General features: G+C 41.0%; 1 protein-coding gene across 1 annotated transcript; it reads left to right on the forward strand.

The window, feature by feature from the left end:
- Positions 1-10,467: 10,467 nt before the first annotated feature.
- Positions 10,468-107,886, forward strand: ALG14 (ALG14 UDP-N-acetylglucosaminyltransferase subunit). The gene is made up of 4 exons (XM_043876628.1): positions 10,468-10,987; positions 15,727-15,878; positions 45,814-45,945; positions 107,453-107,886. The coding sequence occupies exons 1-4, from the start codon at positions 10,849-10,851 to the stop codon at positions 107,681-107,683; spliced, it is 654 nt and encodes a 217-aa protein (XP_043732563.1). The 5' UTR covers positions 10,468-10,848; the 3' UTR covers positions 107,684-107,886.
- Positions 107,887-144,179: the final 36,293 nt, after the last annotated feature.

The raw sequence follows: 144,179 nt of genomic DNA on the forward strand, positions 1-144,179 counted from the left end.
CTAATACAGATGACAAATGATTAGGATATTTAATAAATTGTGGAGATGCTCAGAAGAAACCAGGTTACATGTCACAGCAAGAGCAATATATTCCCTGTTGTAAAGTATACTCAATATTATTCACATAGAATTTTAGGGAGAAAAATAACACTAACCTTTAAGAGGCACATCTGTAAATTTCATTCTTCTTATCTCCTTAATGTAACATGTTCTCTGTATTTTCTGCATGAATTACTTTCCCTAAGTAACATCACTATACTCCTGAAGCCACTAGATGGCCACAGCACATCCACAGGAACTCAAATCAAAACATCAGTGGTGTTGACTTAGCACAGTAGAGCCGTAAGTTCCTCACCTACAAAATGGGGATAATAGTACTTAAGATCATAAGATGGTTGCGAGAGGTAGTTGACAAGCTATACAAATGCCTACTAAATGGTAGACTGCTTGAATGACTGTGTATATGAATTTTGTTTTTTCATATAAAGTTAAGGAATAATGTATAGTCAGATAAGAATGAAAACATAATTTGTGTGTTTCTAACAAGGACAATCAATCTGATTTTGATACTGACCATTTGGTGATGTTCGTGTGTAGATTCATCTCTTGGGTTGTTGAAAAAGGTGTTTTGCTATGACCAGCGGGTTCTCTTAACAAAACTGTTAGCCTTTGCCCTGCTTCATTTTGTACTCCAAGGTCAAACCTGCCTTTATTCCAGGTATCTCTTTACTTCCTACATTTGCTTTCCAATCCCACATGATGAAAAGGACAACTTTTCTCGGTGTTAGTTCTAGAAGGTGTTGCAGGTCTTCATAGAACTGGTCAACTTCAGCTTCTTCAGCATCAGTGGTTGAGGCATACACTCGGATTACTGTGATGCTGAATGGTTTACCTTGGAAATGAACTGAGATCATTCTGTCATTTTTGAGATTACATCAAAGTACTGCATTTCAGACTCTTTTGTTGACTATATAAGAGCTACTTCATTTCTTCTAAGAGATTCTTGCCCACAGTAGAAGATATAATGGTCATCTGAATTAAATTCACCTATTCCCATCCAATTTACTTCACTGATTCGTAAGATGTCAATGTTCAATCTTGCCATCTCCTACTTGACCACATCCAATTTACCTTGATTCATAGACCTAAGGTTCCTATGCAATATTGTTCTTTACAGCATTGGACTTTACTTTCACCACCAGACATATGCACAACTGAGCGTTGATTCTGCTTTCGCCCAGCCACTTCATTCTTTCTGGAGCTATTACCAATTGCCCTCTACCCTTCCACAGTAGCATACTGGACACCCTCCAACCCGGGGGGCTCATCTTCTAGTGTCATATCTTTTTGCCTTTCATACTGTCCATGGGGTTATCCAGGCAAGAATACTGGTGGAGTGGGTTGCCATTTTCTTCTTCATTGGACCACGTCTTGTCAGAACTCTTTACTGTGACCCATCTGTCTTGGGCAGTCCTGCACAGACAGCATGGTTCATAGCTTCATTGATTTACACAAGGCTCTCCACCATGACAAAGCTGTGAGAGTTGGTCCATAAAGAAGGCTGAGTGCTAAAGAATTGCTGCTTTCAAACTGTGGTGCTGGGCAAGACTCTTGGAAGTCCATTGGACGTCAATGAGATCCAACCAGTCAGTCCTAAAGGAAATCAACCCTAAATATTCATTGGAAGGACTGTTGCTGAAGCCCCAATATTTTGGCCACCTGACACAAAGAGCCAACTCACTGGAAAAGACTGATGCTGGGAAAGATTGAAGACAAAAGGAGAAGGGGCTGGTAGAGGATTATATGGTTAAATAGCATCACCAACTCAATGGACATGAATCTGAGCAAACTCCAGGAGGGAGTAGGGGACAGAGCCCGGCATGCTACAGTCCATGGGGTCACAGAGTCAGACACAACTTAGTGACTGAAAAACAATAACAATAAATCAAGGACAAAAAGTTCTATGGAAGCAGAAAGCAATTTGAGAAAGACAGAATAAAGGGCAGATATACAGTGAAGAAGAAAAGATGGATTTGATGGAGGTGCTGGTCAGAGGCTCTGGGAGGGGGAGGAAGGGTTGGGATGAGTAGAAAATTAATTCAGCAGATATCAAAGACAAGCAGTGTTACGTGAAACTAAAACAAAAAATATGAAAATTAAAAGAGCTACTTCTATTGTGGTTGTCATTAGTCAATAGTATAATGTGGTGTGGTACTTACCATGATAGTTTTGGAATACATTTATAAATAAGATTTTAATGTCTTGTTAAATTTGGAACTGATAAGGCATTCTGGGTGCACAAGGCTAGGGCAGGGATTTATAAACATACCTGGAAAGGCGTAGCTGAGATAAACGGACATAAAGTGAGAGAAAAAAATAGCACATCTAGACATTTCACTGCAAATATATTGAATCAAGTGTTAAGATGAATTTACAGTGAAATGACTAGACACACTAATTTTGTTCTCTCACTTTATGTCTAGAGAGAGAGAGAGAGGAGCATACATTTGTCTGTCAACCTATCTAATCTAGTATCGTATTTTAAATGTATCAATGCTTGGAGAAAAGGCTAGAACACTGTAAACCAACCCTTGACTGGCATGTGAAACAGCTACTTTTCAAAATCCTTTTCCTCCCATTGAGCTCTAATTTTATAAATGAAAAGTCAGGCATAGTAAACAATACTGCATTTCTATCTTGCTTACTATAATGTATAGCACAGCAGCTAGTATAAATACACAATAAACACATTTAATGATACTGTAGAAGATAAAGTGTGAGATATTTTGAATTCTGACTACCAGTTCCTGGCTTTGTGACCTACAGTATATGATGTGATCTCTCCGTACCTTAATGTCTTCATTTGCAAAATGGGGGTCATTATAATGCCTACCTCATGGAGTTGTTGTGAGCATTAAATTAGTTAATTCATGATCTGAATGCTTGGCATATATTAGGCACACAGTAAAATGCCACTTAAGGATTAAACAATCACCTTCAAGAGGTAGCATTCAAGGAACACTAGGAAGTGGCTTCCTCTAGGAAAAGGTTGTGACTTAAATATACACTAAGTGTGTGTGTGTGTGTGTGTGTGTGTGTGTGTGTGTGTGCGCGTGTGTGTGTGTGCAGTCACTCAGTTATGTCCAATTCTTTGCCCTGACAGCTCCTCTGTCCATGGAATTTCCCAGGCAAGAATACTAGAGTGGGTTGCCATTTTCTTCTCCAGAGGATCTTCCCTAACTAGGAATAGAACCCACGAATCCTGTGTCTCCTGCTTGGCAGGTGGATTCTTTACCACTGAGCCACCTGGGAAGCCCTATATGTTAAGTATATTTGGCCAAAAACAGTCTTGGCTATGACTCCGATATTTGGTTGTACTGGCACAATTTCTGCCGCCTATCCGACCCAACCTTCCAGAAGATCTTTACGACAAAGCATAGAACCATCCATTCTTGTGGCCACAGTTCTATCTCTGGCCCAGGCTAAGAACTCCCTTCCAGCTTTATCCTACCTTGTCAAGGACAAACATAATGCTGACCAAAGTGGGTCTCCCTGGCTCTTGCAGAAAAGCTTCATTCTTCTTTACCACCCTCATTAGGATTGAAGATTGCTGAACTCTGGTGGGAAGAGCTTCGCTGCTAGGCTTCCTGGCAGCCCACACCTCAAGGCAGCCCAAGAGAGCATGGGAGGGTGACTTTTCTCTAGGAGGCTCTGGTAAGACAAACACAGTTCATATAACCAGGATCACTGTAAAGTCACTGTTGGGGCATTAACTGTCACTGCCCACAGAGTGCAGCATGTAACAGGTACTAATACACCTGGATGAAAAGGAATTGAGTCCCTGCCCTCAACCCTCTTTACTTCAATCCAGAAGCCTCCCAGATGAGCCAGAAGCCTCATCTCTGTAGTTACTTGTAAATCCCCCAATCTGACCCAAATGGCATTCCTCACCACCTTACAAACCCTTTCACTGCACCTTTGGACCTCTTGATCTTAAATGCAAATTTTCCCTGAACCTTCAACTTTTTTCTGAATGTCTTCTTCACTTTGCTGCATAAGCTGAAAACTCGCTTTCTCACATTTCTTCAATATGTCTCTCAAACAGAGGCTGTCTGATTCTCACATCCTTACAGGAGGTGGGGAAGGTACTCCTCTTGGACCCTATCACTGCTTCCAAACCATTTCTCCTTTTTCTTTCAAAAACTTCAGCTCCTTTGAAGTTCTAGTCATGCTGTTGTACCACCCTATATCAGCGTCCCTAACAGATGGCATGCAGATGGCACAGTTGTATTTGGTTAATTTGAAGATGATTTAATAAAGGGACTGCAGTTGACCCTTGAACAAAGGTCAACTCATTGTTGACCCTAACCCTAACCCTAAATCCTAACCCTAGGGTGGGGGTTAGAGTTTTCATTCTGTACAGCGGAAAATTCTAGTATAATTTATAGTCAGCCCTCCATATCCGTGATTCCTTCATATCTGTGTTTCCTGCCTCCACAATTTCAACCACCTTCAGACCATGAATACTGAAGTGCTTATTATTGAAAAGGCTCCACTTGTGTTGTTCAAAGGTCAACATATTTACAAAGGTGTGAATGAGGTAAGGAAGGCACAAGAGGTCATGCAGCGACTCAGGTTAGTATCAGTGGAACTATCATCATTCCTAGGCCTGATGAAACAAGGAAAAGGAGCGCTGGCACCCAGAAGGAGACAGATGTGTAGACAAAGCCACGCTGAAGAGCAGAGATCCGAGTTCAGGGACATAGCCTACCTCCATCCAATCTTCTGAGGATCCCCATTCGCCAAACCCAACCAGAACCAGAGAGCAAAAAAACCCAGTTGGTTTAATCTAGCTTTGAGCTCTCATGGCACTGAGCACGATGGAGAAATGTGGATCTGGAGGGACAGATGGAACATATCTAGCTTAAAACCAAAGCTTTTTGCGGGGACTTCTCTGGTAGTCCAATGGCTAAGACTCTGTGCTCCCAATGCAGAGGTCCCAGGTTCTATCCCTGGTCAGGGAATTCTATCCTGCATGTGGCAACAAAGATAGAAGATCTTTCTTGAGTGCTGCAACTAAGATCCAGTGCAGCCAAATAAATAAATATCCTTTTTTAAAAAATGCTCTTTTGGGTTGCTGTCATCTTTCAACCTCTTACTCTTTGAAGATGTGAACTCCTAGCTCATTTTCTTCCTCTCTGCCCCTTAGTGACCTCAGCATCCATTTGGGTGTGCACCCCCACCCCGTGATCTTTTTCATCCATTCATACTGTCACACCCTAACTACTACCACCACCAATAACAATATTGGCTTCAAGCATCTCATTTGCTGACCACCACTTCTTATCTCTAAAGTTCGCTGACTCTTTTCATTGCAATTTTTAAACATTTTTAGGCCTCCAATCCACTGACTGTATACTCTTCCACAATTCATCCACAGTCCCACCACCACTGCCCTGTCTTCACTTTCCACTGTGTCCAGAGAAAACTCCATGGACCTCAGTCCCCTGAAAAGAACCTCTCTAATGTATTCACCTGTCAAAAATTTAACTCTGGTTAAAGCCAACTGTTCGCCTTTTCCAGTGGTGGGGGAGACAAAATCATACCAACTGGCTTTTCTCTATATTTGCTATCTCAAGCTACAAATGGGCAGCCCAATCCACTCAGAAATCCTAGGCTGATCCTGGTAAGTATGCCAATTACTCTTCAAGATGCTTAATTCATGCCTTCTTTCTTTTTGAGCTCCTTATACTCGTCTGCACCCAAGTCTCCACACCCTTCTCTATTCACTACCAATTCTACAAACCTCCCAGTACCGTATCCATATCCCTGCCCTCCATCCTGTAACCATGGAATAAGGGTCCCTCCTATCAAAGCCCAACCACTCCCCTTGTCCTCAAGATTCCAATCCTTTTCATTTTTAAAATAAATGCATTATAGGACTTCCCTGGTGGTCCAGTGGTTGGGAATCTGCCTGACAATGCAGGGGACATAGGTTCAATCCCTGATCTGGGGAAATTCCACATGCCACAAGGCAACTAGGCCCGTGAGCCCCAGCTGCTGAGAACACACACTAGAACCCGAGAGCCACAACTACTGAAGCCCACGTGCCCTAGAACTTGTGCTCTGCAACGAGAAGCCACTGCAATGAGAAGTCTGCCTACCATAACTGAAGAGCAGCCCCCACTTCCCATCACCAGAGAAAGCCCATGCACAGCAATGAAGACCCAGTGGAATCAAAAATAAAAATAAATAAATAAGTAAGTAATTTAAAATAAATAAATGTGTTCCTGTTCTCATTCCCTTTCTCTCCTGCATCAATTTGCCTCTACTGGATTATTTTTAACATCAAAATGAGTTGGTGATGGACAGCGAAGCCTGGCGTGCTGCAGTCTATGGGGTCGCAAAGAGGCAGACACAACTGAGTGACTGAACTGAACTGAATATGACAATTAACTTCCACCTTAAAAATGTTTCCCTTATATAAGGAATTTAGAAAGATAGTAATGATGACCGTGTACATGAGACAACAAGAGACACAGATATAAAGAACAAACTTTTGGACTCTGTGGGAGAAGGCGCAGGTGAGATGATCTGAGAGAATAGCATTGAAACATGTATATTACCATATGTGAAACAGATGACCAGTCCAAGTTCAATGCATGAAACAGGACAGTCAAAGCCAGTGCACTGGGACAACCCAGAGGGATGGGATGGGGTGGGAGGTGGGAGGGGAGTTCAGGATGGGGGACACATGTACACCCATGGCTGATTCATGTCAGTGTGTGGCAAAAACCACCACAATACTGTAAAGTAATTAGCCTCCAATTAATTAATTGATTAATTAATCAATAAATTAATTTTTTAAAGAAAAAAATGTTTCCTTGACTACAAATTCTCCTCCATTTCCCATCCAATTCATCCATTCCCCTTCAAAGACAAACCTGAAACAACTATGTACAGATGCTGCTTTTCTGCATCACCCAGTCTCTCCTCTGCCCATTTCTATCTGCCTTCCACTACCACCATTCCATGGAAATGCTGTTCCTGTTTAGACTGCCAGTGACTAATTTGTTCCCAAGTCACTCGATGTGATTTATCTGCAGCATGTGACATAGCTAACTGGACTCCTATTCTTGAATCGTTTTCCTCCTGTGGTTTTTGTGGACACCATTGTTCCTGATTCTCCTCCCTGGCTCCCTGGCTTTTCCTTCTCCATCTTCTTTGCTGGCCCAATCTCCTTGACTGGATTTCTAAATATTAATGACCCCAGACTCTTCTCTACTCTGAGCTGTCTAATACACTAGCTATTGGCTAATGCCAATGTATCTATTTAAGTTTAAAATAACTGAAATGAAATAAAAGTTCAGTTCCTCCATCACACTAGCCACATCTCAAGGGCACAGTAGGTGAATGTGTCTAGTGGACAACATGGTCACAAAACATTTCCGTCATTGCAGAAACTTCTGTTGGGACCCGACTGACCCAAATTCCTTCCCTAGGTGATCTCACCCAGCTAGTCCCAAGGCTTTAAACACCATCTATATGTTGAATTCGAAATTTACACCTCTGGCTCTAACCCAGACCTCAGATTTATACATAAAGTGCCTGATACAACCACTAGGATGTTTAACAGGCTATTCAAACTAACATCCAAAACAGAACACTTCATTTTCATCCCCTCCTCCCCTTTCTTTACCCACAAAAGCTTGTTTCTCTTCCTGTCTGTCTAGTCTTGGCATGACAGCACCCAATCAGTTTTCAAGCCAAACATCTAGGAGTCACCTTGATTTCCAATAGTTAATCCATCAATGAGTCTTACTGACTCTATCTATAAAATATATGTCAAATCTTCCTTCTTCTGCCTCCCACTGTCATCTTCCTAGTCTAAGGTTTCTGTCTGGATTAGTGTCCTTTTCATATACAATCCCCTGCACCGAAACATAGCACACAGCATGTGTACATTAAATATGTTGAAAAAAATTAATGAGTATAATGCTATTCAATAGTGCAAAATAATCTTACTTTTAAAAATATTCATGAATAATACTTGTTAAAGAAATTTTAGAAAACAGATTTAAGACAATAAAAATCACTTCCAAACTTTACTTGGGATTGATTACAGCTCAATATTACTATTCAGTTTATCAATTATTAATAACTTTCACACTTTCATACACTTAACCTCTGTGCATTTATCTGCATCATCAGTGTAGCTTACCTCCCCAAAAGAAGTTTTCGTTGCTCCTTCCTGATCAGTCCAGCCTTTTCTGATTAATCCAGTATAGTTTCTTGGCCTCTTAATTATATTCCATGCCTGTCAAGCCCCCAGGACTCAGCTCACAGAGCAGACATTTATGTGTTCAGGAGTTCCCAACTTGGTTTCTGTCCCTGCCAGCCACTCAGCTCCTCCCTGCTTCCTCAACTTCCTTGTCAGCCTTAATTCAAAATAACTCAACCAATAACTCCCAACAATGTCTGCTACTCCACCTTCTTTGATTCTCAGCATTTACTGGTAGTCACTAAAACGCTTGATCACCCCCTATTCATTCCATCTGCAACTAAGTGTGGGCAAGCTGATTTTTCATACAGGTACAGGTAATTCCAGTAGTGAGGGGATGGGTAGTAGGGAATGCAGGGGTATCTCTTGGGGCTTGGATTCTAGACATTATCAATATGTCCAACATCTGCATTGCCTGTGTTCAGTTTACAACACCACCTCAGACATACTATCTCCGCAGCAATCCAAACACTATTATTTGCTACCCAACAATTCTCTCTCCTCCACCCTCCTCCAACTTCCTCCTCTCCAAGAGGATGACCATTTTGTTCAGCACCCACCCAACACCAAACAGCCAGATACAACAGGTGAGTTGTATGGCATCCTCCATCCTACCCCAGCCAGCTTTGTGGTCTCATTCCTTTGATGAATGGGCAGGTGATATAAATATGGCCAGAGAGTGAAAGTCTTCTGTGAGAGGTTCTGGAAAAGGTTTCCTCACTCTTAAAAAAAGGGGAGGGGGGGCGATGACAAGATAACCTCTTGAAATCTGGAGACCACCCTATCTGGATGTAATTTCTGAGACCACTAATATCTGCTTTTAAGTAGGAAGGGAAACAGCCTTAAGTTGAAGCCATTGCTGGGAATGGCAGAGTGGGCAGATGAAAGAAAACTATATCCTTTGTAATGTTCTTAAGCTGTTGTTCATACTGAGCCAGAGGCTCTACCTCTGGACTTTCATCTATGTACTCCTAAGCCCAGGGGATTCTGATGCTATAAATATTTGAGAGGCCCTGAGTTCTAAATCCACAATTATAAAACTTCTCCACCACTACCAGTGAAGTAATCTGAAGCAATTTAATTTTTATAGAATCCTTTTCTTTATCTGTAAAGTGCAAAAATAATATTCACCTTATGACCTTATTATGAGGATACAGGGTTAAGAGGATTTGATAGAATACAGGACATGCTGCAAGGTCCATTAGCCAGAAAATGATGCTACGTAGTCCCTAAATATTTCCCAAACTTGCCTGCTTATACAAATAGACGGACTGGTTAGATGAGTTGATCTCAGGTCTCTCCCCTGGAGATTCTGTTTCAGTAGCTCCCTACTGTACCCTAGAAGTCACATTTTAAAAAACACTGTTCTAGGATCTAAGCAAGTTTGAATTTAGCAAAGGAATGTGTGAAAGTGTTGCTCAGTCGTATCCTACTCTTTGTGATCCCGTGGACTTTAACCCACCAGGCTCCTCTGTCCGTGGAATTCTCCAGGCAAGAATACTGGAGTGGGTTGCCATTTCCTTCTCCAGATCTTCCTGATCCAGGATCCAGGGATGGAACCCAGTTCTCCTGCATTACAGGCAGATTCTTTACCATCTGAGCCATCAGAGAAGACCTAGCAAAGGAATACACAATGTAAACAGGAGTTGGAGTTTCCACTGTCTAAATCCAGATCTGCCACTATCTCACTTGGGCAAGCTGTTTAGCCTTTCTGGACTTGTTTACTCCTCTGTACACTTGTCCTATCTAACCTACAAGTCCACGAGGGACTGAAGGCAAGTCACACGTGAGGTGAAGGGGCTTCTCTAATCTCAGTATTTTTATATTGCTGTAATGTGAATTAAGTAAACACAAAATTAAGCAAAATTGAGATAGGGGAGGTGTTGCCTTTATGGTAAAACTAACTGAATAGGATGATGCTATCTCTAGCCCGCCACCTTGAGCCCCTGGGCGTCCACTCCTCTCAGGATCACGGCGTAACCTGAGGTGATCACCCTCAGCTACTCTGGTCACACTGAGATCTGTGAAAACGTCTAGAAAAGTGAAAAGCCTGAGTGTTGGGAAAGAGGAGAAAAACGAAGACCCTATATTCAACTTTCTGTACAAAGGTACCTTTAACTGGCAAACACTTTCAGTAGCTGCGCATGTGCAACAGAAACATTTCTCTCGGCGTTTCATAAAGAAAAACGGCGATGTATGCCACTGGCCTCAGGTGGAAGTCACAAAGTTGGTAAAGCTGGAACACCTGCTAACTTGGGCACTCCCGGGTTTTTAGGGCGCATAAGTGGCCTGACATTCTCATGAGCTGCAACCAAACTTCTCCAGCGCTTTAATCCGTGAATTTCAGTTTATGCACTGGCTGTAGGTTAGCAGAAACCCCCCGGAAGCCAGCGGAGCCGTCTGAGGCCGGGCTTCCGCCTCTGGCCTTGAACTCCTCCCACCTCAAGCAAGCCACGCCCATCAAGACGCCCACTCTTCGAGTTTGAGTCTCGGGAGATCCCGTAGTTTTGAACTCTGACCGCTCCTGCTGCCGGCACCGGGATAGCACGCATGCGTATTTTCTTTGAATGGGTGGTGCGCTTATCCTCGCGGCGGCTGCAGGAGCCCTGGCCTTGCTGCTGCTGGCAGTGCGGCTGTGGGTAGTCCTGAGTCCTCGCGCTCCTGTGCCTCGGCGGTCTCTCAGCCTCTTGGTAGTGGCTGGATCTGGTGAGTATACGGGCCGTGACTGGCGGCCTAGGGTCGGAAACTACAAAACCCGGTGTCCACCGCGGCGCTGTTCGCGGCGCCTGTAGGACGTTCTGCAGCTTTGCATGCTGAGATTTGTAGTTTGTCTGCGTGATTGGCTCAAGTCAGCCCAGTCTGGGCAAAACGCTGGTTTGTTGTCAATGTGCCGCAGGCCGCGCGTTTATTGACAAATGCGTAATTTACACTTGTCTGTAATAAGCTTTTCTGTAGCGTATATTTTTCTAACAAAGTAATTATCAGTTACCAAAGATGACACAGAAGCCTCTTGATGCAACATGAAATTTCCCTGAATAAACATTGTTGTTTTGCATTATTAATCTAGACATTTGGGATTTAATTTAGGAATCACAGTTACTGCATGAAAAACGAGACAAACCGAATCGTCGCATTTATAAGTATACATATACAAAATCTGCGAGTGTAGAAGCAATTACCTACTAACAGGAGAACAACACACACCTCAGGATGTTGTGTCAGGGAATGAACAACAATCTGTACAGTCAGATAATGCAATCTAAACGGAATCGGCCAACTCTGTAGGCGCTTACAAGTTTAAATAGACAGCTCTGAGAGCCATACATACCCACACTATGTACATACAGAAATGCCAGAAGATTGCATTCAGAAAGATTATTATTTATAGTATTAGCAAGTGTTCTAAACCTATGTTCACGTGTAATTCATTAGTTTATTCACTTAATTGTTTTGAGCCATGGGAGAGAGGGCAGGCAGTAAACTAAGCCCTGAAAATAACAAAACTGATTAATGCTACTTGCTGTGGAGTGCTGTGTCCCAAGTGCTGAAAGGTGTGAGGGAACAGCTGTGAATGAAATGGAGAATATAGAAAAACTAACAGAAAACAAAAACCAGAATGGATCCTTGCCACAATGAGAGAAGTGCTGTAACCTGGGAGTAGAAACTGCTTTGTGAGTTCACACTGGGCATCACTTTATCTGAACCTGAGGCAGGAGGCTTCCTGGAAGAAGTGATGTCTAAACGGATACTTGAAAGACTAAGAATTAGCCAGATAAGGGAGAGCTGGGTCTTTGAGGTCTGGAAAGATGTGTAAAGAAAGCCATGGCACTTGGGATGGCCAGATGTGAGAGAGCACTCCTGCAGTGAGTCGGATGTGGCGAGGTAATGATCGGAGAGGGTATTTTAACACCCCCCAAACACAGACAAATAGAGCAAGGGACACTACTCCACTGCTTCCTACAGTGTAATCATTAGGATCACTTACCTCTAAATTAACATAATACCGGAGTTAAATCACATCTCTGCCACTTACTAATTTGGTGATCTTGGGCAAATTAGTTAACCTCATTGAGCCTTCTATTTCCACTTTGAAAAATGTGAGTTAGGAAGAGCTGAGAGAGTAAATGTAGTGGTAAAGTGCTTAGCAAAGTGCTTGGCACATAGTAATACATTTAATAAGTGATGACTTTTGATAGTCCTAGTAGCAAAGGGATCTTTTAAAGAATTTTTAAATGGAGAGTGACCCAGTTGAATCTGAGCTTTCACAGAGATTATTCAGCCTGCATTGTCAAGAGAATGTCTTGACAAAGACTGAGGTAGGGAGACAAATAGGAGTCTTTTGAATGTTTCAGGTGACAGATGACAGCCTGACTGGGGTTGATGAGTGAGGGGATGGAGAAAAGTATATGCATTTAAGTGAGATTTAGGAGATAAAATCACTGGACTTGTGGGTTGGAAGTGGAGGGTGATGGGAAGGTAGGCTCAAGAGTGATGTCTGAGTTTCTGGCTTGAGCAAATGGATGGAAGAGTGAATGTTCGAGCCATTCACTTAACATCATTAGATTTGGCAGACTGGGAACCAGAACTAAAATTGAGAATTTGTTTGGCAAGTGGTGCCCTCTGTCATTCAAACCTTCGAGGGTGTGAAGAGTCAAGGACCTCCAAAAGTCATCCAAACCAAAGAAAGATTTGTAGTTAGATAAATAATTTAATAGTTCATGTCCAAAATTTAGGGTGGGGAAGGCATTTTCCTTGTTTACCCTGAATACCAAAAAATGCTTAATCTTACCATAATGCATCACTTGTTTAAAGAATACAGGTCAAAATTACTATTTGTCTTTGAAATACCATATGTTTCAAAGACATGTGACCTGCTTAGACAATTTGAGATGTAATATTAAATTATCTGTCATTGGAGGTACAGCAGTAACAAAATAAAAGCCCTTGCTATCATGGTGTTTACCTTCTTTTGGGGCAAGGGTGGGGGAGACCAAAACAGAAAAAAATGAATAAACTATATAGTTAGTTACAGGCAATAAATACTATGATGTAGAGAAAGGAAGTTGCATTTTAGATAGATTTGTCAGGGAAAGCCTCTTTGGGGAGATGACAGATACCCAACAGCAAGGACACCAGAGTGGCTGGGGTAGACTGCGTAAGGTGGGGAGGAAGCAGATGACGCCCAAGAGCTTACAAAAAGTCTTTTATTCCATATGAGAAGGGGAGCCCTTGGAGGGTTTTGAATAGAGAGAAATAACTTGATCAACTCTTTTTAATAGGATCACTCTAGAGGCTGTGTTGAGAATAGACTATAGTGGATACTTAAATAGACAAAGGCAGTGAGGGGAATAGACCAGGAAGCTATAGTCATAATCCATGTAAGAGAGGTGTGGTTTGGACCAGGATGCTTGCAAAGGAAGTTAGAAGTGATTGCATTCTGGGTATCTTAAGATAGAACTGCGATCTTAAGATAGAACTGAGAGGATTTCATTCCCAAAGAATAAATCTTAATGAAAGAGTAAAATGGAAGACAAAGCCCATCATTTTAATGACTTGATTCAGTAACAAGGTTAAATTTTCAAAGAATGTATTCAGTGAGAGTTTCCTTTAAAGAAAAAGGAAAAAAGACCATGAAAGCAGGTAAAATGAAGTCTTAACTGCAGTGGAAGATGTTGTGTATATTAGGTTTTATCCTTAATTGTTCCAGCTGTGAAAATAAGTACCTACTTTGCAAACTACCACACTTTTTCAAAGTTAAAAATTCTAAGATGAGTATGAGATGTATGAATTACTTGCATAAGAAGATGGGTGACAAGTTATGGACAGAGGCGCCTGGTGGGCTACAGTCCATGGCGTCACAAAGAGTCAAACATGACTGAGCAGCTAACACTTTCATTCACTTTCACAGAAGAAAATGGGTGACAAGTTATTAAATTACAGTATGATTCTAATTCCCATTATATTTACTCTGTGCTGACTTTATTTCTATATCTAATTCCTTCTGGGATCTAGAGAGTAATCTTTCCCTTTCTACTATAAGAAAATATATGTGCTTCGAGAAAACACATACTTAATTTGTTTGATTATCCTATTTGTTTGTTTGTATCTCTATTGAAAGCTTTCTTACAACAGGGAGGTGAGGCAAGGGGAGCTTTGTAGCATGACCAGAAGCAAAGAAGAGGTAACAAATAAGATGAACACAGAGAATGTTAAAGACATCAACCTGGCTGAGGCCAAGGGATTGTGCAATTAAATAGATATGATAAGGCTCATTCTTAAGAAGTTCAATTGCCTTGCTTAATTGGCATATAGTTAATGAGATAAATAAATGTTCTTTTGATTTCTTTTCCCCTGAAAGAAACCTTAATGAACACGGTTGATTTTTAAATTCATGGTTTTAAAATTAAAGTGTTAAAAATTTGAAGATTGTACAATTTCAGAAATTGAACACACAGTGGTTGGGTGAAGTCTGGTAAATATTTGAGGACCTGCAGAGAGCTGAGACCTCTGTTGGGAGGTGTTGAACAAAAGCCTTCCTTAGAAAGATCTGAGCCCTGGCAATCAGCGCTCATGCCTGCCTAATATTACTTCACAACATGGAAGCCTTCAGCAGCTGCTTCCCATTTTCCAACCTACTTTGCTGACCTTACTTCACCCTCATCTTTCTTCCCAGTGTTCCCACCAAGCCTTGAACACCCATCCCAGATCTTGCCTTCTCATGTCCTAATGATCCCACCCCACCCAGTGGCACCCCTATACCTGTCTGCCCATTAGCTTCACTTTTAAGTCATCTCAGCCTTTACCAGGGATCTTCTCTATGCTGAGGGCATTGCTTTTCCTAACAGTTTGCTTGCCCGTCCCCCTCATTTTAATGTTTTTTGCTGTCTTGTGTCACTCTTTATATACCTGTGTGTGTCTTGCCCCTCTCCCATCAGACTTCTTGATAACAGGACCTGTGTCTTATACCAGGCTTCCCAGGTAACACAGTGGCCAAGAATCTGCCTGATGCAGGAGACTTGAGACACAGTTTTGATCCCTGCATCAGGAAGGTCCCCTAGAGAAGGAAATGCTAACTCTCTCCAGTATTCTTTCATGGGACAATCCCATGAACAGAGGAGCCTGGTGGACTACAGTCCATGGGGTCGCAAAGAGTTGGACACGACTAAGCCACTGAGCATGCGCAGTACAGTGTCTTATACTTCTTCGTACCTTCTTTGGCTAGTACAGTAGCATGACTTACTGCTGGTGCTGATTTTATTTTTATACATTTATTATCCTCTTCCCCCATATAGAAGTAGTATTTGTACAAGGGCACAGATTATTGTTTCCAAATATTCCTTCTGTATTTTGAGAAATGCACAAAACTTAGCATTAGGATAACATCATCAGATGGACATGTCCATTACAAGTTTCTTCATCTTAGGCCTTCCAATATTTTTTCCCAGGTGGGCATACCACTGAGATCCTAAGGCTGCTGGAGAACTTGTCCGATGCTTATTCTCCTAGACATTATATCGTTGCTGACACTGATGAAATGAGTACCCATAAAATAAATTCTTTTGAACAAAATCGAGCTGATAAGAACCCCAGTGCTACGGTAAGTAATGATTTCTGTGTCTAAGAAAGTTACAGGTTGTATATTGAATTTAATTCTCTCATGAAGCAATTTCATGGCACTTCAGTGCCCTGCTCACACAATACAGTCACATGTTTACTGCGAATGAAATATAGTGCCTTTACTACCCAAAGATAAAAGCTTCTTTAAAATAAACCTTCAGATAAAAATGGTTGCTAATTTCTTATATTCTTTTCTTTTAAATAGAGAATTTTTTTTTTTTTTTTTTTGGTAATTCCAACTGCAAAAATTGTCTTATTTATAATTGCATACATTGAAGCATCCAGTTCATGTGCTTATTGGCTCTTCGTTAAAGTTTTTTTTTTTTAAGAACACACCAAAGTGTAATTCTTTTTAGTATTTGTTTATTTGGCTGTGCTGGGTTTTAGTTGCAACGTGCAAACTCTTGGTCGTGGAATGTGGGATGTAATTCCCTGACCAGGGATTGAACCTCAGCCCCCTGCATTGGGAGCATGGAGTCTTAGCCACTGGACCATCAAGGAAGTCTCTCATTAAAGTTCTTTATCAATGTATTATGTGTATTGATAATTTATCTGTTACTACTGTTTATCCTTCCAATTGTATCTGCCTTTAAAATTACTTCTCAGCTCCTCATTGCTCACTTCATTTTAGCATTTTAGTCAGAATTTGGGGTAAATTGAAAAAAAGTGAAACTATTTTATCAAGGAAAGAAACCAGAGCTGTTCTTCGTTAGATTGTCTCCATCGTTCCCTTTCTCTGGTACCTGCCTGGCCATGGAGCTCCAACAGGTAGTTCAGGAATGGACAGGCAACCCAGCTCAGGCCACTCAAAGTGTTCCTCTGGGCTCTTTGGACTTGAGGACCCTGAGAATGGAAATAGTCTTTCTTCAGGGGCTTCAGTTCTATGAAAGAGAAAACTTGGAGAAAAGCAGTCATGTTTTCACCTGCTAGCTAAAGACCGACTGCATTTATAGCAAACAATGGGCTTCCCTGGTGGCTCAGAGGGTAGAGCGTCTGCCTGCAATGCGGGAGACTCAGGTTCGATCCCTGGGTCAGGAAGATCCCCTGGAGAAGGAAATGGCTACCCACTCCAGTACTTTTGCCTGGAAAATCCCATGGACAGAGAAGCCTAGTAGGCTGCAGTCCGTGGGGTGGCAAAGAGTCGGACACGACTGAGTGACTTCACTTTACTTTACTTTATGAAGTTAATATACAGGAAGAGCAAGATGGAAAAGCAGATGGAGAGTCCTACCTTCAGTTACTCCAGAACTGCCCTCATATGGGCCCTATCGTTGTTCTTATCTTTCTTGAAAATCAGGATGCACTAATGGGTAACTCACCCTCCGCTGACCTTTTTAGCTAGTTAAACCTTGTTTTAATTATGATTTGGTCACTTGTAAGCGTGATCCCTCGCTGTGTGCATGCATGCTAATTCACTTCAGTCGTGTCCGACTCTTTGCAACTCCCTTCTCCTCCTGCCCTCAATCTTTCCCAGCATCAGGGTCTTTTCAAATGAGTCAGCTCTTCACATCAGGTGGCCATCCCTCACTTAATGCACTACTAAAATGTGTTCTTGGAAGATCCCGGTCAAACAAGATTGAAATCCACCCGCTATTATTCAGCCATAGTGAAATATGTGGTATGGGATGAGCCAAAATGCTTCATTTCTGTTTCAGGACTCAATACTGTGTTAGTTTCCTAGTGCTCTTATGACAAATTACTATACACAGGGTGGCTTGAAGCAATGGAAATTTATTCTCTCAGTCCATTTGTGGTTATTATAAAATAATGGCTGTATTCTGTATAATATATCCTTATAACTTATTTATTTCATGTGTAGGAGTTTAATCCGTTCTCCGACTTGCCCCTCCCTCTTTCCCTTGCCCCATTGGGAACCACTAATTCGTTCTCTATATCTGTGATTCTATTTCTTTTTTAATTATATTCACTAGTTTATTTTTTAGATTCCACATGTGATATTATACAGTATTTGTCTTTCTCTAACTTACTTCACTTAGTATAATATGCTCCCCAAGTCGATGCATGTAGTAGCATTTGGCAAAATTTCGTTCTTTTTATAGCTGAGTAGTATTTCATTATGTATTTGTGTGTGTACACTACATCTTCTTTATCCATTCAGCTGTTGATGGACACTTAGGTTCCTTCTCTATCTTGGCAGCTGTATATAATGCTGCTGTAAATCTTGGGGTGCATGTATCTTTTTGATTCAGTGTTTTTGTTTCTTTTTTCAAATATATACCCAGGAGTGGCATTGCTGGGTCATGTGGTAGTTCTGTTTTTAGTTTTGGAGGGAACCCTCCATACTGTTTTCCACAATAGCTGTACCAATGTACATTCTTACCAACAGTGTATGAGGGCTCTTTTTTTTTCCACATCCTCACCAACATTTGTTATCTGTGTTCTTTTTGATGACAGCCAGACAAGTGTGAGGTGATATCTCATTGTAGTTTTAACTGATATTTCCCTGATCATTGGCCATCTGATCTTTTCTTTGGAAAATTGTCTGTTCAGATATTCTGCCCCTTTTTTAATCAGGTTGCTGGGCTTTTTTTTTTTTTTTTAATTTGAGCTGTTTATATATTTTTGGATATTAACCCCCTATTGATCATATATTTGCAGATGTCTTCTCCTATCCCGTAGGCTGTCTTTTTATTTTGTCAGTGTTTTCCTTTCACGTGCAGGAGCTTTTAACTTTCATTAGCTTCCATTTGTTTATTTTTGCTTTTGTTGCCCTTCTTAGGAGACAGATCCAAAAAACACTGCTACAATTTCTGTTGAGAGTCTTCTGCCTATGTTTTCTTCCAGGAGTTTTATGGTTTCTGGTCTTACATTTAGGCCTTTAATCCATTTTGAGTTTATTTTTTCTACCTGATGTTAGAGAATGTTCTGATTTTATTCTTTGATATGTAGCTATCCAGCTTTCTCATTGCCACTTATTAAGAGACTGTCTTTTCTTCACTGTGTTCTTGCCTCCTTTATCCTAAGTAATCGGCCCTCAGTGTGTGGGTTTATTTCTGGGATCTCTGTTCTGTGCCATTGATCTGTGTGTCTGTCTTTCTGCCAGTACCATGCTCTTCTGATAACTGTAGCTTAATGGTATAGTCTGAGGTCAGGTAGCACAATTTCTCCAGCTCTTTCTTTCTCAAGATTGTTTGGCTGTTTTGTTGTCTTTTGTGCTTCCATACAAATTAAAAAAATTTTTTAAGTTCTGTGAAAAATGCCATTGGTCATTTGATAGAAATTACATTGAACCTGTGGATTGCCTTGGGTAGCATGGTCATTTTAAGATTATCAGTTCTTCCAATCTATGAACATGGTATACCTTTACATCTGTTTATGTGGTCTTCAATTTCCTTCATCAGTGTCTTATAATTTTCCAAACACAGAACTTTTTCCTCCTTAGGTAGGTTTATTCCTTGGTATTTTATTCTTTTTTGTGCAATTGTAGATGGGATTGTTTCCTTACTTTCTCTTTCTGATAGTTTGTGATTAGTGTGTGGAAATGCAGCAGATTTTTGTATATTAATTTTGTATCCTGCAATTTTGTCATATTCATTGATGAACTCTTAATAGATTTTTGGTGGTGTCTTTAGGATTTTTTTTTGGGGGGGGGGGCTTCCCTGGTGGCTCAGAGGTTAAAGCGTCTGCCTGGAATGTGGAAGACCTTGGTTTGATCCCTGAGTTGGGAAAGATCCCCTGGAGAAGGAAATGGCAACCCACTCCCAGTACTCTTGCCTGGAGAATCCCATGGAGGGAGGAGCCTGGTAGGCTACAGTCCATGGGGTTGCAAAGAATCGAACATGACTGAGCGACTTCACTTAGGATTTTTTACATATAGTATCATATCATCTGCAAACAGTGACAGTTTTACTTCTTTCCAGTTTGGATTTTTTAATATCTGTTTCCCTGCTGATTTCTGTGGATAGGACTTCCAACACTGTGTTGAATAAACATGGTGAGAGTGGACATTCTTATCTTATTCCTAATTTTAGAAAAAATGTTTTCAGTTTTTCACTTTTGGGTATGAGCTTAGCTGTGGACTTGTCATATATGGCCTTTATTATATTGAAGTGTGTTATCTCTATGCCCATTTTCAATATCATAAATAGATGTTGAAGTTTATGAAAAAGTTTTTCTGCGTCTATTTAGATGATTGTATGGCTCTTATGCTTCAGTTTGTTAATATGGTGTATCATATTTATTGATTTGCAGTTATTGAAAAATCCTAACATCCTGGGATAAACTTCACTTAATTGTAGTATATCATCCTTTTAATGTATTGTTAGAGTCAGTTAGAGCTAGTGTTTCATTGAGGATTTTTGCATCTATGTTCATCAGTAATTTTGGCCTGTAATTTATTTTTTGTGGTATCTCTGTCTGGTTTGGGTGACAAGGTGATGCTGACCTCATAGAATGAGTTTGGAAGTGTTTCTTCCTCTGCAGATTTTTAGAATAGTTTGAGAAGGATAGGTGTTGAGTCTTCTCTAAATGTTTGGTGGAATTCACCTGTGCAGCCTTCTGATCCTGAACTTTTGTTTGTTTGGAATTTTTTTAAATTATTGATTCATTTTCATTTCTGGTAATTGATCTGTCCATATTTGTATTTCTTCCTGATTCAGTCTTGAGAAGTCATGTAAGGGTTTTAGGAATTTGTCCACTTCTAAGTTGCCCATTTTTTATTGCCACATAGTTGTAATAGTCTCTTAAGATTCTTTGTAGTTCTGCGGTGTAGGTTGTAACTTCTTTTTCATTTCTGATTTTATCGATCTGGGCCCACTTTCTTTTTTTCCTTAATGAATCTGGCTAAAGGTTGATCAATTTTGTTTATCTTTTCAAAGAACCAGCTCTTGGTTTCATTGGTCTTGTCTTTTGTTTTTTAGTCTCTATTTCATTTATTTCCACTCTGAGCCTTTATAAGTTCTTTTTGTGTGTTAGCTTTAGGTTTTATTTGTTTTTCTTTTTCTAGCTCCTTTAGATTTGAGCCTAGATTTCTTATTTGAGATTTTTCTTGTTTCCTGAGGTAAGCTTGTGTTGCTGTAAATGTCCATCTTAGAACTCCTTTTGCTGCATCCCATACGTTTTGGATCATTGTGTTTTCATTTTCTTTGTCTTCACATATTTTTTTTTATTTCCTTTTCCATTTCTTCAGCAATCCATTCATTGTTCAGTAGCATAGTGTTCAGCTTTCATGGGTCTATGTGTGTTTTGAAGCTTTTCTCTTAGAGTTGACTTTTTTAGTCTGATAGTAGTGTAGTAAGAAAAGATGCTTGATAGGATTCCAGTTTTCTTAAATATACCAAGGCTTCTTTTGTGTGAAGCTTGTAAGGTATCCTGAGAAATGTTCCATGTGCACTTGAAAAGAATGTGTATTCTGCTGCTTTTGAATGGAATGTTCTGTAAATACTCCTAAGTCCATCAAGACTGTTGTGTCTTTTAAGGCTAGTCCTTTTTTTATTAATCTCCTACCTGGTCTGGATGATTTGTTCATTGATGTGAGTAGGGTGTTAAAGTCCCTTCCTATTATTGTTGATTTTTCCCTTTGTGTCTGCATTTCTTTTATGTATTTCTTTTATGTATTTAGATGCTCCTATGTTGGGTGCATATGTTTATATCTTCTTAGAGCAATCTCTTGATCATTATATAATGTCCTTCTTTGTCTCTTGTAACAGTGTTTATTTTAAAATCTGTTTCTTCTGCTATTAGTATCACTACCCCAGCTTTCTTTTGATTTCCACTTGTGTGGAATATGTTTTTCTATCACCTGATTTTTAGTCTGTGTGTATCTTTAGATCTGAAGTGCATCTTTTGTAGGCAGCTTTTTTTTTTAGCCACTCATTGTCTTTGATTAGAGAATTTAGTCCAGTTAAATTTAAAGTAATTATTAATATGCATGTTCTTATTGCCATTGTGTTCTTTGTTTTGTAGGTCTTTCTTGTTCTTGTTCTTCTTTTGTTCTCTTGTGATTTGATGACTGTCTTTAGTATTAGGTTTGGATTCTTTTTTCCTTTTGCATGAGATATATATGTGATTATGATTATATATATGATTATGATTTTTTATATATATATATAATCTCTTAGGTGGTGGTTGGTTTCAGTGTAGGTGTGGAGGCTTTTGGACGGTCACTTATTACTTGAAGTTCCATGTAGTCAGGAGTTTTCTGGTGTTCTCAGGTTTTGGGCTTAAGTTTCCTGCCTCTGGATTTCAGTTTTATTCTTCCTGTAGTCTCAGGACTTCTCCAACTACACAGCACTGATAATAAAACTTCTAGGTTAATGGCGAAAAGATTCTCCCCCGTTAGGGACACCCAGAGAGGTTCACAGAGTTACATGAAAAAGAGGAGAGGGAGGAGGGAGATAGTGTTGAGCAGGAGGAGAAAAAGGGGGACTCAAGAGGAGAGAGACAGATCTACGCAGTTGTCTGTTCCCAGAATGTTCTCCGTAGCCCAGACACCCACCAAGATTCACAGAATTGGATTGGGAAGAAAAGGGGAAAGGAGGAAATAGAGGTGTTCTGAGGTAGAAAACAGAGAGTCAAGATTGGGAGAGAATAATCAACACACTCCTGAATAAAAATGGGAACTGAATATTGGATTCTTAAATGTTCACAATTTATATCATATATTGAAAAACAAAAATTAAAAATCTAGAGTAGAGATTAGACTCTTAAAAATACTATATTAAAAACAAAAACCAAAACACACACAAAAAAATTTTTTTAAATATATATGAAGTTCAGTTTAAAAAATAGGGCTTCTCTCTTTTTTTTTTTTTTTTGGTAAGGTTATAGTGTATTGAAAATGAAAATTAAGGAGTAGTAGAGGAGTACTAGAGGACTTTAAAAGAAATAAGAGCAAAAGAAAAATAGAAAATAGAAGAGAAAAAGGAGAAAAAAAGAAAGAAAAAAAAAGATTTTTCCCTAATGAAAAAAAATCGTAAAAATCTATGAAAATGAAAGTTAAGGAGTGATGGGGGAGTAATAGGGAATTTTAAAGGAAAATAAAAGAGAAAAAAGAAAAAATTTAAAAAAAAATTTTTTTTCTTATTAAAAAAAAAAAAAGTAAAAATATATCTAGGAATTTCTCTGGAGCTGTTGAGGTCAGTGTCGGTTCGGCTCAGTTTCAGGTATCACCTCGTTCCAGCTTACACTTAGGGATTTTAATCTGTTGCACCGGTCCCTTCTGAAGCGGTTCCCTTTGTTTATTTGGCTTCTGTTTGCGGTTACTTCAGAGCCCCATTTCCCTGACACAGGCGGGCGGAGGTGGACTCTTATTCAGGTAGCTAGTTCTGTCGCGCTGCTGGGAGGGGCTGACGCTGCGGGGATGGGCTGGCGCTGCCGGGAGAGGCTGGCGCTGCTTTCTCGGTCTGCGCTGCTCAGGATCCCGGCTGCTCTATATGGAGCGCGCCGCGCGCAGCTCCCCTCGGGTGCTCCACAAAAGCGCGGAACAAAAGGCTGCATCCGCTCTTGTGCCTTCCCCGTCAGAGCGGTCCAGGCAGCCAGGAGCTTGACAGGCGCACTTTCCCCGGGTGGAGCGCGCCCCCTACCTTCCGCGGTCCCAATCTCGGTTTCCGCCGGCGCCAGTCCGGGTGCATGCGCCTTCTGCCCTCCGCGTCCCCAGCCCCAGTCCCCGCCCGCGTCGGGTCGGGTGCCTGCGCCCTGTGTCTCGCCGCGACCTGCTCCCGCCTCCAGCGGGTCTGGGCCGGTCCGCAGTCTGCGAGCTCTTCTCTGGACTTTCTCGGTCCCTTTGTTCTGCAAACGGCCGGCAGCGTGTTCGGGCCGGTCAATTTTCTCTCTCTTCCCTGCTCTCCCACAGTTCAAGTTGACAACTCACAAAAGCTCCCTCCGATTGTCCTCAGGGCACTCAGGCCCGGACCCTGCCCCAAACAATGCCGCCCGCTCCTCTCCGTGCCGCCCCCACTTGCTGGTGGCGGATGCGGGTGTCTGGGGCACTTTTCTGCTGAGAGTTGCTTTTAGGCACGTAATCTGTGGGTTTTATTTATTGTTTCCCTCCCAGTCAGGTTGCCCTCCTAGATTCAAACACTTCCCCCAGGCCCGACAGTGCGAGGGTTTCCCGGTGTCTGGAAACGTCCTCTAAAGACCCGCTTCCCGGTCGGATCTCCGTCCTTAGCTCTTTTGTCTCACTTTTTATCTTTTATATTTTGTCCTACCTCCTTTCGAAGACAATGGGCTGCTTTTCTGGGCGCCTGATGACCTCAGCTAGCCATCAGAAGTTGTTTTGTGAAGTTTGCTCTGCGTTCAGATATTCTTTTGATGAATTTGTAGGAGAGAAAGTGTTCTCCCCGTCCTACTCCTCCGCCATCTTGGCTCCTCCCCTACATATATATATATATATATAATCTCTTAATTTCAACTGCATTTTAACAACTTTGCATTTGTATTCTCCACCCCATGGTAACTCTTTTTGATATCATGTTTTACCAGTAGTTGTTTAATGTATCTCTTATCTGCTTATTGTGGGTATAGATGGTTTTATTACTTTTGTCTTTAACCTTCCTGCTAGCTTTGTACATGGAAAATTTCCTACCTTTACTGTATTTTTGCCTTTGAAAGTGAAAGTGAAAGTGGCTCAGCCGTATCCAACTCTTTTCGACCCCATGGACTGTATGGTCCATGGAGTTCTCCAGGCTAGAATACTGGAGTGGGTAGCAGTTCCCTTCTCCAAGGGATCTTCCCAACATAGGGATCAAACCCAGGTCTCCCACATTGCAAGCAGATTCTTTACCAGCTGAGCCCCCAGGGAAGCCCAAGAATACTGGAGTGGGTGGCCGGAATGGAGCTGCCATTCGTTCACATGAGGAAGACTAGTGAGAGAACAGTAGAGCCGAGTGTGAGGCACCGGTAAGGATGTGAGCAGGGATGCTGACTGCGCAGCTGGGTGTGTGAGTCTGAGGGTGAAGGAAGCTGGTCTTCAGCGTGAATTTTGGAGTCACCTGTGTGTGCATGGTAGTACTCAGAATGAGAAACCGTGATATCACCCAGGGATTGAATGTAGTAAGGAAATAGACGACAGCCAAGAACGAAGCCCAGAGCACTCTAGGTTTCAGATATAGGGGAGCTGTTACTGTTGTGAAATGATCACCCATCAGTTTGTCGTTCCCCAGTAGGCCTCTGCTCCAGAACCTGAGGAGGGCAGCCCAGAACCCAGCTCTAGGTTTCTGGCATCATTAGGTCCCCCTTTCCAAGCTTCAGGGTCACAGACTGCTCCCATTTCATTTTCTTCTTGCTTCTAGCAAGCAGAGATTTCCCTCCTTTCCAGTTCAGATAAAATTATATTTTGTTGTGTATCTTGCAGCATTTTAATCTATTTATAGAAGGGTTTGGGTCTTGGTTTAAGTCAGAGTTTTAATGTATCCTCTGTATAGATGCCTATTCTACACTGTCTGTGTTAATGTTTAGTACATCTAATAAATAGCACCCCCTACCTATCCAATTTTCCTCACTCTTTAAAATCTTTTATAACTGTGCCAACTGCAGTTTCCTAGCAGTTGATAATACTCCTGCAGTTAAAGGCCTTGACTGTCTCTTATTAGTCTAATTTTTTTTCAGACTTCTTAAGTAAACCAGAAACTCTGTTCCACTTTAAAGCATTAACAATAATTGCACTCTGTGCCTGGGTGGGGTGTCTCATCCATATCACTCAGAGCACTTTAGGAATAAAAGTGCATCAAGTCCCACTTGGTTCTGGTAAGAAGCCAAAACCTGCATTTTCATCACAAGCCCGCTCTTCTAAAAACATAAAGAAGACCTTCCCAGAAACCACAAGATACAAATGACCTATTATTAATCACATATTGTTGCCCAAGTAGAATAGGAAGTTTCTACTCTTTGGTTAATAACTTAGTCTAATATGGAATTTCTAAATATTTTTGTTAGTTTTTAGAAAAATATTTAAATGTTAATATTTGTCTATTTATGCTAGATATAAATATCTAGCAGATTTTAAAGCTAAATTTTATGTTAATAATATAGTCTTATTATTGAACGGTAGAGATGACCTACTTTTGTTGCAGAAACCTCATTCAAATGCCTCCTAATTCCTTTGATTCAGTACATTTTTACTTGTATTTAACATCTCTAGGTACATAATTTATCTTATTTATAGTTACACAAGAGTGAAGAGAAATAGTTATTTCTGGTGCACTTTTAACTCCTCTCAGTCTATGTTTCCTTAAGTAGTTTAACTAGCTTTTGAAGAGAAACAGGCTTCTCAGGAGAGAAACTTCTCGATCCCACTCAAATAAAGCAACTGAGATTAGAAAGGTGAGGGGCAGAACGCTAAGTGAAACAAAAAACAAAACCATGTTTAGCTGTGAAATTACCTATGTGAAAAAAATCTGGAAAAGCCTTCTAAAGAAAATGTAATTTCCACTGGGATTAGCTCTAAAGTAAAGAGTGCCTAAAGTAATATCTTTTAGAAAAATTGGATGGTAACCTTTCCAGATAGAACCAATTACCAGAGCTGTATTATATAAAGGTAAGTGAAGAATCACAGTAGAGCTTCTTCCCGGAAAGCAGTCATGCACTTGTTGGCCTGTGTTTCAGCAGGAACATCCACCCCTCTGGGACACTGAAGGAAATAAGAGTCAGGGCATTGCACTGTAGATTCTGGTTCATTTTTTTATTTGCTTCTCAGTCTGCACCTTATTTGTTAACCACCCGGCTTGACAACCATTACTCCTTGTAATTTCTGTTAGAGCCTTCAGATCGTATCAGTAAAGACAGAAGTTCAGTGACACTCAAATAAAACATTTTTTGAATACACATAAAAATTAAAAAAGTGGCCTTTTTTCATATGTAAAACAATAATAGAAGTTTCTGAAAACTGAGTTGAAGGGTTAAAAATTAGGGTCAACCTTCTTTACTTTTGGGTCACTGACTAGATTTCTCACTACTCTATAGTTAAGCGTATAATGTTTTGCCAAGAAAGATCATTTGTTTATTTTGTGGGGGAAAAAAAAGAATATTCAGTGTGTGCCAATTCTGTACAAGACATGATGCTTCTGTGACTATTTCAGCATATCTTTATAATCAGTATGTCCCATAATTACCTGCTACAGGACTGTAAACAGTTATTTTTCTGTTTCTTTTCTTTTCCAAAAGTTTTGTTTGTTTCTAAATTGAAAAACTGTAAACAGCAAAGAAGTGTGGGAGTGAAAAATGGGAGTTTCCTGTAACCACTCCAGTCTCACTGTCTAGAGGGAAACACTGTACCAGCTTGAGTCATATCCTGCTGGTGTTGCTTTTTTCCTCCTGTTATACATGCACTTATAACAAAATGTTATGAATTATGTGTGCACATATATACGTAACTATATAAACAGGAGTGGGAGAGCAGAGCATGGCTAGTTCATAAATCACACCCTGTATATTGCTTTCAGCTTTTTTGTTCTTTTAACTCTGTGCCTAGATAGTTTTCCATGTTGGTACTTGTAGGTCTACCTTATAATGCTTGGATATGTAGTATTGTTGTACCCTTTCCCTATTGCTGTTTTCAGTTTTTCATTGAATACTGCAGTAAACAGTTTCGAACTTACGTATAGTCTGCAAGTATTCTTATAACTTTCTAGATTTTCTGCAAATGTGAGTGTGACTTTGATTAGAAAAAAATTAAAAACAAAAAGCTCAAATTAAGTACCTTGCTGACATGGAAGGGCATGTCACCCCTTTGGCCCTGTAGCATTCTGCTAGAATGTTGATTGAATTCTTGATGTGAAGCAAATGCAGTAAACATATGAGAGTATCCTGTGGGGTAAACAAGTGTGATAGCTATCCCAAACTCTTACTCTTTTGGTCACTAAATGAAACCCTCCTGGCCCTCTCTTCATATTTTTCAATAATTGACTGAGCCAGGTGGTCCTGAACGCATGCTATGTTCAAACCCCCCCATGTGCTGCAGTTACTTTGAATTCTAGTTTTCTTATCTGCATCATATTCATATTCTTGGCTGCCTACATTTATTGTCCTAAAACACTGCATTGTACAAATAGCCTATTATTCTAACATATTTAATGATTTCCTTAATGTGAAAATGTGTATTTGGAGCCAAAAGCCAATCTCCATAAGAAGCATTCTTCTCCCTAGAATCAGGCCTGAAACAAGAATACCTGCCAGTTCAGTTCAGTTCAGTTCAGTCGCTCATTGGTGTCCGACTCTTTGTGACCCCATGCACTATAGCATGCCAGGCTTCCCTATCCATCACCAGCTCCCAGAGCCTGCTCAAACTCATGTCCATCGAGTCGGTGATGCCATCCAACCATCTCATGCTCTGTCATCCCCTTCTCCTGCCTTCAGTCTTTCCCAGCATCAGGGGCTTTTGCAACGAGTCAGTTCTTCGCATCAGGTGGCCAAAGTATTGCAGTTTCAGGTTCAGCGTCAGTCCTTCCAGTGAATATTCAGGACTGATTTCCTTTGGATTCTGGTTGGATCTCCTTGCAGTCCAAGGGACTCTCAAGAGTCTTCTCCAACACCACAGTTCAAAAGCATCAATTCTTTGGCACTCAGCTTTCTTTATAGTCCAACTCTCACATCCATACATGACTACTGGAAAAACCAAAGCTTTGACTAGATGGACCTTTGTTGGCAAAGTAACGTCTCTGCTTTTTAATATGCTGTCTAGGTTGGTCATAGCTTTTCTTCCAAGCAGCAAGAGTCTTTTAATTTCACAGCTGCAGTCACCATCTACAGTGATTTTGGAGCCCCCAAAATTAAAGTCTCTCACTGTTTCCATTGTTTCCCCATCTATTTGCCATGAACGGATGAGACTGGATGCCTTGACCTTAGTTTTGTGAACATTGAGGTTTAAGCCAGCTTTTTCACTCTCCTATTTCACTTTCATCAAGAGGCTCTTTAGTTCTTCTTCACTTTCTGCCATAAGGGTGGTATCATCTGCATATCTGAGGTTATTGATATTTCTCCTGGCAATCTGGATTCCAGCTGTGCTTCATCCAGCCCAGCGTTTCTCATGATGTACTCTGCATATAAGTTAAATAAGCAGGGTGACAATGTACAGCCTTGACATATTCCTTTCCCTATTTGGAACCAGTCTGTTGTTCCATGCCCAGTTCTTACTGTTGCTTCTTGACCTGCATACAGGTTTGCCAGAGGCAGGTCAGGTGGTCTGGTATTCCCGTCTCTTTCAGAATTTTCCAGTTTGTTGTGACCTACACAGTCAAAGGCTTTGGCATAATAAAGCAGAAGTAGATGTTTTTCTGGAACTCTCTTGCTTTTTTGATGATCCAATGGATGTTGGCAACTTGATCTCTGGTTCCTCTGCCTTTTCTAAACCCATCTTGAATGTCTGGAAGTTCACGGCTCACATACTGTTGAAGCCTGGCTAGGAGAATTTTGAGCATTACTTTGCTAGCATGTGAGATGAGTTCAACTGTATGGTAGTTTGAGCATTCTTTGGCATTGCCTTTCTTTGGGATTGGAATGAAAACTGACCTTTTCCAGTCCTGTGGCCACTGCTGAGTTTTCCCAATTTGCTGGCATATTGAGTGCAGCACTTTCACAGCACCATCTTTTAGGGTTTGAAATAGCTCAACTGGAACTCTATCACCCCCACTATCTTTGTTTGTAGTGATGCCTAAGGCCAACTTGACTTCACATTCCAGGATGTCTGGCTCTAGGTGGATGATCACAGCATCCTGGTTATCTGGGTCATGAAGATGTTTTTTGTATAATTCTGTGTATTCTTGCCACCTCTTAATATCTTCTGCTTCTGTTAGGTCCATACCATTTCTGTCCTTTATTGTGCCCATCTTTGCATGAAATTAGTCTTCAGTTTTTTGATTCAGCCCTCTACATAAGATGAAATAAGTGGTGTAAATATTGAGAAGGAAGAAATAAAGCCTTGTATTCTATAAAGTATATCTAGAAACCAAAAACAAAATCAGTTTTTAAGACTATCAAATAGAAGTTCAGGAAGGTGTCATGTGTGATCTGAATATGTGAAGCTTAGTAGCATTCTTATATGCCAGTTTTAACTATAAGTAAAGATCATAAGAAAAAAAAATCCCTTAAATATTAAGGATTGGGAAAGAATCTTGAATAAAAGGAAACAGTATAGACCCAATAGTGAAATCTTATTAAGAGACATTAGATTTGATGTGAATAAATACAGAAACATGTTTCTGGTGTATAAAAACTTAGAAAGCTTTTCAAATTTCCCCAATTTATGATGCAGTATCAGTCAGAATTCTGGAGTTTTTTTTACTTTGTTTTTTTATTCAATGCTAAATTTTTTTTTTTCCACTTGCCAGGCATTGTCATAGGCAGTTGGGATACATCAGTGAAAAAACAGGTCAGAAAATTCCTGCAATCATGAAACTTACTGTACTCAAGCTGGATCAGAAAGGCAGTAATACCAGACAGTGAATAAGAAAACCATACAGCCAGTTAGTAGGCAATCAGTGCTGGGGGATGATTGCACAAGAACTGGGGGTGGGGGTAGGGGTAGGGGATGAGAATTTTCACAAGGAGGAAAAATTTGCAGTTCCGATCAGGATCTTCAAGAAAATGGGAGCACCTGGGAGAAGAGCATTTCAGACAGAGGGTGTGGTCTGGAAAAGCTGCCGAATGGATGTTGGGGGAATGGCTGAGGGTCAGAGTGAGTGGAGGGAGGGACACCAGAGAAGAGAAGGAAGGGTAGGTTGGGGCCAGATGGTATGGGGCCTTGTAGGCCCGTGTGAGGACTTCCTCTCTTGCTCTGAGGAAAATAAGGAGCTGTTGGAAGGTGTTGTTCCAGAGAGTGACGTGGCCTGACTGCTATTTTAAACAAATCACTCTGGTTGCTGTGTTGCAAGTAGACTGTATGGGACAGGGTGGAACCAGGGAGGGTAGTTAGGAAGTGGGAGCAATCCAAGCAAGAGAGAGTATGGCTTGTATTACTAGGGACAGGAATAGGAGGAAATGGTTAGAATTTGGACTTTTTTTTTTTTTCCCTGAAAGTAGAGTAATAGAATTTCCCGACAGATTGGATATGAGTTGAGAAGAAAAGAGCAATCAAGCAGAAGTTGGGAGATGCTGTGAGTGGCCCTGGGAAGTCTATCAGTGGAGCGTCCTCATCTCCAAGTGTCTTTATAAATAATATTTTGTACCACCCAGATGAGTCAACAGCCTTACACCGGCTGGAGGAACCAGGATGCAACCTGGGATTCAAAGGGGCTGCCCAGGCCCACCCAGCACTGGTTTAAAACCATTTCCTAAGTCCTGTGCACTTGCACTCTCTCTCTTTCTTCTCTCCCCTCCCCCACTTCCCCTCTCACTCCTCCTCTGCCAACCCTAGAACGCCTTTCAAACTCCAGAAAGGATTCTACGAAGTCCTTCCAGGTGTTGAGGAACTTTTTGAAATACTAAGACTCTCCCTCTGCAGCCTCCTCGCCCCATGTTGCTGTCATTCCCTCATGCTGCCACGAGATGGCAGTGCACTGCGGAGCATTCCGCCCTTGGGCCCTGCCCGACTTCCCAGCAGGGACTGCAGAATGGATTTCTAATATGTATCGCACAGTAATCTGGCTTGGGGAAGATGAGGAGAGATTTGTCCCCAGTTCTTTTTTTTAGCAGCATCATATATCCTTTCTAGGGATAATATCTTTTCTTGAGTTTGGAAAGGCTCTAACTGGCTTTCTGGCAGTCTTTCCGTGTAGGGTGTGTCTTTAAAGACTTTCTTCACCAAACACCTTCTTGAGGTTGCAGTACTGTTTATTTGTTTTATACACTCTTTATTTGAGACAGGTAGAACAGCTCCCTAGAAGCCTTCTCAAAAGTAAAGTCCTTCTTGAAAATTATAAGTGGATATTAAGTAGTTTCTGTATGCAGAATTTGGACTGTGTTTTTATAAAGAAGTAAGGAAAAGAAATACCCTTAGTCTGAGGTTTCTTTGGTATAGTTGGACAGGCAGAGCATGAATACTGGAAACCTTAGGAATTAATTAATGAAAGTGTTAAAGGGCAGTGCTACTGACTAAAAAATAATATAGCACCAGGTACCTCTGGAGTATGGAGTACAGGTTGGGATGGGAAAGAAGCCTCATGGTTGAAGTCTGCCTAACTGCCTTGTCAGTTAGGCTCCCAGCCTCTCTGCCCTTCCCTGGTAGAAAACCCAAGGTTTATCCACCGGAGAGGTTAAATAAAGAAGTTTTGGTTTTGAAAACAACAAACCAAGTTGCAGATGAGTTAAGACATTGCCCTAAAAACTGAGAGCTTAAGGAATGTGTAGAACTACCCCTGTCCCCCCCATGCACACCACTTAGGTCTCCTTTGCCATCAGTTCATATGTTTGCCCCAGGCAGGAGATTAAACATTAACTTTGAAGAAACTGATTTGCTTTGGAGAATAGAACTATGTATTCCAACACTTGGGATTTTCCCCCAGTGAAGTGGTCAAGTCCTGTTTTTGTCCTCTACGTGACAAGTTCCACCCAGCACACAGAGCTTCCGTCTTCCTTTTTATGCCTCATTTTTCAATAGGAACTGGGATTTCTCAGCCTTGATGCAGTTGATATTTTAGATGCGGAAGCTGTCCTCTCCCTGTGGGATGTCTAGCAGCATCCCCAGCCTTCACCACTAGAGGCCAGTAGCACCCATTCCTTCCCCACCCCTCACCCCCAGACTTGGCGACCAAACATGTCTCCTATCCTTGTCGCCTTAAGATCTCTGAGGGAGAAATCTCCCCCTCTCTCTTGAGAACTACTGCTTTGAACCAGCATCCACAAACTACCAGATATTGGAGGAAAGTCCCTAACATAAGAGAAGGCAAAACTAATCAGGAAAGGGATTTGAAAAAAGGACTGGGGAGGGCGGAGGAGGAGATTTTGAAGGAAAACAATAATGTTTGAGAAATGAGAGGACATTGTATCTTTAAAAAAAGAATGAGATCTACTTTTTAAAAGCCCTCATAGAATAAGAAAAACCTTTGGCTATTAACATTTAGTTATAGGAATTAAAAAATCAGAGTATTGGAAGATCATATTCAGGAGCTCTACTGTAAATAAGAACAAAAAATAAAAACAGTAGAGGAAAGGTAAGAAAATTAAATAATTAAATTAGAAGTTGGAGGTCTGCTATCAAAAAGACCAAGGACATGGGGGAAGTTGTTTTCTTTTTAAGTGAAGACCCAAGGAAAATTCCTAGCACCTGAAGGACATGACCTTCAAACTAAAGGGCTACCCCCAAGCCAGTTAAAACTGCAGTCACAACAAGATATATCATCATACTATTTCAGAACTAGTGGTTAAAGAGGAAAATTCCAAAAACATCCAGAAAGAAAAAGGAAAGGAGTTACGTTGGAGGTTCTGATGGCATTCAGAATGAGCGTGGAGAAATGTCCTCAAGCTGCTTCCCCATAAGTCCTTTCACAGAGGACGTGCTCCACCAAAACAAGGGGCATCCAAGAAGGAGGAAGGCTTTAGTCCAGGACCCTGAGAGCAGCAAGCGGAATTCTCAGGATGCAGGGAAGGAGTTCCGTGTGAAGACAGCCATGTTCAGCAGGCCCAGAGAGAGAAAGGACCATGCTGATTGGAGTGTGGAGGAGGGACAGCTCTGGAGCTGGGGTGTTGGGGGGCGGTGGGGGGTGGGGGAGTGGTAGCTTCTCCAGAAGGGTAGGGGGACGCGAAGAGTGAACCTGGAAACGTAAGGAAGGTGGGAAGTGCAGCACTCACACAAACAAATGGAGGTTGTGTTTGACAAGAATCACAACAGCTGCTTAAAGCAGTCGGTTAAATTTACAAGGCAAGAAATTATTTCAGATTTAGAAACCCAAGACCATCTTAGAATGTTTTCAGTTGCAGAAGAGATTTAAGTTAGCTGGTATTAAGATTGTACAAAGTGGGTAGAGGAATCATCTTAGCGTTATGAATAATGGTTGATTTTCAGTTTTGTTTGAACATTTTCTGTGTTTTCTAAAGTTATAATTAGAAAACAAAGTGTTTTGGAGGAGGTTTTTTTTTTCCTGTTTGTGTTTTTAGAAATAAAGCTGAGAAGAGAGAAAAGCCCTAGTGGAAGTAGTAATTTTCTGAATACCCACGTTTCATCAGCACTAATATTTTGGGACTAGTATAATTTTTTGGAAGCACATTACTTTTTCTGTTACTTTAATAAATAGGGATCTTTTGTATCATCTTTTAGCCTGTCTGTATGATTCAGTGACAGTTTCGTGATTGCAGGACTCATCGACCAGTACTTCTGAAACAAACATAATGTGCTTCTATTTAACGACACCTGCTATTTTCCACAAGGTGGGGTGCTAACTTCACACAGTGAACTGAGACTGTGTCTAACTGCTGAGACTTCTAAATCTAATGCTAATGCACTTGGTATCTCTCTTACATAATTCCCAGGCAGTCCTAAAAGAAGTAAGTTTGTGAACTGTGTAAAAGCAGTTATGGGGTTTTGTTTCCCTTTCTGAATTGTGTGTTACAGTTCATGGTTTAACATATTTACCTTCTTAGAGCGTGACCAGTGTATACATGCACTTTTCCTCTTTATAGTGGACCTTAACTGTATTCAATTATAGGTGAAGGTAAAAAATACCTCTGATTTAGAAGAGGATCACTCTAGATGCCTGAAATACCTTAAATAGAAAGTATCTAAAATGTTTTGCACTTGGAGATCCTGCAGTGGCTCTTTGAATGAATGAATGATTCTTTTTAAAACAGTACAGCAGATAGATGTATAATATATGGTTCTCAAATATTTTAAGTAGCTTAATCTCTTAAACTCCTTCCCAAATCTTAATTGTCACATCCTCCATCTCTGCAACAAAGGCAAGTTAGTTTAAACTTTCTTTGAATCAGATTCTGAATTGATGTTATTAAAATAACTGTAAATAGCATATTGCATTTATTTCAACCTTCAGGTAACTTAGCTGTCTTCCCTGTGCCAGTGAAATTTGTATGGGCGTCTTACAACATGTAGAGCTGGTAACATTTTACAGTATGATGCTGTTGTTTTTCCATTTTAAAGCAAATTAAAAACATTATAATAACCAGTGTTTTAGTCTAAATATTTACATAAATAGCATACTTTAAAAACTCATGGGCCCAAGCATACAGTAATTTCTGTTGTTGTTGACACAAAATCAGGATGTGGCCTGTTTCCTTTTATCCTTCCTTTTGCACAAATGGAGATTCTTTGGTCACTTTTAGCCTTTAAGCTCCAGGAAATAATTCTGGAGCCGGTAGTCACAATCCTCCCAGGGACAACATGGTTCTAAGCCCTGCAAGTAGTGAGGCTGATCGGTGGTGGTTTCAATCACCAACTGACCAAAGAGCTGAGCACACAAAGGAGGCAAAAGCGGAAGAGGGGGTGCCAAGGGTCTTCACTTGTCCTTCAGGGATGGGAGAGGTGCCTGAGTCATGGCAGAAAGTGACGATCCATGAAGTGACCTATGACGAAGGAGCCCTGGGTTCCAAGCTGGGTCCTGCTGATGACCAACCACCTCTATCACCTTGTGCAACTTAGTCTCTCTGGACCTCAGCCTGTCACTGTGAAGGAAGCCAGGAGGCCTGGCTGAGACCAGGGATCCTCAACAAGCATCCGTGATCCCACTGTTGGCTGTCAAGTCTGACTTGTCTGAGACAAATGAGGCCTCTGCCCCAGGCCAGGTTACCCTGAGACCTGTCAGTGCCTGCCTAGAATCTAGATTTCCCAACACTGCCTTTTCCTAGATTCCCAGTTGTCTAACTCTGTCTGCCACCCTGCCAAGTCAACCCATTGCCCATATTCCCGTACAAATCCTTGTCTGCCCCATCTCAACCTGAAAATTACCTGTGTGTGTTCTCTGACAGGTGGCGCTAGTGGTAAAGAACCATCCTGCCAATGCAGGAGACATAAGAGATGTGAGTTCGATCCCAGGGTTGGGAAAATCCCCTGGAGGAGAGCGTGGCTGCCCACTTCAGTATTCTTGCCTGGAGAATCCCATGGACAGAGCAGCCTGGCGGGTTACAGTCTCTAGGGTCGCAAAGAGTCGGACATAACTGAAGCATCTTAGCACACACTTTCTCTGACACTGATATATTTTGTACTTAGAGTGTTTTTTTTTTGTGACTCAAAATTATGCTCAAAACCAAACCATAATGATATGCTCTCAGTCTGTTTCCCCTTTTACCATCACTCCCCTAGAAACCTGAGAGTCAGCCCAAGCTCCCCATCTTCCTTAAATCCCTGATGCCTGCCTCTTGCCCACTCCAGTCCTTCACCTTAGTGTTATGAGTACCCATTAGGCCTTCAACATCATTCTCCTGATGTATTTCAGTTTCTCCCAAATGCTTTCCCTTCTCTGGTTGAGACCCCTCAGCAGGGCCTCTCTATCCACTCTCTTCATACTTTCCTTTTTAACATCTTCAGTATCTCCTCTTTGCCTTTAGATTTGAGCACATACTCTTCAGCATGGCTTTGGGGGCCCTACTTCTCAAGCTCCATTTGCTGCCGCTCTCTGCTCTTTACATGCCAAAATCTAGTCCCCCAGGTATTCCATGCCACTCCATGCCTCCCTGCTATGAACATGCCAGAAGAGTCTCTTTCCCCCTCTGCTAGACCTGATAAATCTCATATTCTTCCAAGTTAGATAAAATAGCTCTTCCATAAAGCTTGACTTGGTTTATCAAAGTATTAATTCATCATTTCTTACTTGGTGCTAACATTATGTTTAATAATTATGTCTCTTATTGTATCAGTCTCTCTGGTTGCAATTATTAATGGTCCTGTGTCGCTCTACCAGACGGCAGTGAGTTCCTTATAAATATTTTACTTACCCTTGTGCTCCCAGCCCGATTCTGTCACCTGGTAGGTGCTCTTGGGAGTTTATCTGAGCTTACAATGAAGAGTCTGGCTCTGATAGCCAGTGTCATAAATGACTGCTTCATCTATGATTTGAATATATTTTCCCTTTGAAGCAGAGGAAAATAGTCTTTAAATTCATACCATTTTAAAGCTAAAAGGAAGGGTGTCTCAACTGCAAGTGCCCTAAAACCAAACTCAAAACTGGCTCGAACAGTAAAGAGAATGTTTTGACTTACAACAAGGGAAAAATTCAGTCTTGTTTCTGGCAAGACTTGGTCCAGCTGCCCAGGGAAGTCACCAAGGATAGTGGTGTGTCTCTGCTTCATCCTCCGCAGAGTCATCGCCGTTGGGCCCCCCAGTGCTGCCTCCAGCAGCCCCCAACGCTCCCCCCAGGAGAGCAAAGAGCGTTAGCACCTTCCAGCTTCATGTCTTTGCCCTAACTGTCTAAGGAAGAAGAAGGTCTCTTATAGCATGTCGGAGAGGGAGAGAGAAAGCGTCTTTTCCCCCAAAAATCCAAGCTAACATCTCCTGCCTAATGATCTCCAACTGGGTCACGTTCCCATCTTTCAGCTAATCATCACAGCCAGAGGTGAGCGTCGTTCCCTGGTGCTGAAGCTATTCCAAGTCTACTCTTGGAGCTACAGGTTGGGGCTTAAGGAGACGGGCTAAAATCCCACCAAAAGCATCAGACTGCAAATGTGAGCAAGAGTGAATTACCCAAAGGAAAAATCAGATTATTGCTGGCAAAAGAAAGAGTCACTAAAAGGCTGGAAAAGGACAACTAATGTTCATCATGAAGGACTTTAGAAATCTTTTGGGCCAGATTCCCATAATTGTTTCAAGAACAAACTTCTTTTTTTATTTCCCTGAAGCCTGAGACCTCCACGTAAGAAAAGAGCTTCTCAAGGTAAAGTGAGGAGTGAGTGCAAGTCGTGGGGAAGGGCTGGAGCAGCAGCCTTGTCTTTGACAAGTCAAGCTTGAGGACCAGTTGTGGGATCGTGATGGCTGGTTAAGGATCCCTGATCTCAGCCAGGCCTCCTTGCTTTCCAGTGAGAGACCTGAGGTCCAGAGAGGCTAAGTCAACCGGGTTTCAGAGCTGATTATCTGAGCGGAACCCAGCTTGGAACCCACAGCTCATTCATCCTAAGTCACTTCACGGTGCATCATCATCACCTACCGTGAAGTAAGCAGCTACCAAGTTCTGGAAGGACATGCATATAAAACCTTTTTTTTGGTAAATTATGGTCATCTTGATTTCAGAGTAGTTGAGTGAATCATCCAACATACTTTTACCGTATATTATACTTTTCATTATTAAAAAGAGCAGTTATGAAAGAAAGCTGAAACCATTTTTGGTTGAATAGAATTTTACCATTTTCAGTTTGTCTAGTTTCCAAGATTCTGTACTAGCATGGCATTCACTAAATAATAAATGTATTGTACGTTTCAGTGTGTGGTAACAGCAAAGAATGACTTCATAGACCACTTGACCTGCTCTGTTGTGGGTTTATGATGCCATCTGGATTCCTTGGTGGAATTATTTCCATCTAAATCACTGTAAACTCCTATTTAGCTTGTCACAAATCTAAAGCCAGATATGTTTGTGGTTTTTAGCAGTGATGTAATTCTGAAAGACACTTTGAAAGTTACAAGTTGTCATATAGCCTTAGCGTTTCACTTAAGTGTTCCACGTAATTCCAGACAAGCTAGAAGGTTGAAAAAAAAATCTATTGCTCTATTTTTTTTTTTTTTTTAACTCTTAAACATTCCGCCTTTGCTGTCTATCTTGCTACTGTGGATTTGGTTATACATCAATCAAGTATGTGTGGGGAACACTGGGAGGCTCTGTGGGCTACATAGTAATGTAAGCCTGGTCCCTGCTACTTCTTAATGAGGAAGCTTATATAGATAGATGGAAAGGATGTCTCTAACCATATGGTGAAGAGAGAATAAGAGAGTCTCTCTTTGTCTTTTATATCACTGCCAATTGTGTAGAAGAGACTGGATCACATTGCAAGATGCACACATACTGCAGGGTGGCCACGTTGACCCACACGGAAAGGACTCAACTATGACATACTTTCGAGGAGGGTGTGACCTAGTTGGCTGCCAGGTAGGAGCAGCGGCAAAACGGCAGAACCTGCCAACAGGGACTTGGGGCCTAAGAGTCAACAGAAAAGTCTGAAGGTTTCTAAGGCCCTGTGTTTGTGTTCTGAATGTTCCCCAGAAAGGCGTGGGGGCAGAGGGAGTCATTGGTAACAGTGGCAGGTGGGGGAGGGGTGCCAAACCTACAGTGCAGGCCTGGAGAGCAGTTCCCATGGAGATGCAACACACCCTGGGGGCGGAAGGCTGGGGACACGTGGGGCAGTGGGTTGCCAAACAGAGAAGGAAGAGGAAATGGGTCAGGATGGGTAGCTGGCTGTCTTAGAAACCCCAGGAGGCCGGGAAGCACAGCTCCAGGGGCAGCTGGTTCAACTAGCTGTGTGTTGGGGAGTCAGGCTTCTCAGCAGAAAGGTCTAGGGACCCAAGGCCGGGGTTCCAGTTCTGGCTGTACCACTTGCTGGCTCTGTCCCCCTGGGAAAGTTCAGGCTTCTCATTTGTGAAATGAGGAGATGGGATTAATTCGTGCTTTAGGTTCCTGAGATGTTATGAGATAAAGAATCAGCATCCTCCCCAGCAGAGACCACAGGTTGGGACTTCTGGAAATGTTAATGACACTCGTTTATCTACTCAGTGGTGAAGAGCACGTGTGACTCATGAAACACCATGCTGTGTGCCAGCATCAGGAAACCCTGTCCTTTCATTGGCGCTCTCGCTCTGGAGGGAGAGGCAGGGAGCCGTCAAACCATCACAAACAAGTTAATTTGTTACCAGGAACCGCTATGAAGATGGTAAAAGAAGACAGTGTGGTGGGGGGAGGGTGCAACCGTCTATTTCAGGGGGGGTGCTGATGGAGGAGAACTGAATCCTCTCTGAGGAGAGAACATTCAAGAGAGACCTGACTTGCAGGAAGGAGCTTCCTAGGAGACAGTCCAGGGGCAAGGTAGACCGCTCAGAAGAAGCAGAAAAGGCCCTCAGGAAGGAATGGGTCCGACACATTCAGACAGCAAAAAGGAGAGCAGTGTGGTTAGGGTGAGCGGGGGGCGGTTGGGGAGGTAAGCCAGCACCAGACGACATGGGACCTTGGAGGCAGTGGTAAGAAAGTTGGATCTCATCCCAAGTGCAGCGGTAAGCCTTTGGAGGGTTTTAAGCAGGAAAATGAAAGGAAAGATCTGCTGTACATTATGAAAAGATCACTCTGGAGATTCTGTGAAGGATAAAATGAAGGGGTGCAAGAGGAGAAGCAGAGATGAATTAAGAGGGAACTGTAATAGTGAGAGGTGTGATGGTTTGGACCATGAAAGTGGCAAGGATGTAGGGAAGAAGTGGATAGATAGGAATGTGTGTAGAGGTTTGGGAAGAAGGAAACAGGGGGACAGTCCCCCCCACCAGCCTTCGTCTCTGCTGGTGCCAACATAGATCTTCATGTCTATTCAGGAAATCTGTTTATGATAGAGTCTCCTGTTCATTTGTCAATTTCTGGTTTGGGAGTGCAGGAGTATCCTGTTTTGGTAGCAAATATAAGAGTTCAGTTTCAACTTGTTATAGAAAAAAAGCCTAGTAAATAGAGGAACACCAAAACAAGTATGTATTTTTTGCCCAGTAGAATGGATTGAGGGCCAGTTTAGCAGTCCACAGTGTTTCTCAGAGGAAGAACTTTCCCTGGGTCCCTGTAAGAATCCAGGAAAAAGCTGACCCTGCTTGGGTCGTGTGGCCACTCCCAAATCAAATGTTAGGTCTGGGGATATGGTTCAGTGGGTAAAATGATGAGTGAAGCATCCTTTGTGTCCTGCCTCCCATTAATAAGACATAAAAAAAGGGTCAGGGACAGTTTCTTCAAGGCAAAGGTACAGACTAACAAAAACAATATGTCTATAAAGATGCCTTCACTTGAATTGCTCCAGATGCCACAAGTCCTCAGAATGCCTGGTCATAGCCAAGCCTAAATTGTAGCTCTCTGAAATTATTCCTTTCCTTTGTCTTCAAAGGAACTTTGGTGAAGACCAAAATATAAGCATTCTGTCAATTAGTTTTCCTCATTTACTTCTTTATATATTTGAGTATCTTCTGAAACTATATAAAGTAATAAAAACTCTCTTAAGATTTTGTCCTGGCCTGGTTCTCAGTATTTCTTCTAGGTGACATGGGACATCAGACAGACACCCAGCACCAACTTCTGTGAATCAGGCATGGGTAACTTGAGGGCTCTGTCCATGTCAGGATGGCCTCAGGCTTCCCTCCACTTGACTGTATGCCTGCACATAGGTTAGCACAGACCCAGTGGGCGTAGAATTTTTCAGACACTTTTAGACACACCGTGGGAGGCTCTCCTTTAACCTCACTCCCTTTCCCTGTGTGCTCACTCATACCTCAGGCATCACATCACTCCTCTCTCATGGACCTGTTTTCTGGGGAGAGGATCCACAAGGGCTAAGAAGTTCCTTGAGGCCCTTGTGAATGGTCGGTTCCACAGAGAGAAGTCTAGGCCGTGTACCCGGGTCTTGTTCATTTGTCGTTGGTTCCTTCTCATCTCCCTTAGGGTTTCGTGCCTCTTGACTCTGGCTGTTTGTGAACTCTCAATCCTGGGCTGTGCTTGGGCATTTTTCCTCTAGCCCCAGGAATTCCCGTTTATTGAGTAGGTTGTACAAATAAGGCCCAAGGAAGCACTCTGAAATTGCCTCCTTTGTGTCATTTCTTCATTCCCTGTCTAAATACACCTCAGCTAAGTGACAGGAAGCTTGAATTATTTTCTGTTAATATGCAATAATGTACGAATCATTTATTCAGTAAATTTGCATTGCTCAAATACTCATAAGCACTGAGATTGCAGTGATTCAGGTTCTTGGCCTCTTCAGGTAAATTATATTCTAGTGGAGCAAACAGTCAGACATGTGGAGGAAACATATAACATGCCAGGAGAGTAAGTAGAATAACTTTAAAACAAAAGGCAAGCCTGGTGTTTGGAGGAGAGAGGAGTGTGTATACCGGTGAGAGGAGAAGGGTTGTGTAGAAAGATTAGTCGGAAAAGGTGCCTCTGAGAACTGATCTGATGGAGTTGGCTGGGAAGAGACTTGGATTTGGAGAGAAATCTCTATTTTGGTAGGATTGCCAGTTACCTGAAAATTTAGATGGTATCTGGAGGTACCGGCCTGTCTGGTGTGAAGCCATAAGCCAGAAAGTGGCACCATATGTAACCACCACCACTCACCCTGGCCACACATCCCCTGCAAGTAACCATCATGGTTCTGACCCCTTGCCTAGCTCAGTCCTTACTACCCGCCTTTCTCCACGCTGGGCACCACCTCTCTGTTTTCCTGTTTATTGTACTAGTAGAATTTCCAGGTTGGCTCTCTTCACAGCTACCACTTAAGCTCTCATCCTTGATGGTAATGTAGGTTCTTGCATCACATTGCCTTGGACTATGCTGAATAAATTTTCTTTCCTATCTCTAGGATGAACCTACCTACTCATTGCCTACCCTATGGCTAACAAGATACTCTGTCACTAAAATTGAGACACTTCTGAGAGCAGAAGGAAGTATTATTTATAACTATGCTGGGACTACAGGTATAAACTGGGACCGTCCTGTGCAAACTGGATGATTGGTCACTGTATGCATGTGGTGGTGGGCCCAGTTATCTCCAGCTCATGAGTGGAACCAAGACCCCCCCTTCCCAGCCTGGCATCTGATCTGAAGAATGAGATTGGGCTCCTTACATGGGTCATCCAGAAGTCAAATATCGGTCACCCCTCTTCAGTCACGACCTTGTCTTTTCACCCTCAGGCCTGTCCTTCTAGTTTCCATCAAGGAGGCCCCAGAACATGCTTCCACTAGTTTCCTTTCTGCTGGGAATGGACTGGAGACTTCCAGAACCTGTTTTCTCAGCTTCTTCAAGCTGCCACCTGGGATGAGATGTAGGCTTTTCTCCCTTGTCCTGGTCTCAGAGAGCTGTCTCCAGACCCTTGCATAGGCCCTAGAAGGCCTGTGTTTTTGCCTCTCTGGGGTTCAGGAGTCAGAGGAGTGGACTTTCAAGCCAGAGTCAAACCAAATCTCCCTTCCAACCCCTCAGGACACTAAAAATACCCCCCAAAATATTGTTCATTGCTTCTTTACATAGCTATAAGCAAAGAAGATGCAGTGTGTGTATGTATATTAATAATAGAGTGAACTAATGCTATTTGCAGCAACATGGATGGTCCTAGAGCCTGTCATACTAAGTGAAGTAAGAAAGAGAAACACAAATACCATAAATATCACATATTTGGAATCTAAAATATGACACAATAGACCTTATCTACATTCACAGATATAGAAAATAAACTTGTGGCTGCCAAGGTGGGGATGGCAGAGGGATGAAGTGAGAGTTTGGGACTAGCAAATGCAAACTGTTACATATAGAATGGATAAATAGGAAGATCCTACTGTATAGCACAGGGAACTACACACTCAATATCCTGTGATAAACCATAATGGAAAAGAATATATATATATATGTATAACACAGTCTCTTTGCTATACAGCAGAAATTAATACAACATTGTAAATCATCTAAATTTCAATAAAATAAAAATTTTTTTAAGTTATATTGCTCACAGCTTTAAAAGATTCAAGGAGCATAGTAAATACCCATGTTTTTTGAATAAAATATTGTAGATATTAAGATCAGGCCTCAAATTTTGGAAGTAACACCCAAAAAAAACCTTTATAATAAGACTCAACTGAGTTATTTTTACTGTAATAATAATGGCATCTTACTGAGTTACTTCTCCAAACTTTAAAGGTGGGTATTATGTAATATATGGTATATGTTCTGTGATACCTGTTCACAGCACTTCTGACCCAAAAGGTTTCTGATGCGGGATTTTGTCTCTGTAGCGCTGAAATCTAGACCCCATGTGCCCACAGTGCAGAAAGCCAAATTCTGACAGCCGGAGTTTGCAGCCAAGTAAGGGTTTACTGCCAGGCACCAAGTAAGGGAGTGAGAGGCAAGCCTCAGATTCATTCCCACTTTTTCTTCAAGTTAGGGGTTTTTTTTTTGTTTTAAGGGCAAGCACAAAGACTGATATGAATTGGCTTGTGACATTTCTTAATCATAGTTTTGGGGGTCAGGATGTTGGGTTTTGTGAGTCTCAGATCAGGTAGTCCATGGCTCAGGAGTCTGTTAGCTCATCTTGCCCTGAAGAAACAACCTGGGTTTGTATGTTAACGACAGAAACATATACTAGTGATTTTAGTACATTAACAATGATTACTGACAATATATATTTTAGTCATCGGACACTGGTAGGATTAGTGTTCAGTTAGCATAGGATTGAGGTCAAAGGGGACAATAAAAGGAACAAAGATTTGGATAGAGAGATTAGTCATAAACTCAGTAAGGGAACTCAGTTTTAGGGGAATTTAGTTTCAGCTAACAGGACTATTTTACCCATTACATGTTTTCAATGAATAATCTCCACAAATTAGGCAAACACAACCTCCAGCAAAATTCCTTACAAGTTTGTCCTCGTTTGAATTCTGCTCCTTGTGTGGTCTATAGTTTGGTAACTATTTTTATTATTTTCTCATTGAACATTTAGTACCTTAATCCTTTGGAAGAAAACAAACACACTGATATAGTAAATGATTAATAAGTAAATAATAATAGTGAATAACATATTGAGCCCAGAGCTTTTGTTCTTCACTGGTGTAGCATGAAAGAAAGAGGGAATATCCTTTATCATCATATGTAAAAGAGAGTGGTCACATGTGTACCCCATTTTCACTTTATGCTGAATTCTAGGAACTACATAGATGCCCTCCTGGAGGACAGCATAAGCCTTCACACATGATTTCATGCCTTATGAGGCTCAGACTGGGTGGTCCGTGGCTCAGGGACCAATTTCTTCATGCAAATACTAATATGTGTACCAGTATGTATACCAACACACATAACTGTGTGATTTGTTAATACATATTGGGTCATATTAAACATACTGTCCTGCAACGTGCATATTCACTTTGACAACTTATCTGGGCACATCTTCCATATCTGTTCATATAAATCTATATCATTTGTTCATGTATCTCCATATATTTCATTGCATGGACTTTTCCTATCCCTATTGGAGGATATTTGGGCTGTTTCCAATTTCCACAAATACAGTGATAAAGTGGATAGCATATGGATAAATCTGTGGGATGTATTTCTGGAAGCAGAAATGCTGGATCAAAAATAGACACACTTAAAATTCTGATAGATATTCCCAAACGGCCTTCCCCAAAAGTTATATCAATGTGTTTGCCAAGGGAATGTAAATGTCTATTTCCCTATATCCTCAGTAACATTAAATATCCACAATCTCTGCCAACTCGGTAGGTGAAAAATAACTCATTGCTTCCTGTTGTGTTTAATTGTTAACCATCTTTTCAAATGTTTGACTATGTTTCCTGTTTAGAATTATCTATTCATCTCTTTTGCCCATCTTGATACTAGGTTACTTGTCTTATATATTAATTTGTAATGACTCTGCATATCAGTATGTTAAGGTCTTTACATAAAACATATTTTATAGAAAATTTCCCTTAACTATTGTCAGCAGGCTTCCTTGGTGGCTTAGACCATAAAGAATCCACCTGCAATGCAGGAAACCCAGGTTTGATCCCTGGGTTGGAAAGCTCTCCTGGAGAAGGGACTGGCTACCCACTCCAGTATTCTTGCCTGAAGAACTCCATGGACAGAGGAGCCCTTCAGGCTGCAGTCCATGGGGTAGCAAAGTGTCAGACATGACTGAGCGACTAACAGTTATTGTCAATATTGACTTTAACATCTTGAATCATATTTAGGAACTTTTTGTGGTAACCCAATGATGTGTGTTGTATAAAGCACGAAAAAGGCTTAGTTTAAAAGTAATTCCTAAGAAAGTTAAAAGTAATCAAGAGAGCATTTCCTGTTTGTACAAATGTTAACTGTTACTATGTTTAACTTCTGTATCAGTGGCCCAGTTGATTTGGATTTTTGCTGTTTCCTTCCAGTTTCCTGAATACTATGTTCACCGCATTCCCAGAAGCCGGGAGGTCCAGCAATCCTGGCTGTCCTCAGTGCTCACCACCTTGTACTCCATGTGGCTCTCCTTCCCCCTGACTTACCGAGTGAAGCCAGATCTGGTACGTATCTGGTACCAGATACCAGATTTGGTATTTGGAGGGGAGCGAGGGTCACTCTCCTGTGGATGCTTTGTTAGTAATAAGACAACTTGTTTTCTTAAACAGCTACCATTTATCATTGCACTAGATACTGTACCAGGCCTTTTACTAACGTGTGCTGAGATTTATCATTTCAATGCACTTTGCTGAATGAGGTGAGGAATTTGTCTTCCTTGTCTGGCTATAACTTGAACTCTGAACTTGCCTTCTCCCCCACTCTCTGTCTGATGGCAGTAAGAACTAACAGAGCATGGTCTTTAACCAATTTTGCTCCTGTCCACCTGTGGTTCCTGAGCCAACATCGTGTGCTTACTTGTCAGCTGGAAAAGAGCCAGTTTTTTATTCCTTTTCAATACTCTTCTTGTTTTGTCAAAACTCTTTTACCAGTACTCTGTAATGGCCTATTGAGAACAGAATCTAAAAATGTGTGGATATATGTATCTCATTTACTTTGCCGAATTCTTGCAGCAAACACAACATTGTAAATCAATTATACCCCAGTAAAAATTTTAAAAATTAGCAATCTAGTAGGCAAATAAAACTCTGTTACCAGAAATTATATGCAATGGGCAGAATGTCATACACTCCCAAGTTTTGATAGGAAAGTAATACAGAAGATAGAAATGTGAAAACCTAATTAGTGCACTATGTTAAACCGTATCTTCCTTATCTATAATGGTCTTAAATTCTCTGTGGATGAAGTTCTGTTACTAAATTCTAAATGCACTTCAGTGTAAGGCAGATCAGCAGATATGTTATCACAATAGTGTAGACAGCTCTTAAATAATATTGTCATTCCTGTTAAGGCAGAGTCCATTAATCTGTGTAGCCTTAAAGAAACTCTTGATTAGCTTACCTTATAGATGATTTCTGGCACAGTGAATATTGTTTTCATGAATAGTTGGACAAAAATGCACTTAGCTCTGATGATTTTGAAAGCTCTCTATCAGTTTGGTCTTTGCCTCTCACCAACTGAATTGCCATTCAAGTGCCTCCTTTAGATTAGAATTTTAAAACCAGAATTTTGTATATGAATAATTTAGATTGTTTTTAAAAGCTATAATTTATAGGCAGTGAAATGCACAGATCTTAAGTATATAATTTGACTATATCTCTTATCAAGATATAGAACATTTCTATCACCCCACTGGCCCCTCCCCAAGCAACCAATTTCTGGTGATTTCTATCACCGTAGATTAATTTTGCTTATATTTATTTTAAAATTTTTGACAAAGTAAATTTATCTCACAGTCTCCAACCACATTTTTAGTGTGTAAAATTCAGATGCTTTCTGAAAGATCATTAGTGCTCTTAAGGGGCTTCTCTGGTGACTCAGTGGTAAAGAACCCACCTGCCAACACAGGAGACGCAAGTTTGATCCTTGGGTCAGGAAGATCCCCTGGAGGAGGAAATGGGAACCCACTCCAGTATTCTTGCCTGGAGAATTCCATGGACAGAGGAGCTGGTAGACTATAGTTCATGGGGTCACAAAAGAGTTGGACATGACTGAGCAACTGAGCACACACGTGTGTACTGCTCTTAACGATTTAATTATTCCTGAAACTTAAGAGAGAAAATGGAAGGAAGAAAAATGATCTTCACATTTTAAGCTGGAAGTTTTGAGTTTACATTTACCAAGTCACTGGGGACATGGCCACTGTCACAGGCAGCAGCCAGGTTGAGTGTGATGACTTGAGGACGCTAAGGTGTGAAAGTGAGAAGGAGGCAATGACTGACGTGTTGGCTGATGTCTGCTGTGGACGTGGAGAACTATGGTGTCTGCCTGGCCCAAGTGTTTGATACCCTTGTAGTGGAAAGAGTAGTGGGTGGGGTATTAGGACACTTGGTCCCGGGCTCGTTTTGGCTTTTTTTGATTTTAGATCCTTTCTGGGCATCATTCTCTACCTTAAAACAAAAGGACTGAACTAGATGTCCTCTTAGTTTCCTTCAAACTTAGTCTAAAATTTTATGAGTGCCATAAATTTGCCTATAAAGAGTGGAAGGGAGAAAAAAAACACATTATGTTTCTAAAGGAATAAGAGGGGGAAAAGGAGGGAATGTGAGGTACTTATTTCCATTTTAAACTGAGTTTTCAAAATTATTTCAAACCTGAACATTGTCCAGTCTGCTGTTCTGATATGGTTGGCGTCACAGAATGAACTTCCACTTAGTGAAAGTCCCTTTTACACACCCACCAAGTTAATGGGTAAAAGGCCTTTTTTCCTACTTCAAAAGCGGAACTACAACACGCAGCTCTCTCCTGTATTCATCCTTGACGTTTTCTTTTTTTAAAAATTTATAAATGGCACTAATTCTTTTGAATATTTTTGCCCTTTTAAACTGAAATATATTAAATCTATAGTGTTGTGTTAGTTTCAGGTATGCAGAAGAGTGATTCAGTTATGTGTGTGCATGTATATATGTTCTTTTTCAGATTCTTTTCCATTATAAGTTATTGCAAGATATTGACTATAGTTCCCTGTGCTATACAGTGGGACTTTGTTCTTTATCTCTTTTATGTATAGTGGTTTTTTGTTTTTTTTTTTGTATAGTGGTTTTTATCTGTTAACCTCAAACTAATTTATCCCTCCACCCTCTTCCCCTTTGGTAACCAAAAGATTGTTTTCTATGTCTGCAAGCCTGTTTCTGTTTTGTAAATAAGTTCATTTGTATCTTTTTTTTTTTTTTTTTGGATTCCACAAATAAGTGATATCATATGGTATTGTCTTTCTCTGACTTATTTCACTTAGTATGATAATCTCTAGTTCCATCCATGATGCTGCAAATGGCATTGTTTCATTCTCTTTTATGCTGAGCAATATTTCTTTGTATATGTATGCTACATTATTATCCATTCATCTGTTGTGCATGCTTACATTGCTTCCATGTCTTGGGTATTATACATAGTGATGCTATGAACATGTATCTTTTCAAATTAACATTTTTATCTTTTCTGGATCTGTGCTCAGGAGTGGGATTGCTAGATCATATGGCAACTCTGTTTTTAATTTTTTAAGAAATGTCCATACTGTTTTCCTCAGTGACTGCATCAATTTACATTCCCACCAACCGTGCAGGAGGGTTCCCTTTTCTCCATGTCCTCAGCACTTATTATTTGTAGACTTTTTGGTGATGGCATTCTGACTCGTGTGAGTTTTGATTTTCATTTCCTAACAGTTAATGATGATGAGCATCTTTTCATGTACCTGTTGGCCATCTATATGTCTTCCTTGGAGAAATGTCTCCAGATCCTCTGCCCATTTTTCGATTAGATTGTTTGGTTTTTCGTTATTGAGTTGTATGAGCTGTTTGTATATTTTTGAAATTAAGCCCTTGTTGTTTGCTTCATTTTCAAATATTTTATCCCCATCTGTAGATTGTCTTTTTGTTCTGTTGAGGGTTTCCTTTGCTGTGCGAAAGCTTATAAGTTTGATTAGGTCCTATTTGTTTATTTTTGCTTTTATTTCTATTGTCTTAGGAATATAGTCTGGTCATTTATGTCAGAGAACGTTTTGCCTATGTTATTTTGTAGTTTTATGGTATCCTGTCTTACATTTAAGTCTTTAAGCCATTTTTAGTTTCTTTTTGTGTATAGTATGAGGATGTATTCTAACTTCATTGATTTACACGTGACTGTCCAGCTTTCCCATTACCTCTTGCTGAAGAAACTACCTTTTCTCCATTGTATATTCTTGCCTCCTTTGTCAAAAATTAATTGACCGCAAGTGCCTGGGCTTATTTCTGGGCACTCTGTTCTGTTCCATTGATCCATATGTCTGTTTTTGTGCATTCTTATGACTTTGATCAAAGTTTCTTTTTTACTTCTGTTAAAAAAAAAAAAAGAAAACCCCCCTTTTAGAAACAATAGTAAAATCAGACCTTAAATTACTTGAGTTGTCTGAACAGCAAGGTTATTTTCTGCTTCACCTCAGTTGTATGCACCTGAGCCAGTAAGTTGACTCTCCATTCAACTGTCTCTATTCTTACTTTGTCATCTGTGAAACAGAAATAAAGTCACTTTCCTTGTTTCAGAGTGAATGGTGAATAAAAGAACATTTCAACATTTTTTACATGGAAATTCCATCTGGTGTATAATAGCTGATATTTATTGACCACACTTATATGTGCCAGGCTTGGTCCTTAGTACTTGCATTCCTGCTGTGTGAGGTGGGTAGTACTGTTATGCCCATTTAATGGAGGAGGAAACTCAGGCTCTGTGAGACAGGAAGCTACTTGCCCAGGGTATGCAAAACCAGGGGAAAACAGAGCTAGGTCTAGAATCCAGGTCTTTCTGATTCCACAGCCCAGAGCCTTAACTACTGGACTGTATGCCCCATTCTGGCTCACCGTGGAAGGTGTATTCATTCATGTAGGCCAATTAGAAGTCAATTAATAAATTACTTTTAAAATAAATTATGTTAAATATCAGTCCTCTAATTGAGTATGTAAATTTAAATATAACCCAGCAGCTCAAGTCAAGTACTTGCTTTCATAGTAGATTTAATAAAGAATCTAATTGAATAATAGTATATATTTCAAAATTAAGTATCATATATATTTGTCAAAATAGAATATTTTTAGAATTCAAAATGGATAATTCAAATAAGTATTAATAAAGAAATATTACAGAATTTTACAAATGAGACAGATGTGGAAAATTGAATTCGTATTTATCAGTTTCCTGTAGAAAAGCATATGTAAAACCATTGTAAGAATATGTAATATTATATCTTAATTTAACTTTTTGAATGAGACAGTAATCAAAAAACTCAGGTTGTTTTGAGGGAAAAGTGTAGAATTGTGCTTGTTGAACATGTATTAAAAGGCATGCTTGTTTTGGGGACTTCCCTGGAAGTCCAGTGGTTAAGACTCTGAGCCTTCAATGTAGGGAGCTTGGGTGTGATCCCTGGTCAGCAAACTAAGCTCCCACATGCCACTGCAGTGGAAAAAAAAGTCATGCTTGCTTCTTCTAAGCCAATTATTAGATGAAAAGCATCTTAGAGGAAAGGTTATAAACTCTGTTTTGGAGGCCTGAATCTAATCTTTACTAATTGGAATGGATGGTTTCTTCTTTTACAAGGTCATGAAATACTTTTTAGGTGATTCTGATATTTCACATATCATATTTTTCCAAGAAATATGGCTTTGCCAGGCATCCTGTGAATGAGTCGTAAGTTCCTAAGAGTTTCCTTGAGTCTAAAAAGACAATTGAACAGAAAATAGATCATTGGTTGCCAGCATCTGAGGTGGGGGAGGGACTGACTATAAAAAACTTGAAGGAACATTTTTGGGTGAAAAGCTGTTCTATATCTTGATTGTGGTGGTGATGGTGGTGGTTGTTAATTACATGTGTTTGTCATAACTAAGACTTGTGTGCTAAAAAGGATAAATTTCACTCTATAAATTATATCTTAATAAATATCAGTTTTAAAATCTGAATCATGGCTGAAAGCCTCAAATATTTGCCTCCCAATAGCTTCATGTATAGCATGTAGTTATCTTTGAGTAAAAGTGATTTGGTGAATCGTTGCTTACTCCTCCCTGCACCTCACCACGCTAGTGTTTTTAAGACCCTCTCTAAGTGGCACAAACACCAGAGTCAAGTTACAGCATTTGTCTAAAATTTCTAACACAAAATTCAACTCCTTTGCTGAATTACGAATCTGGGTCAGGGAACATCTCTAGCAGCCAAAAATGACATAGTTCATCAAATGAACTGAGATTTCTAGTCATTTCAATCACTTGTTATTTTATGTTTGTCTCGGTAACCTTGGAAGCAGTAAGTAGAGTTGGTCAAGTTTGTGATGCTGTATTATATGTTTGATTCTAGGTGAGTCTGTCATCATCAAAGAGTTAGTTATTGAAAGTATATGTTAAATGCCTACGGCTTTCCCCCTTGTACTGCTTATCCACTTGTACATCCAATAGGCATCTGAAACTTTCTTGGTTCAAAGTAGTAGGTATTTCCTGTTCTTCCCAGGTGGCACATTGGTAAAGAATCCGCCTGCCAAAGCAGGAGACACAAGAGACGTGGGTTTGATCCCTGGGTTGGGAAGGTCCCCCGGAGAAGGAAAGGACAGCCCACTCCAGTATTCTTCCCTGAGCACTCGCATGCACGTGCACACACACACCCATATGTGCATGCTAAGTCACTTCAGTCACGTCCAGCTCTTTGTGACCCTATGGACTGTAGCCTGCCAGGCTTCTCTGTCCCTGGGGGTTCTCAGCATACTGAAGTGGGTTACCAAGCCCTCCTCCAGGGGAACTTCCTGACCCAGGGATCAAACACACACTCTTCCCCATCTTGGTAAACTTACTAAAGTCAAGTTCTCAGGAGATATCTTTGATTTATCACTGCCACACCCTACTCCTGTTCAACAGCAAGCCCTGCCAGCCATGTCTTCACAATTTATCATGATTTCTGTCTGTTTCCGTCCGTCTTCCCTGTCCCCCTGCCATCCAGCACCACCCCATCCCCATTGCATAGTCTCCTGTCTGCCTGCGGACATTCATAACCCCCTGCAGTTTCACCACTCAGCAGCCGGTGTGATTTATAATGTAAATCAGAGTCTGTTACTCCTCACAGAATGCCGTTACGTCCCTCAGTCTTCTGTGTTCTTAGAATAACATCCAGATTTCTCACTGGAGCCTGCATGCTCCAGCCTGACCAGCTTCTCTGACCTCTTCTCCTCCTCCTCTCTTTCCCTAGTTTTCTATGTGCCAGCCAGACCTGCCCTTTTTCCTCCCCCAACAAACCCATCTGATTCATGTCTCAGAGCCTTTGTACAGGCCGTTCCCTGTGTGTGGGGCTCTTCTCACCTGCTCTAAATGTGACTGGCGCCTTTTTGTTCTCTGAGCTCAAATGTTCCCTCCTCATAAAGGCCTCCCCTGATACAAGCCCTTCCTCCAGCTCACATCCTCACCTCCCTATGAGCCTGCCCTGCTTTAATTTCTTCATAGTCCTAATCCCAATTTTTTTAAAAAAGCTATTTTATGTATGTGCTTGTCATTCCATAAGAAACTGCAGCTGCTGTGTTCATTGTACTGATTCAGCAGTGCCTGGCGCTTGGTAACCTCTCAGTACGTATTTTTGATGAATGGTCCAGTCACTGTGGTAAGTTACTGGTGCCTTACGGTGCTAAGTGAACACTGCTATGGGAGTATCACAGAAGAACTCAGAGGTTCCCTCATTCACAAATGGTGGTCAGGGACCCTGCTGTGTGACAGGATTTATCCTGAGTGTGAGAAGTATGAAAGTAAGCACAGCAGACAGCAGTCTTGCCCACAGCTGGGCTATTATAGAGCAATAGGTCCTCTCTGGGGAGCTGGATATGGCTTGAGAGTGGAGATGACATTTAAGCAAAGATGGATAAGAGTTAATCAGTCATAGAATAGAAAATGATCATTTTAAGAGTAAAAGATTAATAAGTCAGTTGAGTGATATGTATATAAGATTGAAGTCTTTAGATTATACCTTTATTAATTAGCATTTCACATATAATATTTTATTGTTATTAGAAATTAATGAGATCCAAAACTTAAGACCTGAATGCAGTAACAAGGTAGTCATTTTTATAAAGTTAATTATTATGGGTACTGTTAAGATGACATATGGGACTTTTTTCTTTATAAAACCCCATTAGCAGATTTTTTTTCATTGAAGTGCAATAGTATTTAAAGGAAATGACCACTTAAACATTTTATTGATTTATCATTTTGATTCATGTGAATGGAACACCTTAAAGTCGTATTTTTAAAAAATATTACAAAAATAAAATTTTTTCAGCTCTCCCTGTGTCAGTTACTATTCTATGTGCTTTACATATATTAACTCATTTAATACCCTTAGCAGTCCTGTGACACAGTACTCTTCATCTCTGTTCTATGGATAAAAACTCCAAATCCAGAGAGGTCTAAGTAACCAAGGCCACAAACATAGTCAGAGTAGCATAGTTCCAGTTCTCTTAGAAATGTATCAGGTTCTGCCAGAATTAGATAACTTATTCAATAGAAACTTAACTAGTATTTTTTTATTTTTTAATGTCTGTATTGCAGCAGCACTGAAAGTAGCGCTGGCTAAATAAAATACAGCCAGTGTCCTCAGGAAGCTTGTATTTAGTTAGCTTCAAGGAAGATGAAATAAAGAAATAACAGGTGGACATGAAATAGTAATTCTGTTGGGGGGGGGGAAGCCATTTAAATCAGAAATAGTTCTTCCATCTCTTCAGCTTGCACCTTGTTTGGTAGCTGAGATTCTTTTAAAAAGCATTTGAGTAGATTTTTTTAGCATTTTTTGTTTTAAAATGATTACAGATTCCAAAAAGTTGCAGAAATAGTACATCGCGTTCCAGGTACTCTTCACCAAGCTTCCCCTAGTGGTGGTCTTATATAACTGTAGTGCAAAATTGATATTAGTATAATACTGTTAGGGTCTTCCCTAGTGGCTCAGCTGTAAAGAACCCTCCTGCCATGCAGGAGACGTGGCAGGAGCCACGTGTTTGATTCCTTGGTTGGAAAGATCCCCTGGAAAAGGAAATGGCAACCCACTCTAGTATTCTTGCCTGGGAAATTCCATGGACAGAGGAGCCTGACAGGCTACAACCCATGGGGATCACAAAAGAGTCAAACATACACTAGTACACACACTCTAGTAATTTTCTAAAACCAAACTTTGTGTGTGTGTGTCCCCATAATACTATTAACCAGACTAAAAACCTTATTCAGTTGTCACTGTTTTTCATATGTGTTCGTGTGTGTGTGTGTGTGTGTGTGTAGTTCTGTGGTGTTTTAATCCATGTGTCAAAGTCGAGGTACATAACTGTTTCACATCACTGCCAGAGAACTGTACTAGCCCTGTTCTAGCCCCAGTCCATGTTCTATGGTAGCCATTAATTCGTTTTCCATCACTATAGTTTGTCATTTCAAGAATATTCTATAAATGGAATCACCCAGTATGAAACTTTTTGAAATTTACTTTTTACACTGAGCTTAATGCCCTTGATATCCATTCAACTTTTTAATATGTATCAATAATTCCTTTTTATTGTTAAGTAGGATTTCATCCTATGGATGTTCTACAGTTTGTTTAACCATTTATACTGAGGGCCATTTGTACTATTTTTCAGTTTTTTTGCTGCTATGAATAAAGCTACTGTGAATATTCATACATAGGTTTTTGTGTAGACACATGTTTTCATTTCTCTGAATAAAGGCCCAGGAATAAGATTTCTGGGTCTGATAGAAAGTACAAATTTAGTTTTATAAGAAACTGCCAAGAATTCCCTGACGATTCAGTGGTTAGGATTCTGCACTTTCAATGCCGAGGGCAAGGGTTTGATCCATAGTCAGGGAACTAATATCCCACAAGCCTCACAGCCAAAAAAAAAAAAAAAAGCCAAACTATGTTCCATAGTGGCAATACCATTTTACATCTCACTAGCAACTTATGAGAGATCCAGCTTCCCTGTCTTCTCTCTGGCATTTGGTATTATCAGTATTTCTTAGGTGTGTAGTGATATACCATTGTGTTTTTAATTTGTATTTCCATAATGGCAAATGATGTTGAACATCTTTTCATGTGCTTATTTGTCATTAATAGCTCTTCTTCACTGAAATGCTTGTTCATGTCTTTTGCCCATTTTCTGATTGAGTTTTTCATTTTACTTTTGAGTTTTGTATATTCTAGATATTCGACTGTTGTCCAGTATGTGGTTTACAAATATTTTCCCTCACTTCATAGCTTGTCTTTTCATCTTCCTAACAAGGTCTTTCACAAAGCAAAACTTTTTACTTTTGATGAGGTCTAATTTATCAAATTTTTCTTTCATAGATTATTCTCTTATTGTCATGTCTATAACTCTTCATCCAGCCCTCAATCACAAAGATTTCCTCATATTTTCTTCTAAAAGTCTTATAGTTTTATGTTTTATGTTTAAATGTATGAATCAATTTTTGTATCAGGTGTGAGGTTTAGATGAAGGCTTACTTTGCCTATGGATGCCCAGCGCAGTTTGTTTTTTTAAAAAAAGAAATGAAAAGGAAAACTTTCCTTCCTCCATTGAATTGCTTCTCCCTTTTGTTAAAAATTAGTTGGAGGGACTTCTCTGGTGCTCCAGTGGTTAAGACTGCTTGCTTTCTCTGCAGGGGACTCAGATTGAATCCCTCCCTGGTCAGGGAACTAAGACCCCACATGCAGCATGGTGCAGCCAAATAATTTTTTTTGAAAGAATCATTACTAAGTATAAAAAAAAAAAAATCAACAAAGAAATCAGAAGTTTAAAAAACAAGGTAGTTGGGTGTGTTTGTGTGAAATTTCTGTTGTGTTGATCCCTGTGTCTCTCCTTTCTGAATACCACTCCCTTGTGGTTGCTATAAGATGTAAACCTTAACTTCAGGTAGAGCGATTTCTCCTACTTTATTCTTCTTTTTCAAAATTGTCTTAGCTATTCTGATCCCTTTGCCTTTCAATATAAACTTTAGAATAAGTTTTTCTATATATAAAACAGAGTTTTGCTGGGATTTTGATAGGAATTGCATTATGTGTATAGATCAATTGGGGGGAAATTGACATCTTTACTATATTGAGTCTTCCAAAATGTGAACATGGCATGTCTCTTCATTTATTTAGATCTTCTTATATTTTATTCATCAATGTTTTGTCATTTTTCAGCATCTAAATTATGTGCATGTGTTTTGAATTAATATCTTGATATTTCATTTTTTTGGAAAATTGTAAGTTATAAATGGAATTGTGTTTTTAATTTTGGTTTCTACATGTTTGTTCCTAACATACCAAAATACTGTTGATCTTTGTTTATCTCACTCAGATTCTGTGATCTTGCTTTTCTAAATAGATTTTCTTGGATTTTCTAGAAAAATTATATTTTTTGCAAATAATAAAGTTTTATTTCTTCTCTTCCAATCAGTATATAATTTATTTCTGTTTCTTTATTGTGCTGAGTAGGACTTTTAATATTATGTTTAATAAGAGTGATGAGAGCAGCTTTGTCTCTTTTCCAATTTTAGGGAAAAAGCATTCATTCTTTCACCACTGATTATGATGTCAACTCTAGGTTTTTTATAGATGCTCCTTGTCAAATTGAAGAAGTTTCCCTTTTGTATTAGTCAGAGTTCTCCAGAAAAACTGAACCAGAAACAATAGGATAGGATTTTACTCAGCCTTTTTGTACTATTTAGGTGTTCAGCTTAACACATTAGGGAGAACAATGCACTTTACTCAGTCTACTGCTTGAAATGTTAATCGTAACCCCAAAACACCTCACTGACATTGTTGTTGTTCTGTCGCTAAGTTGTGTCTAACTCTTTGCGACCCCATGGACTGCAGCATGCCAGGCTTCCCTCTCCTCTTCTATCTCCCGGAGTTTGCTCCAACTCATGTCCATTGAGTCTATGAAGCCATCCAACTGTCTCATCCTCTGTCACCTAAATAGATTTTCTGGGATTTTCTAGACAATCATATTTTTTGCAAATAGGAAAGTTTTATTTTCTTAATTTATTGCACTGGCTAAGACTTCTAGTATGTTTAATACTTTCCCAGCCTCAGGTTCTTTTCCAGTGAGTCGGCTCTTCACACCAAGTAACCAAAATATTGGAGCATCAGCTTCAGCATCAGTCTTTCTAATGACTATTGAAGGTTGATTTCCTTTAAGATTGACTGGTTTGATCTCCTTTGACCAAATTCTGGGCACCTCATGGCCCAGTCAAAGTGACATGTAAAATTAACCATCACAACCTCTATTCCTAGTATTCTGATAATGTTTTTTATTAATTACATTAGTGAAAAATTATTAATGACAAAATGAATTTTGTCACAAACTTTTTTTGTTGATTGATACAGCCATGAATTTTTGCTAGCTGTTGGTACAATACATTGAGAGATTTTCAAATACTGAAACAAAACAAAACTGATTTCTGGGATGAATTCTACCGGATCATGGTGTGTAATCATTTTTGGGTATAGATGGGTTTGATTTGCTAGTAATCTGTGAGAATGTCAATGATGATGTCCATGAGGGATATTTGTTATTAGCTTTCTGTCTTAGACTTTCAGCTTGGTATTGAAATTAAGCTGACCTTATGAAATGATTGGTAGGTGTTTCACCCTCCTTATTTTCTGAAAATAATTATGTAGAATTTACGTCAGTGCTCCTTTAAATGTTTGGTAAAATTCTGCAGTGAAAACATCTGGTCCTGATGATTCCTTTTTCAAAAGCTCTAGCTACAGATTACATTTCTTTAATAGTCATAGGATTATTCAGGTTCTCTGTCTCATATTGAGCGAAATTTTGTAGTTTGTGGTTTTTAAGGAATTGTTCCATTTAATCTAAATTTTCAAATTTATGTGCATAGAGCTGTAATATTCCCTAATTTTTCTTTTTTACAGGTTTAGGGTCTGTGGTTATAGCTTTGGTCTCATTCTTGATATTGGGTTTTCTCTCTTTTTATATTTGTCAGTCTTACTAGAGACTTATCAGTTTTATTGATCTTTTCTAATAGTTGGCTTTTTGTTTCATCTATTTTCTCTTCTGTTTATTTTTTCCTTTTTGTGGCTGTCTTGGGTTCATTTTGCTCTTCTTTTTCTAGTTTCTTAAGGTAGGGACTTAGATCACTGATTAGGCCTTTCTTCTTTTCTAATGTAAGCATTTAGTATTTTAAATTTATCTTTAAGCACTGCTTTAGCATCATCCTGTAGATATATTTTCATTTTGTGCTAAGTTTTGTTTTTGTCCTTTGATGCTTCTTCTTTGACCCATGGATTATTTAGCATGCTCTAATTTCTATTTGGAGATTTTTTTTATCCCTATTACTGATTTCTAGTTTGATTGATTTTGGTCAGGGAACACACTCTGGTTTTAAATATGTTGACTTAATGTTTTGTGATCTAGGATATAGTCTATCTTGGTGAATATTCCATGCGTGCTTGAAAAGAATGTGTGTTCTGCCGTGTTGTACAGGATGTTCTATAATTGCCCATTAGATCATTTTGATGGATGATGCTATTGAGCTCTTCCATATTTTTGCTGATTTTCCATCTAATAGGTCTGCATATAACTGTGAAAGATGTGGACCATTTCATGAGTCATTCTAAAGCTATGTCTAAATGGTCTCATTGGTCTTAACTCTTCATAATCCATTCAATGCCCTGTTCCCCCTATTGTAATGTACAGATTGATCCTGCAGCAATATGAATTTTAAGTAGACCTTATAGTTCACTGTTTTGTCTCTCAAAACCCATGTATTTCTTCACTATTGTGTTTTTTTAGTTTCCCCTAAAAGTGGGGGGTCTTTGAATCGTTTTTTCAGTAAGTTGGCTGATCTCATACTCTCTTGAAAACACACTTCTACGGAAAATTTTGCTTGTTTCAACGTGAAAAAGAGAACATTGAATTTGTGATTTACTGATCATTAAACTAAAGAGGACTACTTATGTTGAGGGAGAGAGATCTGTAAAGTTCTTGAGGATAAAGGCCATGTATTTTTCTGTTTCCCATGGTCTCTGCTTAGAAAAGTGTCTTCCACATATTTGTGGAATGACTTAAAAATAAATGAATGAATACTGGATGATGTGAGTCATCACAAAAACAAAGACGCCTGGTCCCTAAACTTGTGTTCTTCTCAGGCTTTATTAAAGAGTCTGAAAAACCAGAAGGGTTTCCCAAGTCTGCAAGCGTTTGATTACTGGCTTCCTTCCAACCTGGCTGTTGTTAAATGAAATACTCAGAGAAAAAGCTTTGCATGTTAAAATGAAACCTAATTTAATTTTTAATCAAGTAAAAAATAAATATCAGATTCTGCATGTATAACAAATTGGAAAGAAATGGACCATTTCAACCTAATACTCTGCCTCTTTGCCTGAAGCTGAAGCTGATTTAATTCACCATGACAAATGTAGATGTATTTATTACATGTACACTCATGCTTTGTATGAAAGAAATCCATTATTTTACTTAGTCTTTTTTCTCCATGTTCTATATCGAGTTTGAGCTGTGAAATGTCTAAGTTCATAGCAGTAGCAAGTTGATGACGTGGATAATGGGTTATTGTCCATAAATGGAATACTGTAATTTTTTTAAATGAAGTATTTTCAGTGGTAAACCACAAACTGGGTGGTACTAGGATTACCACTTGTTTGCATAGCATATAAAAATTTTATTGGCCTATTGATTGACATGTGTTTCAGACATTAGGAAGAGTCAGTTAATTTCTTGTTGATATGCCAGAACCTTTACAGGAACTTTGTTTTTCCCCTTAATATGTGTTGGTTTGATTCTTTGTATAATGACCTTCATCTGGTATTACATTTTTTGGTGATCAAAACCTTTATAGCATGTTCAAAGGAAACTCAGCTAGACAAAGAAAAGGTCAGCTGGCCCAAGATGCCTATCTGTAATTGGAATTAAGTGAGAATATGATTTTTCAAGCCAAGTCAAATAAGAAGCAATTAGCTCGCAGGCGTCTGTTGCTTCTTGTTTTCCAAGATTAATGAAATCATTCTTGGAGCCATTTGTTTAAGTTTGTTCAGTTCCTGTTCCTCTGTTGACCAGTCCTCTGTAGCACATTAAAATAATACCAGTGTTACTTTTTCCCAATTTCTATTTCCTCTCCATGCATGTACTGTAAATTTAGCAACTTTCATAGAGACACAGAAGAACCAGCTCTGTATTGTATGTGCCTTTAGCAGGTCTGATAAAGATCAGAGCCCACTGTGAGGAGTGACTTGATGTGAGCATTCTCCCACATATCCGGTTTCTTAGGCCTGACCACTGCTTTTCCCAGCTGCCTGTGAAACTACCAGCTGTGCTGCTGACACAATGGCTAGGTGACAACCTGTAGCTGCTTCCATCCACAAATGAGGTATTTGATATAAATGTTATGGTTTCTGATTCACATTTTGAGTGCCCTTAAAATCTGTGTCAAAATTATGCTTTGTTTTATCAGTTAGAGCTTGCTTTGAATTTTTTTTCTCCACTTTGGGGTATTCTCCAAAGCTTGAAAACAATTTTCCTTTTCTTTTCTGAGTTGATCCTTTTTCTCCTTGGTAAACACGATGTTTTTCCTCTCTGCAGAAGCCAGCGTGGCTCTGCCTACCATTTTTCTCTCGTATCACTTTGCCTACATCACTTTTTTGAGTTGTCACTGTTTCAGATCATCACAAGCACAGATGAGATCTGGGTCTGGTGGGGCCTCTTCCTCTTGAGATGAAAGCTAACCTCTTTTCATAAGGAAAACAACGTGGCTACAGTGAAAACCGAAACAAAAGTTGAAGGAAGAGAAATTCAGTTGTGAAAGGGTTAGGGAAGCGTGATGGGAACAAAGCTGTTTTCCAAGAAAGGACTGATATGTAATCAGAGGCAGTGACCTCAGAGAGACCTGGCCTTGTGCAGAAAGGTGGTGGAAGGCACCAGTAGCTAAGTGAAAACAGAGTGGGATCAGGAGAAAGGAAATCTTTCAAATGATCTTCAGTTTTAATAATGATTCCTAAGAACCAGCCAGTTTCAGACCCTTACAGTGCCTATTTTAAAGTTTCACATGAATCGGTATATATTTATAGTATCTGAAAATCACTAAGGTGCCATTTTTGTCTAGGATTTTTTAAATTTCCCTTTGGTCTGAACTAAAAAGAAAAAAAAAGGAGCACAATCAGAACACAAATAACTGAGTGTGAAATAGGTGAGCTTAGGAAGGGCTGCTACAGTCCAAGTCAAGTGCAGTCATTAACGATTTGGAGATGTCTGGAACTCAGTTGGTATGGAAGTAGCTTGGGGAGTATTTTAAATTTGAATGCAGACTGTGAACTCCTTGAGGAAAGGTAAGATGTATTACTCATCTTGGCAATCCTAGCACCTCTTAAAGTGCTCTGGGGCATGTAAGAGTTCAATAAATATTGAAGGAAAGAAGTTGGGTAGGAGGAATATAGGAAGGAAAGAGTCAGAGAAGCTATTAAAATTTAGTGATGACTGCTTAGAGCTTTTAAGGGGGTGGGAAAAAACATTGCATAACTGCTCCTTGGCTAACCTTTGCACCCACTGAACTAATCCCTGGAATCCATCTAAGGATTTTCTTGGTGGCACGTTTCTGAAGCATTAAATATTGTCTTTGTCGGAGCAATCAAAAGGAAATGGCAAACATTTCTCATTCACCTTAAGCAGAATACAGTTGCTTTACTATACTTTTCTTTTTATTGAGATAAAATTTACATAACATAAAATGAACCGTTTTAAAATGTACAATTCAGTAGCATTTAGTACATAGACAATATTAAGTAGCACCTGTATTAGGTTCCAAAACATTTTCATCAAGAGTTGCTTTATTTTAATGCCTGAGTATCATGAAACCACTTAGAGTGTTTTACTTTATTTATTTTTTTTAAAAAGATTGAAACTTAGTGTTTTCCAGCAGCCTCTGGAGACTAAATGCTGTCTCTGTCATAGTCTGTCTTTTAAATTTCTTGTTTTCCTCCCCCCGAATCACTGGGTAAAACTTACATTTTTAGGCTGGCTTTTCCTCTTTGGTAGTTTGCTTTTCAATGGTTTCTTTTTCTCCTGGCCTCCTGGTATAGTTCTTATATTTTGTAGCATGAATACAGCAAAGCCTCCTGGTCTTGGATTTCTTTTTCTAGTGTTAGAAAAATCTGCTGTGGAAAGCTTATCACTTCTCTACATGGAGCATGAGATTTGAGATTCCACTTATACCAGGACAGCATTTTACAGAAGATGTAAGCCAAGTACCTTACCTTCCAAGGGTCCTTGCTACAGGATGAAAAGGGCAGACTCTGATTTTCTCTAAGACACATAGATAAATAATTATAAAAATATTCTTCCAAAGGACCTTATAATCAGGGATGAGGAAACTTATGACTACCCTAGATTTACTGAGAAAAATGAATAAAACCCTAAAAATTTCAAACACTGCTGTGGCTTACAGAATAAGATGTTTTAACATTATTGCTTAGAGTAGTGAAAAGAGCCCAATTAGGTTACAGAGCTTGAGAGCTCTCTTAAAAATAGCAAGATGTTCCCTGCTGATAATACCTCTAAATTACAGAAAGAACATATCGTGACTGATCGTTCCTTTTAAGAAATGTGAATAGCAGATTTATAAGTTTCATATGGTTATGATGTCAAAATTTCCATATTCTGCCATAAAGAATGAAATCTGCAGAGGAATCATCTGTAAAATTGCAAAGGGCAGCGAATTCCATTTGTGAGCAGAATACCATTTTGCATTCTTGGTTTTCCTGAAGTCACACTTAAGCCATTTATGCACATCTTTGACAAAGCAACTTTTAAAAAATGTTTAGAGTTGACAGTTCGTGAAAACACGTTTGTGCTTATGTGCTAAATAATCATTTTTCTCTAAAGACAGGTGTCTCATGCTCAAATCAGTTGTGTCCACATCTTAAAAGCTCCAGATGCTATATTTCAAAAGATTTGCTTATACAATACAGTATTTTGTAGATAAGTCTTGTTAGTGAAGTCAGTGCCCAGGGCTCAGGGGACTTTGTTGCTGTTTTATTATTCTGAAGCCAGCTTTCCTGTTTCAGCTTTTCAAGGAGCCGTGATTCATCTCTGTGAAGTCACACAAGGAGAAAAAAAAAAAAAAACTCTCATTGCTCAGTAGGCACAGAGAGCAGAATTGGGGTGGGCATGGGTGGGGGTGTGTATTTCCTCTCTAGGAGAACTGGATGAGACTTGTGCATGGCAGACTTCCAGTCTTCAGGTCACAGAAGAGTTCATTTTTGTTCTATAACTTTCATCAAGAATTGGTTCTGAATATTTGCTTTACATTTTTTCTTCCACATTATTGTTTTCCACATTATTGTTTTCTCTGGCTTGCACCCATTATACCTTCATTTTGGTACAGGAGGAAATATGCCACACTGGGAATCAGGAGCTTTGGGTTCACTCTCAGCCTTGTGAATAATTAGGCATGTGACTCGAAGCTAATCAGTTAGCCTGTCTGAGCTTAGCCTCTCTTCCCTATCAAATGGGAATAAGAAGAAGTTGACAGAGCACAGATGTCAGATCCACTTGCTTTTGAACAGGCCGCTCCCTCTGCCAGGAAGGTGATGGATTCCCTGCCTCTTAAAACCACTAACTCCTGCTCTGTTCACCTCCTGTCTGAATGACTGATGGCCCCTTGAAGCTCCTGCATCTTGCAGTATCTTAGATATAGTGGATGCCCAAAACATGTTTTTTTTTAATTGTGATGACTTACTTCTGAGAACATTTCTGTGGTTCCTCATAGTTTATTTGCAGAATACCTATCACCTATACACACACATTCAAAAGCTTGGCTACCCTTCTACTGCCCTGCCTTATAGAGTGGGCTTCTCTCTTCTGTCTCTTTTTATACCTTGGCTGTTCTTTCTCTGTCTTCTGCTTTCTCACTCATACCTCTGACCTCCCATTGGGATTCACGTTGAAAGCCCCATAGTTTTGGCCATTAACCTTTACTTTTCTACAGCTGTCTTGATCACCTTCCACTGTAGGAATTCTTCTTCCCTTAGCTCTCTTGGGAGATAGAATTTAATTTTAATTTTCCACAGTTCTCCCAGTTTTTTGTGCTAGGTGAGTGTCCCTACCAAACTCATCTTTGTTTTAAGGGCTCTCTTCCCCTTGACTGTAGGAATCAGATAGGTACTGACAAAAATTGTAAGCATTATTAGAGTTAGACATGTAAGAGCTTATCCTTTAGTGATAGACTTTATCCAAATGAAATGGCAAAGGTCTTTCTCAATGCCTTTTCTTTGGCTACTTCAATGAGGGCCCCCCTGTTTTTTTTATATTTAAGACTAGGTCTCCTGCATTCTCTTTTTTTACCAGCTAATTCTGAAGCAAACTGAAAAGCATGGGATCACATGCGGATACAAATATGTTTTGTCTGATTCACCTAGCTAGTTGGCATTTTGTACCACATGGTGGTTTCAGGTGTTTCATGTTGCACAAAAACCCATATTTCAGACTCTATTTGAGGAATTGGAAGAACAGGTGACTGCAGGGAGGTAGCAGCCAGAGCTGAGTAGTGACTGTCCTGTCGGGGGCACATACTCACTTACCTCTGTTGTCTCATTTATGTAGGCTTCCTGAGCAGGTTGTGTTTGTGTTCAGCTTTCACACCTTTCTTGGCGACCAGAGTGGGTGGTAGTAGCTCAGTGCAGTGGTTTGCAGGCCTCGTACACTCAGGGGACTCAATGCAGGCCATGCAAGTGAGGGCAGTGGGCTGAGTGTGCACGGTAGCAAGACAGACCTACTACCCCTGAACCCTTACTCCTTAAAATCCCAGAGCTACCACTGCTTTTGTGACAGAACTGTTTGTTTATAGCCTGGTAGATTTCTATATACAGAGATCAATGTGTGTCCTCATATTCCCCCCTCCTCTTTTAATTGGAACAGTCATATTAAGTCATTCCCTGGGGGGGAATCTGCTTATACACTTAGACTTGTAAATGTTCACAGATGATATCTTAGCAATTGTTTAATCCTACATCTTCTTTTTAAAGTTTGGATTATAAAGCCAAGAGGGAGCTTGCCTTGTATTGTCTTAGAACTAACAGCAAAGCATGGTTGACAAAGCCCATTCTTCTCACTCCCACCTCCAGGCTCAGCTCTAGACCACACTAGAAATGCAATATGGATTTCTCTCCTCTCTAAGGGAATCCCTGGTAGCTCAGATGGTAAGGAGTCTGGCTGCAGTGCAGGAGATCTAGGTTCGACCCCTAAGTTGGAAAGATCCCCTGGAGAAGGGAATGGCTACCCACTCCGGTATTCTTGCCTGGAGAATCCCATGGACAGAGGAGCCTGGTGGGCTACAGTCCACAGGGTCGCAAAGAGTCAGACATGACTGAGCAACTAATACTTAGGGCATCCAAGTGTATATTCTCTACATGAAACAGAGAAAATGGGCTTTGGGTAGCAGATATACTAAGGTTCAGGATCTAGGTCTGCCATTCTAATATATGGGCAAGCTTACATGAGCTGTTTGATATCCATAAACTTCCTTTTCCTCTGTAGAACAGAGACCATGATACATACTTCTTAGTCTTATGTGAAGATAATGATTGTATACAAAAGGAGCCTCCATGGTATATTCATAGGTCCTCTTCACCTCTTTTTTTAAAATGTTAAGTTTGGCTTTTTATAAATGATTGAAAGTTTTTGATGACTTACAAAAACAATTTTTAGGGAGAAAGCAATAACAGGAGAACAATAAAACCTTATGCACATAATTTAAGAATAATACCTTTTGTATATATTAATATTGAAAAGAAATATTGCAAATTACTGATTTTGGCAAAAAGCTATTAGGTAAATAAACATAATAAAATATATTTATAAAGCAGCATACTTTGTTAATTTATTTTAACAAGTATAATTGAGTTTTAATTATTTATGAGTTTTCCACATGAGGTAAGTGGACTGTGATATAACTTTTAAAGACCATGAAATATTTACTCTTATCAATTCATGTCAGTATCCTATTACTGAGATTATTCCTTCAAAAGGGAACCAAAATACCAGATGTGTTTATTAAATATATTGTGTTTGGAGCTTAATCAATTTGGCAGGAATTCAATATAGAATTATCATATGACTTAACGAGAAACATAATGCTATTTATTAAAGTATTCCTCTTTAGTTATTTCATATTAGAGGGAAAAGATAAATAATTCATTGTATGATACTATTATACACAATCACTTCACAAAAATCACTTTGTTAAATTTATTTAAAAATCATATTTCAAAAAATACTTATATAATTTTATCTTTAAAACTATATCTGAAAGCATAATGATCAATCACTAACTCATGATCTGGGACAAAATATTTGATTAGACTGATAAGCATAATTCAGTGCTCCTCACCCCTTTATCATCAGGTTAAATATTCTTTTCCAAAAACTGAGAGGCTAACAAGGAGTTAATAAATATTTTTAAACTTAGGCCAAGGAATGCCTGCATGGTGCCCAGCTTGGATGATGTGATGCGTCTGTTTTCATGTTGATTTTCATGCCACAGTGAGCCCCTTCAGGCATGAAAACAACTGAGGATTATTTGCTTCTCATTCTTTCTTTTTTGGCCCTCTTGTGTTTCATCACTGACTCCAGCCCTTCTAAAAGCAGTCTGTCAGGATTCTCTCTCCTGCCGGGCCACCAGCAACATCCTCCTGGATCTGCCCCTCTCAAGGAGGAGCTCATCTGCATAGGCCTGACTCTCAGTTACACTGTTCATTTTCTCAGTTTCTGGAAACTTCGTCTTAGCTGTGTCTTGCACTATCACTCCATCCAGATCTTTCCCACTCTTGAACTCCTAGGGCTTATAGGCTCACATTTCACTGTTCTCTGGTCATCTCATTCCCATTCATTTTTCCTGTTCCCCAAATTACATTATGAGCACTTTAAGGGCCAGAAACAAAATCTTTTGACTGTATTATTATCACCCAGGGAGCTTAGCAATGTGTTGGGTGCTTATGGAGGTCTCTGATTAATAACTGGACAGCATGACAAAAATTAGTTCCTGATCGTCTCTTCCCAGTGCACCACACTGTCTTCCTTCTCTGCCAGTTGTTAGTGATATCTCCTCCCCGGCTACCTCCCTGTTTTCCTTCTTAGGTGCCACTCAGTGGTAGGGAGTGACATTCAGAGGACCCTTCATCTGCCTGTGGGTCACCTTTATCGTTGAGACTTTCCCTGCCTGCTAGCTGGGTGTGCCCTGTACTCCTAGTTATCAGAGATCATGGGAACTTGGGCCTCCTCTTTCTCTAAGAGCACCATGGCAAGTCTAAAACCATGCAGAGCTCCCTTCAGATTGAAAAACATTAGGAAACATAACCAAACCTGAGAAACGCAGTTCTTCCTCTGCTGCCCTTCCCCCAAAATACCCACTTGATTCTTAGGGAAGATGTTACTCATTGAATTACTCTTTATTTTTTTTAAGAGGACCTGAAACTATCAGTATAAAATTGCTTTCTGATGCCACTTCTTAGGATTGTAAAACCTGGGTATCAGAGCAAGATTTTATTGGTTATAATCTGAATCTCTAGCCTTTGAAGTCATTTATTCCTGAATTTGTTATTGTTTTATAAACTTGTTATTATTTACAAATAAAAATTATCTGTTAAATAAGTTTATGAAAAATTGTAATTTATTTGTAAATTAATTATAAATAAGTAAATTATTTACAATGATGTTATTATTTTACATAAATAACTGCTGTGAGCTGAGACCTGAGCTGGCCACCATGAAAGGTGGAGATGACCATGAGACGTGGGTGGCATTCATGCTCAGAAGAGTCTATAAACTTGGAGGCAGGCCCTGCCCCAAGTCCTGGGTTAGTAAGAGCGTGTGGACTGGGAACTGAACTGACCTGCCTCAGGGTTCAAAACAGAAACACCAGGGTGATTATTTGGAGGTGTTTTAAATCCCAGACCCTCTTTTGGAGGTGAGAGCTGATTAATGAGCCATTATCCCATCATTCACAAACTACATAGTGAAGAATATGGCGTAAGGCTTCAGGATGTCTGACAGAACAGTTCCAGAAGGCAGGAGCAGCAAATGTACTTCAAAGAACCCAGAACAAGTAGCCCTTTGGGTCAGTTTGTAAATCAATAACAGATCCGGGTGCTCCAAGAGGAAGCCTGTTTCCCAGCCAGTGAACAATGCTAAAAGCCCAGGCTCCCACAGTCTCTGGGGAGTAGTTAGAACTTGTTCAGTGATCAGCCAATTTGGATTTCTGAGAATGATTCTAAATATAAAATGATAAAAGTTGAATAAGCTAGACTGTTGCTTCACCATTTAATTTCATAATTCAATTAGAGAATCATAAAGTTAGAAATGCTGGAGAGTTTTTTGGGTTTTGTTTTTGTTTTTTTAAGGAAAAGTGACTTAAAGGCAATGCTATTTTTAAAAAAAATAACTCAAGGCTAAAAATATATGCTGAAGCATTTTATCTCATGGGGGACCTGAAAACAGTAAAATATACAAGTTGGAGTCTAGTCTTCATTAGACCAATAAGTTAGTTTGGGAACTCTGAAATAATTGTTTGATCTCTTTTGTCTATAAAGTCAGTGCAGATTAGGTGGATTGTTTGTTTTAATTGTTCTGGTTGCTGTATTTTTGTTATAAACACAGGAAACTTCCATCAGAAGCAGTAAAGTGTTAGAATAATTGTAAATAAACAATAGCTTTTCGTCAAGTTCGAATACAACCTGTTACTTATCCTACACTGGAAAGATGAGGCAATTCTTTGATTTCTATGATCACCTATATATATGGCAACTCTAATATTTTTGGCGAGAGGGAAAGATTCTTCTGGATTGTTTTTTTGTTTAATCAATGGCACAAACCCATGAAAGAGTTGGACAACATCTTACCAAGTTATACTTTTCCCTGTGATATCACTTTTGATCTTTGAGGTTCCTTCCAGCTTTAAGAGTCTTTAATTCACTGATTCTAATGGGATATTCTAGGGAATTCCACCAAAGCAGGACTGCCTGGAACAGGCCCTGTTGGCCCTGGAGTATAGATGTTCTTAAGGGGAAACCCAATGTATGATGATGTAAGTGTGACTGACCTGCAGAGGACTGCCTGATTAGAGGTACCTCAGAACTTCACCTAATCCTGCCAGCCTAGCCTTCAGTTCAGTTCCGTTCCATCGCTCAGTCGTGTCCGACTCTTTGTGACCCCATGAATCACAGCACACCAGGCTTCCCTGTCCATCACCAACTCCCGGAGTTTACTCATACTCATGTCCATCGAGTCGGTGATGCCATCCAGCCATCTCATCCTCTGTCATCCCCTTCTCCTCCTGCCCCCAATCCCTCCCAGCATCAGGGTCTTTTCCAATGAGTCAACTCTTCGCATGAGATGGCCAAAGTATTGGAGTTTCAGCATCAGTCCTTCCAGTGAACACCCTGGACTGATCTCCTTCAGGATGGACTGGTTGGATCTCCTTACAGTCCAAGGGACTCTCAAGAGTCTTCTCCAACACCATAGTTCAAAAGCATCAATTCTTCAGTGCTCAGCTTTCTTCACAGTCCAACTCTCACATCCATACATGACCACTGGAAAAACCATAGCCTTGACTAAACAGACCTTTGTTGGAAATGTAATGTCTCTGCTTTTTAATATGCTGTCTAGGTTGGTCATAACTTTCCTTCCAAGGAGTAGGCGTCTTTTAATTTCATGGCTGCAATCACCATCTGCAGTGATCTTAGAGCCCCAAAAAATAAAGTCTGACACTGTTTCCACTGTGTCCCCATCTATTTCCCATGAAGTGATGGGACCAGCTGCCATGATCTTAGTTTTCTGAATGTTGAGTTTTAAGCCAACTTTTTCACTCTCCTCTTTCACTTTCATCAAGAGGCTTTTTAGTTCCTCTTCACTTTCTGCCATAAGGGTGGTGTCATCTGCATATCTGAGGTTACTGATATTTCTCCCAGCAATCTTGATTCCAGCTTGAGCTTCTTCCAGCCCAGTGTTTCTCATGATATACTCTGCATATAAGTTAAATAAGCAGAGTGACAGTAGACAGCCTTGACGTACTCCTTTTCCTATTTGGAACCAGTCTGTTGTTCCATGTCCAGTTCTCACTGTTGCTTCCTGAGCTGCATATAGATTTCTCAAGAGGCAGGTCAGGTGGTCTGGTATTCCCATCTCTTTCAGAATTTTCCACAGTTTATTGTGATCCACACAAAGGCTTTGGCATAGTCAATAAAGCAGAAGTAGATGTTTTTCTGGAACTCACGTGCTTTTTTGATGATCCAGCGGATGTTGGCAATTTGATCTCTGGTTTCTCTGCCTTTTCTAAAACCAGCTTGAACATCTGGATGTTCTCGGTTCACATATTGCTGAAGCCTGACTTGGAGAATTTTGAGCGTTACTTTACTAGCGTGTGAGATGAGTGCATAGCCTTGGTGACCAGCAAATGTAGCATTTGTATTTCTTAGTAACAGATATGGAGAATTCATTATTACTTAATGAGCAGCAAAATCTTACTGGGCTGTACTATAATAACTTGGTAGCTTTCTCTAATAAGACAAAACAACTGGAAAATCGTTCTGTAAGTTTAGTTCCACTTCTCATTGAGTTGGATGGTATTTCCCTAAACTAGAGATTGTGGATTACCATGACATTCACCAAAAGATCCAAACCAAGTTTACATGGAAGTCCATATTGATGAAATAATTGGAATTCACTTTTTATCACTTTTACTCATTAAAAGTAAAGACTGAAACAATTATCAGATTTACTTTTTGAATTTCAATAACAAGGAATAATAGAATGCTAATCCTACTTTACATGAAAGGATTGGATTGGCCAAAAAGTTTGTTCAAGTTTTTCTGCATCATCTTATAGAAAAACCCAAACATACTTTTTGGCCAATCCAGTAATAGGAATCTTTAGGTTTCTAGGCTAATTTAGATTCCGCTCCCCCTCATTCTTTTCTGAGATGGCTTTATGATCATAGCGTAGCCGGAGAAACACACCGTATTCTTAGTATATGATAAGAACAATTCCTCTGATGTTATTCAGTTTCTTTGTTTACATAAAGAAGAATGTGCTTGTTTATATTTCTGCTAGGTCCTGTTGGAATTTTCTCTTCCAATTTCATAGAACTTTTCACTAAATATGGGATGATATGCTGATATCATTTTCACTTCCAGTCAGTAAGAATTTCTTTTCTTTGCAGATCTTAGGAATGGTGAAAAGGACTAACTCATTCCTTGTGGTATTTTCTAAATCCATATTAAACAAATGAGTAGTCACATGGCTGATAGAAATAACAGTATACAGTAACTTGTTGTTTCTTTCTTTTTTTAAAGTAGATTTTATTCTTTAGAGCCATTTTAGATTTACAGCAAAATTTAGCAGAACACACAGAGAATTCCCATGTACCCTCTGCCCCATGCATGCATCACATCCCCCATTATCAATATCCCTCACCAGAATGGTACACTGATTATATTTGAGGAACCTACATTGATACATCAGTGTCATCCAAAGTCCAGATATTTACATTATTATTCACTCTTGGTGTTAACACATTCAATAGATTTTGAGAAATATATAATGACATGTATCAGTGGTAAAGAATCTGCCTGCCAATTCAGGAAACACAGGTTCAGGATCTTCCCTGGGTAAGGAAGATCCCCTGGAGAAGGAAATGGCAACCCACTCCAGTATTCTTGCTCAGAGAATCTGATGGACAGAGAGCCTGGTGGGCTACAGTTCATGAGGTCACAAAAAGTTGGAAATGACTTAGCAACTGAATAACAACAGTGGGTATGTACTGGTATCTTGTTTTAGTTTGCATTTTTCTAATAATGTATGATGTGGGGCATCTTTTCACATGCTTATTTGCTATTGGTGAAGTGTTGGTAAAGATCTGGCCCATATCTTAGTCGATTTGTTTGTTTTCTCAGTTTTGAGTTTTAAAAGTTCTTTGTATATTTTGGATAACAGTTCTTTGTCTGATATGTCTTTTGCAAATATTTTCTCCCGGTCTATGACTTGTCTTCATTTTCTTGATAAAGTCTTTTAAAGAATAGATTTTTTATTTTAACTAAGTCCAAATTATCAATTATTCCTTCTGTGGGTTGTGCCTTTGGTGTTAAATCTAAAAGTCATCACCAAACCCAAGGTCATCTATTAATAGATTTTCTGTGTTATCGCCTAGGAATTTCATAGGTTTGCATTTTATGTTTAGGTCTGTGATCTACTTTGAATTACTTTTTGTGAAGGGTATAAGATCTGTGTAAGAAGGAATCTGTATCTTTTTTTTCTTTTGGGCATATGGGCGTCCAGTTGTTCCAACACCATTTGTTGAGAAGACTATCTTTGTTCCATTGTGTTGCCTTCACTCTATTGTCAACTGTCAGTTGACTATATTTATGTGGTTCTATTTCTGGCTTTCTGTTATGCTCTTTTGTTATACTTGTCAATTCTTTCACCACTATCTCACTGTCTTGTTATTGTAGCTCTACAATAATTACAAAGTCAGTACTTACTTACTGAAGTCAGGTAGTGTCAGTCCTCTAACTTTGTTCTTCAATATTATGTTGTCTGTTCTATGTCTTTTGCCTCTCCATATAAATATTAAAGGTGGCACTAGTGGTAAAGAACCTACCTGCCAGTGCAGGAGAAATAAGAGACATGAGTTCGATCCCTGGGTTGGGAAGATCCCCTGGAGGAGGGCATGGCAACCCACTCCAGTATTCTTGCCTTAAGAATCCCATGGACAGAAGAGCCTGTCAGGCTGCGGGCCTTAGGGTCACAAAGAGTCAGACATGACTGAAGCAACTTAGCACACATAAATATTAAAATCAATTCGTTGATATCCACAAAATAATTTGCTGAGATTTTGAGTGGGATTGTATTGAGTCTATAGGTCAAATTGGGAAGAACTGAAATCTTGGTAGTACGGATGGAGTCTTCCTATCCATGAACATGGAATATATATTTCATTCTTCCTTGATTTTGTTTTTCAGAGTTTTGTAATTTTCCTCATATAGAGCTTATACATATTTTGTTAGATTTATATCTAAGTGTTTCATGATTTGGGGTGCTAATATAAATGTTTATGTGTTTTTAATTGAAAATTCCAATTGTTCAATAGAAAAGTGATTGACTTTTGTGTATTAACCTTATATCCTATAACCTTGCTATAATCACTTACTACTTCAGGGAATGTTTTGTGCATTTCTTTCAGATCATGCCTTCTACAAACAAAGACAGTTTTATTTCTTCCTTCCCAATTAGTACACCTTTTATTTCCTTTTCTTATCTCATTCACATTAGCTAGGATGTATAGTATAGCATTGAAAAGGAGTGATGAAAGTGGACATCCCTTCCTTGTTCCTGATATTAGTGGAAAAACTCCTGGTTTCTCACCAATAACTATGATGTTAGTTATAGGCTTTTTATAAATTTTTTTCATCAAATTAAGGAAATTTCCCTTTATCCCTAGTTTATAAGAGTTTTTTAAAATCATGAATTGATTAGGAGTTTATCAGATACTTTTTTCTCCATCTATTAATATGATAATGTGATTTTTCTTCTCTGTCCTGTTGCTGTGATAGATTACATGAATTGATTTTCAAATGTTGAACGTGGCTTGCATGCATGGAATAAATCCCACTTGATTGTAGTGTATAATTAGTTTCAAACATTCTTGGATTTGATTTGCCAGTATTTTGTTGAGAATTTTTGCATCTATGTTTGTGAAAGATATTGGTATATGAAAGTGAAATTTGCTCGGTCATGTCCGACTCTTTGTGACACCATGGACTACACGGTCCATGGAATTCTCCAGGCCAGAATACTGGAGTGGGTAGCCTTTCCCTTCTCCAGGGGATCTTCCCAGCCCAGGGACTGAACCCAGGTCTCCAACATCGCAGGTGGATTCTTTACCAGCTGAGCCACAAGAGAAGCCCAAAAATACTGGAGTGGGTAGCCTATCCCTTCTTCAGCGGATCTTCCCGACCCAGGAATCGAACCAGGGTCTCCTGCATTGCAGGAGGATTCTTTACCAACTGAGCTATCATTCATCTACAGTTTTCTTCTAATGTCTTTGTCAGTTTTGGGAATTAGGGTAATTCTGGACTCATGGAATGAGTTAGGAAGTATTCCCTCCAGTTCTATCCTCTGAAAAAGATAATGTAGAGAATTGGTATAATTTCTTTAAAATATGGACCGCTTTTTATTTTGCAGTCATTTTAGGCTTACACGAAAGTCGCAAAAATAGTAGAGAATTCATGTGTATCATTCATCCAGCTTTCACTGGTTTTAATATCTTTTAAAACTATGCTAAAGTTACCTAAACCAAGATATTAACATTGGTATAATAACCATTAACAATTAAATTACAGCCTTCATTTGGATGTTGTCAGTTTTTCCGTCACTGTACTTTTTCTGTTCAAGATCCAATCTGAGGTTCCTATCCTAGTTATTTACCAGGTCTCAGTAGTTTCTTCTAATCTGTGACATTTCTCCAGTCTTTCCTTGTCTTTCATAACCTTTACACTTTAGAAGCAAACTGGTCAATTATTTTGCATACAGAGATTACAGTTGTATGATGTATAGTGGGATTCATTGTGTCTTTATTTCTGAACGAAAGTCTGAGTTTTCTAAAGGTTTCATTTCATGTTTGTGAAAATCCTGGTGTTTACATTTTGTTGTTAGTTTAGTTGCTAAGTCATGTCCAACTCTTTTGTGACCCCATGGACTGTAACCTATCCAACTCCTCTGTTCATGGAATTTTCTAGGAAGTCCTGGAGAGTGAGTTGCCATCTCCTGCTCCAGGGGATCTTCGTGACCCAAGGATTGAACATGTGTCTACTGCATTGGCAAGCAGGTTCTTTACCAATGAGCCACCAGAGAAGCCCTATTTACATTTTGTTGTTGTTCAGTTGCTCAGTCCTGTCTGACTCTTTGCAACCCCATGGACTACAGCACACCAGGCTTCCCTGTCCTTCCACCATCTCCCAGAGCTTGCTGAAACTCATGTCCATTGGATCAGTGATGCCATCCAACCATCTCATCCTCTGTTGTCTCCTTCTCCTCCTGCCTTCAGTCTTTCCCAGCATCAGAGTCTTTTCCAGTGAGTCAGCTCTTCACATCAGGTGGCCAAAGTATTGGAGTTTGAGCTTCAGCATCAGTCCTTCCAGTGAATATTCAGGATTGATATCCTTTAGGTTGACTGGTTGGATCTCCTTGCAGTCCAAGGGACTCTCAAGAGTTTTCTCCAACACCACAGTTCAAAAGCATCAGTTCTTCTGCACTCAGCCCTCTTTATGATCCAACTGTCACATCCATTCATGACTACTGGAAAAACCACAGCTTTGACTAGACGGACCTTTATCAGGTTGCAGTTATTTGTCATATCTTACCTTCTTGGGGATCTATAGTTATTTGAAAATTCCTCCTTCAGTACAAGGAAATGATGTATCCTCAATTCTTTCTACTGCAGCAGTCTCTCTGTCTCCAGTAATGAGATGTGAAGTATCATGTGAGGAATAGCTTTATTAATGCAGAATATAGTTACTAAATTAATAAATTTTATTTTGTAAGTTATGTTTAAGAGCCTTATATTGGTTCCTCAAAAAATTAAGCATAGAATTACCATATGATCCACCAATGTCACTTCTGGGTTAACCCCAAATGACTCAAGTAGATACCTGTACACCGATGCACATAGCACACTAGCCACAGTCAAAAGAGGAAAACAGCACAAGTGTCCTTCAGGAGATGAATGCATAACACCATGTGGTATATGGAATATCATTATTCTGCCATAAAAAAGAATGAAATTCTGATATATGCTATAACATCTATTTGAAAACATTATGCTAAATGAAATAAACCAGACCCCAAAAAAGACATATTTTTTCATTCTAGTTATATGAGGTACCTAGAATAGGTAAGTTGATAGAGAGTAGAATAGAGATTACCAGGGGCTGGGAGGAGGTGATATGGGGGGTTATTATTTATTGGGTACAGAGTTTCTGTTTGGTATGATATAAAAGTTCTAGAGACAGTAAGTGGTGAGGTTGCACAGCAATACTTAAAAGTGGCTTAAGGGTAAATTTTATGTTATGTGTAGTTTTTAATTTTTTAAATTAATTTAATTTTGGCTACACTGGGTCTTGTTGATGCACACAGGCTTTCTCTAGTTGCAGCGAGTGGAGGCTGCTTTCGTTGTGGTACACGGGCTTCTTACTGCAGTGGCTTCTCTTGTTGTAGAACACAGGCTCAAGGGTGCTAGGGCTTTGGTAGTTGCGGTATGTTGCCTCAGTGGTTGTGGCGCTTGGGCTTAGTTTCCCCACGGCATGTAGAGACTTCCCAGACCAGTGATCAAGCCCACCTCCTCTGCATTGGCAGGCAGATTCTTAAGTACTGGACCACAGGGAAGTCCTATGTTATGTATATTTTACCTCAGTTTTTAAAATGTCTTATTCAACTATCCCTTTCCTTCCCACCCCCCCTGCCACCCCTACTTACTGGGTCGTTTTAATCCAGTATGTAATTTTTTTCCATATTTCACAGGTTAATAACACTCTCTTCCCACTCCCCACTTACTGTGTCATTTTAATCCAATATGCATTTTTGCCATGTTTCACTGATTATTTTTTTCTGAGAAACCTTAAATAGTATTATCATGGTAAAGCTGACCTTATAAAAGCTGTATTTCTTCCATCATTATAAGTTTGAAAAAGTTTCACCCCAGATTTATTTCAATGTGAGTAAGATATATTCTGAGACTAGTATTAATTACAAAGATGAACAATATTAGACACATAAGCTTATTCTCACTAGAGATAGATTTTTACCTCGTTGCCTTGGGTTTTGTGATGAAGATTCACATAAAGTTTAGCCTCTGAGTGATCTACCTGCAAAATGTACCACTCACATTCATCAGACCTCCTGACACTATGCCTTGATTCTCCAGACGTAGGAAGGAGTACAAATACCTGCCTAAATTGTAGGGAATCTAGGGGCTAGGGACATGCAGATTAATAAGCTCCATACTCATAACACCGTTTACTAGCTTGTTCAGTCTCATTATTGGCAGCACCATCAAGAAGCAGTTCACAAAAGAAGGGAATACTGGGCAAAACAAAGATAGATATCTGCTACATCAGGTCATCTCATTGATTCATTCAGCAAATATTTGTCGAGCAGTATGAACACTGTTCTGAGGGCTTGGGGTACATCAACTAACAAAACAAATAACCCAGCCCTCACTTAGCTCACCTTTGAGCTGGTCTGTTCCACTGAAAAAGCATTTTGAGACATGGGCAGCAAGTTGATGTGACATCAAGGGCTTAAATTTCTGAGGCTAACCAGTCCCCTATTTGTTGATCAACTCATTGAAGTCTTTGCATTCAGGGCAGATAGCAAGCTAGTGTTTCTATCAGAGTGATGTTCTTCTACAGAGTTCTGCATAGCTTCCAAAGACTCAGACCAGTGAGTGGTGTGCTGGGGTTCAAGAGTCTTTATACCTACAATGAGGAGATGAACTGGTGCTGTTCCAGTCCCAAGGGACGGCATGGTAAGAGCCAGTTATTGCAGGGCTTCAGCCTCAGACCAAAATGGGGTGAAAAATCAGAAGCCTGGATGGAATTATGCATGGTGGGGCTCAAGCTGACATTCACTAGACACACAGGAATGCAGGGGCTTTCTGCACACACCAGATCCATGCTTAATGCAGAAATACCAATTCCAGCTTACAGGCCAAGCCCCTAGAATGGGTGGCATACTTGCCAGTCTTCAATAGACTTGGGACATGGGCAGACAAGAAGTGACTATAGGAGGGTGGTAAACAGATACTATTGGCAAATAAAAATACATGTTAGTGTTTATTAGCCAAACCTACATTTTCATTTGATCCTCAACACACAAACTCGGAAGAAAAAAATAGTTCTGAGATCTGTACTCTCTTTGTGACTATTAAAAATTGAAATTTAACTTGTTTAAACAAAAGAAAGGAAAAATTTTTTCAATACTGATGATACATTGAGGATTAAGATAGATCTCCCCTGTTCCCTCCCCCTTCCTGATCTCACTGTGTGGAGCAACAACACTTTCCCCTTTTGGGGGGATATTAGGAAATATAGTTATATATTTCAGTGCTGGAAACCACATTCAGTTCTAGGCACCACACTTCTAAAGGGCCACTGACACATTGGAGCATGTTCAGAGGAAAATGGCCCAGATGGTAAGGGAATATGAAACCAAGTTATATGAGAAACACTTGGAGGAAGTACGGAGATTTAGCCGAAAGAAGAGAAGATTAACCAGAAAGTATTACAGAGACCACAAGTTTTCAGTTTCTGGAAGAGACGCTAAGGATGGGCTAAGGATTCATCGTGCTTTGCCTACTGGAGCCTCCAAGAACAAGGGTCATTGAGGGGAGATACAGGAAGAACATCATCAAAAAGAACCTGATGAAAATCAAAGCCATATCAAAAGGAGTGGATATCACTGGAGACAGATACCAAGCCCCACCTCTCTGAAATTATTCTCACAGAGGCTGTCAGTGCCTGCTCACGTCAGACCTACACCGTGGACCTTCCCAGGCCGCCTGTGGCCAATAACATCTCCTCCCTCTCTTCTCCCTCTGTACTCTCACCTCTCGGAAGTACTGCCACGGTTTCACTTGGGCCTTAATTCTTTTTACACTTGTCTGTCTCTCACTAGTGATTCTTAACTTTCAGCCTGATTGTATTCTTTTTATGGTTTCCCTTGTGGCTCAGCTGGTAAAGAATCCGCCTGCAGTGCAGGAGACCTGGGTTCGATCCCTGGGTTGGGAAGATCCCCTGGAGAAGGGAAAGGCTACCCACTCCAGCATTCTGGCCTGGAGGATTCCATGGACTGTACAGCCCATGGGGTTACAAAGAGTCCGACCTAACTGTATTCTTTCAACCTAATTGTATTCTCTTTATAACAAGTATAATATATATAAATTGTAACAAATACATGTTATATATTATAACAAATATATGTTGTAATATATATGGTGGTGGTTTAGTCGCTAAGTTGTGTCTGACTCTTGTGACCCCATGAACTGTAGCCTGCCAGGCTCCTCTGTCTATGGGATTCTCCAGGCAAGAATACTAGAGAGTGATGCCATTTCCTTCTCCAGGGGATCTTCCCAACCCAGGAATTGAACCCGGGTCTTCTGCATTGCAGGCAGATCTTTACCAACTTCAACTATAAGGGAAGCCCTTTAATATAATATATATAAATATACATAAAATATAATACATATAGTTTCACATTTAACTATGTGAAATTCATAATTAATGTAACCCACCTGTGCAGCACATAGTTCCAAAAATATGCTATAATGCCCTCATTTTGTGATTAGTCGCTCAGTCATGTCTGACTCTTTGCAACCCCATGGACTGTAGCCCACCAGGCTCCTCTGTCTGTGGGATTCTCCAGGCAAGAATACTGGAGTAGGTTGCCATGCCATTCTCCAGCCCTCATATTAAGGGCAATTAAAAGGAAAAAAAAAATTGTATTCAAGTTAACATATTTTACACAATCTCCAGGAATGACCACACCAGGAAACACTGTAAAGTGGATGGATTTGGAATGTGGGAGCAGCACAGTTAGGGCAGCTACACTGCGGGCTGGTGTAGGCACATTGCATCAGTAACAAAAAAAAAAAAAACTAGGAATGTATTTGCTTCCCATGATACAGTATTTCTTTCCTTTTTAATTTTTCTCAGTTTATAACTTGTTTATTTCTAAATGTGTGACATAAAATGCATCATTTTAAGCATTTTTAAGTGTACAGTTCTGTGGCATTAAATACATTCACATTGTCGTGTAACCATCACCACCTTCCATCTTCCGAACTTTTTCATCTCCCTCAACTCATGATGTAGTTTTCTTAAGTAATGAGTACTCCTGTAAAGGTCCAAACAGTCTTCCTTCAGTTTCCTTAGTAATTCTACTTATAAGGTTTCAGTGTATATATAAAACATGTAAAAAAGTTTTGTTTTTGTATGTAAAACAGAGTTAGGTTTTCAGTTCAGGTGATTGTAAATGGATTGTCACCCATCCAGATGACCAGTGGGATGGGGGACAGGGCCTTGTTGACTGAAACTGACCCAAATATTGCAGAATATCTGTATCACTGGCACATGTCCCCTGAATGCAAGTACCACCCCTTGGTCACTGTAACAAGCAGAAACAACCCTATTTGTTCCCTTATCATTACCACCATTGAGAGCCAGACTGTACAGTAAATGAATTCTAAGGCAAGACTCAGTTTTGTTCTTTTTTTAACTTCCTTATACCTGATGGGGCTTCCCAGGTGGCGCTAGTGGTAAAGAACCTACCTGCCTGCCAGTGAAGGAAATATAATGAGACGTGGGTTTGATCCCTGGGTCGTGAAGATCCCCTGGAGGAGGGCATGGCAACCCACTCCCTGTATTCTTGCCTAGAGAATCCAATGGGCAGAGGAGCCTGGCAGGCAAAGAGGATGAGATGGTTGGATGCCTCAATGGACATGAGTTTGAGCAAGCTCTGGGAGATGGTGGACAGAGAAGCCTGGCATGCTGCAGTCTGTGGGGTTGCGAAGAGTTGGACACAACTGAAGCAAGTTAGCATGCACAGAACCTGGTACAAGAGGCTCTCAGTGTTTATTAAAGTAGAGAATGTAGTAGAGAGGATGCCCACATGTCCCTCAAGTAGCTGTAGCTCAGCTTTTCTGAAACCGAACAAGGCATCATCTTCCTCTTCTCTAGCCTCGCTCCTCAATCTTTGCTAACTATCTTCATTATCAGTCTTTACAGTGGTCCAAAAAGCTAGCCACTGTGGGGGTCATCTCCCTCACTGTGCACATCTGGTGGGTCACAGACCATCACTCCTGCCTGCTTTAACTCAGGGACCCTCTGTTTCCCCTGCTCCAACCTCCCTTATATCTTCTTCTATTATGATATCCTTGTTTTCTGGCCTCCATAATCACCATCCTTCAAGTGCACAGTGAACTCTAAACATTCCGTTGACATGCCAAGCCTTCCATTCTGGAGTAGTGTAGCCCCATCGTTGTTCAGTCTCTCAGTCATGTCCAACTCCTTGCAACCCCATGGACTGTAGCATGCCAGGCTTCCCTGTCCTTCACCATCTCCCGGAGCTTGCTCAAACTCACATCCATTGAGGCATCCAACCACCTCATCCTCTATTGCCCGCTTCTCCTCCTGCCTTCAGTCAGGGTCTTTTCCAGTGAGTCAGCTCTTTGCATCAGGTGGCTAGAGTGTTGGAGCTTCAGTTTCAGCATCAGTCCTTCCGGTGAATATTCAGCACTGATTTTCTTCAGGATGGACTGGTTTGATCTCCTTGCAGTCCATGGAACTATCAACAGTCTTCTCCAAAAAAAAAAAAAAAAGTCTTCTCCAGCACCACAGTTTGAAAGCATCAGTTCTTCGGCGCTCAGCCTCTTTTATTGTCCAGCTCTCACATCCATACATGACTACTGGAAAAGCATAGCTTTGACTATATGGACTTTTGTCAGCAAAGTAATGTTTCTGATTTTTAATAACGCTGTCTAGGTTTGTCATAGCTTTTCTTCCAAGGAGCAAGTGTCTTTTAATTTCATAGCTGCAGTCACCAATCACAGTGATTTTGGAGCCCAAGAAAATAGTCTGTCACTGTTTCCATTGTTTCCCCTTCTGTTTGTCATGAAGTGATGGGACTGGATGCCATGATCTTAGTGTAGCTCCTTATGGCTAGAGTAACTGTTACCTTTTTCAACTTGAAGACTCATACATGGAGACTCAGCTGAAATGTCTCCTCCTCTGGTCCCAGATCTCAGACAGAATTACCCCCTCTGTGTCTCGGTTGATATCTTTGTTGTATCATTTCTTGTGTTAGACTTTGTTCATGTGCCTGCGGCCTCTGCCAGACTGAGAGTTCCTTGAATAGAAGTTAATTGCTCAGGCTTTAGAGTCAATGGCTAGGGTTTGAATCCTGCATGACTTAGCAGTACTGTGGTCTTGAACAAAGCCCTTCACCTCTGGAAGCCCCAGTTTTTCTTATCTGTAAAATGGGGATAATATACTGCTTACAAAAAAAAAAATGGATATATATATATATATATATATATATATACTGCTTACAAAGTGTTTAGAGCAAAGCTTGAAATGTTAACCATTTTCATTGGCTTTGTATCTGTCCAGCACCTCATAAGAAGCAAAATAGAGAAGGTACTTACCAGCTGTTTTGAATGAAGGAAGCACGGACTGCTGATATTGTCAGATTTGGAGATTTTATTATTTAGTCATGTTCAAACGGATGTTATATTTGGCACTTATAGCCAATTTTATCATGTATAAATTTATCCATGGAAAATATTCTTGAAAGAAAAAAAGGAATCTGTTTTCAGCTCTGACTTTTTTTAGGTGTATTAAAAAGCATTCATCCTGAAACAGTAATGTAAAAACCCTTGGGCTTGTAAAGTCTGTGCGCACTGTGGAAAATTACATGCCTAGAAACTCCTGTGTTTTGGATTTTGACTTGTATTTTCCAAAACGTGAAGTGTGGGGAATATCACTTTTTTCTTACTTATCTGAACGGTGAAGACCAGCGACCACCTCTAGCATCATTGGGCGAAACCCCATGGCTGTCCTGCACTCGTCCCACCTTCAGTACAAAATACATATTCTTATTCAGCTTATGACTCAACTGTTTGCTTTAAAAACCCTTTAAGTGCTGCTTGCAGTGTAAGACCAAATCCTAAATTTTAAAAACTTCCATAGCTAATACTCTGCTAAATGTTTAAAGCCTGACATTTAATCTCCGTGAACTGGAGCACTCTGATTTCACTGTTTGCAGCTAGTAAATGTCACTCTGAACATTGTTGCTTTCACTCACACTTAAGCACTCTCATCTGCCGTGGATGCAGCGTGTCAGAGAAGCCTTTGTGTGCTGCTCCAGTGAGGGGAAAAAAAGACGAAACCCGGCCTTGAAAGGCCGCTTGAAAGGCAGCGATGACCCTGTTTTTCTTTTATATGGTGTTTGTGAACACACAATCCTGAGTTCTACCAGATTCTCTTAAAAACTAACTCTATTAGCTCAGTCAGAACAGGGTCCCCGCTGAGCTCATACGCGGTTGCCAGCCAAGCAGCTCCCCCCTCCTTTGTGACCGGAGTGGGGATCAGTGGGGAGAAGGGGGAGAAGATTCTGTCATTCCTTTCATTTCACTTCTGCCTGCAGGAGGAATCTTGTCATCCTCTGGCTCCCCAAACTATTTTCAACCTGGGTGTTTTATTTCTTAGTTCCTGAAGGCTGCTGGCACATAGGACAGGCCTCATTTTCATCATCTTGACATGGAATGGAAAATCAGTTTGTGGCTATTTTCATAGCAAGTGATTTACTCCTGTTCTTTTATCTGTCTCTGCTTTATGCTCTTTGTTTGAACATATTTTCATTTCCCGTCTGTGCAGCCTTTTGTTCTTTTCCTGGGATTTTTCTGTCCACTTTTTCTTCCCCTGCTCTCTCCCCATCCCCCACCCCCATCCCCGGTCCTGCTCAGTCCCTGCGGCCCTTCCTTGTCTGGGTCCCCAGGCCCTTGCCCCGCCCCTTTTGTGCACATCCTGCTTCCTGCTTGGCTGCCCTCGTCTCTGCTGCCGGGTCTGTTACAGGCACTGCTGGTGCTGCCTCCCCTGCTGTTCTCCTCCTTGGGGTCCCCTCTTCATGTACCCGTAGGCTCAGTCAGTAATAGCGCGTGGGCCGGCAGACAGACAGACTGAACTTGTCCATGGTCACCTTATAGACAGATTGTCAGCCAGATTCTTAGGCAGATTTGTTTTTAAGGCAGTTAATGCCTACACTAGCCTTTGTTTCCAGTTTCCTGGCAGCCATGCTAAAGCATGAGCTGAAGCCTCGAAACAGAACACTCTACAGGAAGCACTGAAGGGGAAATTTTAGAAAACTATGGGCTTTTCTGACAGACATGGATTCAAGTCTCTACTCTGTGGTTTATTAGTTTTGCGGCCTTGGACAAATTCATTCATTTGACAGATGTTTATCAAGTGCCTATTATGTGCCTTGTAAGGAGCCAATTAATTACCCTCTGTCTTCCTCTCTTATGTTCCCAGCCAATTGGGAAATAAGACAGTAGAAATCAAAATATCAGCTTTATCAACTGATGAAAGCCAGACTGGAGGATGTGGCTAACACATGCAGCCACCATGGGCTTACTTCTCTGCTGAATTAGGCTTTAGGCCCGCCTCTCTTCTCTACTCAGCACACAAGCCAGGTATAGAGGACAGATGCTGAGGACAGATAGGCTGAAAAGAAGAGAGTGAAGAAATCCAGGGGACTGCTGCATCCTCATCTTCTGACCTCACCCATAGGCAGGCCACTCCTCCTACAGGGAAGGCCCTAGTGGGAAGATTTCACTCCTCCCTCCTAGGATCCAGAAACGCCCTTCCCTCCAGGGAAAGAGGAGGCTTGAGAGCTCGCCCTTAACTCTAAGCACTGTACCTAACCAGTGATTACCATAACAGGCAAAATAAATATTGCTGGTCTGTTTTCTCACCTATAAAATATGAACCATCGTACCCATCTCTTACTGTGGCTGTGGGGACTAAAGTGAAATGAGATGCTGTTTATGAAGAATATGAGTACCTGTTAGCTGTCACGCTTTGATCAGGACCAGCCGAAAGTAGAATTAGTCACTCAGTGGCTTGATATATCTTTGTTGTCCTCTTTATCTTCTCTTTTTGAGCCCCAATCCTCACTACTGTTTAAAAAACAAAAAAAGTGGAAATAAAAAGCAGGAATACTGGTCCTAACGCACAGTAAGCAAACTGGCCAAATCTCTAATCCTGGTGTACATGTTACACAACTCATTAATCTGGAAAAAGGAAGCATTACAGACAATTAAGTCTACTTTAGAACTACAAAACTGGTTGTTCTTGAAGGGTCACCAAAATACAATATGTGGCTACAAGCAGGTATCTTATATTACATGGGAAATGTTTGTTTTGATTCCTCACGCTTACTGTTATATTAACTTAAATGATATTCATGAGGTTCTTTATTACTGTGGAAAAGAATCCAGGTGAGCCTGGAAACCACAATGATGAAGGAAAACAGTAAAGATAGTGAGTTTTAGGGAATAACTTTTAATTCAGGGTGCTTGGACTTTTTTTGAGGACAGCAGGAAGCCACTGATGACAAAAACTAAGAGGGTCAGGTTTGTATCGTGGGAGAATGCCATGTAGCAGCACTGAGAGTGAAACAGGGGAGAAGGCAGGTCTGGGAGAGCAGGGAGGAGGTGAGCCAGGTGAGAGGAAGTTGATTCACACCAAGTAGCAGCCCCCAGATTTAAGGACCTTCAGGAGTAGAAATGGCAGGGTCAGGATGCCGGGGGCCGGGGGTGTGGGGGGCGGGAAATGTATCTGGCAAGAGGGCTCTTTTCTGAAGTTAAAATAGGAATTTCCCTGGTGGTCCACTGGCTAAGACTCCAAGGTTCTGATAGAGGAAGCACAGGTTTGATTCCCGATCCAGAAGCTAGATCCCACATGCCACAACTCAGACCTAAGTAGCAGCTAAGGTGGCAACTGAGACCTGGCTTGGCCAAATAAATAAATATTAAAGAAACTATAAAATAAAGTTAGAATAATAAGAATTCAAATGGCAGTGCTGCCAGAGGCCCTTCCCAAGCAGGATTAGAGAGTTAACATGGGAAACTCATTCTGAGAGAGACCAAGCCAGAGGAGAGATGAACTTGGCCAGTAAGAGGGGCTGGACCAGTCTCCCAAGAGGGAGCCTTCTGGCAAGATAAAGCAGCAGGGTATGGCGTGACACAGAGATTTGCCTGCCTTCCACTGATGGGAAAGAGAAAGAAAAAGAAAGGCAGAGAATTTAAGTCTATTGGGAGCTTTGGCGGGGGGCGGGGGGGGGGGGTGCACTGTCAAGAATGCTGTGGAGTTGTAGATTGTCCTGCCTCTTGCATAATTATGTCAGCCATTCTCATAATAGGCACATAAAGCCTTATTTCAGTTTTTCCCCCAAAAAACAGATTTAACAAGAGTTCTTAGGTGGATACTAAGCTAGATGTTTTTTGTTTTGTGAACAGTTTTTTTCTTTGGGGCTTTTTTAATTGCATTCTTTTATTGAGTGGGATGGAGGGAATTCATCCTTGGGACAGGCTCTTTCCTTATAGTCAGTTTTTACAGGATGTTACAGAACTTTTCAGTTTTAAAACAGATCTAAAAACAGTAAACAAGAAAAGATGAGTGAATACTTTTGCAAGGTGCAAGGGGAAGGAAAGAGGAATGACTTGGTGGCTTTGGAATAGTCCATGATGTTCTTCTCTCACCCTTTTGTATCCATGTGTGTGTGCGTGCCAACTCGCTTCATTCGTGTCCAACTCTGTGTGACCCTGCCAGGCTCCTCTGTCTATGGGATTCTTCAGGAAAGAATACTGGAGTGGGTTGCCATGCCCTCCTGCAGGTGATCTTCCCGACCCAAGGATTGAACCCAAGACTCCTGTGTCTCTGCATTGGCAGTCAGGTTCTTTACCACTAGCGCCTCCTGAGAAGCCTCTTTATATCCATAGATTATACTAATTAAACAGAGCACTCTGTTCCTATCATAACAGAGCAGTGTTAGGCATATCTGTGGTGAACATACATTTTAGTTTTCTAAGTGGTTACATAAAACAATGGAAAACTATTTTCTCTGTTTAAAAACTAAAGGTTTTTCCTTCCATTTCATAGTTTTTAAAGACCCAATATTGGAGCAAGGAGTTTTTAACTAATGACATACTACTAAAGAGTTTTGTTCATATTTGTAGAATCAGTGTATAAAAAGCCATTGTTTTTTCCTGAAGTATTTTGATACATTAAACTGAGCAAAACTAGAGACCCAGCAGTGAATCAGTATTTCTGCCAGCTCACCTAAGACTTTTTTGGGGCATCTGTTTTGTGCAACGTGCTTATTGATAAGGGCTGAATACAGGGCCACGTGTCTAGACTGTAGGTTCCCCAATGGCTTGCTTGTCTTCCCAAGCCCAAGTGTCAAGAAAAACACCAAGCATCATTCTGTTTGTTGTCAGGAAGAATGAATTGAGAAAGTACCATTGATACATATACACTAACATGTATAGAAGAGACAGCTAGTGGGAAGCTGCTGCATAACACAGGGAGCCCAGCCTGGGACTCTGGGATGACCTAGAGGGGTGGGGTGGGGAGGGGCGGCGGGAGGTTCAAGAGGGAGGGGACATATATATATATTTATATAGTTATAACTGATTCACATCATTGTACAGCAGAAACCAACACAACATTGAAAGCAATTATCCTCCAATTAAAAAATAAATTAAAAAACAAAAACAATACTTGTTGACTGTAAACAAATAGACTGCCAGGTACTTCTCCACAAGTGCATTTACTTGGGATCAGCAAAGAATTGCCATTTGAGGATCTGCGACTATAGCTTTTTGTTTTTTGTGGGTTTTTTGTGACCATAGTTTTAAAAGATGCTTGCTCCTTGGAAGAAAAGCTATGACCAAACTTGACAGCATATTAAAAAGCAGAGACATCACTTTGCCAACAAAAGTCTGTCTAGTCATAGCTATGGTTTTTCCAGTAGTCACATATGGATGTGAGAGTTGGACTATAAAGAAAGCTGAGCGCCGAAGAATTGATGCTTCAGAACTGTGGTGTTGGAGAAGACTCTTGTGAGTCCCTTGGACTGCAAGGAGATCCAACCAGTCCATCCTAAAGAAAATCAGTCCTGATTATTCATTGGAAGGACTGATGCTGAAGCTGAAACTCCAACACTTTGGCCACCTGATACGAAGAACTGACTCATTGGGAAAGACCCTGATGCTGGGCAAGACTGAAGGCAGGAGAGAAGGGGATGACAGAGGATAAGATGGTTGGATGATATCACCGACTCCATGGACATGAGTTTGAGCAGGCTCCGGGAGTTGGTGGTAGACAGGGAAGCCTGGCATGCTCCAGTCCGTGGGGTCACAAAGAGTCAGACATGACTGAGAGACTGAACTGAACTGAACTGACCATGGGTGAGCCATGTGCAAATCCCTGCTGCCAAGCCACAAGAAGAGGGGACCTTGCTTAAAGAGGGGGAGAGGAAGCTGGGAGGGTGATAGTGAACAAAGAGTCCGTTGGATGAACTGAGAGTTTGAAGAATAGTGGCTTTTCATTGGCTGGTTGTGAGCTCTTGCCAGGCAAGAAGAGAAGACTGTCTTCTCCCTGTTTGGGCTCTGTCTTCATAGGGCGTGAGAACCTTCTGGCCTTCCAACTCAATTTTAACTGAGGTTTCTGTTTATTAACTTTTGTACACTTTACATGTGTTAACTCATTCAGTCATTACAATAACCCTATCCTATTTTTATCCCCATTTTGCAGGTAAGAAAATTGAGACGTAAGGGGGGGATAATTGATTTGCCCGAAGTCCGAGGGACACTAAGTGGCAGAAACAGGATCCAAACCCAGATAGCTTGAGACTACAGCATCTTTGCGCCAGTCACTGTACTCTGCTACCCTTCTGCTCGGGACAAAACTGTTGAATTCACGAGTAAATATCCTAATGGAGTCATACGGATGAGACCATCCATTGTGACGGGCTGGTGATAGTTAATTAGACTTACAGCATGGACTTGAAACATGCTTGATTATAATTAACATCAAATTTGAAGTTAGCATCTATCCCATGTGTGAGTGCCTGACTTCAGCTCCCCTCCAGCATTCTCGTTGCCAACATTTCCCCGGACCAAAGGGAGCCTGCTTTTGTTTCCACACCCAGCTCTCTTTCAAAGACTGAAACCACAGTAGGCCAGGCCAGGGGAGACTGAATGGGGTTAGACAGCCAGTGGGGGTGGGAGTCATGAGCAACAATGAACCAGCGGCATTAAAAGCTGCATGGCGCTTACTCTCCCTGGAAACGCTCTGCCACAGGCAGGAAGTATGATTTAATCCTGGTGAAGATAATTCCATTTCATACCCTAGAATAGACTGTCCCTGTAACAGAATTTTATTTTCAGTCTTGCCCTGGGAAGCCCTACCAGTAAGTCATCCAGTGTACATTATTTGTCCTATTAGCTGAACTGAACAAAATAGAGCCCATCACCTTTTCCATTAAAAGGCTCTTAAAAGAGGCTGCGAGAACCTGCTGCCCCAACAGAAGGTGCCTGGACCATGGCCCAACGGTGCCCTGGGCAGGGTTTGCAGGAGGGGGAAGACTGCAATCCAGTCAAAAGAGCCACTGTTGATCTTGAAGGAGCATCAGCTACAGATGACACAATGATTCTGTCCCCACTCCAGCTCTGAGGCCCCTCTTTTGGTCACTGTTGTGAAGCAGCCTTAGGCAGAGAGATTAAAAAAAAATAATAAAGGCAGCAAATATACGCAAGGAACTTGCTGAGTTCTAAGTGCTTGGCACACACTGCTCACTTAGACATCTCTGTAACACTGTGTGGAAAGCCCAGCTTCAATCCCCATTTTACAGATGAGGAAACTGAGGTTCAGAGAGGTGAGATGACTAGCCCAGCATCACAGGGTAGAAAGCGTAGAGCCAGGATTCACTCTCAGGTGGTCTGGCTCCAGGGTCCATGCCCTCGTCACTGCCCTTTCCCTGGACTGTCAGTGCCTCAGATACCCCATCCTGTTGACCATAAGACAGAAACTTGTTTCAAAAAAATGGGGAGCAAGCAAATGAGAATGAGAAAACCTGAAGGTTTGGTCTTCTCTCCATAGTAGCCAAGAATTTCTTCTTAACAAAATTTGACTTTTGGTCAACCAAGACGTTTGCGAGATTATCTACTGGAATCAAAGCCTGTTGCCCTGCCCTTAAGATGACTGTGGCAAAGGACCCCCCTGATGCTACTGACAGACTGAGCCCCACCACTGAGGCTTTGCTTGTCCAGCCCACCCCACCACCCCCAAAAGACCCGGGCTGTGATGCCAAGGAGCATGAGCAACCATTCCCCACGTCTGCAGAGATGCTCCTTCTTGGGATGGGGCCTCTTGGCAGCAAAGGTGACAGAGTGGCAGAGCTTGTGCTGCCTCGCCATCTTACTCATCAGTGTCCCTCTCCGCCCTCCCTCAGGCGCCTTCCTTCTCTTTAGCCTGTCCTTATCCTCACAATGTTGTCTACTTATCATTTTTAAAGAGTTAGATAATTAAGGAGTTAACTTCGAGTCTCTAAGATAGGACTCCTCCCAGGGGTGCTCCCTGTGTAAGGAGGTGATCGCTAAGCCTAGCCAGTGGAGGGAAAGAGGGGCGTCCTGGCAGAGCTCCTCAATTTCTGGCAGTTCTCACTGCCATTAGGAGCCTCAGGCTCACTGGAAAGCTCTTCCAGATGAGTTCAACTGGGCTGCTTGTCCCCAGAGTGGTTTCTGAGCAGGATGAAAGAGAGTGGCCTTTGATGGTTCACCAGTCCCCACGTTTCCTCCCCCCACTCCCCCCCACCCCACGCTGTCTTCCCCTTTAGCACACTCAGATCCCTTTGCAGGAAGGCAGATGGGGCGACACTTAGGTAGATTGCCAGCCCCCTTCCTGTAGTGTGGAGCAGAGGTTTCCAAGCACTAATCTGTACCAGAAACACCTGGGAGCATGTTTAAAATGCATATTCCTGGGCCCCAGACCCAGAGATTCTGATTTGGAAAGAATATGAATTTTTTATTCATTTTAATTCAAATATATTGGGCTTCCCTAGTGGCTCAGTTGGTAAAGAATTTGCCTGCAATGCAGGAGACCAGGTTCAATCCCTGGGTCAGGAAGATGCCATGGAGAAGGATGTGGCAACCTACTCTAGTAATCTTGCCTGGAGAATCCCATGGACAGAAGAGCCAGGCAGGCTACAGTCCATGGGATCACAGAGTTGGACACAACTATGCAACTAACTTTCACTTTCACTTTAATTGAAGTATAGTTGATTTACAATATTGTGTCTGTCTCTACAGTAGAAAGTGACTCAGTTTTACACACATTTACATTCTTTTTTTAACTATTCTTTTCCAAAAATAAATAAAAATAAAATAAAATATTCTTTTCCATTATAGTTTATTCCAGGAGATCTGGCCAAGAAGTTCATTTGGGTTTTCTGTAAGATACCAAACCTCAATGAACTTTTTGGTCAGCCCAGCAGTTTGCTGTGCCCTACAGTAGGACCTTGTTGTTTATCCATTCGAAATGTAATAGTTTGCATCTACTGACCCCACATTCCCAGTCCATCCCTCTCCCTCCCCTAAGAATCTGCATTGTTGACAAGTACCCCTGGGCGAATGTGATGCGGAGGGCTGTGAAATACTAACATGGAGTCACTTCTGTCCTTGTTGGTTTAAAGGGTCCCTCTCTGAACAGAACTGGGACAGACCCAGTGCTTTTCTCAGTTTCTACCAATACTCCTGTCTTCTCAGTCTATAATAAGAGAGAGCTGTTAGTACAGCTGAGCATACCTAAACAAGTTTAGCAAAACTCAGCTAAACTTGAAGGCAATAAAAACCTCCAAAAGATACTGATTTTGATAAGCAGTGTCATTCTGCTCCTGCAAGTTACCAGTGGAGTCAGGGGTACCAATGCTAGGATCTAGATAGATGTGTGGTAGACAGTGAAAGAAAAATGCCTTTTGAATCTCTCCACAGAATGAAGCACATATTCTCTGGAGAACCCTGAACCTCTGATTCTAGGTGTGGAATCCAAGCTTAGCTCTAGAATACCATGTTCTTTAAGCTGCAATAAGATACAGCTTCCTAATGCGTCTCACTTTGTTGAATTCTGTCTTCTTGCCTCTGTTGCATTGTCTGTCTTTGAGTATTATGTCTGTCTCTCTTTTATACACACAACCAGAAACTCGCAAACAAGTGTTTCTATGTATCCTTTCAGCTTAGAATTAAGGAATTAGATAATCCTCTGTAAAAAATTTTGTAAGCCTCTTTTTTATTGCTGTACACACAATATGTACATAAAGGAAATTATCCAAGGAAAACTGCTGAGTAGTTTTTGGTTCAGCAAGACAGAAATTTTATACATAGGTTCATGTAAAAGAAATTAGGAAGGATCATGAATAAAATATCACTTATCTGCCTGAGAGAGGGCCTTGACAGAAGTCAGGAGTTATATAATTGCTTTGAATTCAAGCCAGTCCTTCCTGTTTAAAAAGGATACTCCCTTTTCTTTTGAAAATGTTAACCATTTCCACCACCACCCCCAATTTTATCTGCTGAAAAGCTTTTGTAATCCATCGTAGTCCAATGGTATGTTATAGTCTGCCACTAATTTCTCTATTAAAGCTATAAAATATGAACATCTATTGCCAGAATTTTGCCTTAATCCAGCTCCCTGTGTTGTTTGTGCCTTGGTGTCTGCCTTGCCTTCAGCCCGCTTCCAACTGATGCTGGACCTGATGGACAGGTGCAGGACCAGGATAGGGGACAAGAGAGTCCCAGGCTTGTCTTCTAAAGTTAGTTTGAGTCTCAGCTGTGTGATCTTTCATAGGTCACTTAATTGCTCTGCGTTTCAGTCTCCTTGTCTAAAACATGAGGATAAAGAACCCACGTCAGAGGTCTGTTGCAAGGTTAAAGTGGGATAATTATGCAGAGTGCCACACTTAGGCTCTGCACCTGGCAAGTAGTAGCAGCCCTGTGAATATGGAGATCTTTCCCTTCCCTTCTCAAGCTAAAGGGCAAGGACTGAACCTAAGTGACTCCCGAGATTGCACCCAGCACTAGCAATCAGCGCTTCTGAGTATATGATGTGAGAAAAACAAGAGGAAAAACTACTGGATTACTAGGACTTAAGGGCCTCCATGTAAACATTTCAGAGTGTTGAAAATACAATGAAAACAAAAAAAGACCAAGAAGTCAGGAAATCGTCACCTTGACCATTTGGCCCAGAGAACAGGAAAACTGTAAGATTCAGTTTCCTCAACTGAAAGTAGAATCAGCCAGGAAGCTTCGGAAAACAATGTTTGGCTAGCCTGACAGTGATCTTTAACGATGATGCAAAGAAGGCACAGCTTAACCATTCAGATTTAAAAAAAAAAAAAAAGTACTGATTTTATCTATGTATTTATTTATTTTAAAGCATTGTTTATTGTTGTCTGTGCCGGGTCTTTGTTGCAGCATGCAGGCTTTCTCTAGTTGTGGAGCAGGGGCTACTCTTGCTGTGGAGCCTGCACTCTTAAGTGCCTGGGCTTTAGTCGTTGTGGCTTAGTTGTGGCTTAGTTGCCACATGCCACAATCAAGGCATGGGGGACCTTCCCAGACCAGGGATCGAACTTGTGTCCCCTGCATTGGCAAGCGGATTCTTAACCACTGGACCACCAGGGAAGCCCCTTTGTATTTATTTTTATAAATACATCAGGGCACGACAATCAAATGCCTTTCCAGTGTGGGCACTGAAAACCTCTAGACTCTTTTTTGGCCATGCTGCACGATATGCGGGATCTTAGTTCCCCCGATCAGGGATGGAACTTGTGCCTTCTGCATTGAAAGCTTAGAGTCTTAACCTCTAGACTACCAGGGAAGTCCCCCTTGAGCTCTTTTGCCTACTCTGTACTTACAGTCAGAGGAGCCATAAACGTTTATGGAGCGGCCAAATAATGTGGAGCCTTGGGTCAGTAAGGTCTTAACCAACATGCACTGAAACTGCTGGTGAACACCCTGGAGTTGTGAGGGGACACTGGTATCTCCTGTTTGTGCATCTCTTACATGCTTAACTGCCACCTCTGTATCTCAACCCAAACCCAACAAATCAGGATGGTTGCAGAATGTTGGGAAGTCTAGTTTCCCACCCAAGGACAAAACAGCTTAACCTGGGGACTTCCCTGGAGGTCCACAGATTGGGACAATGTGCTACTAATGCAGGGGGTGTGGGTTCAACCCCTGGTCAGGGAATTAGGATCCCATATGCCGTGCAACTTGGCCAAAAGATAAAAATAAAATAAAATAGCCAAATTTCATTTTGAAATGAACATCAGGCTTACGCATTGGGTCATCAGGCTTGTTTACCATGTAATGGTAGCCATTTGGCCACAGGCCAAGAAGTACACTATAGCAGCTCCTCAGATCCTGAGCAGGGGAGCTCAAGAATCCTTCAGTCTTTCACCATCTGTGGAAAAAGAGAAAACACTCCTCCTGGCAATCAGGCTCCTTCTGTCATTTTTTATATGTATCACTTGGTGATTGCGGCCATGAAAGTAAAAGATGCTTACTCCTTGGAAGGAAAGTTATGACCAACCTAGACAGCATATTAAAAAGCAGAGACATCACTTTGCCAACAAAGGTCCATCTAGTCAGGGCTATGGTTTTTCCAGTGATCATGTATGGATGTGAGAGTTGGACTATAAAGAAAGCTGAGCGCCAAAGAATTGATGCATTTGAACTGTGGTGTTGGAGAAGACTCTTGAGAGTCCCTTGGACTGCAAGGAGATCCAACCAGTCCATCCTAAAGGAGATCAATCCTGGGTGTTCATTGGAAAGACTGATGTTGAAGCTGAAACTCCAGTACTTTGGCCACCTGATGTGAAGAGCAGACTCATTTGAAAAGACCCTGATGCTGGGAAAGATTGAGGGAAGGAGGAGAAGGGGACGACAGAGGATGAGATGGTTGGATGGCATGACCGACTCAATGGACATGGGTTTGGGTGGACTCCGGGAGTTGGTGATGGACTGGGAGGCCTGGCGTGCTGCAGTTCATGGGGTCGCAAAGAGTCGGACACGACTGAGAGACTGAAATGAACTGGAGTGGATCAGGCAGAGAAAAATAAAAAGTGACTTGCAGATAAAGAGACTAAAATGGATGGTTGGGTTACTCTCATAAAGTACCCTCTGAATGGTAGGATAGATCATGCCATCATGCCAGGTCAGTGCCATACCTGCCTGTGACAGAGTGAGGGACAAGCCACACAGTACTCTTAAGAGTCTGAAAAATGCCACAAGCGTTTTACTTTACTTTTGGATGGACTATAATAATAGCTTTTGTCATTGTTTAGTTGCTAAGTCATGTCCAGTTCTTGTGCCACCCCATGGGTTCCCTGCCAGGCTCCTCTGTACATGGGATTAGCTACCATTTCTTGACTATTTCCCATGGGACAAGCACTATGTTAAGTGCCTTACAGGTGTTATCTTATTTGATCTCCACAGCAATACTAAAAAATAGATACTATTTTCCCTGTGTTTATATTTGTTTCTGTTTGGATTACCATTTCCCACCCCAGCATTCTCTACCTTACCATCTCTAACTCCCAAGAAAGAGAATATATTAGCATTTACTGTCTCCCTGATGGACCCTCAGGACAGTCTCATCGTGCCCTGTATATATGTCTCAGTTTACTTCATTCACAAGAGGTGGAAGCCCCTGAGATAGTCACCTGGACCTGTAAGCTCTGTTAAATTATAATCAGTCTCAAGCCCACAACCCTCCCCAACCTCTCAAACTCTTTTTATTGGCCCCAATTTATGGTCAGTCCACAAAATCTACATTCTCTCTCCTCCATCTTGCTCTAGTTGGTTTACCTAAAATACTGTACCACTTCATTAGTTACTAGCTCACAAGTCATGTCCTCCCAAACCTCCATGTGTCTCTGTTCCCTTCTTCTGCTTTATATTATATAAATGTGTACCTAGTGTTTTCTGTCTTCCCACTGGAATGTAAACTTTGTGAGAGAAGGGGCTTTTGTTTACTAGTAAACAACAATATCCCTAATACCCAAAACAGTACCTGGCATATTATTCTTCCTCAATAGCTATTTCTTGAACAAATGAATCCGTAAGTGAGAAAACTGAGATATAGAATGAATAAGCAGTCTGTCCCTATTCACATTGCTGCTAAGCGAACACCTCACACCTGTGTGATTGCAAAGCCCTGGTCCATAAGCACCACGTTGTTCAGCTTCTTGCTGGATTATGTGAATGCAGCATAAGCAAGAATACTCTGCTTGACTGAGAGGAATCAACAATCAGTTCAGTTCAGTTCGGTCGCTCAGGTGTGTCCGACTCTTTGAAACCCCATGAACCGCAGCATGCCAGGCCTCCCTGTCTATCACCAACCCCCGGAGTCTACCAAAACCCATGTCCATCGAGTCAATGATGCCATCCAACCATCTCATCCTCTGTCATCCCCTTCTCCTCCTGCCTTCAATCTTTCCCAGCATCAGGGTCTTTTCAAATGTGTCAGCTCTTCACATCAGGTGGCCAAAGTACTGGAGTTTCAGCTTCAACATCAGTCCTTCCAATGAACACCCAGGACTGATCTCCTTTAGGATGGACTGATTGAATCTCCTTGCAGTCCACGGACTCTCAAGAGTCTTCTCCAACACCACAGTTCAAAAGCATCAATTCTTCTGTGCTCAGCTTTCTTTATAGTCCAACTCTCACATCCATACATGACCACTAGAAAAACCATAGCCTTGACTAGACGGACCTTTTTCAGCAAAGTGATGTCTCTGCTTTTTAAATATGTTGTCTAGGTTGGTCATAACTTTCCTTCCAAGAAGTAAGTGTCTTTTAATTTCTTGGCTGCAGTCGTCATCTGCAGTGATTTTGGAGCCCAGAAAAATAAAGTCAGCCATTGTTTCCACTATTTCTCCATCTATTTGCCATGAAGTGATGGGACCAGAGGCCATGATCTTAGTTTTCTGAATGTTGAGCTTTAAGCCAACTTTTTGACTCTCCTCTTTCACTTTCGTCAAGAGGCTCTTTAGTGCTTCTTCACTTTCTACCATAAGGCTGGTGTCATCTGCATATCTGAGGTTGTTGATATTTCTCCTGGCAATCTTGATTCCAGCTTGTGCTTCCTCCAGCCCAGTATAATCAACATTGGGGTGTCAGTATTAGGAACTTATCAATTGGGCAAAATTCTGCAGGACCAAAGTTTACATTATATGATTATGTGATTTAAAAAAAAAAAAAAAATATATATATATATATATATATATATATATTTGGTCATTCAGATCACCAAAATATTTTTGGTACATATTTGGTCTTCGTCCGCTGTTCCTGACCACAGCTCCTATAACCCTTGGAATTTCCTAAGTGATGAGAGTGATAAAGGTGCTTTGTTAAGTTAATAAGATGACTTTTGGAAAGCACTCAAGAATGGGGGCTGCTTGCCCGTGGAGCCAGCTGTGTGATTAAGGGGTCAGAACTTCAATCCCACTCCCACCCTACCCCCAGCCTCTACCTCTGGCAGGGGAGAGAGGATGGAGGATGGATCAGTCACCAATGGCCAGTAGTTTAATCAATTGTGACTATGTAATGAAGCCACCGTAAAAACTCAAGAGATCAGAGTTGGGAGAGTTTCCAGGTTGGTGAACACGTGCAGACTTAGGGAGAATGGCATGGAAATTCCACACCTTTGCCCCATACCTTACCCTGTATGTCTCTTTTTCTGGCTATTGGTTTGTGTCCTTTAATATCCTTCATAATAAATCAATAAACTAGTGAGTAAACTGGTTTTTCTGAGTTCTGTGAGCCATTCTAGCATGTGACTCGACCTCAAGGAGTGGGTCATAGGAACCTCTGATTTATAGCCAGTTGGTCAGTAATGTGAGTAATAATCTGAGTTTGTGACAGGCGTTTGAAGGGGAGGGTGGTCTTGGGGACTGAGCCATTAACCTGTGGAATGTGATTCTATATCAGAGTAGATAGTGTTAGAATTAAGCTAAACAGTAGGACAACCCGTAGGTGTCCATAGCATTGTTTATTGTAGGGAAGCCTATACATACACACACACGCACACACACACACATACACTCATTGGAATTGGGTCCAGGAACCTAATTTACATTGGGAACAGTTTTTTTTAGTTGTTATCAAACAAAATGGAGTAACTGATATTTGAGGAACTAACAAATTCATTGTCTTTACACCATAAGCCATTAGCCTAGATAAAAACAATTTATAACTTATCCTTTTTTGAAATGATTTAAAAGAAGATGAAAGCTATGCTGGGGTAAAGAGGAGTAGGGCAGGGCCTGGGTGTACTGTGACATGTTCAAGCAGTGAAGCAGCTGATGCCCGTGTAAAAACATGGAATGGAAGTAGTGATATAATCGGAAAAGTAGACCTCGAAAATGCCATGTACACGATGACAACTCTGAAAATGCTATGTGTTAGCAATAGAATTTTAAGAGACCTTGAAGTTCATAAATAGTGATTCTTTTTGGTTTTCTCATGTGGCTTTCTTTCGTTATTTCATGTGGGTCTTGATGTTTAGATGTTCCTATTGGACTGTTACTACTCAGATGATTAAATATACGTAAAAAAGAAGAAATGCAGTGTACCACAGTGTGAGCCAAGCGGACACGTCATCCCATCTGCTCTGCGTCCTGTTCCTCCCTGCTGTCCACCTCCAATGAGCACCAACACTCAGCACTGCCTTCGCTTAGGCTGAACGCCCACCCCCAGCCTCCCTGTCCTCTGACGATCTCCGCTGCGTGTTATAGACCACCTGTCCTCTGACTGCATTTTCTCCCTGACCCTCTTGATTACTCTCAGATGCTTCTCTCTCTAGTTTTCTGAGGCTTTTATCCCACTGCTCCTGCCCTCCTCAGCTCCTGAAATGAGGACTTGTGAGTGTCCTTTCCCTGGCCAGAGCACTCACCCCGGCCTTTTCTACTGCACCCTCATCCGTGTCTCACTGCTTCTTCCTGTGCGCGCGGGCCAGCACTCGGAGCCCTGCCCGAGGATATCCTGCAACTGTTCTGACATGAACTGTTCCTTCTCTCACTCTGAATTCGCTGCTCTCAAAGCCTTTGTCTTTTTTCCAGACCGGTCAGGTTCTTTGTTAACGAACCATAAAAATCCACTCTGGCTGACTGAAACAGAAAAAGAATTCAGTGAAAGACTGTTGAGAGCTCTGAGAGTTACTGGGAAAGCTAATGAAGGAGGATTAGTAAACGTGGCGGGACAAGCTGGGGAGCCGGGCAGCTGGAACCATGAGAACCGTGGCCTCAGGGCTGGTTTGGAGGGGCGGTGCTGCCACCCTGCTGGACAGTGAGCAGTGTAGCCGGCCCCCCCGGTACTGGATGCCAGATTCCGCCAATGATTCCTCTGCCAGAACAGAGACTTCTCTGGCCTTGCCTCTCTGCACCACTAGCTCCTGGTTAGACCTAGGCAGAAACATCAGCCAAGTCACAGCCCATCCACTGGCTGCAGGGGGGATGCAGACAGGGGCATCTCCTGGTGCTGTGAGAGCTGGGCTTGGCCTGCTGCCCCACCTCTTACAGTGGGAAATAACTCTGTTTCCAGACAAGAACAAAAAAGCGAAACAAAAGGCCACATGGCCCATCCCCAATTCAGGACAGTTGTTTTATTAAACTTTCTACAACTTCCTTAAGTCCTTGAAGCTGTTTCTTCTAACCTCTCACTCAGCAAGAACTCTGGAACTTAGTTTAATGCAAAATGAAAGCCTTAGGGGTCACAGATTTATATACGAAATGTTCGTAACAACATGATTTAGAATAGCAAAAAGGAAAAAAAGGAGTCAGCCTGAGTTTTCAACAATAAAGGAATAGTTGGATAAATTATGATATATCCATAGGATTAAATATATGCAGTAATTAAAAATCATGAATTTTAAAAACTTTTTACAACACACAAAAGTATAACTGACAAGAACTTCATAATATGTATATGTAAGCTCTCAGAATTATATATGTGCATACATGAACATATTTTATAGTGATATATAAATGTATATATAATACACCAAAATGTTGACAGATTGATGAGATTAGAAGGATTATTTTTTTCTTTATGCTTTTCTGCACTTTTCACATTGAGCTGGGAAGTTATAAATATTGAAAAGAAAATCTGGTGATGGTAGCCTTCCTGTGCCACCATTTTTAACATTTGTCATGTTCTCAGTACAATTTTTCCCAGTCCAATCTTAAACTAAATAGTTTAAATTCTTACTCTTTTCTCCCAATCTTTATGTTCATGTACAGCTCCTTCATTCCATTCTGTAAGCCATTCCCCAGCCCCACTTTGCATGTGAGCTCCCCCTCTCTCCTGCTCATTTTCCCCCTCCCTGCATTTTAGCTCAGTGATTCACTGATATAACCATCTCTAGGGTTTCCACTACTCTTCTTTTAGCCAAATCTGAAGATCCTGTCTTTATTGGTTTAGCCAGGTCACCTTGTGGTTTTCTTATTTTCTAAACTAAGAAGGGTTCATTCTTAAGCGCCCTACCTGTAAGGCTTCATAGAAAGCCTCACATCACATCTGAGCTCTTCCCGTGTCTCCCGACTAGTCCCAGGACTCAGTGTTTACTCCCTTCCTCATCTGCTCATTTATCTCATTTGCCACTGTATTGGTTCCAGCATGGTGGAACCAATATCCTATACATGGAAATGTTGGTTTCAACAGGACCTGTGACCTCCAGAGACTACCTGCCTGAGCCAGCTTGGCTTTGACAATAGGTTTGAGTTCTCCCCAGCTTTATCCATGGCCCTGGAAGCTCAGTGAAACCTTGCCTGCAGCTGTGTTCCTGCAGTTCATTAGCTCTCTCCAGCTTCCACCTCTACCAGCAAGAAGCTGTGCAAGAAGGTAGTTTTCAGGCCATGGCCTCAGAGTTGGAATCTGCTTTTCTGTCCAGTCTTTTCAGATTATAGCCATAATTGGGCTCTCTGTGGGGCATCTCTAGTGGCTCAGATGGTGAAGAGTCTGCTTGCAATGCGAAAGACCCAGGTTCGATCCCTTGGTCAGGAAGATCCTCTGGAGAAAGAAATGGCAGCCCACTCCAGTGTTCTTGCCTGGAAAATCCTATGGACAGAGAAGCCTAACCGGCTACAGTCCATTGGGTCACAAAGAGTCAGACACGACTAACTTTCACACACATCTTGCTTTCAGGTGACTCAGATGATAAAGAATCCACCTGCCAATGAAAGAGACCCGGGTTCCATCCCTGGATCAATAAGATCCCCTGAAGAAGGGAATGACTGCCCACTCCAGTATTCTTGTCTGGAAAACCCCACGGGCAGGGGAGCCTGGTGGGCTACAGTCCATGGGGTCACAAAGAGTCAGACACAGCTGAGCAATTAACACTTTAACTTTCACTCCATCTGGCTTTCAAGCTCACCTTCATATGCTTAGATCACTCTCACTGACCTTCAAACCAACCTAGGACCCCGGAGGTCTTGGCCCATATTCTGTGTATGGGGTTTGTACTAGGCTAGCAGTAAAGTTCAGACTACCCTAGTTAAATATATGTTGTCATGCGTGTACCAGTGTCATATCTCAACCAACAGGACTTGACCTGTGGTGACCCAAATCTATGGAACAACAGTCCTTTTGTAACTGCTCTTAATCCTTGATCTGGCTCATCTACCCTCATGACTTCATGTTTATATTAGCCCTAACCTCTTTCTGTTTTCTGGACCCATAACTTACATTATCCTTAGCATATATATGTCTTGGGTTTCCTGCTTTCAGAGACATTTATTGATTGATTTGTTAATTCATCCAGCAGGCCCATATGAGCACCTACTGGTTGGCGCCGTAAACAATCAGAGGCTAGGCAATAAGTTAGACAAAATAAAGGGCTGTGTCAGTTGGGATGCTTTTTATTGCTAGTGACAGAAGTCCTGATTCAAACTGGCTTAAACAAAAATGGAATGTATTCCCTCACATGCCTGCCAAACCTAGGACTAGATCTGGTTTCCTTCAGGCACAGCTGGCTTCATGGATCTGAAATGCTACCTTTGGGACCTGGCCTGTCTTCATCTCTCAGCTCTGCTCCATTATGCTGTGTGACGGCTTCATTCTCAGCTCTCCACATGGTGGCAAGAGAGATACTAACAGTGCCAGGCCCACCTTCTCCTAGGCGCCAGTGCAGCAGAGAAGGTACTGCTCTCTTAGCAGCCCCAGCACATGACCTGCTATGTCTTGTGGTTACTCACTGGATTAGATGCTGTTCCCTGAACAAATGATTTTTGCCAGGGAAATTTAGGGCCCTCACTGGTCAGACTAAAGTCGTATGTCCTCTCCTTGTAGTTGAGTGTGAACTCAACTCTGTTCAAGCACTTAAGTTGAGAGCAAGGGGTACAGTGGTTCCCCTGAGGAAAAGGCAATGGATGTGAGATGGTTAAAAAAAAAAAAGAATTTTTAAGCTGTCAGTCACAGCCTTTATGCTCATGATGAATGTGTGTGATAGAGCTACAAACAAGGTCGAGTCTGGCAACAGGAGCCTTTGACTTCATGTATGACAGGCAAATGATTTCCAGCTTCCCTGTCCCTCAGTGCATTCTTTTCCTCCTTCCTTCAGCAGAATTCAATGAGTGCCTGTTTCGTCACATGGCACAGCATAGATTATACTAGAAGTTGACCGTGCTCACAAGCAGCTTACAAAACAGTGAGGTAGAAATATAGTAATAACACTGCACCCATGTTTACTGAGAATTTGTATTTTAGGAAAGAGAAAAATAAGAAAGAGAATTTCTGTGTTTTTTATAAATTAAAAAGACAATTTGAACCATTATATTGTTTAAAATCTTCTTTCCCCAGGCTGTCTTCAGTAAATTCTATTTAGTGCTTGAAATAAGTCTTTATGATATGCTTCGTTGAATGACAGAAATTCCTTAATCCACAATTTTTCAATATTTACCTAGGCTTCTGTAAGGTCTTCCCTGGTAGCTCAGTGGTGAAGAATCCACCTGCAATGCAGGAGACACAGGTTCGATCCCTGGGTCCAGGAGATGCCCTAGAGAAGAAAATGGCAACCTACTCCCGTATTCTTGCCTAGAAAATCCCATGAACTCCCAGAGGAGCCTGGCAGGCTACAGTCCATGGGGTCCCAAAAGAGTCAGACACGACTTCACAACTAAACAACAGCAATAATAAGGCTTCTGTAAAACTCAGATTTAAAACCTGTATGTAATTAAAAGCTTTCCTTCACTTAAGTTTTAAGGTTTGTTTTTTTTTTTTAGTCTTTAGGGTTTTGTGATTTTATTGTTCCTAGGACTTTTGCAGTAAGGTACCTCAAAATAAAGATACAGCAGAGGCAAACAAACAAAATGCCTTTAATTTCCACTTTTATCTTAACAGTCTCTGCTTCTGGTCTATGGCAGGTTAGTAAAGTGTCTCCCACCACTGCCCAGTCATTTCCCCTTCTATCTCCAGACATCTCTATCAGTATATTCACAGCTTGTATATAGTCAGCCAACCAGATACTGAATGGACACGTGTAGATATGTACTTCTTAAAATTTATTAATTTTTGGCTGTGCTGGGTCTTTGCTATGCAGGCTCTTCTCTAGTTGCAGTGAGTGGGGGCTTCTCTCTAGCTGCGGTGCACAGGCTTCACGTTGCGGTGGCTTCTCTTGTTGGGGAGCATGGGCTCTAGGCACGCAGGCTTCAGTATTTGCAGCAGGTGGGCTCAATAGTTGCGGCTCTCAGGCTCCAGAGCACAGACTCAATAGTTGTGGCACGCAAGCTTAGTTGCTCTGTGGCATGTGGAATCTTCTCAGATCAGGGATCAATTCCATGTCTTCTGCATTGGCAGGCGAATTCTTCACTACTGAGTCAGGGGCCCTGTACTCTTTTTTTTTTTTTTAAGGCAACAAACATGAAAATACTTTTGTGACATTCAAGATAGAACATGCAACCCTTTTTATTATTTTTTTTAGCTGCAGGTTTTACTTTGTTCTGTGCTATGGGAGAACAAAATGAGAAAAAGCAGCACAAATAATCCAAGGATTAGGGAATACATTAACATAGTGGCTCTCAACTGGAGAGTTGGCAGTGCCCAGAGACATTCTTGATCGTCTTGGCTACTGGAATCTTGTGGGTAGAGGCCAGGGATGCTGCTCAACATCCTACAGTGCACAGGACTGGCCCCCGCAAGCAAAAATAATCCAGTCCAAAATGTCAATAGTGCCGCTATTGAGAAACCTTGCATTAATAGGATTTTTAGAATTCTAAACCCTGAAAGGATTCAGAACAATCTTGTAACTCAGGCTTCAGACAAACCCAGAAACAAATGAGACTCAGAGAATTCTAGAATCCTGGAACTAACAGGAAAGGTCATCTAGTCCAGTCTCTATTTCCCACATACAGTTAGGAGTCACATAGAGGAAAGGAGACCGGAAACAGTGGAACTCCACCTCTCCAATGCATGATCAGGCAACTGGTCCGGTCTCTGCATCTCAGTTTTCATATTCTGTGAATAGGGAACCAAAAATTTGCCTCAAATGATTGCTGTGAGGATTAACTTAAAGAATACAGGAGGGAGGGGACATATGCATACTTACGGCTGCTTCACATTGTTGTATGGCAGAGACCAACACAACATTGTCCTCCAGTTAAAAATTTTAAAAAATACACCTGAGATATAGAGAAAAGAATACATGTGAGATGTTTAGTACAGTACCTGACCACAGTGGGTTGTTAATAAATAGTGGTAGTGAGAGCCGAGGTGGTAATTAAGATTACCATTGTTACCAGAAAAATAAACAACCCAATCAAAAAGTGGGCAGAAGACCTCAACAGACATGTCTCCAAAGAAGACATACAGATGGCTAATCAACACATGAAAAAAATGTTCAACACTGCTCATTATTAGAGAAATGCAAATCAAAACTACAATGAGGTATGACCTCACACTAGTCAGAATGGCCATCAATAAAAAAATCTATGAACAATAAATGGTGGAGAGGTTGTGGGGAAAAGGGAACCCTCTTGCCCTGTTGGTAGGAAAGTAAATTGATGCATGGTAGGAATGTAAATTGATGCAACTACTATGATGAACAGTATGGAGACTCCTTAAAAAACTAGGCATAAAAATATTGTATGACCCAACAATCCCACTACTGAGCATATTCCCTGAGAAAACCATAACTGAAAAAGATGCATGTACCCCAGTGTTTATTGCAGCACTATTTACAATAGCTAAGACATGGAAGCAACCTAGATGTCCATTGACAGATGAATGGATAAAGCAGTTGTGGGATGTACATACAATGAAATATCACTCAGCCATGAAAAGGAATAAATTTGAGTGAGTTCTAATGATGTGAATGAACCTAGAGCCTATTATACAGAGTGAAGTATGTTAGAGAATAACAAATATCATATATTAATGCATATATATGGAACTCGCTGTCCCATTTTCTTTCGTTCATGCTCCCTTGAGGGTCTATGAAGAAAGGTTATGGGGCAACTCATTGAGGATTAAAGAGCACTGGCCTGGAGGGCAGCTTAGTAGCTGGGACTTCAGGAGAAAGTCTGAACAAAACTTCTTCATAGGAGACAGGCAGGGGTTTGTTTAACTTGTAGGTAAGAGCTGAGGAAGACTAAAAAGGATTGGTTCCCACCAGAAAACAGGTTACTCTGTCTGACCCCAGAGCTCTTGTGAATGGTATTCTAGGTGGTCCTACCTTGTGGAAATGTGGGGCTTAGGTCACATGCCCTTTACCAAACCCTTATATTCTTCTGGTGTCACAGCTGTGACACATGTCTGTCAGAGAGGGTCCCTGCAATGCTCAGATGGTTATTTCAGCTCTAAAATTCTCTGAGGCTTCCCAGGTGGCTCAGTGGTAAAGAATCCACCTGCTGATCCCTGGGTCAGGAAGATCCCCTGAAGGAAGAAATGGCAACCCCCTCCAGTATTCTTGCCTGAAAAATCCCAAGAACAGAGGAGACTAGCAGACTACAGTCCATGGGGTTGCAAATGTCTAATAAGTTTTGTGGACCTTGTGCCGAAGTGATCATGTGACATCGTAGGCTATGCCTAGTAAGTGTGTGTTGACAACCACAGATCTGTTTTATGATTTTTGGAGTAAAAAATGTTTAATTAGGTTTTACTAATTCAGTCAACATGAACATATGATTAAGATGTGCAAAATGTTTTAAAAATAATAATAAATGATCTTGGCTCAGTGGTAAAGAATCTGCCTGCCAATGCAGGAAACACAGAAGGTTTGATCCCCTGGGTCGGGAAGATCACCTGGCAAAGGCAGTGGCAACCCACTGCAGTACTCTTGCCTGGAAAATCCTATGGATAGAGGAGCCTGGTGGGCTACAGTCCATGGAGTCACAAAGAGTTGGACACAGCTTAGCATCTAAGCAACAAACAATGATCTTACCAACAGTTCTGTGTGATAGGTTTCCTCTCATTTTCTTAAAAAACTTATAAAAATTCTTTGCAGTTACTCTATGAGTTAAATTTTAATTTCTCTTGTTAAATTCAGCAACTAAATTGTTTTTAACCAAAAAAAAAAAAATTTGTTTTTAACCAGTGGCTTTCTATAAAAAAAAAAAAAAAAAAAAAAGATTAGCAGGCTTCAAAGCATTAAAAGTCTCTGGATTACAAGTGTGGATTGAATTCTCTTGAGGGAAAATCTCATTCATTTGGTAGCCTTCTCTCAAATATCCCCCTTTTTTGGGAGTGGTTTTTTTTTTTTTTTTTTTTTGATTGAACTTCAGTGATTCTACCTCCAACAAAAATGTTCCACATAATTTAGTCATTTAAAGACATTTTCTCCTATATCTTTCATGTCAGTCCTCCAACTATTATAAAGATTGCTTTAAAAAAAATCAACACAAGTCAGCACATTAGAAAACAGTGAATCACAGCTGGTTTCCATATATTTAACATTCAAGATCCACAGAGCAGTCAGAAGAGCAACACACACCCATCCCGTGGGTGCTGGCCCAACACTGGGCACTGTATACACACCTCCCTTAGCACAAGGCAGGCCTCCCAGGTGCAGAGAAGTAAAGTAATTTTCCCCACGTCACACAGTTGATAAGCTGGGGAGCCAACAGCACAGCTCCACTTGGGTCCCAAGCACATGAGTTTGCTGCAGACTGAATCTTAACAGGGAATCACTCAAGACTTGGAATTTAAAAAAAAAAAAAAAAAAAACTCTTAAGATTAGAATGTTTTTAATTTTAAATGCCTCACTTAGAGTAGTATCCTGTGTTGTTATTTGACCTTCAACTTTTTTTTTCCCAAGGTGTTGTGTAACGGACCAGGAACATGTGTTCCTATCTGTATATCTGCCCTTCTCCTTGGGATACTGGGAATAAAGAAAGTGATCATTGTCTACGTTGAGAGCATCTGCCGAGTGGAACATTTATCCCTGTCCGGAAAGATTCTGTTTCACCTCTCCGATTACTTCATTGTTCAGTGGCCGACTCTTAAGGAGAAGTATCCGAAATCTGTGTACCTCGGGCGAATTGTTTGACCTACGACAACTTACTTCTTTAGAATTTTGCTAGCAACAGTGTTTATTGTAAATGGGGAACAAAAAAACTTGTTTTTTATAAAAAAGCTTTTGAAAATCCTGAGAATTATTGGTGGTCAAGAGTGAAGAAATGTGTCAGTAACCCAGTGAGGAAACTGAGGTTCCTCTTATAAAACAGACATTAATAAACTATTAAGTATGTATGTCTCTGTGCTCCAGATTTCCTTTCTATATAAAAGTATTTATCACTGCCTGCAAATTGTCTCCTGACTTGTTTTACTTAATATTTTTTCTAGGGCTAAATATAGAATTTGTATGATTAGCCACGTTTCCTGTTCTATAGGTTTTTTGTTTGGTTGGTTTTTTTTTTTTTACAGTATTCTACATTATAGAAAGAAAAATATTTCTTAGTTTTTGTTCAGACACAACAGGCTTTATTTCCTGTATGGAAACAGAGAGGTCCCTGGTGAATCCTTTCGGCATAAAGGAAGCAGTTATATTAAATTGGCTTCATGACAATTTGCACTCCACAGGCTTCCAGAACTGAGCGCATAAACCAGTATCTTTTTTTATTCTTCAGTTTTGCTTTGTGAGTAGTTGGCCTCAATCCAGAATATCTTTTAAAAATCTTTTGTTTGTTAAAATAAATGGAAAGGTAACTACTGTCATAGGAGTAAGAACATGTTTCTGTGTATCAGGGCCGAACTCTCAAAACACTTTTTTTAGCGTTTTAGTAAATTCAGCATTTCGTGGCTATAGTTGTCTCTGGCATTTTAAGATGTGTAAGCTCAGTAAAGTGTGTATTTACTTAACATTTAGGTGAGTGCTTGTTGTATGCCAGGTATTCTTCTAAGTACTTTTCAAATAGTAACTGATTTAACTCTAATAGTAACTCAGTGAGGTAGAGTCTGTTTTTATCCCCATTTTACAGATGACTTTCCAAGATTACATGACTGATAAGTGCCAATGTGGGAATTCGAGCTCAAACTTAATAGCAGAGCCAGTTTAGGGACCCATAGTTAGGAGGGCCCCTCACTCTGCTGTCTCCCTCTTGAATTCTTCACATATTATGAACAAGAGGCTCTAACTGTATTTTGCACTGGACCTCGCAGATTATTTAGCTGGCCCAGCTTGAGAATCTCTCCTCCTAAACAGCCATGTCAACTTTAACAGAAATATAACACCCAGTGCAGGGCCTGGCCTGGCAGGTCTGCAATAAACAGGAATTCCATTCCCTTCCTTGCTATTTTAACAAGGCAACAGACAATGAGAAGACCTTTTGTGATGTTTGTTAATTTTTTTTCCTCTCTTAAATCTTTTTTATAAGTATGATATAAAGCTAATAAAAAAATAGAAATTGAAAAAGAAATTGACTTTTGGAGAAAAGAGTGATCATCCAAGATGACCTACAGTTAAAACACTGAGGCTACTCCAGCCTTTCTTGTACTTTTAGAAAATCTTCTCTGCAGTCAAGTAGGCTCATCTGTCATCAGTACCTTTTCCTGGGTTTTTGCCTGGAGAAGCACATGGCAGAAGACACTCAGAACAGAAAAAGTACCTTGCTGACTGGGTTTGGTGGCCATGGATAGCCAAGCGCTAATTCATTGCACGTTGACTTTAATTCTCAAACCTCAGGCACTGGCTCCGTGTCACGTGACATAAAGGTCTGAAATGTCAGACAACATATTTGTGTGGTTCAACCAGGAGTGGAAATGAAGTAAGCCTCTACTCTTCTAGGGAGAAAGTGATTTTTTGGGGGACAGTAGCACATATATTTTATGTGTGTTTGAGTTTGTTTGTAAGTGCCACTGGGTGAATAGTTGCTCAGTGAAATTGGACCTGTGTTCTGTGCATTTAATGCCTGTCTGTGCTCCAGGGCAACTGCCCCGGGGGCCCCACAGCTAAGCCTGCTGACTTGGCTCCTGCACTGGCTTAGGCCATGGAGAATTGTAGTAAAGAGACCATGATTTTTTCCAGAAACATATGTCCCAGATGTTTTGCAAAGCCTTAACTTAGACAGTGGTTAGTCTGGAATGTCAGAGAAAGAATCTTATGTATATCACTAAAAGTTTAGAAACATCTGCAGGGTCTGGGGCTGCTGTGCACGCATTCAGAGCCTGGCAGAGCCACACAGAATCAGTTCCAGGTTCCTGCTCAGTTCCAGGTTATTTGGTAAACAAATTCGTGTTCCCCTGTGCCTTCTTGTTACGACTAATTCAAGTCCTCAGGATCACACTTTAGCAAAAGAGGCTGATTTGAGGTTGCAGTAGAGGCCGTTCTCCTGCTGTGCATTTCTGTGGTATAAAGAAAGCTAGCGCTCTACTCTCGATTCAAACTGAAGAAATCAGTAGCTAGCTTGTCTTTTCCAATTTCTCTTGAAACACTTGGGAATGCAGCTCTTACTGGTAGAGACTGCTCATGAGAAATTAGTTGTATCAGTCTTGAAATGAGAGGCAGGCAAACCACACATCCTGCCCACACCTACTTCCCTGGAAGATTTTATCTACAATTCAGCTGTCCTGAAGGGTCTCAGCAGCTTGCCAGGTCAAAACCAAACTGTTTCAGAGAGGGCTTCCAAGAGTCATCACAGGAAGCTTGCGCCTGGAACAAAGAGTGCTATGATACCATGTCAACAAGAGGAATGTTGTACAGTTTTAAACTGAATAGCAAGAGTTCCTTGCTAGAATGGAGCTGGCCCAAGCTTTCCCTTACAAAAGCAACTTCAAACACCCTTTAATTGCCTTTACCAGGAGAGGTTAACATTGGGAAATGTACCACCCCGTACTGTGCAGCTCCCTGCCTGGAATCATGCTTCATATCTTCTAAAAATCCCCAGCTCACCAATAAGAGTTTGGTAGCAAACTCTTTTACATGAAGCGTCTTTTATCCTCAATAATGTCATTTGTGCATGTGTGCTAAGTTGCTTTAGTCATGTCCGACTCTTTTCGACCCTATGGACTATAGCCCACCAGCCTCCTCTGTCCAAGGGATTTTCCAGGCAAGAAGACTGGAGTGGGTTGTGATGAGCCTGCTTCTGTAAGTCTCAAAAGCCCAACACTCTAAAAGCAAGATGGGGAGCACATGTAAATCCATGGCTGATTCATATCAATGTATGGCAAAAGCCACTACAATATTGTAAAGTAATTAGCCTCCAACTAATACAAATAAAAAAAAAAAAGAAAAGCAAGTTGTGTTCTTGTTGCCACTCACTTTAAACACGGATTTGACATGTCTCCGCCTTTTCTCTCCAGAGTGATCACCCAATGCCAGGCTCTGCCAACTCGCTCAAATCACAAACTTTGGAGTAATTTTTGTTTTGTTACTCTCTTTAAGCCACATATAATAGATTGCCTTTTTTAAAAAAAAGCCCCATAATTTTCTCTTGTCTTTTCATTCTCTTCTGTCCTTGTCATCTGATTTTACCCATCAATTCTGCCTTTGAACTAGTTCGTATCAAGCCTTCCTATTTAGTGCCATGGTCACAACTCAGCTAACTCTTTAACATAAATTTCTTGTTAACACATTTGTTGAGGAACTGAGGCATAAAGAGATTAAGTAATTTATCTAAGATTCTGTAACTAGGAAGTAGCAGAGCTGGCATTTGAACCAAGGTACACTTGCTCCAGCCAGACTTAACTTGAACAGCTATGTTAGTTTTGAAATATGAAAAGTGCTAAAAAGTAGATCAACAGGATGCTGTGATGGGAATACAGTGCCGGGTGCTATAAGGGGAATATCAGGAAAGGATTCTCTAAGAAAGGGACACTTTAGATGAGATTTGAGGCCGAGTGCCTGATATATTTGTCCTCTTCCCACTTCCCATAATATCTCCCCTGTTACCCTTAGCCTGGTTTCAGCAACTTCTCTATGCACTTCTTTTTTATATATACATATAATTTTATTTATTTATTGACTGCACTGGGTCTTGTTGCTGCTCAGGCTTTTTTCTAGTTGAGATACGCAGGCTTCTCACTGCAGTGGCTTCTCTTGTTTCGGAACATGAGCTCTAGGCTTGCGGGCTTCAGTAGTTGCGGCTTCCGGGCTTTAGAGCCCAAGCTCAGTAATTGTGGCACGTGAGCTTAGCTGCTCCACGGCATGTGGGATCTTGCCACATCAGGGATGGAACTCATGTCCCCTGGATTGGCAGGCAGAGTCTCAACCACTGAGCCACCAGGGAAGCCCCTCTCCACACTCCGTGTCCTGGCCACACACACAAAGTTAAAGCTGATTACAGACCACCAGATTGCAATGCCTTGTGCTTATAAACACCTGTGAAGGGAAGACACCAATGCTTTTGCTGATTATTTACGTTTGTCTTACTTGAGGGACTATGCCTCATACTATTGTGTCCTTGCTTCATTCTTGGTCATACCTACCACAGCTCAGGACAGCATGTACCATAAGGTAAGTACATAAATTCTTACACCTTTAGACTTTGTCTAGGCCTACTTCTAGGAGAAGGCAATGGCAACCCACTCCAGTACTCTTGCCTGGAAAAATCCCATGGACGGAGGAGCCTGGTAGGCTGCAGTCCTTGGGGGTCTCAAAGTCAGACACAACTGAGCGACTTCACTTTCCCTTTTCACTTTCATGCATTAAAGAAGCAAATGGCAACCCACTCCAGTGTTCTTGTCTGGAGAATCCCAGGGACGTAGGAGCCTGGTGGGCTGCCATCTATGGGGTCGCACAGAGAAGGACACGACTGAAGCGACTTCAGCAGCAGCAGCAGCAGCAGGCCTACTTCTACTAGTTCCATTTCATCTGGATCAGTACTTCTCAAGCTTTTTGGTCTCAAGACCTCATTAAAAATTGCTGAAAGATCCCAATGAACTTCTGTTTATATGGGCTATATTTGTCAATATTTACCACATTAGAAATTAAACCAGAATGTTTTTGAACATAAGAATATATAAGGACACTTTCCATTATCCCACAAAATAATGAAAGAATGTGGAGGGGAAAAGGCAAATAACATTTCAATATGTCTTATGACAATAATCTTGACCTCATGTTCTCATTTTGAGAGCTGCTGTTTATAATGACACGCCAATGAGTTCACCTCGTCTAGCAGCCTTCCGTCAGTGTGTGCCCTGTCTACCAGTTTTCTATTGCTGTGTAACAAAAGTGCTGCAGTTACAGGCTTAGAATAATACTTATTATCTCACAGCTCTTGCTTAGAAACCCATGCCAGACTTAACTGATTCTCTACTCATGGTCTCACAAGGCTGTAATCCAGGTGACAGCCAGGACTGGACTCTGATCTGAACCTCTGGATCTTCCAAAGTTATTCAGGGTGTTGCTGGGTGAATTCGTTTCCTTGCAGTTGTAGGACTCATAGTGACCTGTTTCTTTTTCTTTGGGGGGGTAGGTGGGCGGTTTGCTATATGGCATATGGGATCTTAGTTCCCCAGCCAGGCATCGGAATCTTAACCACCGGACTGCCAGGGAAGTCCCCGATGGTGATCTGTTTCTTACAAGCTGGCAGGAGAGTCGCTGTTGCTGCTTGTCTTTTAAGGACTCACATGACTGGGTCAGACACACCTAGGGTAATCTCCCTTTTAATTAACTCAGGGTCAACTGCTTAGGGACCATAATAATATCCAAAAAATCCCTTTTGCTATATTAGCATAATGTCATCAGGAGATTAATAGCCCATGATATTCACATGTCCCACTCCTACCTGGGGGCTTCCCAGGTGACTCAGTGGGAAAGAATGTGCCTGCCAGTGCAGGAGATGTGGGTTCAGTCTCTAGGTTGGGAAGATCCTCTGGAGAAGGAAATGGCGACCCACTCCAGGATTCTTACCCGGAATATCCCACGGACAAGGGAATCTGGCGGGCTATAGTCCATGGGGTCGCAGAAGAGTCAGACACAACTTAGTGACTAAACAGCAACAACTCCCAAGATAGGGGATCATACAGGGTGTGGGCATCATGGGGTAGAATTCTAGGCCAGCTTAAAATGCTACCAGTTATAATCTTCCTGGTGATTTTGTTTTGTTTTGGAAAAAAAAAAATTTTTTTTTAACTTTTACTTAGGCCACCAAACTCCTATATTAGCATCCAAATTCTCTAGCCTTTTTTTTTTTAATATGAGAAATTCATGTCTTCCAAACCTCATCCCTTTTCTAGTAAGTTGTTGTGTGCCTCACTTTACTTGTCAAATAGGCATAATAATGGTACCTACTTTTAGAGCTGTGAGCATTAAACTAGAAAATACATGTAATGCCTTTAGCACAGAGCCTAACATAGCAAGCCCTATGCAACCTGATGTCTCCAGGCAACCAAGGAGGCTCCCTTGGTATATCAGGTCCTAGAGGTAGTTGTCCTTAAACTAAGCACAGCAACCACTTCCTGCCCTCTAGGATGGCCTTTATCAAACAAAGCAGAAAATAACAAGTGTTGCCAAGAATGTGGAGGAACTGAACCCTCACATTGCTGGTGGGAATGGAAAATGGTTCAGCAGCTGTGAAAAACAATTTGGCAGTTTCTCAAAGAATTAAAGTTACCGTATGATCCAGCAATTCCACTCTGAGGTATATACCCCAGAGAATTGAAAACATATGTTCACACAAAAACCTGTACACAAACATTCATACCAGCATTATTCACAATAGTCAAAAGGTAAAAACAACCCAGACATCCACCAACAAATGGATGGATTAGCAAAAGTGGTGTATCTGTACAATGCAATATCATTCAGTCACCAAAGGGATGAAGTACTAATTCATAACATGCTACAGCATGGATGAATGAACCTTGACATGCTAAGGGGAACAAGCCAATGTATTGTATGATTGTGTGTATATGAACTGTGCAGAATAGGCAAATCCATTGAGAATAAGTAGATTCATTGTTTCCAAGGGGCTGTGCTGTGCTAAGTCGCTCAGTCGTGTCTGACTCTTTGCAACCCTCATGGACTGTAGCCCGCCAGGCTCCTCTGTCCATGGGATTCTCCAGGCAAGAATACTGGAGTGGGTTGCCATGCCCTCCTTCAGAGGATCTTCCCCACCCAGGGATCGAACCCATGTCTCTTACATCTCTCCTGCATTGGCAGCAGGTTCTTTACCACTAGTGCCACCTGGGAAGTCCGAGGGGCTGTGGAAGGAGGCAATGAGGGTAACTTTAAGTAGATATGGGATTTCTTTTGTTTTGAGTGGTAATTAGATGGTGGTGATGGTTTGTACAACTTTGAACATACTAAACACACTGAGTTGTATGCTTTAAATGGATGTACCTTACGTCATATGAATTATTTCTCGATGAAAAACCCTATCAGTAGTCACCGAATCTGTCTGTAGATATTTGTGGGTGTGTATACAGATGAAGAAAGACAAAACAGAAAACTAAGCGCACCAGCCAGGAAGCAGCTACAGGGAGCGTTTTTGTTTTCTGTGATTCCATCTCTGCCCACAGCGGGAGACTGAACAAAGACAAGGTGCTGGGGACAAAGCCCAGCTACTGGGGAAGAGCTGAGTAAGAATGGGATGAAAAGAGCCAGTGCGGGGTTGGGGGGGAGGCTGGCGGGAGAAGATGGCCTCAGTGCACCCCAAGTCCCTCCCCACCTCCTGCCTAAGGGCCTGACCCCAGACGGCTGAGGTGAATTGTACTTTCCAAAGTTGGCCAGCCACGTGCTCTGCAGTGTGACCTGGCCGCTGCCCCACGCGGGAATGGAGTCTGGCTGCTCTTCCCCAGATCTAAACATGGCCACCAGAATGCAGTGAGAGTGGGAAGTGACAAACATTTTAACTCACTCCCCGGGGGCATGCCCTCTCAGAAGGCAGCCACAGGCCGCGAGAAGCCCAAGGCTCCCGGAGAGGCCAGTTGTCGGTGTTGTGGTTCACGGTCATAGCTGAGCACAGGCTTGGGGTCATCTCCATATACAGATGCTGGACATGTGATGGGAGAAACCTCCAGATGACTCCAGCCCCACCATCTGACTCGCTCCCAGCCTTTTTAGTCCTCCCAGCTTGAGGCTCCAACACCACAGAACAGAGAAAAGGTCTCCCTCTGCTCCCGTTGAGTTTCTGACCCAGAGCCTCCCTGGGCAGAATTAAATGGTTGCTGTTTTCTGCCACTAAGTTTTGGAGGAGTTCACTTCAAAGCAATAGGTAATGAGAACAATAACTTTTCAGAAGGAGCCAATCCCTCCGAAGTTTGGTTACTTTGGCTTAATATTAGGAGAGGAAACGATTTCTCCCTCCGAGGCAAAAGGAAGAAAATGTATTTCTACACCATGAATAGGAAAATGCTTTTTATTTTTCTCTTCTCCTTGCTCCTTGGCCTGCATGTAGCAGTGAAACAGAAACCAGTGAATTCTTTTAAATCTTTTAACCATATGCAGATGAATAAGCAAATGCTTGGACTTGATTCCTAATCTCTTTTCCTTTCCTGTGTAACTGATGGTTTTTTTTTTTTCCACTCTAATAAACTTTAGTATTTAAACAGAAGTCATGTGTCACATGTATGACGATTAGTGGCAAGAATGTAGAGAAAGAGATAGCCGCAGAGCACGAAGCCTTAATTAATAGCCAAGCCATTCAACTGAAAATAAGGACAATGTTTCTGGCAGGGAAATATGAACTTGGCATCCTTTTTCTTCCCTCGGTCTTTTCGGGATAATTATTTAAAATTCAATGATTATAAAGAGTACTTTTTAAAGTTTTCATTCAAGTGCCAGTGCTTGAATTTCAGTAATCTTTCAGTGACATCAAATAGGCCCACCCTTCCCATTTCTGGGTCTTCCTGTGAATTGCCAAACCCCAGAATTTGCAAACTGAGACTTGTGCTGAAATCAAACAGAAGGGACGGCAACAGTGGCAGGAGGCGTGGAGTCTGGAATGATAGTCTTCTTTCTCAGAAAAAGGGGAAAGAAGCTTCATTCTTCAAAGAAAACAGAAAGAAAACAAGACTTTTATGGAAATACCATATACAGAGTTGGCAGAAATTCAGCAGGGAATAAAAAGTATCCAAAATGTTTCCTTGTTAATTCCAGCCTGGCAGCCAGATTATAGAGGCTCCATTTTCATGCTGATTTCTTCTGAGTTCTCTGGACCTGTGACCAAGCAAGTCCTCTAGAATGGCCCAAGATTTGGTCCATTGATTCCCCAGCTGAACAAGTTAAGTCTAAAGATGGAGAGAGAGCTTAAAATTCATCAAAATCTTATAGAAAAGCTGAAAAGTTTTAGAAAAACTTACAGAAAAGTTTATGGCTGATATGGTAAAAGGTCTGAGACTTGACAGCCATTCCAAAGAACAAAATAATGCCATTTGCTGCAACATGGATAAGCCCATCCTCAAGACCATCCACAAGAAAAAGAAATGCAAAAAGGCAAAATGTTGTCTGAGGAGGCCTTACAAATAGCTCTGTAAAGAAGAGAGGCAAAAGGCAAAGGAGAAAAGGAAAGATATACCTATTTCAATGCGGAGTTCCAAAGAATAGTAAGGAGAGATAAGAAAGCCTTCCTCAGTGATCAGTGCAAAGAAAGAGAGGAAAACAATAGAATGGGAAAGACTAGAGATCTCTTCAAGAAAATTAGAGATTCCAAGGGAACATTTCATACAAAGATGGGCACAATAAAGGACAGAAATGGTAGGGACCTAACAGAAGCAGAAGATGTTAAGAAGAGGTGGCAAGAATACACAGAAGAACAATGCAAAAAAGATCTTCACAACCCAGATAACCACGAGTATGATCACTCACCTAGAGCCAGACATCCTGGAATGTGAAGTCAAGTGGGCCTTAGAAAGCATCACTACGAACAAAGCTAGTGGATGTGATGGAATTCCAGTTGAGGTATTTCAAATCCTAAAAGATGATGCTGTGAAAGTGCTGCACTCAATACATCAGCAAAATTGGAAAGCTCAGCAGTGGCCACAGGACTGGAAAAGGTCAGTTTTCATTTCAATCCCGAAGAAAGGCAATGCCAAAGAATGCTCAAACTACCACACAATTGCACTCATCTCACACGCTAGCAAAGTAGTGCTCAAAATTCTCCAAGCCAGGCTTCAACAGTACGTGACCTATGAACTTCAGATGTTCAAGCTGGATCTAGAAAAGGCAGAGCAACAAGAGATCAAATTGCCAACATCCGCTGGATCATCAAAAAAGCACGTGAGTTCCAAAAAAACATCTATTTCTGCTTTATTGACTATGCCAAAGCCTTTGACTGTGTGGATCACAACAAACTGTGGAAAATTCTTCAAGAGATGGGAATATCAGACCACCTTACCTGCCTCCTGAGAAATCTGTATGCAGGCAGGAAGCAACAGTTAGAACTGGACATGGAACAACTGACTGGTTCCAAATAGGGAAAGGAGTACGTCAAGGCTGTATATTGTCACCCTGCTTATTTAACTTATATGCAGAGTACGTCATGAGAAATGCTGGGCTGGATGAAGCAGAAACCGGAATCAAGATTGCCAGGAGAAATATCAATAACCTCAGATATGCAGATGACACCACCCTTATGGCAGAAAGTGAAGAAGAACTAAAGAGCCTCTTGATGAAAATGAAAGAGGAGAGTGAAAAAGTTGGCTTAAAACTCAACGTTCAGAAAACTAAGATCATGGCATCTGGTCCCATCACTTCATGGGAAATAGATGGGGAAACAATGGAAACAGTGACAGACTTTATTTTGGGGGGCTCCAAAATCACTGCAGATGGTGACTGCAGCCATGACATTAAAAGATGCTTGCTCCTTGGAAGAAAAGTTATGACCAACCTAGACAGCATATTAAAAAGCAGAGACATTACTTTGCCAAAAAAAGCTCATCTAGTCAAAGCTATGGTTTTCCCAGTAGTCATGTATGGTATGAGAGTTGGACTATAAAGAAAGCTGAGCACCGAAGAATTAATGCTTTTAAACTGTGGTGTTGAAGAAGACTCTTGAGAGTCCCTTGGACTACAAGGAGATCCAACCAGTCCATCCTAAAGGAAATCAGTCCTGAATATTCATCAGAAGGACTGATGCTGAAGCTGAAAGTCCAATACTTTGGCCACCTGATGTGAAGAACTGACACATTTGAAAAGACCATGATGCTGGGAAAGATTGAAGGCAGGAGGAGAAGGGGACAACAGAGGATGAGATGGTTGGATGGCATCACTGACTCAATGGATATGAGTTTGAATAAAGTCCAGGAGTTGGTGATGGACAGGGAGGCCTGGCGTGCTGCAGTCTGTGGGGTCACAAAGAGTCAAACACGGGCTGAACAACTGAACTCAACTGGATGGACCCAGAGATTATCATACTGAGTGAAGTAAGTCAGACAGAGAAAGACAAATATTATATGACGTTGCTTACAAATGATCTTATTTACAAAACAGAAACAGACTGAAAAACTTAGGAAACAAATTTATAGTTACCAGCGAGGAAGATGGAGGGCCGGGGTCAGGGGCGGGGGAGGGCAGCAGGGGGAGACAGATTGGGAGTCTAGGATTGACATGCCCACAGTGCCCTTTTTAAAATAGATAGACAGCAAGGACCTACTGTATAGCACAGGGAACTCTGCTCAATATTCTGTGATAACCTGCATGGGAAAAGAATTTGAATAAGAATAGATACATATGGGAGGAGCCAAGATGGTGGAGGAATAGGACGGGGAGACCACTTTCTCTCCTACAAATTCATCCAAAGAATAACTGAACGCAGAGCAAACTTCACAAAACAACTTCTGATCGCTAGCTGAGGTCATCAGGCGCCCAGAAAAGCAGCCCATTGTCTTTGAAAGGAGAGAGAAGAAATCAAGTTCCACGCACCAGAACACCGACGCAAGCTTCCCTAACCAGGAAACCTTGACAACCCAATCGTCTAACCCCACCCACTGGGTAAATCCTCCACAATAAAAAGGAACCACAGACCTCCAGAATACAGAAAGCCCACTCCAGACACAGCAATCTAAACAAGATGAAAAGGCAGAGAAATACCCAACAGGTAAAGGAACATGAAAAATGCCCAGCAAGTCAAACAAAAGAGGAGGAGATAGGGAATCTACCTGAAAAAGAATTTAGAATAATGATAATAAAAATGATCCAAAATCTTGAAAACAAAATGGAGTTACAGATAAATAGCCTGGAGACAAGGATTGAAAAGATGCAAGAAATGTTTAATAAAGACCTAGAAGAAATAAAAAAGAGTCAATTAAAAATGAATAATGCAATAAATGAGATCAAAAACACTCTGGAGGGAACCAGGAGTAGAATAACGGAGACAGTAGATAGGATAAGTGAGGTAGAAGATAAAATGGTAGAAATAAATGAAGCAGAGAGGAGAAAAGAAAAAAGAATCAAAAGAAATGAGGACAACCTCAGGGACCTCTGGGACAATGTGAAACGCCCCAACATTTGAATCATAGGAGTCCCAGAAGAAGAAGACAAAAAGAAAGGCCATGAGAAAATACTTGAGGAGATAATAGCTGAAAACTTCCCTAAAATGGGGAAGGAAATAGCCACCCAAGTCCAAGAAACCCAGAGAGTCCCAAACAGGATAAACCCAAGGCGAAACACCCCAAGACACAAATTAATCAAATTAACAAAGATCAAACACAAAGAACAGATATTAAAAGCAGCAAGGGAGAAACAACAAATAACACACAAAGGGATTCCCATAAGGATAACAGCTGATCTATCAATAGAAACCCTCCAGGCCAGAAGGGAATGGCAGGACATACTGAAAGTAATGAAAGAGAATAACCTACAACCTAGATTACTGTACCCAGCAAGGATCTCATTCAGATATGAAGGAGAATTCAAAAGCTTTACAGACAAGCAAAAGCTGAGAGAATTCAGCACCACCAAACCAGCTCTTCAACAAATGCTAAAGGATCTTCTCTAGACAGGAAATGCAGAAAGGTTGTATAAACGTGAACCCAAAACAACAAAGTAAATGGCAACGGGACCACACCTATCAATAATTACCTTAAATGTAAATGGGTTGAATGCCCCAACCAAAAGACAAAGACTGGCTGAATGGATACAAAAACAAGACCCCTATATATGCTGTCTACAAGAGACCCACCTCAAAACAAGAAACACATACAGACTAAAAGTGAAGGGCTGGAAAAAAATATTTCACGCAAACGGAGACCAAAAGAAAGCAGGAGTCGCAATACTCATATCAGATAAAATAGACTTTCAAATAAAGGATGTGAAAAGAGACAAAGAAGGACAGTACATAATGATCAAAGGATCAATCCAAGAAGAAGATATAACAATTATAAATATATATGCACCCAACATAGGAGCACCACAATATGTACGGCAAACGCTAACAAGTATGAAAGAGGAAATTAATAGCAACACAATCATAGTGGGAGACTTTAATACCCCACTCACAACTATGGATAGATCAACTAAACAGAAAATTAACAAGGAAACACAAACCTTAAATGACACAATGGACCAGCTAGACCTAATTGATATCTATAGGACATTTCACCCCAAAACAATCAACTTCACCTTTTTCTCAAGTGCACACGGAACATTCTCCAGAATAGATCACATCCTGGGCCATAAATCTGGTCTTGGAAAATTCAAAAAAACTGAAATCATTCCAGTCATCTTTTCTGACCACAGTGCAGTACTATTAGATCTCAATTACAGGAAAAAAATTGTTAAAAATTCAAACATATGGAGGCTAAATAACATGCTTCTGAATAACCAACAAATCATAGAAGAAATCACAAAAGAAATCAAATTATGTATAGAAATGAATGAAAATGAAAACACAACAACCCAAAACCTATGGGACACTGTAAAAGCAGTGCTAAGGGGAAGGTTCATAGCATTACAGGCTTACATCAAGAAACAAGAAAAAAGCCAAATAAATAACCTAACTCTACACCTAAAGCAATTAGAGAAGGAAGAAATGAAGAACCCCAGGGTCAGCAGAAAGAAAGAAATCTTAAAAATTAGGGCAGAAATAAATGCAAAAGAAACTAAAGAGACCATTGCAAAAATCAACAAAGCTAAAAGCTGGTTTTTTGAAAAAAATAAACAAAATTGACAAACCATTAGCAAGACTCATTAAGAAACAAAGAGAGAAGAACCAAATTAACAAAATTAGAAATGAAAATGGAGAGATCACAACAGACAACACTGAAATACAAAGGATCATAAGAGACTACTACCAGCAGCTCTATGCCAATAAAATGGACAACTTGGATGAAATGGACAAATTCTTAGAAAAGTATAACTTCCCAAAACTGAAACAGGAAGAAATAGAAGATCTTAACAGACCTATCATAAGCAAGGAAATCGAAACTGTAATCAGAAATCTTCCAGCAAACAAAAGCCCAGGACCAGATGGCTTCACAGCTGAATTCTACCAAAAATTTAGAGAAGAGCTAACACCTATCTTACTCAAACTCTTCCAGAAAATTGCAGAAGAAGGCAAACTTCCAAACTCATTCTATGAGGCCACCATCACCCTAATTCCAAAACCAGACAAAGATGCCACAAAAAAAGAAAACTATAGGCCAATATCACTGATGAACATAGATGCAAAAATCCTTAACAAAATTCTAGCAAACAGAATCCAACAACATATTAAAAAAATCATACACCACGACCAAGTGGGCTTTATCCCAGGAATGCAAGGATTCTTCAATATCTGCAAATCAATCAATGTAATACACCACATTAACAAGTTGAAAGATAAAAACCATATGATTATCTCAATAGATGCAGAGAAAGCCTTTGACAAAATTCAACACTCATTTATGATTAAAACTCTCCAGAAAGCAGGAATAGAAGGAACATACCTCAACATAATAAAAGCTATATATAACAAACCCACAGCAAGCATCACCCTCAATGGTGAAAAATTGAAAGCATTTCCCCTGAAATCAGGAACAAGACAAGGGTGCCCACTCTCACCACTACTATTCAACATGGTGTTGGAAGTTTTGGCCACAGCAATCAGAGCAGAAAAAGAAGTAAAAGGAATCCAGATAGGAAAAGAAGAAGTGAAACTCTCGCTGTTTGCAGATGACATGATCCTCTACATAGAAAACCCTAAAGACTCTTCCAAAAAATTACTAGAGCTAATCAATGAATATAGTAAAGTTGCAGGATATAAAATTAACACACAGAAATCCCTTGCATTCCTATATACTAACAATGAAAAAACAGAAAGAGAAATTAAGGAAGCAATACCATTCACCATTGCAACAAAAAGAATAAAATACTTAGGAGCATATCTACCTAAAGAAACAAAAGACCTATACATAGAAAACTATAAAACACTGATGAAAGAAATCAAAGAGGACACAAACAGATGGAGAAACACACCGTGTTCATGGATTGGAAGACTCAATATTGTCAAAATGGCTATTCTACCCAAAGCAATCTATAGATTCAATGCAATCCCTATCAAGCTACCAACGGTATTTTTCACAGAACTAGAACAAATAATTTCACAATTTGCATGGAAATACAAAAAACCTCGAATAGCCAAAGTAATCTTGAGAAAGAAGAATGGAACTGGAGGAATCAACCTGCCTGACTTCAGACTCTACTACAAAGCCACAGTCATCAAGACAGTATGGTACTGGCACAAAGACAGAAATATAGATCAATGGAACAGAATAGAAAGCCCAGAGATAAATCCACGAACCTATGAACACCTTATCTTTGACAAAGGAGGCAAGGATATACAATGGAAAAAAGACAACCTCTTTAACAAGTGGTGCTGGGAAAACTGGTCAACCACTTGCAAAAGAATGAAACTAGAACACTTTCTAACACCATACACAAAAATAAACTCAAAATGGATTAAAGATCTAAATGTAAGACCAGAAACTATAAAACTCCTAGAGGAGAACATAGGCAAAACACACGCTCTGACATAAATCACAGCAAGATCCTCTATGACCCACCTCCCAGAATATTGGAAATAAAAGCAAAAATAAACAAATGGGACCTAATGAAACTTAAAAGCTTTTGCACAACAAAGGAAACTATAAGTAAGGTGAAAAGACAGCCCTCAGATTGGGAGAAAATAATAGCAAATGAAGCAACAGACAAAGGATTAATCTCAAAAATATACAAGCAGCTCCTGAAGCTCAATTCCAGAAAAATAAATGACCCAATCAAAAAATGGGCCAAAGATCTAAACAGACATTTCTCCAAAGAAGACATACAGATGGCTAACAAACACATGAAAAGATGCTCAACATCACTCATTATCAGAGGAATGCAAATCAAAACCACAATGAGGTACGATTACACGCCAGTCAGGATGGCTGCTATCCAAAAGTCTACAAGCAATAAATGCTGGAGAGGGTGTGGAGAAAAGGGAACCCTCTTACACTGTTGGTGGGAATGCAAACTAGTACAGACACTATGGAGAACAGTGTGGAGATTTCTTTAAAAACTGGAAATAGAACTGCCATATGACCCAGCAATCCCACTTCTGGGCATACACACTGAGGAAACCAGATCTGAAAGAGACACATGCACCCCAATGTTCATCGCAGCACTGTTTATAATAGCCAGGACATGGAAGCAACCTAGATGCCCATCAGCAGATGAATGGATAAGGAAGCTGTGGTACATATACACAATGGAATATTACTCAGCCGTTAAAAAGAATTCATTTGAATCAGTTCTAATGAGATGGATGAAACTGGAGCCTATTATACAGAGTGAAGTAAACCAGAAAGATAAAGAACATTACAGCATACTAACACATATATATGGAATTTAGAAAGATGGTAATGATAACCCTATATGCAAAACAGAAAAAGAGACACAGAAGTACAGAACAGACTTTTGGACTCTGTGGGAGAAGGTGAGGGTGGGATGTTTCAAAAGAACAGCATGTCTATTATCTATGGTGAGACAGATCACCAGCCCAGGTGGGATGCATGAGACAAGTGCTCGGGCCTGGTGCACTGGGAAGACCCAGAGGAATCGGGTGGAGAGGGAGGTGGGAGGGGGGATCGGGATGGGGAATACGTGTAACTCCATGGCTGATTCATGTCAGTGTATGACAAACCCCGCCCCCCCAAAAAAAGAATAGATACATATATTACTGAATCACTTCGCTGTTTACCTGAAACTGATACAGCACTGCTAATCAATTATGCTCCATTATAAAGTAAAATTTGTTTAAGAAAAAGGTCTAAGATTTGATTCAAGATTTGTTGCCAGGGTAGGGAAAGAACTCAGGTTTACAGATGAAAGAGGCTTAGCCATACATGATCACTGAATATGGGAATGGGACAGTGGGTAGACTGGGCATCATTATACGCAACCTTCATCATTTTATTCCCCTTACTTTTATATATATTTGGGTATTTCCATAATTAAAAGTTTTAAAAATACAAATCTTGTTGGAAATCTTCAACTGCTAAAAAAAGAGAATGTATTGAGTACAGGTAAAATGAAATAAGCTAGGTTTTAAAACAGGAACAAGAAAGGAAATTTACAGGTCACCTTTATTTCATATTTCACTCATGAAAAGAAATTCAGCCTGCAAATCTGATTGCTGAACCAGAATCAGTTTTTCTGACTTAATGTCCTGAGCCTTTCACTATAGTGCTCTCAAGGACAGAATGTCACCTCCTTCTTTATCCGTGTAAGGGCTGTGCTTCTCGTTGTTGAGTAAATATTTGAGGTGTTCCCACATCAACCTGACAATACCTTCCCAGCAGGCTCCCGGCGCTGACTGCCCCTAAAGGTGTCCGCTTTTTCCAAGGCCACAGTCCCTGCCCCCATGCAGTAGACAGCGCTAGCACAAGTCATCTCTGTGGCCTGGGCATATGAAAGCTGGTGCAGACCCTCAGGCCTTCGTGATTGCGTCATGGAGCCGAGGAGAGGCAGCTGTGTGGTGAGAGCCCTGAGTCAGGCTCTGCCTCCGCCACTGTGCGTGTGTTTAATCACAGTTAACTGTAGTATGTCTGTGTTTCCTCGCCACACACATAACACAAAGGCTTTGAGCAAGCTCGTCCTTGAGATCCCTTCTGACTACAGCACTGCCACCACCTCAGCAGTTACAGCAGCTCCCATGATTTATCACATGCCAGCAGCACGCTAGCTCCTGCGCTAAGAACAGCGCACGCAGCGACTCATTTCCTCCTCAGACCCAGGCGCCGGAGGCCTCACGCTTTAGAGCCCCCTCCACTTGCCACCTCGCTGTATGTGCGAGGCCAGAGGGGTGTGATACCTGAGCTCACTCTCCCTTTCTGGACCAACTCTGGCAGCGGAGGACCCCAGAATTCCCTGCCTCAGTGGCCCAGGGCTGCGCCTAGGAGTTGCTTCCGGTGGGGAAGAGTGTGGAAGGTTAGTCCCTGCAGGCTGGGGGCCGGACACAATGCAGAGAACTCTTCAGTGGAACCAGGTAGAAAGAGAAGGACAGGGGATAAGACGCACTTCCAATGCAGGAAGTGCAGGTTCGAGCCCTGGGCAGGAAACTAAGATCGCACATTCCGCACGTGTGCCCAAAAAAAAAAGCTTTAAAAAGGAGAGAGTGAAGGACAATGGCGAGGGTGGGTGTTTAAGCTCTTGGCTAGGCTTCTGTCAATGTTAGGGGTGGGAATAATGAGATTAGTATTATTATTACCATCTTGATTTTACAGCGGATGAAACTGAGACACAAAAAGCTTGAGTCATTTGCCTGAGGTCACACAGCTGGTTAGCAGTGGAGCCAGGGTTCCAACTGTTGTCCTGATTCCATGCTCTTCCCTTTCATGCTGCCATCCAGCAAAACCCGCAGACCCTGCAGATCCCCAGGGCCCTCTTGAGATTCAGGGAAGGGCCCAAAAAGCTGTGTTCCACCAGATGAGTTGCTTTTCTACCCCCAAAGACATTACTGGTGCCAACTGAGAATGTGGCAGACAGCGGTGGTAAGCCAAGCCTCATCCAGAAAAATAAATTACCATGGGAAGCTGATTCAACAGAGAAATATTTGATACTAGAGTATGACAGTTAATCCTAGGATTTCACTTTTTGTTCTGAACTCCTTACCCACAGCTGCTAGACCAACCACGGAACATCAAGAAGGTACCTTAACTAGATTTTAACCCTGTTAAACAACTGTTTGGCCAATCAAATAAGCAGGTCTTTGTCGATTTCCTTTCAACTTTAAAACCAGGAAATTACTTCTAATATGTTAAGACCCCTACCTTCCCTCCAAGGATATCCTAAGACACAGAAATAAAATCTAACCAAACATACTTTCAATGACTATTCATCATAGAACATCCAGGGAATTATAGGTAATTTGAAAAAAAGCAAATTTCTGAACAAATCTATAAAAATATTCCTATGGTATTTCTAGAAGGCATAATTTGATGTATTTAATACCAAGTGCTCTATTTAGTAATGTCTTGGATATTAAGCACAAATATCTAAGGTTGGTATTAATAATAGTAACTAACAGTATTGAGTGTTTATTATGTGCCAAGCATAATCCTTCATTTTTTATATATTCACTCACTTGATCTTTATTATATCTTCACAGATGAGGAAATTGAAATATAGAGAGAATGGTAAGCTTAGATTGAAATTATACATAAATGGATTTATTAATGTATTATTTATAAGAGAAGAAATTTGAAAACACTGTTTTTTTTAACTTTTAATTTTTTAGCCATACCACATGGAATGTGGGATCTTAGTTCCCCAAGCAGGGATTGAAACCATGACTCCTGGAGTGGAAACATGGAGTCTTAACCACCAGACCACCAGGGAAGTTCCCAGAAGCAATCTAAATTGGAAAAATGTAAAAATTAGTAAATTATGATATGTCCAGATAATGGACTATTTGTGTGGTCATTAAACATCTTTTTCTTGAAGAATATTTAACAGCATAGAAAAATGTTTGAAATGCTTTATTAAGTAATTTTTTAAATGATGCAAATAAATATATATTATGAGTACAATTTGAAAATCTATATAAATAAATGTAAAGTTTAAAAATGGATAAAAACATATGAGTTTTAAAATGGCTATCTCTGAGTTAAGGAATTATGTATGAAGTTCATTCTATAATTTTTAAAACTCTATATTGACTGTGTATTACATAATAAAAGAAAATAAGATTTTTAAAAAATGAACTCCTGTGAATCATTAGTTCAGGTAGTAGAAAAAGGGAAACATAATTTCTTCTGAGAAATATCAGACCAGTAGTGTAACAAATTATAATAGAAATAATTACTTAATAAACATGTGTCTAGGGAATCCCCTTGCAGTCCAGTGGTTCAGACTCCAAGATTTCACTGCCAAGGGTTCAGGTTCAATCCCTGGCTGGGGAACTAATGTCCTGCAAGCTGAGTAGCATGGCCAAAGAAAAACCCACAATAAACATGTGTCTAATACTTACTATTTTATGTACAACTTTCACAGCATCTCACTTGATCCCTGCAAAGACACTGAGAGGTAAATAGTCATGGCTCTGATTTAACAAAGTTCAGAGAGTTTGTGCCTTTCCCAAGCCTACACAAGATGGTACATGGTCATGCCAGGTCTGAATCTTTGGACGCTCAGTCACAGTGTAGCATCTGTGAACACAGGCCCAGTGTGTGGGCAGAGCCAGAAATAGGTTGTACTGACCGCGTTCTAATTTCTTCACCATTAAATTGAATAAGTATGGCAGCAGAATGGTAGCAGACGAAGAGAGCCTCACACCAGTTATGGGAGGGCCTGTTCACGGCCTTTTCATGGCCAGTTCATAGGAGACAGAAATCAGGAGATATGAGTTCAGGTCTTGTCATTAGTTAGGTCTGTGGGCAAATCTTTTGCCCTCTCTGGGTCCCTTTTTATTCATCTAGATACAGCACAAATGTAATGGGATTTCCTGGTCTCAGGGACTGTCTTGGCCGTCAGTGGCTACATTGTCACCTGCCAAAACACCCAAAATATGATTCCAAAAGCTTTGAATGGCAGTGGTGATTTCCACTGGGGATAAGGGGGAGAAGAGTTGGTTGCATCACACATCACCAGCAAAACATCTTTACTGTTTCCTGAACACTTTTTCCCTCCAATTCCCTCTTCCTCTACCAGCTGCCCAAATTCTCTTTTTCTGTTTCCTTTTCCCTTTAAAATACATACACAACTCTTTGCCCATTCCTTTCTCAGGCCACACTCTTCAGGATTTCTCCCTATCCCAGTCTATTTTCATTCATTCAACAAATACTTATTACATGCCTACTACTTCCTAGGACTGTTCTTGCTGCTGGAGGAGACAGCAGCAGACTTTACATTCTATCCCTTTATTAGATGGAGTGATCTAACCTGGTCATAGCTTCTTAAATTTGCATGCAGCCAAAGACAGCTAGTAGGGGAATAGAGAGTATTTAATTATTCAGTAATAATGTTTTTTTAAAACTGTTAACATATAAAATGAGAAATGAGTACTTCTTGCTCTCAAAGGACTTTCAACTCAAGTTTTAAAAAGAGCTCTATGATTCAATGAAATTAAGTTCATAGCAGTGTCTCCTTTAGAGACACTGGTAATTATAACAAGAATGTATTAGGTACTCACAGTGCCCCAACACTAATTACCTGACCATTGAACCCTCACAACCATGAGCTATAGCTACTATTATTCCACTTTCCTTGATAGAGAAACCAAGGGACATTTGGTGACTCACCTGAAGTCAAGCAGGCACTGGGCAGCAGCCTGAGGACTCAGACCCAGACAAGCCTGACTCAGTATGCTGCGCTTTGTGTCTCTGTGCTTACGCACCATCTCATCCCATCTCATCTCCTCTTACCCAAAGTGTGGTTTTGTTGGGAATATTAATGTGCATTAGAATCTATTTTCCTCTTCCATTTTTGCCATGTTTTCTGTCCTAGTCCACTTGAGCAACTATGAGAAAATACTGTAGACTGGGTGTATAAACAACATACACTTATTTCTCACATTTCAGGAAGCTGGGAAGTTCAAGATCAAGATGCTTTGCAGATAAGGCATCTGCTGTGAGCTGTTTCCTGGTTCACAGGCAGCCGTGTTCCGGATATAAGCTAAGGTAACAGAAAGGGCAAAAGAGGTCTCTGGGGTGTCCTTTATAAGGGCACTCATCCCATTCATAGGGGCTCCAGCCTCATGACTTAGTCACCTCTCTTGTGGCTCAGATGATAAAGCGTCTGTCCACAGTGCAGGAGACCCGGGTTTGGTCCCTGGGTTGGGAAGATCCCCTGGAGAAGGAAACGGCAGGCCACTCCAATATCCTTGCCTAGAAAATCCCATGGACGGAGGAATCTGGTAGGCTACACAGTCCATGGGGTCACAAAGAGTTGGACACAACTGAGTGACTTTAAGGCCTTTTTTAGCTGGAAAAAGTTTATTCAGGATGCTGGCTGTAGAAGTAACTTGTCTGCTTCTCAACATGCTTCCAAGTGATGGACATAATAAAGCCATTTCAGGCCGCTATAGTGGAGTCTCTTGTCTTTCTCTTTGGTTTTCTCTTTCAGTTCAGTTCAGTCACTCAGTCGTGTCTGACTCTTTGCAACCCCATGAACCACAGCACGCCAGGCCTCCCTGTCCATCACCAACTCCCAGAGTCCACCCAAACCCATGTCCGTCAAGTCGGTGATGCCATCCAGCCATCTCATCCTCTGTCGTCCCCTTCTCCTCCTGCCTTCAATCCTTCCCAGCATCATGGTCTTTTCAAATGTGTCAGTTCTTCACATCAGGTGGCCACAGTACTGGAGTTTCAGCTTCAACATCAGTCCTTCCAATGAACACCCAGGACTGATCTCCTTTAGGATGGACTGATTGGATCTCCTTGCAGTCCAAGGGACTCTCAAGAGTCTTTTCCAACACCACACACAGTTCAAAAGCATCAATTCTTCGGCACTCAGCTTTCTTTAGAGTCCAACTCTCACATCCATACATGACTACTGGAAAAACCATAGCCTTAACTAGACAGACCTTTGTTGACAAAGTAATGTCTCTGCTTTTTAATATGCTATCTGGGTTGGTCATAACTTTCCTTCCAAGGAGTAAGCATCTTTTAATTTCACGGCTGCAGTCACCATCTGCAGTGATTTTGGAGCCCCCAAAAATAAAGTCTGACACTGTTTCCAATGTCTCCCCATCTATTTACCATGAGGTGATGGGACCAGATGCCATGATCTTAGTTTTCTGAATGTTGAGCTTTAAGCCAACTTTTTCACTCTCCTCTTTCACTTTCATCAAGAGGCTCTTTAGTTCCTCTTCACTTTCTGCCGTAAGGGTGGTGTCATCTGCATATCTGAGGTTATTGATATTTCTCCCGGCAATCTTGATTCCAGCTTGTGCTTCTTCCAGCGCAGCGTTTCTCATGATGTACTCTGCATATAAGTTAAATAAGTAGGGTGACAATATACAGCCTTGACGTACTCCTTTTCCTAATTGGAACCAGTCTGTTGTTCCATGTCCAGTTCTAACTGTTGCCTCCTGACCTGCATACAGATTTCTCAGGAGGCAGGTCAGGTGGTCTGGTATTCCCGTCTCTTGAAGAATTTTCCACAGTTTATTGTGATCCACACAGTCAAAGGCTTTGGCATAGTCAATGTTTCAAATTATTACTACAACTTCCCACATGTTGCAATTTTTTAGAGTCTTCTTAGAAGACTGCCTTTCTCTGGAGATCAGTGAGACCCCCTGGAGGAATTCACAAAGAAACAAGACAGATACAGATATTTATTTCCATCCTAAAAACAATGGGGTAAGTGGCAACATGCCTTTGGTGGGCTGCCAGCTGCTTCTTCTTATCCACAAGGACAAGAATGATCTGGTTTGAGCAACAGAAGTCACTGAATTCTTACAAGCATCAGGGATTTTTGTGAAGGTTCTAATGTGACATTAATCAAGACAATTTCCAGTCAGTGTCAAGGTTTTGTGGATTTTTTGCTGCTTCTATTGTCCGACAGCACCTTAGGGGTGAAAGTCCACACAATTAAAGTATCTAAGTGTCACCACTTGAGTCTTGGCTTCCATAGGATACTGAATGTATAGATTTAAGGCAACATGTGTTAAAAGGCGTGTTCAAGTTATGAGAAAAAAACAAGTTAGTTACACAATGGAAGGATTTCCTTACTTTTTCCTTTCCTGTTTCAGAGAGGGATACAATGGTCTAAACCCCGTTTTAAGGATCCCTGGCTTAGTTACTGAAGAAAAAATATTGAAAAATATTGGATGTATGATTAGCAGGTAATGGATAATAGTGGTAAACCAAATCCTTAGTTTTCCAAAAGAGTCAGTGTATAATTTGTGTATGGTATAGATTAATTCCCATTTATTATCCAGTGAAAACAAAAAAATAACGTTTACAGGTTTGATTAGACAAAGCTGGGGAAATATTTGCACATTATGAAATTTAGCTATGCATTCTCTGGAAAGAGAGGCCATAACTTTCTTTAGATTTTCTGTGACTCTTCTCTTACTCCCCAAAGAAGGCAACGAAACTTATACATAAGATTTTGAGGCTTTCAAGGACATATTTATTTATTTTTAACTCTTTTCTTCAACTTGAATCTTGAAATTTAATGGTAAAACAAACAACCTATCTCCTTTCCTTCTATATCTATTCAATCATCCCACTCCTCCAAAAATGAATGGTGTGTATGAGTGTGTGTGTCTGTGTGTGTGTGTCTGTGTGTGTGTATAAAGCCTTCTCTGAGGGCAGCAGGATGCAAGAAAGAAGATTGGGGGAAAAAGTAATGGAAATTTTTTTAAGGAAAATAATTTTTTCCCAGAAATCTGCCTTTGATTTTTCAATATTTCTACCCTGGTCTCTTGGCTATTGTTATTGTTATTTAGTAGTCACTGTGAATTCTTTTGTGGATGACTGTAAATTACCGGATTCTATTTTAACTAAAGGAGCCGACACAGCAAATTTATGTTCTGTTATAAATTAAGTGATGTGACGACATATGCTTAGTGGTTAGACTGACATGCAAAATAAATCAGATATAATCATTTGAATATAAGTTTGAGATATAAAATAAACCATCTTGGGGTTTAAACAAAAGACCATAAGAGTAACAGTTTGCCAAAGCACAAATATGTTAATTCTGCTTGCAATCAGCCAAAGAAAAAATTCATTTCAATTGGATATTTTATTTGTCTTTGGTGAGTACCATACAAAGAAATTAATGGCTCAGATGTGAAAACATGAAATTTAGAAACTGAAGATTTATAAGTGGACACCTTCACTTTTTTTTTTTAAACAAATGAGGACGTAAGACCAAAGACACTGCAAAACACAGAGCTGGCCAGCCACACAAGCTCTAAAACTCCTGTGTTCTAACTCCTAGGCCTACTTTCCACTGTACATCATCCAGTGAACTAAAGTGAGAAAAAGTAACTTTATGTAGCATACTATGCCATTGAAAAATGTGCAATAAAAACATAATTGCATACCTGAAACTCAGATAAGGTACTAGGTGAAAACTAAAAAGATAATCCTACCTATCACTGAATAACTGATAACAGGAACACAACAAAGGGCCAGGTGTGAACTTTGTCATTCTGGTTCTTAGGCCAGAAACTGATTTCTAAAATTGACTTCATTAAGATCTGTTTCTTTATTTAAAGTTATACTGTGGAGGAGTTAACATTAAGGAAGTAAAGGACATTCACTTTTTTGGAGTAGAGGTTTCTGTGCATTTGTCTTTTCTCTCTGATTGGGTAATTATCTGTTACTTGCATAATTTAAATACAAAAAAAAAAATTCTGTACCCTAAGGATTTTGTTTGATGTGCTACAACTCCAGCGTTCTCATATATCATCTGGCTCTGGCCTGTGATTGCCAGTTTTAATGCTTAGCCTGTCCATGAAACTCAAAAGATAAAAGACCTTACCCTATTTGTGGAGAAATTCAATTATGGTTCCTTTCTTTTGTGGCTTCCAGGAAGAATAGACTAAAAGGTTGATTAAAAGAGAATTGATAGCTGAAAGAAACTTTGGCATCATTTAGGCCAACCTGCAACTTACTAGCGGGGCTTTCCCAGTGGCTCAGCGGTAAAGAATCCATCTGCAATGCAGGAGCCGCAGGAGACTTGGGTTCAATCTCTGGTTGCATGGCAACCCACTCCAGTTTTCTTGTCTCCCATGGACAGAGGAGCCTGGTGGGCCACAGAGCATAAGGTCGCAAAAAGTCAGACATGACTGAAGTAACTTAGCACACATGCACCCAACTTAACTAGATTAGGAGAAGCAGACCTTCAGACGCTGTGTGGAGTTAGCCCAGCTAGTAAATAAGATGTCAGAGGCCTTCATCCTCCCATTGATCTACCCAATACCCACAGTGATTGCGTTTCCGCAGTGGAGCACTCCTGGTCATAAATTATCCCGTGGTTTTCTATGGCTCACACTGGGGGATTCCATAAGGAAGGCATCATTTGTTTTGTCTAATGTGTCTCACCTCCCTCACAGGGTATAAGGGTCTGAGCCTGAAGCCTCACTAGTAGTTGCTGGGTGTACAATGTGTCAGGCGCTTGGCTGGCATCCTGCACACCTTAGCACATTCACTCTTCAGGGCAACCCTGGAGGAGAGCTGCTGCTATCCCTCTTTTCTGTGGGAGGAAACTGAACTCGGAGAGGTTAGGAAACTTGCCCAAAGTCCCACAGTTGATAGACAGCAGAAGTGAGATTCAGAACTAGATGTGTGTGCGTGCATGTGCACGAAGTCGCTTCAGTCATGTCAGACTGTGCGACCCTATGGACAGCAGCCCCCCAGGCAGGGGACCTTCCCCACCCAAGGATCGAACCCAGTCTCTTACCGTCTGCTTCATGAGCCGGCAGGTTCTTTACCACTAGCGCCACCTGGGAAGCCCCGCCGCACCCCTGCATGGGGTGATTCCAAAACTCACCACAGACACTCTTACATGGAATTATGCTTTATTCACCTTCGTTTTCCTGACAGGTGCTGGCACATAGTAAGGACTCGATAAATGCTGTCCAGAAAGAATCAACAGGGGCTTCCCTGGCAGTTCAGTGCTTAGGACTCTGCTTCCAGTGCAGGAGGTGTGGGTTCAGTCCCTGGTTGGGGAACTAAGATCTCACAAACCGTGTATGCACAGCCAAAAAAAAAAAACAGAAAAAAATGAAAAGAATGAACAAACTATAGAAGAATAACTTTTAAAAGTGTTATTGTCTATGTTTCAGATATGTTTTGTTCACATTTTTTGGGGGGAGGGTAAAAACCTAAAAGTTAGTGACCCAGTAATCAGTCAGTTTTCTTTATCATCTGACAGGCACTCTAGCTGGATGGGGTTGGTTTTTTTCCCTGCTTTGGTCCTTATTTATTTATTTATTTTTCGCTTGTTGGTGTTTTATTTTTATCAGAGTATAGTCGATTTACAATTTTGTATCAGTTTCAGGTGTTCAGCAAAGTGATTCTGTTATGGTGGTAGTGGTGATGGTTGTGCCCATTCTTGTGACCCTATAGACTATAGCCCACCAGACCTCTCTGTCCATGGGATTTCCCAGGCAAGAATACTGCAGTGGATTGTCATTTTCCTTCTCCAGGGGTTCTTCCCAACCCAGGGATCAAACCCACATCTCCTGCACTGGCAGGCAGATTCTTTACCACCAAGCCACCAGGGAAGCCTACATGTGTATGTCTATATTCTTCTTCAGATTCTTTTCAATCATAGGTTATTACAAAGTATTGGATCAAGTTCCTGTAGCAGAGTGGTTTAGTGTGGGGGCCTGGGGCCAGGCTGCCTGTGTTTACCTCCGGTCTCTGCCGTTTCCCCTCACCCTGGACGAGTTATAGAGCCGCTCTGTGCCTCAGTTGTTTCATTTGTGAAGTGGGGATTATAGCCGTGATTTCTTTAGAGAGTTGTTTTGAGAATGAAGTGAGGTAATAGATGTAAAGCACACTGCAGCGCAGTAAACACTCAATAAAGAGCTTTATTAACTCAAATGCGTTTCTTCATGGCCCTTGTAAAACCCGTGCCACTCTCGCAGTGAGGCATTTTCACAGAGTGCTCCATACCACAAACCCAGGTTATCTCCGGGTTCTTTTCCCAGAGGTTCCTGAGTGTGGACTGTGTTGACATCCCATTATTAATATCTCCTGCTGCCGGGGCTGCAGTCAAAGTTTTTCTAGCAGCCTTGCGTACCCCAGGGGTTCGCCGCACTGCAGTGCACCTCAGAGCGTGATAACAGGAACTGAAATGGCAGAAACTGAAAGCAAAATTTTATAATTCAGCCAAGAAACTCTTGGCTGTTTTTCCCTTTGCTGCGTATAAGGGGGGAGGAAGGGGGTTAGATGGAAAACCCATAAAACCTGTAGAGTCTTGTATGTTGTATTCCAGAATTATTTTGGTTTAATTTTCTAAATATCCGGACAGAGTTTTCGTTCCTTCATTTAGCAGACATCTCTTGAGTGCTTCTTGTGGTGTGATTTGATCCCCCATATATGTCTGGTAGCCATCTACCCTGGGTTTTCTAGAACAATCCCAATTTTAAATGTCTTTGGCATCTTTTCATGGAAATAAATTTACAAGGAAGAGGGGAAGAAAAGCCTTTGTAAGACCCTCTGGCCAGAATTTTGACTTGTATTTACTTTTAGCTGAGTTTCTGCTTGCCCAAGCTTAGGAGCCGTCTAGAAACAAAGTCCCCAGGAGTCCTGCAGAGCATTGTGTCAGGGGAGGGGTACCAACCTGTATATTCCTTTGGAAGAAGAGACTTAATTATTTATTACATATTTTCATCTATAATTCTGATTGCTCCTTTGAGGCTGCCAATACTGTAAACTAACTTTGTATAGTATATATTCTCTATATATAATGTTGCATATTATATAGTCTTTGCTTTTTTTCATTTTTACAGTAAGATGCATTATTGTGATATGTAGGGGGAAAAAACGTTTTTTAAGCTATTGACCATTGCCACACAAAAATGGACATTCTCTTTCTAAATTGGAATTCTTCAGGCCAGAACACTGGAGTGGGTAGCCTTTCGCTTCTCCAGGGGATCTTCCCAACCCAGGGATCAGACCCAGGTCTCCGGCATTGAAGGCAGATTCTTTACCAGCTGAGCCACAAGGGAAGCCCTCTTTCTTTTTTTTTTTTTTTTTTTTTTGGGTTTTGTCATACATTGATATGAATCAGCCATAGATTTACACTTATTCCCCATCCCGATCCCCCCTCCCACCTCCCTCTTCACCCGACTCCTCTGGGTCTTCCCAGTGCACCAGGCCCGAGCACTTGTCTCATGCATCCCACCTGGGCTGGTGATCTGTTTCACCATAGATAGTATACATGCTGTTCTTTTGAAACATCCCACCCTCACATTCTCCCACAGAGTTCAAAAGTCTGTTCTGTATTTCTGTGTCTCTTTTTCTGTTTTGCATATAGGGTTATCATTACCATCTTTCTAAATTCCATATATATGTGTTAGTATGCTGTAATGTTCTTTATCTTTCTGGCTTACTTCACTCTGTATAATGGGCTCCAGCTTCATCCATCTCATTAGGACTGATTCAAATGAATTCTTTTTGACAGCTGAGTAATATTCCATGGTGTATATGTACCACAGCTTCCTTATCCATTCATCTGCTGATGGGCATCTAGGTTGGGAAGCCCTCTTTCTAAACAGCCGAATAGAAAAGGCAAGATGTTCCAGGAAGCCAAAAGCTATATACTTCGTGGGGATAGAGACCCTCTGCTGTTCCCACCTTTGTATTCCCACAGAGCAGCACTTAATATATATCTGCAAAGGAATAACAAAGGCCCCTTTAGTGTTTTTTGAAACGTCTTTACTTTCCCAAATAGAAGGACCAAATATTGTTCAGTTCAGTTCAGTTGCTCAGTTGTGTCCAACTCTTTGTGACCCCATGGACTGCAGCACGCCAGGCCTCCCTGTCCATCGCCAACTCCCGGAGTTTACTGAAACTCATGTCCGTCGAGTCGGTGATGCCATCCAACCATCTCATCCTCTGTCATCCCCCTCTCCTCCTGCCCTCAATCTTTCCCAGCATCAGAGTCTTTTCACATGAGTCAGCTCTTCGCATCAGGTGGCCAAGTACTGGAGTTTCAGCTTCAACATCAGTCCTTCCAAAAAACACCCAGGACTGATCTCCTTTAGGATGGACTGGTTGGATCTCCTTGCAGTCCAAGGGACCCTCAAGAATCTTCTCCAGCACCATAGTTCAAAAGCATCAATTCTTCTGTGCTCAGCTTTCTTTATATTCCAACTCTCACATCCATACATGACCACTGGAAAAACCATAGCCTTAACTAGACAGACCTTTGTTGGCAAAGTAATGCCTCTGCTTTTTAAGCTGTCTAGGTTGGTCATGACTTTCCTTCCAAGGAGTAAGCATCTTTTAATTCCATGGCTGCAGTCACCATCTGCAGTGATTTTGGAGCCCCCAAAAATAAAATCAGCCACTGTTTCCACTGTTTCCCCATCTATTTGCCATGAAGTGATGGGACCAGATGCCATGATCTTAGTTTTCTGAATGTTGAGCTTTAAGCCAACTTTTTCACTCTCCTCTTTCACTTTCATCAAGAGGCTCTTTAGTTCTTCACTTTCTGCCATAAGGGTGGTGTCGTCTGCATATAGAGGTTATTGATATTTCTCCCGGTAATCTTGATTCCAGCTTCTGCTTCATCCAGCCCAGCGTTTCTCATGATGTACTCTGCATATAAGTTAAATAAGCAGGGTGACAATATACAGCCTTGACGTACTCCTTTTCCTATTTGGAACCAGTCTGTTTTTCCCTGTCCAGTTTTAACTGTTGCGTCCTGACCTGTATACAAATTTCTCAAGAGGCAGGTCAGGTGGTCTGGTATTCCCATCTCAGAATTTTCCACAGTTTATTGTGGTCCAAATATTGTAGCTTACCTTAAACATGCTAAAAATTATTTATTATATAAACATGTATATATGATATCTGGATTTACACACAGGCAATTATTTATTTGATGGAAGGATTCATCAGACCCTATAAATAGCAGATCTAAGTAGCTTTAAAGTGTAATTTGATCTATGTCAATTCTCCTGAGAGATCAGAAGAGATTAAAACAACTTTGGCAAAACAAAAGCCCCACATTTGAATTCAGCTTCTACCTCTGCCCTATTGTGTGTCCTTGGACAAGTTTTTATTTGTTGGCTTTACCTCTCTGTGCCTGTTATCTCTCTGTAAGAATTGAGAATAACTGCAAATGTTAAAGATACCCATTGAAGCACATGGTGCCCAACCAGGGGCATAGATTTGAATCATAGCTGCTGTTATTGTTGTTGTTTAATTAAAACTTTTCAGAACATCCAGTGCATGCACTGAAGTATCATTAAAATGATAACCACAAGTCCTGAAATGCATCATGGAAGCTCAAGCTTAACTGATTTGAAGAAGTAAAGCTTTTCATGCTTAATCCCAGCAAAGTAATAAAAATGCTTCAACTCACAGCATTCCATGCTTGGCATTCTAGGCATACAGAAGCTTCCTTCACTTCCTTGTTTATGCGATGAAGGGAGACAGGAACCCCACCCTCCTCCAGCCCCTCCCTGGCTGCCCTGCTCTTTGGAGGCTCAGCAGGGACAAGAGTTGGGGTAAGCAGGAAAGCGGCAAGGCCTGGAAGAGAACAAGGCCTGGGAACCTGGGATGTTGAGATTGTAGCCTAGCCAGAGGAATCATGAAAGGTTCAATTCAACAAAAATACCTAAACTTGGGTATAAACTTCACAGTCTGATAAATAAACCAAGAGCTGCACCAGATGGTGAAGGAGGAAGTCTTCTCCTGATGCCTCCCCCCTCCCCCCACCCCGAGACATGAACGCCGCCTGAGGGACTGACGGCGCTGCAGACAGAGGGCCTGGGTGTCCATCTCACACTGCCAGACAGGGAAGATTTGCTCCAGATTCATGGATCCAAGACCTGCTGAGCTTCAAGAAACCTATGACAGGAAAATAAAAGGAGGAAGAGGGGAGGGAGGCTACAGACAGGTGACTTTCTGCTTCAGAATCTGGTCTCCAGCAGTAAGGTTGTACAGGCATCAAGCAAAATGTGTCTGTGAGGTGGGCTTTCCCACGGTCTGGGGGTGCAAGAGTATGTGGGGTACTGGTTCTTTGCTCACACCCTTTGCAAGTCAGCAAGTGAACAGGCTTTCTTCTCATGCTACACCTGCCATAATGTCCTTCTAGAATCGAGAAGGGGCCACTGGGAAGTAGATAAGGGACCACAGACTACTGGGCCCCTCATGTCCATACTGTGAGTGTAATTTCATTACAATTCAAAGATCAGAGAGACAGAAATGCCTTCAAGGAAGGAGACCCAGGAAACTAGCCCCCTCCAAATGGTCACAGGCAGAGTGTTCTGATACTCCACACAAGGGAGAACAGTAGGAACATAGAGTTAAAGAAGGATAGCTTTATCCTTCACTTGTACACACACACACACACACACACACACACACACAGTTAGTGTACATGGAGATCATATAGTAAGAACTTATTGAAATGTGTGAGACTACAGTTTCTACTCCTTTGAATCATTTACAGCTCCTGATACAGTGCTATATCCATAGTAGATGCTCAATTAATATTTGTTAACTAAATACATACCTGTTGAAATAAAAAGCTCTAGGATGATGAGAGCAGGTTTCTGGGAGAGGGTAGTAAGTTACCTAGATCATTATGCAGCATTGACCAGAATGTTGGGTAAATAATAAACATTTCAATGTATTGACAGAGCTATACAGCCTGTAGTGTTGTATACATGTTAAGGAAAAATACCAATTCCTTTCCACCATTTTCTTATAAGATGTGATGGGGGTCAGGGAGACACTTAGCTTTCGAGTGATCTTTTTGCTATTGAAGGTAAGGAAGCTATTTTCTGAGATATTGATGTATAGCAATCCTCTTTTCAGTCCTGTTTTACTCCTTTGCTTACCAGCCTCATTATAAGAGCCAAGAACCAAGTCATGGAAGCCGCAGTGATGAATAACAGGGGTCAGGTGATCTTGCTTGAAAAACCATTCATCACAAGAATAACACATCACTCATTTCTGTTGAAGATGGCCATGAAGGGAAGGCTCCTTGGTGATAATGTTCAGTGTGCCTAATTCTAGGATGTGAAAGTGAAGTCGCTCAGTCATGTCTGACTCTTTGTGACCCCATGCACTGTAGCCTACCAGGCTTCTCCATCCATGGGATTTTCCAGGCAAGAATACTGGAGTGGGTTGCCATTTCCTTCTCCAGGGAATATTCCTGACCCAGGGATTGAACCCAGATCTCCTGCACTGCAGGCAGATGCTTATAAACTGAGTTTATTAACTCAGTTGATTATATCTTTTCTGATGCAGTCATGATGGATTATGGTATATTGATCATAGTGTATTCTCCAATGCTTTTGCAAATAATTTATTATACCTTTGTGAAAAGTTTGATGTTTCCAGCCTATTTTGAAAATAATGTGTCTTCCTTTACCAGAATAGGAACAGCCTCTAAGGGAAGGCAAGTGAAAGGGAAATATGCCATTTCTGCCTGAGTGTGTTGCTATTCTCAGCACATTTGGTGTAAATTAAGGAAATAGTGCCTGCTTATGATGGTTAATTTTATGTGTCAACTTGGTTGAGCCATGGTGTCCAGATATGAGGCCAAATATTATTCTGGGTGTTTCCATGAGAGCATTTTTGGATGAGATTAACATTTAAATTGGTTGATTCTGTGTAAAGCAGACTGCCCTCCATGATATGGATGAGCCTAATCTAATCAGTTGAAGACTTGAAGAGAACAAAATCAGACCTTCCCCAAGCAAGAGTAAATGCCTGAGCTGATGGCCTCTGGCCTTGAACTGTAGCATTAGCTCTCTCTAGGTTTCAGCCTGCCGGCCTAACCAGCAGATTTTGACCTTGCCGTCTACCATGATGATGTGAGCCAGTTCCTTAAAGTAAATCTCGGTGAATAGATAGATACACACATCATATTGATTCTGTTTTTCTGGAGAACCCTAATGAATACACTGCTATAACAAATGCTCCTACAAATTTCAATGGCTGAACACGGTAGAATTGATGTCTTGCTCAGGGAACGGCTGAATGCCAGAGTTCCCTCTCAGGGGCCAATTTTCCACTATGTAGTGATTCAGAAACCCAGGATTCTTTAATCTTATGCTCCATTTTCCTCCAGGCCTCTGAGTCCTGTGTGTGCAGCCACCAGAAAGGAAAGTGAACGCAGAAAAGGCACATCTTCTTAACCACCTTGGCCAGATGAGACATACATTTTTCCACTAATTTTCCACTGCTGGATATTAATCATATGACTCCATCAGGAAGGGTGGTGGGTCTGGGAAATGTGGCCCTTGACTGGGAAGCCACTTCCCGACAACCATTCTCCACTATTGAAAGGGAAGAAAGAATTTGGGAGCTACCACAGTCTTCTTTGTGAACACTCATTTTCTATTATATGTATTTTTAAGAAGACTTACTCCACCTCAACTCTAAATCCTTTTGTGTTTTCCTTGGTTAATGTGTTTCCTTTTACAATAATACTGAGCACCTTGTGTCAGCTTCCTGAGTATTTGACCTCGCATCATTAGACCTTTCACAGATTTAAAATCTAACGAGGAAAGCAAGGTTAAATAAAAACAGAAAGCAGAACATATTATTACATGTGCAATGAGCAGGAGAGAAGGGAAGTACAATGGGTGTTCAGGGGAAGGAAAGACTCTTGGGCTGTTATGTTCAGCAAGAGCATTTATGGAAGATGTGTGCTTGAACTGAAACATTAAACCTGAGTGGGATTTCAGTGAGCAGAGGGAATGGTGAGGACATTTCAAGGAGGGTGGATGAGAGGCTTGAGCAAGAAAACAGAGGCAGAAATGAGAGGGTAATTTTTGAAGAATAGTCAAAAAAACAATCTGACCAGAGAGCGTTCTAGGGAGAATATTGGTTTTTTTTGTTAATAAAAAGGCAAATAAAATCTGGATTGTGCTTGAATTGAAGTAATATATAACTCATGGAGATCCTTAGAAGATTTTTGCATGAAGAAAATAACATTTCAGAAGAACAATGTAGTGAAAGTATGCAGGATGGTTTGGAGAGGAACACAGAGAAGCAAGAGACAAGAATCCTCACAAGCCCTGATTGTACAGTCTGTGGCTGTCTTTATACTAGTCAGAATGTTTTTAGTTACATGCGGAAGTTCAACTTAAACTAGCTGAAGCAAAAAGAGGGTTTCTTGGTTTGTGTAAAAGAGAAATCTTGGCTGTATCTGTGTTAAGCATGGCTGGAATCCAGAAGCAAAAAGTGTATCATTAAAGTTCAGTCTTCCCATCCCTCACCCCTGCTAACCCTGCTCTCAGTCCGTTTCTACACGATGAGCAACATGGCATTGCCTGCTCCTGCCTCATGTCTTTGACCCTTGGCAAGCCCAGCAGAAAGAGACCGTCTTCCTAGACAGTGCCTGTGGGGCTGACCTGGGGCAGAGGCTTCTCATTCAGTTTTGGGTCCTGTGTGCACCCCTGAACTGGTACTATGGTCAGAGCAGGGAACCACTCTGGCCAGTGCTGGCACTTCACTACCACCTCTAATGTCTTGAGTTTTCCCTTTTTCTTACATGTATTTTCTTTCTTAAACAAACATTTGAATGCCTCTTCATTGGCTGGATTCTGTTTTACTAGTTAATATCTTCCATCTCATCTCCCTGTATCACCTATGCTAGTACTGAGCATATAGTAAGTACTCAACTCTGAAATCTACTCCAGAAATATCTCACACTCATCCTTCTATTCTGCCATAGGAAATGGCAACCCACTCCAGTATTCTTGCCTGGAAAATCCCATGGACAGAGGAGCCTGAAAGGCTACAGTCCTTGAAGTTGCAAAGAGTCAGACATGACTTAGCAACTGAGTATGCACACATGCATCCTTCTATTCATGCTCCCCATCCTTATCCTATGAGCAAGACCCTCTTGCTTCTTGCCTGGCGCATGGCAACAAACTCCCTACTGGGCTTTCTGCCTCTAATCTCTGGCCTTTTTAACTCAATATGTACAATCTACCAGACTTATCATCCTAAAACACAGGTCAGATTGTGATAGATGTTGACATGGGACTAATTCTATAATCCTTAATATGACAGCGTGGTTGCTTGTTCGATGCCCACAAAGTACTCCCATCCTAGTATGTATTTGCCATGTGACTTTGCTGCTTCTCCTGCCTGGAAGTGGAGTCCATTTTTTTGCCTCCTTGAGTCTGGGTAGGCCTTGGGATTTGGGTTGACACACAAAATGCAGCAGATGTGACATGAGAGCTCTGAAATTTAGGTCTAACATGCATGGCAGCTGCTGCTTGTTTGGAGCATTGCCCTGAGATTCTTATGTGAGGGGGCCAGTCTAGCCTAATGGAAAATGAGAAGCCACACGGGAAAGAGCTGAGGTGCTCTAGCTAACAACCAGCACCAACATCAATGGCCAGACTTATGAGTGAGGCCACTTGGATCTCCCAGCTGGTTCATTCTCTAGCTCTCTGCAGCCAGTGTCATGAGCCCAGGAGAAACAATAGAGAATTACCCAGCAAACCATAGAATTATGAGAAATAGTGAATCATTGT

The sequence above is a fragment of the Cervus elaphus genome, chromosome 20, assembly GCF_910594005.1.
Source record: "Cervus elaphus chromosome 20, mCerEla1.1, whole genome shotgun sequence".
Classification (NCBI taxonomy): domain Eukaryota; kingdom Metazoa; phylum Chordata; class Mammalia; order Artiodactyla; family Cervidae; genus Cervus; species Cervus elaphus.

Excerpts from the sequence above, each read along its gene's own strand:
- ALG14 (XM_043876628.1), top strand. The coding sequence starts at position 10,849 with ATGGGTGGTGCGCTTATCCTCGCGGCGGCTGCAGGAGCCCTGGCCTTG. Across the intron at positions 10,988-15,726 it reads CTTGGTAGTGGCTGGATCTG|GTGGGCATACCACTGAGATC; the intron begins GTGAGTATACGG and ends ATTTTTTCCCAG. Across the intron at positions 45,946-107,452 it reads ACCGAGTGAAGCCAGATCTG|GTGTTGTGTAACGGACCAGG; the intron begins GTACGTATCTGG and ends TTTTTTCCCAAG.